At 32.1% G+C, this 121,896-nt stretch overlaps 25 protein-coding genes and 1 long non-coding RNA gene across 29 annotated transcripts; 13 read left to right on the plus strand and 13 right to left on the minus strand.

Annotated features, from left to right (window-relative positions):
- Positions 1–39,188: 39,188 nt before the first annotated feature.
- On the minus strand, positions 39,189–39,638 carry LOC139093972 (calmodulin-like). The gene has a single exon (XM_070644838.1). The coding sequence runs from the start codon at positions 39,636–39,638 to the stop codon at positions 39,189–39,191; it is 450 nt and encodes a 149-aa protein (XP_070500939.1).
- A 7,443-nt stretch (positions 39,639–47,081) lies between these two features.
- Positions 47,082–50,575, plus strand: Ipo9 (Importin 9). Its single transcript, XM_070644816.1, has 5 exons — positions 47,082–47,244; positions 47,305–47,415; positions 47,469–49,652; positions 49,782–50,207; positions 50,265–50,575. The coding sequence occupies exons 1-5, from the start codon at positions 47,139–47,141 to the stop codon at positions 50,450–50,452; spliced, it is 3,015 nt and encodes a 1,004-aa protein (XP_070500917.1). The 5' UTR covers positions 47,082–47,138; the 3' UTR covers positions 50,453–50,575.
- Positions 50,576–50,737: 162 nt separating this feature from the next.
- LOC139093877 (transketolase-like protein 2) lies at positions 50,738–53,833 on the plus strand. Its single transcript, XM_070644725.1, is given in 3 exon segments — positions 50,738–50,942; positions 51,888–52,956; positions 52,958–53,833. Coding segments are annotated over 3 exon segments (1,875 nt in total). The 5' UTR covers positions 50,738–50,841; the 3' UTR covers positions 53,663–53,833.
- Syx18 (syntaxin 18) lies at positions 53,816–55,124 on the minus strand. The gene is made up of 3 exons (XM_070644728.1): positions 54,836–55,124; positions 54,145–54,774; positions 53,816–54,051 (listed from the first exon to the last, which is right to left on the minus strand). Exons 1-3 carry the CDS (start codon positions 55,058–55,060, stop codon positions 53,863–53,865), a joined length of 1,044 nt encoding a protein of 347 aa, XP_070500829.1. The 5' UTR covers positions 55,061–55,124; the 3' UTR covers positions 53,816–53,862.
- A 312-nt stretch (positions 55,125–55,436) lies between these two features.
- Positions 55,437–58,122, plus strand: LOC139093878 (transmembrane protein 26). Its single transcript, XM_070644726.1, has 7 exons — positions 55,437–55,685; positions 56,039–56,361; positions 56,418–56,563; positions 56,689–56,881; positions 56,935–57,028; positions 57,318–57,485; positions 57,694–58,122. The coding sequence occupies exons 1-7, from the start codon at positions 55,492–55,494 to the stop codon at positions 57,827–57,829; spliced, it is 1,254 nt and encodes a 417-aa protein (XP_070500827.1). The 5' UTR covers positions 55,437–55,491; the 3' UTR covers positions 57,830–58,122.
- A 166-nt stretch (positions 58,123–58,288) lies between these two features.
- On the minus strand, positions 58,289–58,819 carry LOC139093865 (uncharacterized). Its single transcript, XR_011544738.1, has 3 exons — positions 58,662–58,819; positions 58,400–58,532; positions 58,289–58,340 (listed from the first exon to the last, which is right to left on the minus strand). It is a non-coding gene; the product is annotated as an uncharacterized lncRNA (long non-coding RNA).
- Positions 58,820–58,916: 97 nt separating this feature from the next.
- On the minus strand, positions 58,917–60,668 carry LOC139093899 (pickpocket protein 28-like). Its single transcript, XM_070644753.1, has 7 exons — positions 60,481–60,668; positions 60,046–60,136; positions 59,954–59,975; positions 59,792–59,894; positions 59,482–59,727; positions 58,988–59,420; positions 58,917–58,943 (listed from the first exon to the last, which is right to left on the minus strand). The coding sequence occupies exons 1-7, from the start codon at positions 60,666–60,668 to the stop codon at positions 58,917–58,919; spliced, it is 1,110 nt and encodes a 369-aa protein (XP_070500854.1).
- Positions 60,669–62,396: 1,728 nt separating this feature from the next.
- Positions 62,397–63,950, plus strand: Alg-2 (Apoptosis-linked gene-2). Its single transcript, XM_070644807.1, has 3 exons — positions 62,397–62,577; positions 62,765–62,833; positions 62,897–63,950. Exons 1-3 carry the CDS (start codon positions 62,522–62,524, stop codon positions 63,303–63,305), a joined length of 534 nt encoding a protein of 177 aa, XP_070500908.1. The 5' UTR covers positions 62,397–62,521; the 3' UTR covers positions 63,306–63,950.
- LOC139093944 (gamma-tubulin complex component 5-like) lies at positions 63,149–67,162 on the minus strand. The gene is made up of 3 exons (XM_070644806.1): positions 67,055–67,162; positions 64,708–66,991; positions 63,149–64,442 (listed from the first exon to the last, which is right to left on the minus strand). The coding sequence occupies exons 1-3, from the start codon at positions 67,121–67,123 to the stop codon at positions 63,913–63,915; spliced, it is 2,883 nt and encodes a 960-aa protein (XP_070500907.1). The 5' UTR covers positions 67,124–67,162; the 3' UTR covers positions 63,149–63,912.
- Positions 67,163–67,512: 350 nt separating this feature from the next.
- On the plus strand, positions 67,513–69,214 carry MKP-4 (MAPK Phosphatase 4). The gene is made up of 3 exons (XM_070644722.1): positions 67,513–67,786; positions 67,849–68,059; positions 68,126–69,214. The coding sequence occupies exons 1-3, from the start codon at positions 67,588–67,590 to the stop codon at positions 68,853–68,855; spliced, it is 1,140 nt and encodes a 379-aa protein (XP_070500823.1). The 5' UTR covers positions 67,513–67,587; the 3' UTR covers positions 68,856–69,214.
- A 307-nt stretch (positions 69,215–69,521) lies between these two features.
- On the minus strand, positions 69,522–71,636 carry LOC139093872 (protein phosphatase methylesterase 1). 2 transcript variants are annotated; one of them, XM_070644721.1, is made up of 5 exons: positions 71,540–71,636; positions 71,123–71,219; positions 71,000–71,064; positions 70,441–70,789; positions 69,522–70,385 (listed from the first exon to the last, which is right to left on the minus strand). In XM_070644721.1, exons 2-5 carry the CDS (start codon positions 71,187–71,189, stop codon positions 69,757–69,759), a joined length of 1,110 nt encoding a protein of 369 aa, XP_070500822.1. In that variant the 5' UTR covers positions 71,190–71,219; positions 71,540–71,636; the 3' UTR covers positions 69,522–69,756. The 2 variants fall into 2 exon arrangements, with proteins under 2 accessions (XP_070500822.1, XP_070500821.1); XM_070644720.1 differs by lacking the exon at positions 71,540–71,636 and having other exon boundaries at positions 71,123–71,308.
- A 59-nt stretch (positions 71,637–71,695) lies between these two features.
- Positions 71,696–73,197, plus strand: UbcE2M (NEDD8-conjugating enzyme UbcE2M). The gene is made up of 5 exons (XM_070644723.1): positions 71,696–71,873; positions 71,979–72,112; positions 72,182–72,260; positions 72,337–72,425; positions 72,492–73,197. The coding sequence occupies exons 1-5, from the start codon at positions 71,774–71,776 to the stop codon at positions 72,636–72,638; spliced, it is 549 nt and encodes a 182-aa protein (XP_070500824.1). The 5' UTR covers positions 71,696–71,773; the 3' UTR covers positions 72,639–73,197.
- On the minus strand, positions 72,852–76,829 carry MED24 (mediator complex subunit 24). Its single transcript, XM_070644719.1, has 7 exons — positions 76,665–76,829; positions 76,308–76,583; positions 75,840–76,248; positions 75,560–75,789; positions 74,066–75,416; positions 73,557–74,006; positions 72,852–73,408 (listed from the first exon to the last, which is right to left on the minus strand). Exons 1-7 carry the CDS (start codon positions 76,711–76,713, stop codon positions 73,309–73,311), a joined length of 2,865 nt encoding a protein of 954 aa, XP_070500820.1. The 5' UTR covers positions 76,714–76,829; the 3' UTR covers positions 72,852–73,308.
- Positions 76,830–77,056: 227 nt separating this feature from the next.
- On the plus strand, positions 77,057–78,011 carry PIG-C (phosphatidylinositol glycan anchor biosynthesis class C). Its single transcript, XM_070644819.1, has one exon. The coding sequence runs from the start codon at positions 77,139–77,141 to the stop codon at positions 77,994–77,996; it is 858 nt and encodes a 285-aa protein (XP_070500920.1). The 5' UTR covers positions 77,057–77,138; the 3' UTR covers positions 77,997–78,011.
- A 183-nt stretch (positions 78,012–78,194) lies between these two features.
- Positions 78,195–80,079, plus strand: LOC139093961 (tRNA (uracil-5-)-methyltransferase homolog A-like). The gene has a single exon (XM_070644824.1). The coding sequence runs from the start codon at positions 78,260–78,262 to the stop codon at positions 80,024–80,026; it is 1,767 nt and encodes a 588-aa protein (XP_070500925.1). The 5' UTR covers positions 78,195–78,259; the 3' UTR covers positions 80,027–80,079.
- Positions 80,080–80,262: 183 nt separating this feature from the next.
- ZnT63C (zinc transporter 63C) lies at positions 80,263–86,412 on the minus strand. Its single transcript, XM_070644822.1, has 6 exons — positions 85,776–86,412; positions 83,136–83,320; positions 82,271–83,069; positions 82,021–82,205; positions 81,611–81,695; positions 80,263–81,541 (listed from the first exon to the last, which is right to left on the minus strand). The coding sequence occupies exons 2-6, from the start codon at positions 83,310–83,312 to the stop codon at positions 81,456–81,458; spliced, it is 1,332 nt and encodes a 443-aa protein (XP_070500923.1). The 5' UTR covers positions 83,313–83,320; positions 85,776–86,412; the 3' UTR covers positions 80,263–81,455.
- A 224-nt stretch (positions 86,413–86,636) lies between these two features.
- Positions 86,637–87,580, minus strand: RpS20 (ribosomal protein S20). Its single transcript, XM_070644800.1, has 3 exons — positions 87,445–87,580; positions 87,062–87,307; positions 86,637–86,832 (listed from the first exon to the last, which is right to left on the minus strand). Exons 1-3 carry the CDS (start codon positions 87,445–87,447, stop codon positions 86,716–86,718), a joined length of 366 nt encoding a protein of 121 aa, XP_070500901.1. The 5' UTR covers positions 87,448–87,580; the 3' UTR covers positions 86,637–86,715.
- A 188-nt stretch (positions 87,581–87,768) lies between these two features.
- On the plus strand, positions 87,769–88,743 carry Mst85C. Its single transcript, XM_070644821.1, has 3 exons — positions 87,769–87,965; positions 88,027–88,221; positions 88,291–88,743. Exons 1-3 carry the CDS (start codon positions 87,934–87,936, stop codon positions 88,706–88,708), a joined length of 645 nt encoding a protein of 214 aa, XP_070500922.1. The 5' UTR covers positions 87,769–87,933; the 3' UTR covers positions 88,709–88,743.
- A 49-nt stretch (positions 88,744–88,792) lies between these two features.
- On the plus strand, positions 88,793–93,495 carry Kdm2 (Lysine demethylase 2). The gene is made up of 6 exons (XM_070644839.1): positions 88,793–89,030; positions 89,538–89,698; positions 89,760–91,180; positions 91,243–91,408; positions 91,467–91,611; positions 91,672–93,495. Exons 1-6 carry the CDS (start codon positions 88,986–88,988, stop codon positions 93,007–93,009), a joined length of 3,276 nt encoding a protein of 1,091 aa, XP_070500940.1. The 5' UTR covers positions 88,793–88,985; the 3' UTR covers positions 93,010–93,495.
- Positions 93,496–93,869: 374 nt separating this feature from the next.
- Positions 93,870–104,768, minus strand: Pdk (pyruvate dehydrogenase kinase). Of its 2 annotated transcripts, none has more exons than XM_070644782.1 (7): positions 104,417–104,768; positions 98,250–98,642; positions 98,030–98,191; positions 97,677–97,967; positions 96,945–97,054; positions 96,771–96,872; positions 93,870–94,353 (listed from the first exon to the last, which is right to left on the minus strand). In XM_070644782.1, the coding sequence occupies exons 1-7, from the start codon at positions 104,517–104,519 to the stop codon at positions 94,303–94,305; spliced, it is 1,212 nt and encodes a 403-aa protein (XP_070500883.1). In that variant the 5' UTR covers positions 104,520–104,768; the 3' UTR covers positions 93,870–94,302. The 2 variants fall into 2 exon arrangements, with proteins under 2 accessions (XP_070500883.1, XP_070500884.1); XM_070644783.1 differs by lacking the exon at positions 93,870–94,353 and adding an exon at positions 94,953–95,307 and having other exon boundaries at positions 104,417–104,766.
- Positions 104,769–105,234: 466 nt separating this feature from the next.
- Positions 105,235–106,272, plus strand: LOC139093933 (S-formylglutathione hydrolase). The gene is made up of 2 exons (XM_070644795.1): positions 105,235–105,738; positions 105,796–106,272. The coding sequence occupies exons 1-2, from the start codon at positions 105,285–105,287 to the stop codon at positions 106,191–106,193; spliced, it is 852 nt and encodes a 283-aa protein (XP_070500896.1). The 5' UTR covers positions 105,235–105,284; the 3' UTR covers positions 106,194–106,272.
- A 54-nt stretch (positions 106,273–106,326) lies between these two features.
- Positions 106,327–107,363, plus strand: eIF6 (eukaryotic translation initiation factor 6). The gene is made up of 3 exons (XM_070644796.1): positions 106,327–106,489; positions 106,582–107,035; positions 107,095–107,363. Exons 1-3 carry the CDS (start codon positions 106,383–106,385, stop codon positions 107,284–107,286), a joined length of 753 nt encoding a protein of 250 aa, XP_070500897.1. The 5' UTR covers positions 106,327–106,382; the 3' UTR covers positions 107,287–107,363.
- Rchy1 (Ring finger and CHY zinc finger domain containing 1) lies at positions 107,349–110,298 on the minus strand. Its single transcript, XM_070644793.1, has 3 exons — positions 110,039–110,298; positions 109,121–109,720; positions 107,349–108,948 (listed from the first exon to the last, which is right to left on the minus strand). The coding sequence occupies exons 1-3, from the start codon at positions 110,150–110,152 to the stop codon at positions 108,739–108,741; spliced, it is 924 nt and encodes a 307-aa protein (XP_070500894.1). The 5' UTR covers positions 110,153–110,298; the 3' UTR covers positions 107,349–108,738.
- An 884-nt stretch (positions 110,299–111,182) lies between these two features.
- Positions 111,183–118,521, plus strand: lili (LMBR1-like protein). 2 transcript variants are annotated; one of them, XM_070644787.1, is made up of 8 exons: positions 111,183–111,539; positions 114,000–114,492; positions 114,555–114,620; positions 115,920–116,090; positions 116,394–116,812; positions 116,980–117,211; positions 117,283–117,439; positions 118,269–118,519. In XM_070644787.1, the coding sequence occupies exons 1-8, from the start codon at positions 111,447–111,449 to the stop codon at positions 118,321–118,323; spliced, it is 1,686 nt and encodes a 561-aa protein (XP_070500888.1). In that variant the 5' UTR covers positions 111,183–111,446; the 3' UTR covers positions 118,324–118,519. The 2 variants fall into 2 exon arrangements, with proteins under 2 accessions (XP_070500888.1, XP_070500889.1); XM_070644788.1 differs by lacking the exon at positions 111,183–111,539 and adding an exon at positions 112,780–112,981 and having other exon boundaries at positions 118,269–118,521.
- LOC139093935 (tetratricopeptide repeat protein 12) lies at positions 114,556–115,861 on the minus strand. The gene is made up of 2 exons (XM_070644797.1): positions 115,228–115,861; positions 114,556–115,015 (listed from the first exon to the last, which is right to left on the minus strand). Exons 1-2 carry the CDS (start codon positions 115,581–115,583, stop codon positions 114,634–114,636), a joined length of 738 nt encoding a protein of 245 aa, XP_070500898.1. The 5' UTR covers positions 115,584–115,861; the 3' UTR covers positions 114,556–114,633.
- A 71-nt stretch (positions 118,522–118,592) lies between the features above and the next one.
- On the minus strand, positions 118,593–120,894 carry dgt5 (dim gamma-tubulin 5). Its single transcript, XM_070644786.1, has 2 exons — positions 120,755–120,894; positions 118,593–120,698 (listed from the first exon to the last, which is right to left on the minus strand). Exons 1-2 carry the CDS (start codon positions 120,853–120,855, stop codon positions 118,964–118,966), a joined length of 1,836 nt encoding a protein of 611 aa, XP_070500887.1. The 5' UTR covers positions 120,856–120,894; the 3' UTR covers positions 118,593–118,963.
- Between the last annotated feature and the right edge of the window lie 1,002 nt (positions 120,895–121,896).

Consider the following 121,896-nt stretch of genomic DNA (forward strand, 5'->3'; position numbering starts at 1 on the left):
TGTAAAAAGTCCTCGTGCTGTTGATCTTGAAGGAACTGATGAGCATTATTGTCCAGCGATCAGAATTTGATTAACGCATTAAAATTCAAATAGACAAACTAAATGAGCTGAAAATTGAATGAAAATAACAGTCGATTTTTTTTTTGAAAATTAACGGTCAAAAAAAATTTAAAATTTCAAGGGGCTAAAAACACGTGATATGTTTTTGTTTGGAAAACTAAATAATCATTGATTGAAGGATTTAGCCATGAGTTTAGTAAACAGGCTCCGATGGGCTGGACATATTATTAGAAGACCTGAAGAAACTCCACTAAATAAGGTCTTTAAATAAGACTTTGCGTACGATAAGAGATCTCGTGGTAGACCGAAGAACTTCTGAATTTGGTGTTGGCAATTGACATGCGGAAGTCGGCGTAAATTGAATTTTGGTTCAATTTTGAACTAAATATGTAAAATTTGAACTAAATTTGTCCAATTTTGAACTGAACTTTTCCAAATTTGAACTTTCCAATAGAACCAGCTTTAGGCGACATCTGAGAGAGGCCATGGATCGCAGTTGATCTGAACACCAAAGTAAGTAAGTAAGCTAAGATTCTAAGCTACCAGACCAAGTGATAAGCCAGTAACTCAGTATTATGAAACAAATGCTTCATGGTCTCTACGATGTCTGGTTGCTGAGATCTCTCACCTCGTCCAGCAAGCAAGCCAGCCGATCAAAGTGAAGTTATAAGCTTCATTTCTTTCAAAAATTCGCTAAAAAATTCAATAGAAAATTTTGTAAGGAATTTACTTGTGAGAGACCTTGTACATTGCCAATTATTGACTTATCAACAATCTTTATGTTCACTGTGCAAACACGAGTTTTACTTTTTTTCTCATTTTGTTCAATATAATGTCATTTTAATATTATGTAATCATGCATGAACGACTTTGGTACATATTGCAATCGATAGATTACTTCTGATGGAAATTTACTTTTTTTTTGCATCGAGTGCATTTCTTTTGAAGAATCAATGTTGGAATAGAATGTAAATTTATCGAGGGAATATCAAGCTTTTGCCTTATCCTAACAGGTAGTTCTGTAGATTTTAGATAGATTTGCTAAAGCTTTGCTCTAAAAATGCTGGTTTAGAGTTTAAGATTCAACTTGAATTGTTTTGTCTCACAGCTTGCAAGTTGTTATAGTCTCACTAGGATTCAATCCCATTAAGCATGACGGAAAATGCTTTTTCTTTTGGGAACTGTATCTTAAGTTGATAAATTGGAAGTCATAGTGGAATTCATACTGAAAGTTAGCGATAGAGCCAGCTTCAGGCGAAATCTATAGAAGGTAATGGATCACAATTGCGCTGTACGGACTGCGAAATAAGAAAGTGATCTTCAGGAAACTTGAAGAGAGATGACCAAACCTGTACAATACAGCAAATTTTATTTTTGGCCGTAAAAATGGACCGATAGCAATTGTCATGATGCCGTTAAAGCACCCTGTTGTCTTTCCGTCAACCCTGTGAGGTAGCAACTAAATTTTTTTGCTCGGGCTAACCAAAAATTGAATATATTAACACTCGAAAATCACTGATTATGGTTTCATATAGTACTATGTGAAGGCATAAAGCTCAAGCGACACAAATGAAGGAAGCTTCGTCACGAAGCTTTTAAGAGTCTTGTCCTCTATTATTAATATCAAATGGAAGCTGCATCCGTTTGGCAGTCGTATGGACGCCTTTTGGTATTTCAGCATTGAGAATTCACTTCCATTTGATATTAGGGGAAAAGGCTGCTTCATGGAATTTTAAAGGTTCAGCTAAAACTCTTTTATCATAAGGTTTCCAAACCAGAATTCGGGAATAAATTTGCAGGTTTCCGGAAAAAGTTTTTAGAAACCACCGTAAACTGAGCCTTCTTCATGTGTGTCGCTCAGACAATTAACGGAATTGTAAACAAAAGTAGACTTAAGTTCGCCTATTTCATCCAAACTCGTTGGATGTACCTAGAAACAATTTGATTATTTTGATCGATTCAGCACTCTTGACATTCTCTTTCTAAGGAATATAAACTCATTGTTATGATGCACATAAGCATTCTCAAAAGGTTAATAAATTAGAAGAAATTCCCAAGATGTCTAGCGGCATTTCCAATATATGTATGCAAATAATGACATTTAAAATTCTGAGTAGCAACTTTAAAGCTTAAAATGAATTTCCAGGTACAATTATCATTATAAAAAAGCTTTTTTTTTTCTCAAAATTTTCATATTTAATGATACAAAAAAATTCTTTGAACTGCCTGCCATTAAAAATTTATGGACACCCTCGTGGATTTGAATGTAAATCGACATTATTACATCTACCAAAAAGGAAATGAAATTCAAAATATATTCAATATATCCTTCAAACTTCACATCACACAAATTATCCCACTCAAAGCTCAATTTTATTCAAGAAAAATTCACTCAAATGTTATCAAATAACCTCAAAACAGGGTGACCAAAAATATTTTCACAAAATATCTAAATTTGACACATTTTGAGGTTATGTCGGGAAACAGCAGCAAGGGAGAAAAGTACTGCAGCGTCCTGTCAATAATACAGCAGATGGCCACCCTACCTCAAATGGAAATTCTCAATAACACATTTTCTCTTGCAACAACTTACAAAACTTCCATGTTTTACCATATAAAGCAATTTCAATTACATTGTATTTCCACAACGAATAAACACGTTTGATCATTTTAATTTGTAATCACAAAATGAATGAGAGACAAGAGAAGGAAGCATAAAAATCAATTAGATGTGTGGGTTCCTTTTTGGGGATGTAAAATCTTTTTCTGAAGGAGTTTTGTAAAAAGGTCAAATAATATATATATATTCTAACTCATTCCCATTATAATCATCTTTAAGTTGTGTAAGACTAAGAATAGTTTTTGGGGGTGATTTTGGATGTTGTGTAACGTTGAGCCCGAACAAACAAGGAGTATACTCGGTATGTTTACAAAATTGAGCATGTCCAATTATTTTGATTGAGTTTACCAATGTACACGCTCATTTAGGTAAGTATACTCATTATAAGGGCTCAAGGGGCTCTAGGTGAATAATGGAATTTTTACTCTCTTTGTCTTTCTCGAAGGAATTGATCTAAATAATGGTTAATCGAAGGTAATCTGTTTCATTTGTTCAGAAACTTGTAGTCCAATACAACGATAAGAGCTGTAAAATGAGCACTGGATAGAGAAAGATCATTTAAGTGTGCTTTGTGCTATGCTCCTTAACAACTCCCGGTAGCTCAGTTGGTAGAAGCATGTGACTGAAATTCCTAGTACGCAGGTTCGAGTCACCATTAGGGCAATCTTTTGGAGAAGTGTTTTTTTTCTGATAAACCTTAGAAGTAGTAAGGTTCTGAACAACTTAAGAAAGTTGGAATCGAACTCTCGTCTTCAAAAGTGAGAATTATTCAAATTTCCAGTCTCCAATCGGCTTCAAAAGCCTTAAAATAGCCCAGACTTATTCACTAATTCCAATTGATCCACTTTAAATCATAAAGTTTTCATTTTAAATTTTTTGGTTCCAGACCTAACCTACCTCTCTCCTGCCAACTTCTTCAAAACCGATCAATTCTTGTCCCCTCTCTCTCTCAATTCCTCCTCAAAATTCGTGCTACTTCTCTATACATAATTCCCTAAAGTCGAGTGTTTCTTAGTATGTATATCTTGAAGTTGATTAAGAGATTGAATAGATTGTTGTGTCATATCCAAACGACGCCCCACATTTTCCTTACTTCTTCATCCAAAAAGTGATTTTTGATCCCCAAACAACAACATTATAGAAAATCTCAACAATATTCTTACATCTATTCAGACATAAGGGAGGAAAATTACAAGAAGTAAAATGGAAATAACAATCATTTGTATTAGCATCGATATTATTTTTTGTGTGTCTAATTAAAGTCTGTTGACCTCATTTCTATGGTAAATCAAAGGAAAGGAGAAACTTTAATTATAAGAAAGTGAGCATCATGCCTTGCAGCTTCAAAAAATCTATTTCATTTCCCTTTTTACATCCAATGATCTGCTCTATTTGGGAGTAAAAAGGACAAGATTCCACTTGAATACCTTTCTATTTTATCTATTTCTTCTATTTGTGCATGGTGACACCCCCTCAAGAGCATTTACAACTTTACTCGACTTAGGTCACAGATGAAACCTAACACATTGCTGATGGTTATACATAATTTAGTGAATCTTGTGCTTCTACAAATTGACGACGTGTACGTTCCATTACTCGACAAACGAAAAATCTCAAATTGCTTACAAATAAAAAAGGTTCTCGCTTAAAAGCTTTCAGCTTCTCTTTTTTCGTTTTTTTAACTGATTTCCTTTCAGTTGTGCAGTCAAAATGAGAATGGTATGAACAAATATGTGTCGTACATATGTATGTACAGACATAAAAGATGGGAAATAGTCGATGAAAAGAATAAAAAAAAGGAAAAAGCATATTTTCACACTTTGACAGAATTAACGTTCGACACAAAAAAATAAAAAGGGGGGGTTGATAGGAAGAGATGCTGCCTTTCTATAAGACACATGTCACATAAAGAGGAAATGATTGAATGAATGGAAATGGCAAAATTAAATTCCATATTATTCAATTTAATGACAGGAGATTACAAAGAGATAAAGCAAATTAGAAATCTTTTAAAATGAGACAGAGAGAGAGAGGGGCAGGAAAGGGAATGAAGGAATGAGGAAAGGAAGTAATCAAGTTAATATGTGTTGATAACAATGACGCAATTTATAGTTATTTCTGGAAGGGGTCATGGGCGGAAGGAAGCATCGAAGGAAGACGATAACATGTAAAACAAGTTATCGAAGGAATTCGGTATTCTGTGGATGAGGCAACTAGTGGAGGTCCCAGGCTGCAGTGGGAACCATTGATGGAAAGCAGCAACCTGTGGAAGAGGCCAACATTAGGATTAAGGGTCATCAGTGAAAGACGATAGCCTTTAGAAGCGGACATCGGTCGAAGTCGCCTGCCCAAGGCACCTACAAAACCAAAGACCAAAGGCGTTCTACGAAAGTTGTTCCTTAGCAAGCTTTTGCCGATAAAATCTCCTTGCACGCCCCAGCACTGGATACCTTTGAGGATTGACAGGGTAATTTTTCAGGATTGAGTGTGGAACTCCCATCCTCCTGAATACGCCTTGGGGTAGAAGTTTTCTCCCTCAAAGAAGCATCCCTGGATAGAAATATTTGCAGTCAAATTCATTTTCACGTGATTTTGCAGGATTTATCATTAAACCTGCTTCTTTCCTGGATATTCTTCTATGCAGAAGTATCGCCCTCCCCTGAATATACGCCTGAGCAGAAGTATTTGCAATTCAAATCTCATGTGCTTCAACCACAAGTACAAAGCCATAACTAGGTAGCAACAACTTAAAATTGAGTAGTTACTCTATCCAATTCCAACACTATCAGCTAGTTCAACTAGACGACCATAAAGGCGAACAAATTCAAAGATTGCATCCAGTGCCAAAACAAATCTCAACAAAGTCACTCAAAAATTAAGTCATAAAAACGTTGTCGTTGGAAACAGAAAAAATTCCCATAGACAAGCAAAAAAAAAATGAAACCAGAAGCTTAGGAAATGATGCTATAAAGGAAACCAAAATGAAGTCATAATATGTATGTTTCCTCTTTCACAAAAAAGGCACGTATAAAATTGAAATTGCTTTAAAAGTCAAGGGATGGAAAAAAAAAATCCCCTGATGGAATTCAAAAGAACATTAATATTCAATTTGCAATGAGTATTCCTAGAATTTTGATCATTTATAAATAGGTATTTAGATACAAAATCAATTTGATATAAATATTTGAGTATTTATCTATGTTCATGGATAATTTTGTGTTTACATTTGGGAGATTATGCATTTTCTAAATATAAATTTGCTAATTCCAATATAATGGAAAATTATTTGCATGCATCCTGATAGGATGAAGGAGAGCTTGGTGTATAATATTTAATTTGTGGGATCAACATGCTTATGATGTTCAAGATTGTAGAATTTGCGTGCTTTGCTGAAGGTGTTTGAGATGTTAAGATGCAACTTACAATAGATCCCCAAAAGCTACTGTCTATATAGATTGCATATTAAATCAGTAGCAATATCTGAAGGACTATATAAAACAAGGGTGTGGAACTGATAATAATGATTAAAATGTGATTTAGCAGTTCCTTATTTGTGAGTCGAAGTGGCTCGATAACGCAGTCGTTCTGGTCTTTTGGACTTAACAATTACTCACCAAGGGTGAGAAGGATCATGGTAGAATCATGGGTTCGAAACTCGATTGAATAAAATTTTCCACTGGTCTTTTTTCAATCGTATGCAACGGAACCGCTCAACAGCTGTTTTTGTAAGCTACAACACAATAATGTTATTAAAGGAGGGATTCTGATTCCACTATTTATTAATTGTAAGTCTAATGAGTGCAGTAAACCCTTATTTGAGGATCTCGCTTATAGGTAGGTCAGAGCCTGGTGCTTCATTTTGTTAAAAGCAAAACGTCAGAGCATCTGAAACTCAATAATACTTATTGACTTCTTTGGCGAAGGCGCCGAGGAAGGAGGGGAGTCCATTGTCCATTTAGAGCCAGCTGCATCAGTCTTTATAGTCTTTGACCATCTCCTTCAATTCGAGAATATCCAGATAGTCATGGTGTTCTATTGACATAAATCGCCCAAACTCAACAATATGAATTGTTCCATGGTTATCAAGAAGAATCAATGTCATGTTTTAGACGACCCTAATTTGTAAAATAAAACTGAATACATGAATTCACATCCCTCGGCAACAGATGCACCCTATCTAAGCAATCAATTAATTGCAAGTCCGATGGAATTCTAATAAAGCAGAAACTACCTTTAGTTAGTTTCAAGCTCAGAATCATTAGATCAATATTAAGAATCTCAAATATGAAGGAAACTGAGCTATTGAGCCAATTAGCTATCTTAGTTGGCCTCACCGCAACAGCTACAACTAGTAGTATCTAAAATAGACATAATTTTTTAATGAGCCCCATTTTATATTAAGCATTTCATGACGAATAAATAGACAAAGCATGAAAATAATTTTTATAGGATAAATTGGAAACAACAACAGCGATTATAATAAAAGATTGAATAGAAAAGATTAAAAGGAATGTTGAAAATGCGAAAAATCTTAAAAATTTTCCAATAGCTCTATTGAATTTTCTTATTTCTCATGTAGGGAAAAAAACTGCTTATACAATATCCTTTTTACATTCCTTTTCTCTTTACAGAAGTACAAAGGGAGAGAAGTGTAATAAGATCTTAAAACGTATTGAAAAGCCATATGTACAAATATACAACATGAAGATATATATTCACAGCAATAGAGGAATGAAAAGGAGAGAAGACAAGGCGAAAACATCTTAAGCAGATGGAATCGTTTTCAGTCACACAGCGAATATTTTAATTGAATTTCTATGCATGAAATTTTTTTCTCCTTCACCATCTAAAGCTTTCTCTCTTTTTTTTTGTTTCGATCTTTTACACCATCGTCATTACACAAGTGCCTTTATATACCCGAGCGACACAAATGAAGAAGGTTCTGCTACGGAGGATTTAAGGTTGTGCTTTAAGCTTTTCTGTTAACTCTAAAATGGTGTTCAAAAGTCAGGGGAGGCAAGGGGATAACCAAAATGAGACGGGCTTTGTTGCACGAGACATTCTCGGTAAGGGGCTCTTTGGAGGCACAGGCCTCTTGACTACTCCAAGATTAGACCCTCCAAGAGGAGTCAAGGAGTCTATGCCCCAAAGGAAGGTCAGCTCTTGAATTAGTCAAGTGGCCTGTGCCCTCAAAAAAGGGTCTAATCTTGGAGTAGTCAAGGGGGCAAAAGAGGGCGAGCTTTAATACACAAGGCATTCTCGGAGGAAGCCCTTTGGGGGCACAGGCCTCTTGGCTATTCCAAATCATACCCTCATGGGGAATACAGGTCCCTTGACTCCTCCAAATTAGAGCCTCTAAGAGTCGGGGACTCTTGACTACTCTTGAGGGTCTAATTTGGAGTAGTCAAGGGGCCTGTACCCCCAAATGAGAGTCTACTCTTGAAGTAGCCAAGGAGCCGGTCTTCCCAACGAAAGGTTTACTCTTAGAGTACTCTAGGAACCTGGATGTTCCGAGAATGCTCCGTTGCACCAAACTTCTCCCCTCCTGGTTATCCCTCTACCTCCCCTGACTATTGAACACCAAATAGAGGCGCCATTGGTTTGTTATTAATAAAAGAGCTTTAGCGAAACCTTAGAAGCTTCATGACGGACCCTTCCTCATTTGTGTCGCTCAACATCCACAGATGCAAGCACTTCTATATCAAAAAAGAAAGCTTGTGTAGAAAAATTTTGAATGAAAATATATTACAACTGAGCTGTTGAACACGTTTTGAATGTTATTAGAAGTAAAAACATAAATACATAACATGTGAAAATGAAATATAATTCTATCATTGAATGTATGAAGTATCATTGAAATACTAAGTAAGTAGTAAGAAGCTTTCTTCATGCCATACTGCTTGGATGAAAAGAAACAGAAGAAATTATTAAACTTTTTTGCTCTTCACTCTCTTCATCTTTACAGTTAAGATATTTTATACATACATATATACATAAATACCTACAATTGTATGGAAAGAAGTGCTGTAGCAGTTCTTAAGGAAGTATTGAAAAACTTTGACATCGTAATAAAAAGCAATTCCTAAGCAATATAAAGTAAATGAAACTTTGACTTTTTATATTTCTTGTGCATTGAAATGGAAGATATTGTGTCAATTCTGTTTCTTTGTCTGTTATGATTGCATTTTGAGAATTTTTAAATATACAATGATTGCTTATGAGATAGAAGATGTTGTGAATTGGTCCAAATACAATTATATGAGCTGTGCAATGAGCACTGTTTAGAGATTGAGAATTTAAATGAGCATTTTGCCACTTTCTATAGCAACCTCCGATAGCTCAGTAGGTTAGAGTACTTGACATGTAATTAAGAGGGCGTAGGTTCGAGTCCTACTCGGACTATCTTGTGGAAAATTGTACTTTTTCTCTAGAACCTTAAGGTTTCAAATACATTTCATGACAAGTTGCAATTGTTAACTAAACAAAACATAGATGAAGAACCAATTTCTTGGATATGCTCTTCTTAGGGATATCCTAAATATTGCCTTGATATAGCAAGGGCAAACACCAGAAACCAACTTCCAGCAGCGGCTAAATCACACCAACTTTTGACTAGTTCTGCTTATTCTCTGATTAGAACATTCAATAAGGTCTTTAAGTCTGACTTTGTGGATGGCAAAAGATCACGTGGACGACCATAGAACTCATGGAAAGAAGATGTCGATCAAGAAGCAATATTGCACTTAAAATCGGGAATTGTCAAGTGAGTAGTCTGGAATAGTTTAAGGCGATATTACAATGGATCCATTTGACCAGCGTAAGTAAGTAAATAAGGACATTAAGAGATTTGAACCGATAAAGAAAGTAAATAAAAAGGTTCAAACCAGAGTTGCAAAACAGGCGGCACCCTGTCACAGGCGAAAACCATACAATTTCAAAAACCATACAGGTGTAATTTAGCCTGTGACAAGTGCCTGTTTTGCAACTCAGGTTCAAACCCTTAAACCCTTGGATATCTTTTACAGAAATGCGCTTCAAAAGCTCGTCATCATGCACACATACTTCTTACATATTATCTTCCCGTTTGGTTGCTACAACAATTTAATAAAATATTTATACCTTCCTATTCTTATTCCATATCCTATTTTTTGTCATTCTTAATACTGATTATGACAACGAGCAATAATCATTCATATTCTAGCTTCACATTGTATTATGTATAAAAATTGTGCTATAAATTGTTGTTAATCAAATCAAGCATGATTATTATGCTGTAAAGAGAATTGATATAGGATAAAAATATTCATTCCACAAAATTATATTGCTATTGATAGCCAAACTGTTATTTTTATTTAATAAAAAAAAGTTTCCCGAATATTTCGGAAGTTGAAAATGTTCATGTATATTGGATCATGTTGATAAAATTCAATAGATATATAATAATAAAAACTGTTCATAGTGGAAAATTGTTTCAAAAAGCGACAGAACAATTCGGATATCCACGTTAAATTTAAAACAATTTCTTCATATTCCATGTGCAACAAAAAATTGTTTGAATATTTTTCATTGTGACATTAAAAATCTAGCTGATGTTTTTGCTTTGTTCTAGGGAACCTGAAGGGGTTGTTTGGTAGTTTTAAAGCATTCTTCAGCAGAGTTGGCATGGTGATACCAACCACAAACGGCGTTCGTTGTCCATGGAAGCTGACGCACAGACGGAGACAGAAGGTGGCAATGTACAGCCAACGCAGTTCATCAGAGGCGTAATCAGAATTTTTTTTGAGCAAGACGGAAGCAAAGAATTCAAAAATTTAGGAATTCTATCTCAAAAAACCCTTGCAAATTAAAGTATTTTGTCCAAAAAAGTGGTGGTTGATCTCAAACCGTGTCAGAATACATAAATTGTGCTTGATCCCAAACTTTGCCAGAGCACATACAGAAAGGTTCATCCCAAACCACGTCAGGGGTCCATACAGTGTGATTGACCACAAATAATGTCAGGAGTGCATACAGAGAGGTTGACCCCAAGTCATGTCAAGGCGCATACAGTGTTAGTTGACTACATATGTTGCCAATAGTGCATACAGCGTGATGGATCCTAAGCCATGTCAAGAAGGCATCCACAGTGGTTGACCCTCAACCACGTCAAAGGTGAATACATCGTTGCTGGCCGCAAACCATGTCAGGAGTGCATACAGAATGATGCATCCTAGACCCCCTTGTATACGCTTCTGAGAGTGGTTTCTAAGTCACCGTACCCTCAAACTGAAAATCGATGTTCTTTCTAGATTCCCCTAGAAGTCCATCCATGGCAACCATAGATGAGGAAAGTGATGACTACACGATGAAATGACTAAATAATGAAATATTCCAGTACAATCACATGACATCCTGAAATTCCCCCGAAAATATGGGTGTAAATTCAGTTATGATCAAATTATATCAGTCTACACTACAAGAGCATCATCATAAGTGCTTAAAATTAGATAAAAATCATATTTTTCATGGGAGAAAAAGCATCAAAGCATAAAAGATATAAAAAAAAAGAGGAGAAAAAGTTCCATGATGAGTTGCAAAAACAGATGTTGCTTGCCACAAATTCTATAATTAACTATATCGAGATAGGAGGACAGGCGACAAAGCATACTGTGACAAAAGAATGAAAATATATCTATTTATTAAGAATTTTTTTTTTTATGAACACACAATCTTTTATGACATTTGTTTGGTTCGGTATCAGTGTATAAATATATACTTAAAATCACCATGATGGAGAGCCATTGATTCAATCAAATCAATAATTTTCTATTAAGTTAGTTTAGTGAGAAAACGTTCACTCGATGAAGATTTATTGATTGTGTGGGACACAACATTTCATATTACTTCTGGTAGATGTTTCAGACCATATTCTATAATTTATCATTTTTTCTTGTGTTGTTGCGATGAAATATTTCGGTTCATAAAGTTCATAACATTTTCACAATTCGAATCTACTTGCAACGACAGATGGCTGAAAAGGTTTCAACATACATACACGAGTAAGTCTCAGATTGAATTTTTTTTTCTTTTTTCCTGTGTGATGAGTTTTTTTTATATTTTTTTCCTTCTCGTCTTTGTTAGATGACTGTGGTCTTATCGACACTTTGGGTGATGAGTTTTGGAATTTAGGTCAGAATGGAATTTAATCTGATGCACTTTTATGAGTGAAATGCACTTGATTTAGTTATAGATTGTGTAATTTAATTTTAAATTGCTGTTTGATTGTTTTATGTTTAGATGGATTTCTGTGTCAAGTCAGATTGTTATAAACAGTGAATTCAATGGTTTAAAGCAAATTCGAACAGCACAAGTCGGTCAATTGAAAATCTACGATTTGACTAACGTGACTTTAGCATATTGTCGAGTTTAAACCAAAGATTACATGAAGTCAGGGTCGAGTTGACAAAAGCTGGATTTTTGAAGGATTAACCGATTTATGATATTCGGGAAACCTCGAAAGAGACTCCAGTTTTCTGTGGAGTTGACTCAACTCGACTTTTCCATACAAAATTTGAGTCAACTTCGAGCTCTGGATTAAAATACCATTTTCTACTTTATGTCACGAGATTAGTTACAAGCAGTGACAAGCAATAGCTAAATTAAGTTATTGGAAGCGGAGATCAATTGTGATCCATGACTTTACTTGGACATCGTCAACTACTTCTTCTCAGATGACATTGATGTAACAAAGAGTCTTCAACGATTCCACGATTGTGATTTGAGGCATCATTTAAAAAAGACTCAAAGTTTCTTAAAAGAAGCATACAAAATATTTCAATGTCACGAAATTATAAAAATCCTTGGGAAATACACGTGACAAGTTGTATTCTGGAATTTAATGGATAGACGTAATGCTGCTACACCCAGCACTACATAGGAATTGCTCTTTAGTAAAAACACATCTCTGAGGGATGTCATAGATTGTAAATAATCTGTATGGCAAGAGAAGGAAGTTAGTAAGTAAAGATGAATCCTGGAATTATAAAGGGGTGTTCAGGGGAAGAAGATGGGTAAATCTGATTTAAACGATGGAAATTTCAAGAATTCCATTGTCCATTCGCGCTAATAATTAAATGAATCCTCCTAACAGGCAAATAGACCTCTTTTATTGTGCCGAAGGATGATTTTTTCCAGTTAGGATTCCTAAACAAATTATTGAACTTGTGGCTTAATTAACAAACAAAAACCCATGCTTCATCCTTCTCAACTTCCAATTCTCAGTACCAAATACAATTTTGTCCTCATTAAAATTATATTTCCATGAAATTTGTAACAGTTTCTAGTATTTACACATCATTATCGAGTTTAAAGTTAGATCGTCATCAAGCAAAGTTTCAAAAGTTGTTCAACCACAAAATAAAATGAAATAAAAAACTCGATTCTGAAACTTTTTCAGTCGCAATCACTTCATAAATGAACGAGATACAAGGTTAAAGCAACTCAGAATCAGTTCAATAGTCTAAAACAAGCTTTACTCATAAGCTTATTTATGAAAGCTTCTTTCCTTCTTGTGAATTGCTCACTTGTTAGCTCACGCTAGTTCATCTACGTTCAATCTCTGTATCTCTGTTATGCTACACTGCATTATTAAAATTAGAAATATTTATTCAATTTATTTTCATGAATTTGTATTTCATTACACAAATGGTGGACTTACTTTCTTCTTTAATTTTCATGAGATTTATGTAGCGATTAATGAACTCGAAGTCAGTATACTTTAGGGCAACAAGAAGATGATAACGCAATTTCTATGGAAATGATTGGATAGGATGAATCGATGCTCATTGAATTTTGATAAAAACTGTTATTACTTATCATAATTCGTAGCTATCAAGATTCTCTATCCGCCCTTACGCATTCAAATGAACATGAAAATCTTCTCTGCCTTACCCTCCATTCAATAAGATTTATTATAGAAATCATACTTAAGGATACCTAATAAGGACATTAAAGCAAAGAAAAAGAAAATTTCCAATCAACAATTTGTCAAATCGTCTCAAGATTTTTTTTTTCTTTTTACAGCTATCAATTTTCTTCATCTTCATCCATAGACAATGAAAAAGGGAAAAAAAGGAAGCGAAAAGAATAAAACATTTTTTGTCCATTTATTCTTTGACATATTTCGGAATTTGCGGTCAAACTGTATTTAATGTTGATATAAATAAATGGAGTATGGAATCTATTCTAGCAAGCTAATAAAAACTTAGCCTACTTTTGCATCTCTTCGTTTTTACTGTTTACAAATCTAATGGCAAAAATGGTATTTTTCTCACATATTATCAACGACGATAATGAAAAAAAGAAGATGGCAAAGAAGAACAAAAAACTCATTTTTATTGTTTGCTGAAACATCTATCAAAGTTGTCTTAAGATTCTGGTCTTATTATTTTCTTTTTATTTCATTTCTCACTCTATATCAAGCTTTTTTTTTCTCACTAGCTCTCGATGACGTTTTGGTTTCTAGCGAATTTGTATTTCATTTTTAGCACATATTTTCAAAAGAGAAGCGTTGATAATGTTTGTGGTTAGTTTGTATGACTGTCTTTTTCGGAACGAAAGAAGGATACAGAATGTGGGAGTCCATATGGAGTACAAAGGGACTACAGACCTTAACGTGACTTTCAATTGGCTGCCGAATAGAGTCGTTTGTCACCCGGATTTACTTATTTACTTCAAACGCCGGACAGATCAACTGTGATCAATGGCTACCCTCGGATGACGTCTAAACACTTCCGCCTACCAATTGACAATACCAATACCAATACTGTTTCTATCGACAGCTTCCTTTCTTTGGTCACCACGAGTCACCCGAATTTGATGTTTTTAATATAGGAATAATTTCGAAAGATACAAATATGAATAATCTGATATGTATCCTATTTTGTCCTAGCTTATGGACGGATTTGCTTTTGAATCTCGCCTTAATCCGGAATCATGCTTCTCCCATATCGACCCCATGCTCCCATTTGAAAATATTTTAATTTTGTCAAGATCATAATGTTAAAATAAATTAAGCATGCAAGTAAGAATTTTTTTACTGCAAACCCCATTTTCTTCATTAATGGTTCTCGTAAACAAGACTTCTCAATTTCGACCACCAGATTTACCAAGACCAGGATTTCGAAAAATTCTCTTGTAGACTTGGTTAATGTCTGATTCGGAAAACCTTACCGAACCATTCTTCTTCCCTCCTCTTTTCCCGTCCCCATCATTTTTTGAAGCTTTCGACACTGAATGTTCCCAAGCAACAGTCCTTAGAGTATTGTTCACAAATTCTTAGACTTCCCTATCGCGAACAAGAACAAGTCTACATCACAATATCATATTCTAAGATATTAATATGCACTTATAATCCACGTCCTTACGGATTTCTTAACCACTTTCTGTACTTCTTTCAATTTCCGTCTTCCTCATAGACCCCGAAAAGAAAAAGAAGCAGAAAAAGAATCCGAGAGGAAAGGAAGAAAAAAATTTATTCATGAAAGCAGCTTTTCTATTTTTTAAGGATTCATCGCCTTTTTACCAAGTATATGTTTGTGCTCGTGTGTTTGAGCATTTTCTAAAATATTTTTAAGTGAAAATTCAAGATTAATATTTTCTTTGCCTTTTTTTTCATCTCATTCTATACAACGTATTAGCTACAAAATATTGAAAATAGGAACCAAAATAAAATACATATTCAATATATCTAAAAAGAGAGAATCCCAAAAGGGAAATGTTATAGCGCATTATTGATTTTAATTCAATTTAAGCTTGTCAATAAATAAGAAAAAAGTTAAAATTTTCAAATAAAAAATGGATATAGAAATTTAATGGCTGAGCTTTTATGGGAAATTAAGTTTTGCATGAGCATCTTATGTGTATTCATAGCTGGCATCTGATGTTTATTGAGTATGGCACGAGCTGTATAGCTTTTGAAGCCAAATTATGCATCCACTGAGGCACAAGATTCAAAAAAGTCTAATTTTTTACAAAAGCTTAACCGATTATTGTAAAACACACGTGTTTTGCACAAAAAACACGTGTCAAAAAGATTCAAAATTCACACTGACATCTTCAAATGTCAAGGTACAGAATATCTAAAGGCATTTAGAGTAGATTGCATGTTGTTAAAGTGCTTTTTTGTATTTCTACGAAATCAAAAGAGCTCTGAACATTACAAGCTATAAATATGATTTTTGTCACAACATTTACCAACTCACGTTTAACTCATAATCACACATTGAACTTCCGAACACACCGGACGAATGTCATGTCTCGAGGGATATTTTGTTTTGTGCCACGTGTGATAAAATTTCTTACTATCTACGTAGAAATGAATAAGAAAAACTTTTTTGAAGCATAAAATTGACCTTTTGGATATACAATGTAATTTAGTATGTCCAAATGTGTTATAGAATTGAAAAAGTGTTGTGATTTTTTCAAAAGAAGTTTATGAACTTCTTTGTGTCCATGTCAATGTAATCAAACATTTTTAGTTAAACTTGAGGGTTTTGGTGATGTTGTGCTGTATAGTCTAGTCATATGAAGATGAATCTGCATGTAAGTCTTTAAATTGGCATTCTGTCAAGCACTTCAAGCAATTCCTGATAGCTAAGAGGTTAGAGCACATGACCCGCAATCCTTGGACGTGGGTTCGATTCTCACTAACAACAAGCTGTTTAGAATGTGTCCAAGACAAACTCAATTGCATCTACAAACGCAATATTCTAGGAAAAAAGTCGTTAAACGACAAACTTTGTTCTCAATTAAATTTTACAGCCTAGCTTTAATACTGCAAATACCCACAAGTCCCATCTCTTCAATACTCATAAAATTCAATTGAAATTGATCGTTTACATAGAACTTTTGCCTGAGTCGTCATGTAAAATACAAAAACTTTATTGTTTTTCTTACTAAAACTGTTATTCAGCCTACATGCAAACCACTCAAAAAAGAGCAAAATACTCAATATTTTCTTTCAATTTATTGTTTACATAAATAAAAAAAGTTTCTTTTTTTGGTAAAAGACAAATAGACAAACCGAAAATACAAACGCCTTCATAAATGGATACAATCACACAAACGCCAAAGAGATTGGTGGGCAACCTGTGTGCCACGGCACCCAGACCTCGAATCGACTTCAGATTTTATATGAAAAGCTTTCTTTCGACTCACATTGTCGGGTTAAGAGAACGTCCTTACAAAATTCGACTTCGACTTCGCAGCTCAAGTTGCGTGCACCTTTATATAGTACTGTCTAACTTCTGTTCGTTGTTTAACGGGTAAACGGTGCACCAGGCTACATTGCCTACAGTTTGAGAACGTCTCACTCCTTTGATGACGAAGCTCTAATTTACTTACTTCGCTGGTCGTACAGATCAAGTATGATCCATGGCTCTCTACGAAAGAAAATTTCTAAAATGTATAAAAATTTGATTTGCAAAATTTTCTACTTTTAAATGAGTTTAGTTAGTACAGAAGCATTGTAAATGCTTTATTATACGCTAATCTAACTGACTAAACCTCAAAAATAATGTATCTATTTACATTTGTTTGAAAATTTTTGAATGAAATTTTACAATATTTTTCGAATGTTATTGTTTACATTAGTATACGAAATTTATGGTCGAGTATGGTCGAGTATACTTTGTATGTACACATCTATATATCTTGGATGACGCTACCATCAGCTTATCGTCTCTCGCCTACAAAAGGAGGCTGTGAGCCGCGTTTCCACTACATATGATTCGAAAAAGGACACGTGAAAATTTCCCATGCCGAGTCTCGAACCAATGATCGCTGGATCGTGGTTGTTACAATAATTATTCACCGAAATACTAAACCATTCCATCACCGAGCCAGTTCATCTCAGAGTCTGCAAATGTTACTCTATATAGTGTGGTCGTCTGTTCACATGTCCAGTCCATCTCCAGCGATACCTAAAAGTGTAATATACCCAAATATATTTGGAAATTCCATGAATCCTAGACTATGTGCGGTTTCGGTCGAAGCTAAACACCAAAGGGTGTCGTGGAAAATAAGATGTTTCCCACAACTGTCTCTAAGAAGATGCTGTACAAACTTTAAGAAGAGCTAAAAAGTTTCTTTCAAAGAACATAATCCTTCAATTCAAAAAAATATATATTTATGCCGACAAATCTTTCAGCTCTTTTACAATGCAAATTTTGTGTCTCTTTCTCTCTCTCTCTCTCTTATCAACATTAAAAAGGAAGTAGAAATAAGAATCACAGAAATTGCTTTCTCTTTCAGTTCTCGAAGTGAGGAGGTACACACAAAAATGAAATAAAAAATAAAAGAATCTCTTGAGTCAAGTTATTGTATGTTTTTCCTGTTGAAAAAGAAAGCAAGCAAGTAAGACTCTTTATTCCTTCTTTTTCTTAACTTTTTTCCGTCGACATTGAATAAATCTTTGACAAAAAAACAAACTTACTGCATCGCATAATAAAGCATAAAATCTCTTCCTACTTTTTTTTGTATGTCGCACAAAAGAAGCAATAAAGGAAATAGACAAAAGAAAAGACCAAAAGACGCTACATTGGCATTTAAGGATATTTACGTTCGGGTTACAAATTTACTACACTTTTTATAACAAATATTTATTGCATGATAAAGGAATGAAAGTGAATTTACTTTAGGGTCATTGACAATTTGTGTCTATTGGATATTGGATGTATTATAGCGTGTTTCTGCCTCTTTAGTGACTCAGATAACAGTAGAATTGGTAAATTACTTCCTTTGAAAAAGAGACTATATATAGGATGATAGCAATTTGTCTAGGCATCACCTAGATCAATGGTGGGTAGCCTGTGTTCTGCGATACACCGATGTGGACTCTAAGACTGAAATGTTCAGTGGCACAAAAAGGTTGTCTATCACTGCTCCAGACTCAGGCATCCTGATTGGAACAGTCTAAACATGATAAACTTGACATTTGATGGTTAATCCTCAAATGTCAAGTTTGTTAGCTAAATATGACGTCGTTTGATGGTTCCTTACAAGCAAGCAAGAGCAGAATAAGTTGAGAGCACACTCACCAGCATGGTCAACCAGTATATTTAAGTAGAGTAAGTTCTTGAAAGTATGCTCATTGCCCCTTAGATCCCAACATTTTCCACTCGATCATGCCTAGACAAATGCAAATTGTAGCAACTCTAACTAGCAGAGCATCAGTAGTGACCATATGAAAAGCAGTTGCATTAGAGTTGGTTTCACAATAAATAATGTCGAGAGGATTAATCTAGACATATGAAGACAAATGTGCTTGATCCAAACTGCATTCCTTTTTAAGCTGCCTAAATTATCCTATTTAATGCTGCTGGACTCAGACCAGCACATGGTAGAATAATAAAGAAAAACAAATTTTGTTGAGCCAAATGCTCAAAATAAGGGAATGTCCTTAAAAGCGTAAGTGGGGACATGCATGCAGCTAGGATGTTTTATGCAAGCTTTATGGAAGAGTTGTGATTGAAATTTGACATAAACAAGCGGTAGTTTTACAAAATTTCATCTTCAGGATCACGAATTGGTTCTGTATATCTGTGACATATGGATGTCATTTCAACAGCATTTACAGACATTGTGTTGTTCGAAACCTAGCTACATGTAAGATTCTAGCGAAAAAAGTACACTTCCTCACAACATATCCTAAGTGAGACTCGAACCCAAACCCTCTCAATGGTGCATGTCCAGTGCTCTCACCTACTGAGCTACCGAGAGTTGCTAGAGAAGTGTAGCACAATGCTCACTTAAAGCTTCTTTCTCCATACACTGCTCATTGCACAGCTCTTCATCCTTTTATTGAATCAAGTCACAAAATTCAACAATTCTGTTGCATATCATTGTCAAAACGCAACAATCATCCACCATTCAACTGAATACCCGCAAAACAATAGACATCATAAGTAAACAACCCCCATCGAAATAAAAGTGAATCAACTAATGTCAGTACGTGTACGCGAGTGAATAAATGGATATGAATGAAGAAAAAGACAATGTACGGTAAAATGTATGTTGCAAGGTAGATATGAAGTATATGTATAATGTTAATAAATAAAGTAAACTGTTTACTTTTGTCATTAGGCAGAAAATATTAAAATTTTTGTGAAGCTTTTTTGCTTCCTTATTTGCTATTTGTACGTAAATATAGAGAATACAGCACAAATACTCGCTCATAAAGTGAGGTAAATCTCTATTTTACTGTTCCTTTCCATTTTTTTTTTGTTTTGTTGTTCCTGTAAGCCTCAATGCCTCTGCTCTTTTTATTTACTATTTGAACAGTCGAAGGCCAACAAAATGTTTAGTTGTTAAAGCACTTGCGATTCATTCATTTGCAAAATATACAAACTTTTTGGCTCAACCGCTGCTGTATTATACTTTCGTTTTTTTTCATGTTCTGTTCATTCTATGATAAATTCAAATAAAGAACGGATGAGGATGTAAACATTCTCATTGTATTCTCGCCGTATGTGTGTGTGTGAAATTCACATAATGTATGTTTAATGTCTATATTTATTTTTACGCTTTAGATGAATCCTTTTGGTATTATCATTTTCATCTTTCCCATTAATGTCATCATTATCTTTACTTTTTAGCACATTTTCCTAAAGGGAAAGATGCTATTGTCCGTCTGTCAGTCTGTCCGTCAGTCTGTCCGTCAGTCTGTCCGTCAGTCTGTCCGTCAGTCTGTCCGTCAGTCTGTCCGTCAGTCTGTCCGTCAGTCTGTCCGTCAGTCTGTCCGTCAGTCTGTCCGTCAGTCTGTCCGTCAGTCTGTCCGTCAGTCTGTCCGTCAGTCTGTCCGTCAGTCTGTCCGTCAGTCTGTCCGTCAGTCTGTCCGTCAGTCTGTCCGTCAGTCTGTCCGTCAGTCTGTCCGCCAGTCTGTCCGTCAGTCTGTCCGTCAGTCTGTCCGTCAGTCTGTCCGTCAGTCTGTCCGTCAGTCTGTCCGTCAGTCTGTCCGTCAGTCTGTCCGTCAGTCTGACCGTCAGTCTGTCCGTCAGTCTGTCCGTCAGTCTGTCTGTCTGTCCGTCTGTCTGTCTGTCAGTCTGTCCGTCAGTCTGTCCGTCAGTCTGTCCGTCAGTCTGTTTATCCGAGGAAAATGCACTTTTGTCGGTAACGAATGGCCAAGTCTATACTAGTTTCGTTTACATCTAAGAGTTCTTTTTATAAACTTCCAACTATGAAATTTTAAATTAATTAAATGGATAGATATAGGAACAATAATAGTTATCTATATAGTGTAAAGTTCATCTTTATGTGATAACAAGAGACTTTTTTATGATGAAAAAAAAGATTTTTGGGGAAAATTTTTTAGGTGAATTTTTGTTGCTTTAAACATGACTAAAATAATAAAATGTGTGAAGGATGTAACTGCTGTAAACCTTTTTTATGTAACATTTAAGAGATCGGGGGCCTCTGGTGGGAATTAAACCCACGTCTTTATAAAATGGTAGATTGATAATTTTAAGTCTACTGAGGCTTTAAATCTGCTCTGTGATTCTTCTACTTATGGCTCAATATCTCATATTCCACTGAGTTCTGACATTATAAACAATATTTTAAAGTATGAGACTAGAGGCAGCTATTATGCAGAAATATTATAAAGGTTAGAGCAACAGTTATAAAAATCAAAATTATTTGTGTCACGGCACACCTTGGTGATAAGACATGACCTAAAATGCACAGGGTGCACGGTTCATGGCATTTCCGAAGAAATTGGCGGCACACTAATCACTAGCGATACACAAGTTGCTCACCACTGGATTAGAGTATCATCCAACCCTAATGGGGTGCTTTTCGCTGTTTCAAGTCACATCAACACTGTTTGAATATTTGCGATACACAAATTATGGCTAGATACATTGCATTGATATTCCTTAGACCATCCAACACCTTGTAGAGAAGAAATCAACCATGACATAATAGTAACTTAGAACTGCACTTTCAGGATGCTGATATCAATACAGTATTCCAAGACATTCGCTTGAGATAGGCTCGTCACGTACACAGACGCCCACAGGATGTCTCAGTATTTAAGGAACAGCAGCAAACTTTGTGAATACTAAGAAGAAAATCGAATAATTCCTTGATTAAATATGTAGAAAAAGATGCAAGATTCATAAGTATCAAGCACAAGTTGAAGATTTCTAAGAATAGTATCAGCTTCAGACGTCCTTTATGCACAGCAATAGGCCCAATTATCTACAACCCATTCACAAAATCGAAATTATACCTGTTGACACAAAAAAATATTCTTGTTGAATCAACATCCAACAGTCATAATTCAGATTATGCATAAAGACACAGTGTGGGCTGAACGATTAAACAGTTTCTTTAAATAATCTGCACAGTTTTACTCCAAATTAAATGTAATTTTATTCAGTATACTCTACAGCATACAATATACAATACAGAGACTGCAACAATTTTGTTTAATTTCTCTTCCACTTAGCCTAATTACTTCCACAGGAATCTGTAAGACTGAAAGAGAAACTTTTAACACTAAATGGCAATTTTCCATGCCTACACAAAAGCATAAAAATCTTTGGCATTTTCAAAAATTGAATCTATTTTGGGATTAATGTATTTTTCAAGCTCATATTCAATTTTTTCTTATTCTCTTAGAGATGAGTCCACTTCAGACGAAAAATGTCATTTTACTTATTGCCTTAATGCCTCAGCTAACCCCATAAAGTCTGTATCCATATGATATTAAATGTACATTATATAAAAATAGATTTTTTTTTTGGTTCGGGGTTTCATGCTCAATATTTATTATGCAAAGTGTACTTGAATTTATTATTTACGTAATTTCTTTACTGGCACGCGCATTTGATATTCAATAATGTCATGAAAAATATTCAATTGAGAGGCAAATAATTGTACATATTGTTAGCAAACATGTTTTATAACTTCGAGAATAAATACAAAAAAAAAAAAGCGAACAGAGTTTTCGATCTTCAATTGTGAATAAAAAACAAAGAAAAACAATAATAGGAAATATAGATTCGGTAACTAGGAATTAGGACGCATTTGTAAGGTAGAAGATGAAATACTAAAATTAAAATTTTTAAATTTTTGGAATCAACTTTTTAAATTTTTAAATTTTTAAAATTTTAAAATAAAACAAATTTCAGAATATTTAAAATCAAATTTTAAAGTTTTTAAAATTCGATTCAAGTTTTTAAATTTTAAAATTATAATTTTGAAATTTTTGAATTTTAAAATGTAATTTTAAAATTTTCAAAATCAAATTTCTAAATCTAAGTCAAATTTTTAAAATAAAATTTAAAAATTTTGAAATTTTTAATTCAAATTTTTAAAACTAAAGTTTTTAAAATTCTAAGTTTTAAATTTTCCAAATTCAAGTTTTCAAACTTTCTGATATTAAGGTTTTTAAATTTTCGAATTTTTAAAATCAAATGTTTGAATCTTTAAATTTCTAAAACCTAAATGTTAAATTTTTAGCAAATCAAATTTAAACATTTTTTAAGTCAAATTATCAAATTTTAAATTTTTAAAATCAAATTTTTTTTTTCAAAATCAAGTTTTTAAATTTTTTAAAAAGAAAGTTTTGAGTTTTTTCAAAAACAGATTTTAAAATTTTTGAAATTAAATTTTAAAATTTCAAAATCAAATATAGCAGAAATTTTCTTTTGTCTTTAGCATGATAAAGATTATGAGCACAGGAATTTCGAAATTTCTCACTAGCTTGAAGATTAGTTGTAAGTTTTACTAAATGACATCATAACTAAAAACAACTTAAACCTCTTATAAACTCAACTAAAACATTAGAAAGACAAGCTCTCAAAAAAAGAGATTTAAAGACTACAAGACACTTAACGGACAGAGTTTAGATTTCCTCAGCAAAAAAAATATGCCAAGAAAAACAAAAAAAAAAAAAGTTTTATGTGAAATGTTACAAAATATACATACAAATTCTTCTTCCTATTCCATCTCTTTCCAAGTAGGATTTTTCATTTTGTTGAATTATGTTGACTTAACAAACATATATTTGATTCGCAAATGTCAATCAATTTGAGATCCATTTGAAAAATATATACAAGAAAAATACACTGACGCAGAGCATATAAAATTGGAATATTTAAATTCGATTCAATGCTGAATAACTTCTAAAGTTGAATTTCTCTTTTTTTTTTGTTTTTAAGAAAAACATCTTTTTAAAGAATCTATTTAAATTGAATTTTTTTTCTCCCTTTCGAGAAATTATTCGATTTTATGTTTTATTCGATACAAATAAATTTAAGATATTTACGAATAAATGAAATTGAAAAATTTTCCAAACACGTGCTTCTCATTTCTCATTCTACTTGTTTTTCGCATCATGAAACTATTTGCTTATGAAGAAAAAGAGAAACTCTATAAAGTTCATAGGTAATACGAGATGAAGCATAATCAGTTTCTTGAGAAGTGGATGAAAGCATATCAGGAGCATGTTCAAGTGAAGGTTTGAAGGGGTCAACCCTCGATCTCTCCTTTTTGGATTAAATTCTTCAATTTTCTAGTGATTTTTTGTGATGAAAATTGCAAACCTTGTCTCCTTCTTAATCTCTGGAATCCATACCCAAACCCATATAACCAAATTTCTTGCTACCCTCCTGAAGCATTTTATAAATTTTTGAATAATTGGTTCGCGGAATTGATATATTTAAATCAAACTTGTTATAGGTACTATTGAAAATGCTGATATTTAAAATGAATATGGATCAAAGGAAATGTAAGCTATAAGTAATATGCTATGAATATCAACGTCAAATGATAGATTGAAATAAATGTGATACAACAGGAAGAAATACTGGATACTTGTCCTGAGGGGTACATAGTTGGAAAAGATGCACTTATTTATGTAGGTCATGCAGAATATTGATGGTTTTTGAATTTTGTAGCATTTAAATTTGTTGATCTGACAGAAAAAGTATAATTCTGAATTACGGATCTGGAGTGGGATTCGAACTTATGCACCACGAGTTCCAGGCACATGCTCCTACCACTGAGCTATCGAAGGTTATTCGACTTTATGGCAAAATACCATATATAATTCAAATATTTTCTGTATCCTTCTTAATACTGCACTTGTATTGTTATGCTGTTTAAGAATCATATTCTGATCCCATTCACATTCTATCATATCATGCTATTCTGGCTAATCAGAGACGTAGCCAGAAGAAAATTAGCATCAATTCTCATTGCGTCACTTGGATTGCTTTCTAAGCTGCAAAATCTTAAAATCGTTCTAATAAAAACTCTTAATGCTTTCGCTCATTCACTAGACATTCATCTCGAAGGATATCAATAGATTATTCTTAAAGTCTAGAAAATCTTTCTCTGAATACTTCAGTATCCTTCTGAGAAACAAAAGAATCACTTTAAACATCTTCAGAGAATTTGTTTTTGCAAATACAATAAGAAAATCCATTACACGAGATCTTGTTTGTTAATAAAGATGTTCTCGTCTTGGATGATTTCTTAATCTGACATTAAGTCTTATTAAACTGAATTATTACTTTGGTATGAAATTATCTCGCCTTTAAGATGAAATAAAATGAAGAATAATAATTTAAAAAGTGTAATTTTTATGCAAATTTATCACTTCATTTAGCGTTTGGGTGACAGGAGCAGGTGATATTTTGGATTTTTGGATACGAATGGAACAGATAACATTCAGAAGACAACCAGAAGGCACATTGCGTAGAAAAGTCAGAAAATAGTATCTCCAAGCTGCTGTGACTCTCCTGGATAGTCGAATTCAGAACAATCTGGTCCAACAATAGAGTCATGTTGATCTGCGGACACTCTTTGTAGCTTTTAAACGCCCTGTGCCTGTCGAGAGATTCAAGATCATAGTCTAGATACATGAGTCGATCAATTGATCCAAATTCCAGTCCTAGATAGGCTTGGATTTGGTAATGAATTTTAGTTTAAATCACATGAGATTTAGAATTAATTAATCGACTTGTGCTCTTCTGGTTTACTCTGAACAGCACTACGCAGTATCCCAAATGACGCACTAATTGTCAAAATTCCTAGAAATCTATATCCAGTCAACAAAATCTCAAACTAACTCTCAAAAGTTTCAATACAACGGCAGCAAAAAAGATCTCAAAAGAAAATCAATTTCCGGCCAAACTTCCAATCTTCATATGCTCGAAATAGTCTTAATCTACAGTTCTGCAACTAATGTGTCTTAAGAATTTTTTCTAAAAATAACAAATAAAAAAAAATTTCCTTTTCATTTCCACTTGAATGCTTGATTATCCACACCTTTCACTATTTTCTGTGTCATTTATTCAACACGTTCCATCCTCAGTTATTTCACAAGAGTTTTTTCCTATTTCATTCTTTTTTCTCAGTTGAACTGAGAACACACAAAGGATAAAAGACAAAAAAAGAAGAAGGAAAAGGGAAAAAGGTAAAAGATATGAATGAAAACTTGAATGTGAGGTTAATCCTTAGCAAGTAGATGTAAGCATATAAAAACAACATTTCGTTACTTTTCAATATTTTTTTTTTTTTGCTTCCTTTTTTGCACCTCACCTTCTATCTGTTTTAAGTATTCAATTCTTTTGTATAAAACAAAAAAAAACCAATACACAGATTCTCTCAAATGCCAATAAATTATTCATATTATAAAAGAACTAGGAAAGTTTCTCTATCTTAAAATGCAGAGCTTGAGAATGAGAGAAAATCCAAAAGAAGATTGAATAAAGAATGAAAAGAAGTCATAGTATGAGGTAAAATTGAGAAATGCAGAGTGAAAAACTTTTTCATTTCTATATTCTTGAATATAAAGAGTGTTTTTAGCAGTGTTGTTAATCTTGAGCCAAGCTACTTATACAACCAATAACTCATAAAGAGAAGTTGTCGATGGAGATAAAATTGAATTTGGTATCGGTAATTGGTAGAGCCAGCTTTAGGACACGACTAAGAAAGGTCAAGGATTGTAATTGATCTGTATGACTAGCGAATTAATCTTAAAATCGACTGAAATTTTATATGAAATAAAGTCTTGGCTGGAATATCTACGAAATCCGTGTCAACTTTGAGCTCTGACTCAAATTATGCTTCTCGATACATTAAAACTGCAAAATGTTTAAAACTCACCACATAGGTCTATACTTCTAACAACATTTGAGTTTTCAACAGCCTTATTCTACATTTTCCTTATTCTTTAGTTCTTCCCTGGATCTCAGCTACTTCTAACAACCAGAAAATATGTGAAACAGAACGATGAAATTCTAAAAATTTAGATTTAATTAATTTTCCTCTTTTATAATAAAATTCCATATCTACCTTACTCTTGGCATCTATGCTTAGACCTTTCTGCTTTAGTATTGCTTCTTTAGATTGTCTTGTGCACTTCATTTAATTAAATATTGCGTAAAATAGGGTAATCGATGTATTTTTGGTGGTATTTTGTTTTTGGAGGTAATATGCCTTCAATTTTTATTTTGTAAATATTTTTGATTTTAGCGCGTTATAGGTTCTCAAAAACATACGAAAATCATCATAAACATGGCAAAATATGTTTTGTTAGACAATATTCCCTATTCGACAGTTATTTAACTAAGTTTTTTAATTTTTTATTACTTAGCCATTTTTTCTAAGAATGAAGAAAATTTTGAGCAATTTTTATCGATTATTTTTGTACTTAAAATTCATTATTCCTTATGAGTAACCAAAAATGACATTTTCCATTATTTCTGTGTTTCTATGAAGGTTTTAACAGTATTGAACTGCTTAATATTCGAGAAAACAATTCCAAAAAATGACGCGTTAAAATTTTTGGAGGTAAAAAAATTTTTGCTTGGAGGTATTTTAACGGAAATTTTTTGAATTTTGTCGAAAAAAATCGTCTTTTGTTTCTAAAATTTTTGAGTAAATAATATTTGTTATTATACATAAATTAATTAATTTAAGTGTAATTATTACTTGAGAGATATTTTTAAAAACGTAAATGATTCGATGAAAAATTAAGCAAAATGGAAATAAAAGTCTTTGAATGAGAATTTGGAAAAAATTATAATTGATTTCATCATATAAATATGCAAAAACATATTCTTAAATGAGAATCAATGTAATAGGCACACACTAGCAAGGTAATATTAAGCAATGTGTAAATCTAGACTACTAAAAAGCATTTTTTTCACTTTTAAAAAAATTATTTTTTTTTGTGTTAGAGGATCGATAACGTAAAATTAAGGTGCCAAATACACTAAGTATAATTAACGTCTGTACCATATATTTTAGCCGTAAAATTGCTCTAATGGAAGCTTTTTTCTGCGAAAATTTTATCAACGGTCATTTTGAATTACCTCCAAAAATACATATTTTTACCGGCAAAAACAAATTTGATACCTCCAAAAACAAAAACGAAAATAATGCATACAAAATCAATAATTGTGCTTAAATGAATGGAAATACCAAAGAGTTGTGCATGGAATATGATTTCTGCAGTACCATTTGACATTTTGGTACATAAAACTCATTTATTCGTCCAGTAATTACGAAAATATTAACACTCAAAGTTTTCAAAGGGGAAAATATTTACCAAAAAACACACCCATATGTTTTTGTTATTTTCAAATGTTCGGATTAAAGAAACCGACCAACTTGAAGTTGACTATAATTTTCGAGAAACTTTTTGAAATAGAATTTGAATTTTTAATTACAGTTATAATATCTTAAACTCTTTATTTTATCAATCTTAGATCTCTAATACACAAAAATACATTGGGACTAGTTAAAGGCAAGTTGATGTCTAGTTCTAACAGTTTATAGTCCATTCAAGGATATTGAACTAATCTAACTTAAACTTAATTCATCAAAAACACAACTCTGTCACTTTTCTTATATTTTAAACAGGTATAAACGCCTTTATGCTTCTTCTTTCTTCTGCTATTTCTTAAGTGTAATACTTACTATAATTTTAAAAATATATATCGTGGGGAAGGGCATAAAAAAGAAAACTCTTAAAAGTTTTCATGAAAAAAAAAAAGAAATTCCCACAATAAATCACGAAAAAAATGAATACAACTTAACAGTTACAGTCTTGCATTGAAGTAAATGTATATAAAGAAAAAAAAATTAAATTTTATACAGTTTAGTCTAAACATTATGCATGCTAATATAACAAATTGAAGTGAATAAAAAGAAAACTTTTCATTTTATATATTTTATTTTTCAATTGCACTTTAGCGTTAAACGTGCACAATTTATGAAGAAGTGATGGAGATAGAGCGAGACTGAAGAGGAATATATAAAAAATTTAAAAATGGAAAGCAATCTACAAAATGCAGCATATGTCATGATTTATTGAAGCAACAAAATTAAAAGACAATTTTTGGGGTATATGTGAATTGTATACATGCATGAAACATACGAATTGAATTCAATTTGCTGTGAAATGGCAACAAAATCTTTGACATAAAATGTTTTTTAATCAATTTCTTAATAAAATAAAAACAAAAATCCTATTTATATACTGTGCTTTACAGTTAAAAATGCAAATGAATTCATAGCCCGAGTAGCACAACATGTTGCGCAGCAATACAACATGTACGCTAAGGCATCACTTCATTGCCGTATTAACGCCACCATCATTCTGATCAAAATACCCTGAAAGCATCATGAGCCTTAGAGCAAAAATGCATATAAATACAAATTCGAATCAGCACAACGTGTTGCGCAACAGTAAAACCACACAATGTGTTCACAACAACACCGCTACGTCGCCGTATCACGTAGACGTGAAGTTGCCCTGACGACACCGTGAAGCCTGATCCAGACTCATTTTTACGGCACTAACAATTTCAACCCATTCCAACAGCACTAATTCCACTTCATCCCATTGTATCACTCGGTATACGTTGATTATGTCATATAAAACATACTAAAAACGAACTTAACTAAAAGAAGTACATCCTTGCTGTGCGAGAAAATCAGCATAGCATCAAAATCAAATGAAATAAAACAGAGCTAAAGAACTGTACTAGCTCTCACTTGACATCATTTCTAAAAGCTTTTATGAATCTCGCACATGTTCAACGGCAATTTTACAACGTCGGAAATATTCTGGCTTCTGTTTTCCTTTCACACTATTCATGAGATGGGAAAAAAAAATATTTTCAGTTTTCGTTGTTTCGAGAAACTTTCAAGTGCCATTCCTCAATTACTATATCCTCTCGTACTACGAATGTAATCAGCTTCGAAATATCTCAATGTTCCTACTCACGTAGTAATTCATGGTGAAAAATTGTGAACGGTAAATTGAAATAGATTTCACAATTTACAAGTGAATGTACAGCAATTGCCTTTGGCTTATAGACTTTAATGAAATGCTTGAGAATACATTAGTTTGAATGATTGTGGATGGATAGGAGAAAGTTTTGTAATTCTTCATGAGTTTTGGCCATTTTAAATCCGAAAATCGGTGAATTTCAGCAGATTTTTGATTTCAAGCTTAAATGTCTTGGGTATTGTCCTTGTCATATGGGTAGGACTTCATATAATAATTGAGAGATCGACCTCTGTTGAGTGATGAGAATCGAACCGATGTATTCACAAAAGAATGATACAGATTTCTGATCTGCTGTCTAACCACTCGACTCCAGAGGTCTAACTCTCACACGGGTAGAAACTCATATAAAACATTGGATGCTTCAGATGCTGCTCTTCTCAGATATAATTAGGACATAGTTCAATCGAATTAGGGATCTTTTAAATAATACGTAATGTAAAATTCATTTTGTGACTTCCTCCGTAACTTACTTACTTCCTTGGCGAAGGCACACGGGGGCCCATTGCCGCATTTAGAATTCGTCGAAAGCTGGATCTGTCTTTAGAACAAAACCTCCGTAACAAAACGTATTTATCCCCCAAAGGTGCCCATTATCGAATTTTGAACCAGTGGATTAGTCAAGGTTCAATGGTTTAAATGCTTCCTTAAATCGAGTTTTGCACAACTTACACTTCTTAACCGAGCAGCAAAAATGAAGAAGTCACCGCGACTAAATTGAAAACTATCAAGAGATTAGAACTGTATCCCCTAAATCCCTCCTAGGTAATCCACTGCTCCATTATTTAAAGATTATTTAAAAGTCAACTTTAAAAGTGTTTTACACATAATCTGTAAAACTTTTTAAATTTTCAAAAATTCCATGTAAAGCTTTTTAAATATTTAAAACTTCAAAGTTTCTAAGAATATGCTCAATTGCTCCCGTACATATGCTATTCTAGAATTCAATGTTTTTTTAAAAATCCGAAACTTTTTCAAAAGTTTCAAAATCTCAAAAATTCCACAATTGCAATAAGAAGTTCACTTAATATCACTTAATTTCTTGCAAAAAAATTATTTCCTCCTGTCGCCTTCATTAGAATGAATTCATAAAAAACTTCCAGAAAATTTCACAAAGAATAAAAGTTAACGAGTAAAAGAAAGTCCAATAAAAAAAAGTTGTTCTAATCATAAAGTTCCTCAAATCTCTTCCAAGTTCATCTCGCCCATTTCTCCTGTATCATTTTACTACTATGTAAAAGGAAGAATGGAGAGTAAATTCTAAAGATTCAAAGCATTTGAAAATGCAATGAAAGAAAATTGAAAGAATCTGTTTGAAATTCCAAGTGAAATAAATTTTGAATGTGAAAAGACATTTTCTTCTTACAAATCACTTTTTATTCCTTTCGATTCTTACCGAAAAAAAAACACGTAGAGGATGTGAATCATTTGGAAATGACGTTCATTAAATTATTGGAGATTTAGAGCTCATTTCAGTTCCTTAATTGAATCATTAATTTTTAACGGTTATTTTAGATTCAAATTTTACAGCTTAGTAACCAATTTCATGAACTTGGTTAAATTCAAATATTTTTGGAACTGAAATTATAAATGGAAACCTTCCCGAATAGCACAAATCGGTTGATCGATCTTCGGTCAGTGTGCGGCAAATCAGGATCCTTTGACTTAGTACCAAACTAGAGTCACTTCAGCTTCGTCCCAGATCTTAGATCAACTTCACCAAACAGCACAAATCGGTCAATTCATCCAAAATTCGACCTCAAACCAGCGTGACTCTCACTTGGTATCATGTTAGCAGCCAATCCATCCAAAATGTGACCCCAGTTCAGCATGACTCTGATTTAGTACCATGTTAGTCACGCTAATCTGATGCATGAGTTTGGATCTATTAACCCGAAGATCTCAAATTGGTTTATCGATCCAAAATCCGATCCCAAGCCGACGTGACTCTCCTTGGTACCATGCTAGTCACGCCAGCCTGATGCCGGTTTTTGGATCGATTGCCCCAAATTATACAAATCGGTTAAAATATCTAAAATTCAGCCCCAAATTGATGTGACTCTGACTTGGTACCATGCTAGAATGACATCAGCTTGGTGCCTGAGTTTGGATCGATTAACTCGAAAATCACAAATCTGTTAAACGATCCAAAATCCGGCCTTAGTCCGGATTGATACTGACTTCGTACCACTTTAGAGTCATGCTGGATTTGGCATCTGTTAACCGATTTGTTCTATTTGTGGAGAAATTTGTGGTCGAGAAATGAGAAAAATCTAAATTTCCATGGAAGAAGCTTAGCTTTAGAGAGGATTTTCCATGGCTTTCGTCTCAAATTTGATCATAATGCTATTCCTCGCTGCTGAGATTGCACCCTACTTGACATCACACAGCTCCATACCCAAACATTGAACATCAAAACCAAATGACCCCCATACAGTAAAAAAAAACCTCCATTATAAGCTGTAAGATTGAATAGATTGAGGAAGCTAAGAGCTGTAATCACATAAAAGTGCAACGTGTAAAACGAAGAGGAGAAAAAAAAGCTTTTTTTATTCTGTATGCATGAATATAAACTAGCAAATCAATGCAATTTCACATGGCATATAAGACGAGTGAACAATCTATATATGTGTATGCATTATGCAAAAAAGCAATAAATATTTCAAATAGTAGAAAAAAAGGAGAAGGAAAAAGCAAGCATGAAGAAGAAAAAAAAAGTGAATTCACGAGTATTCATGAGAATGCAAATTTATGAGCATATTTACGACTTATTCCCTCCTATTCACACAACAAACGGTTAATAATTTATTCCTTGCACGGGAAAAAAAGCAGGCAAGAACAAAAACTAGTATAGATGTGGTCACACGTGACCGACGGAAGTGAATTTTCCACGCAAAGAATCAAAAAATTAAAATCCAGAGTGTGGCCGTCTCAAATTCGAGTTTTTCGACATTAGATTGTCGAAAAATTCGAACAATTCGAACTCAACTTATTTTAAAATAAAAATTTACGTTACGAAGAAAAGGAAAAGTAACGGTCAAAAAAATTTTGAATTTTAACGACAAAATACATTTTTTGAAAAAAATTAACGGTCGTTTTTGAGAAAGCCACACTCTGTTAAAATCCTTGACTAAAGAACACAATTCTGTCATAAAACCTTACAAATTATCAAAAAAGTACGAGAAAAAAAGTTGACAAATTTGAGATTTGAACCCATGACCGGAGAGAATTTTGAAAATTTCTCATCTTTTTAAGGGCTACGTAAATATTACGTACGTAAAACGTAACCAAATTTCATGAAAAAGTGAATTTAATTAACCATCCACTGAACCAATCAATTTGATTTTAGGCAGTCAACTACCTAGACATAAACACACATAATAAGCAAAAAATCGCATCAAAAAAGCTTAAACTGGAGGAGTAGATCAGACAGACAGACAAACAGACGGATAGACAGACAGACAGACGGATGGACAGACAGACAGACGGACAGACAGACAGACAGACAGACGAACCGACAAAGTGTGGACAATAGTGTATTTTCCTTTAAGGAAAACGTTGAGAAATCTATTTAACAAGATTTGAAAACTTAATCCATTTTACTCACACCCGCAAATGCCTCATAAAGTATGTATATATGTACGAAGAAATATATATATAAAATTTGTAGCTTGTACAGTGTAACAACGATAATAGTACAAACTTTTTATTCCTTTTCATCGTTTTTGTATTTTGTACACACATATTCTTAATGTGAGGATGAGAGACTGTTAAAGGAATTACTGAACCCGTCACAGACATGTAAATGACTTTAGCGCATTTAGTATGATGATAATTAGGATAATGCTTGGGTGGATATGCAGTGAGCTTTGTAAAAGTGTTCGTCTAGGAAGAAATTAAAACTGACATGTGTCTATCCTATTTCAGTCTAAGGCTTATCTACAAAATTACTGTAAATTTAATAGGGAAAACTTCTGGATTGCGGAATTTGAAATTATTTTTTGACTTACCTGATGATTATGAGTGGTCTTGACTTTTTATGAGCATTTATAGGCTTTCGTTTGACTAAGTGGTTTGAGTAGTCTATTTAACTCACGCTTATGGCACAATGCAGGGCCCATAGAGAAGTTACGATGGTCAGCTATCGAAGTCAGAACTTCTTCTCGGAATCTTAAGGATTTTGAGACTTTTGCATGCCAGGAATCAAAACTGTATGCAGAGCTTTCAAAACTCGATGGCGGAGACCTCTACATTTTGATAACTTAAGATATTGTCCAATATCACTTCCAATTTTTGAAAAACGTCTTACTCTTCCCGTCGCTTCTAATCCAATGCTTCTATATGTTGTGTATTGTATGAAGATCAGTACATACTTGAATATTTTGGATATGACTTTTCACCATTCTTATAAATGCTCGACAAAACCGTAAAAACTTTGTGTTATTTTATAATTAATAATTTTCAATGGTTGCTAAATTGTTCAAGATTTCTTAAACAAACTCAATAAGAAACAGCAAATCTCTTTCTTTATTTTAATTAAGATATTATCTTGAGAGCTATATTCAAAATCAGAATATTAAGGATTAATTAAACAAACTAGATCAGTGGTGGGCAACCTGTGTGCCGCGAAGAATGTTTGGAAATGCCGTGAACCGTGTGACGTGTGCGGTTTCGGTCTAGACTTACCACTAAATTGTAATTACTTACTTCCTTGACTGGGGACAAGGGGACCCATTGCCTCTTTTAGAGAACGGATGTAGACAGCTCTATCTTTCGAAAACTTCTGCCTGTTCGGGATATTGAGGAATCTAGTGTCCTTATCAACACATCCAATCCAGAAACCTCACTAAAGTATGCCGCGAAAAATCAAAGGTTGCTCACCACTGAACTAGGTGCAAATGACAAGGGACTAAACCTTGTCACGATCAGAATCTCCCAAACCGCAATTTAAACTTGAAATAGAGCACTTATTCCTTAGAAATCATGACGAAAATGAAAACGGTGACAGAAACACAAAACAAAGTGAGAACGTAAGCACCTTTCCATTTGTGAAATTTTGTGTTAAAAAAAAGCAAAGATTTATAGCAATGTCATTCGACCATAGAAGACTTCATGTAGAAGAAGTAGAAGAAATTGAAATAGATGACAGAGATAGTGGAAAGAACAACTATTAAAAAAATATCTTTTAATGCAACTTAAAAGGCTGCCATAAATTATAAAAAAGTTATATCCATATAGATATCATCTTGCTTCCTTTTGTTGCCACGACTCACTTACTCACTCCCACTTCCCAATTGAAGCAAATAAAATGACAAGTTTGCAATTAAGCTGTCAAAATCGATTATATATATTTTTTTGTGTATGTAGTATCAATTTCTCTATTGCAAGCCAATTGCTAATCAACAAAAATCGGGTCCATTCATCTATGAAGAAATGAGTAATGTGCAACTAACAGTAGCAGCCAGCTGTCATAAACATAAATGCTTTGTCGCCATTCTCATGTTAAGTGCCCATCATAAATATGTTTCTGACAATAATAAAAAAAAAAAGTACAAGAAACAAAGTGAGGAAAGTGGAGCAGTGAGGAATAATATTCAAGTCATTGTCAATTCATTTTGTAGACATTATTGCGATTCTCGTCTTTTATTCGCTTTTTCTTGCCGGATATTAGGAAAAAAAATTATAAAAGTCCTCGTGTTATTAATCGAGGGACTTAAGCGCATTTTTGTCCCAGGGACCAGTAATTGATTAATAAGTTAGTTCCCGGCCTACAAAACGAGATCCAGTAATATCCAGGTCACTTAAAGACATAAAAAACCAAGATCCAGTAGGATCCAGGTCACTTCCAGACATAAAAAACAAGATCCAGTAGGATCCAAGTCACTTCCACATCAACAAAACAAGATTAGATCATTAACGGATTTTCATTTTCAAACCGAATAACGGTTTTCTAAAAAATTCAAATTTTCAGTAAACACTGTAAAAACCTCGAAAAACATTGAAGAACACTGTCTGGAAAAAGATCTCGCGTTCCAGTCGAACAGCCAAACGAACAAAGTGCATTATTAAGCTACCTTTTTGAAAACAAGTTTCAAAAATGCGCTAAAAATGTTTTTCTCTCTTTTTTTGTTGTGTTGTGTCCTGAAAGCCTTTCTTTTCAAATCATTGTATTGTGCTTAAAATACTAGAATATTTCTTTTCTATATCTATATTTAAGCTTTCTTTTCCTCCTCTTCCGTTAAGTATATCCATAGATGGGGATATTATTTGTTATTTCTGGCGAGAATGTCTTTATTGTTATTATTGGATGTGTATTATTCGAGTTATTGGAAATAAATACTTTTGATGATGTAAAGGATGTTGCTTAGCTTGCTTTCTGTGTTTGGTTAAGGATGTCAAGTGTCTTGATTACCTTGTCTTATACAGCTCTTTGAACGAATTAAAATCGTGTTCTAGAAATTGATCAATTTGTAGTTTCCAAGTAGTTTTCTTATCCTTGGTAAGGATTTTTAATGTCTCGACTCCTTCTTGAAACTCCTTAATCTTGAATTCTAGCAATGGAACTCTATTTGTGTAGGATTGTGACAAACATTTTGTGTCTAGACAATGTTGGCTTAAAGGAAAAACTCAAATCTGAACTTTTCTGAAATTTTTTTGAAAATCGGAACTTTTTTTTCGAAAATCGGAACTTATTTTTCGACAATCGGAACTTGTTTTTCGAAAATCGGAACTTATTTTTCGAAAATCGGAACTTATTTTTCGAAAATCGGAACTTGTTTTTCGAAAATCGGAACTTATTTTTTCGAAAATCGGAACTTCGTTTTTGAAAATCAAAAATTCGAATTTATTTTTTGAAAATCAGAACTCAAGTTTCAAAAATCGGAAATTACTTTTCGAAAATGATGTTTTTCGAAAATTGAACAAACACTGCTTTTGTACTCTTTGCTTGTAAACTTAAAGATTTCAATGTTTAAATTAAATCAAAAGCCTGATCAAAAGATGAACTATTAAATTCAACTCGATTATAGAATCCTTTCCATTTCACTCGTTAAGCTCACACGTCCTCATATCTTCCAAATACAAAAATCAATTTCGACCATATCACAATGTTTAATGGAACCAAAATGATTTAATACTTCAAAAAAAAAATAAAATAAAAATGAAAAAAAACATCATTGTGAAAAAGGAAAGATGTTCATAAATGATATAGCCAATAAGTAGTTCTTAAGTCCAATGAGCATGTAAAAGAAAGCAGAAAAAAGAGAAGAAAAAAAAAGTTTAAAGCTTCAAAATAAAAAAGTTTTTCAATAAAAGGAGCTTTCATCTAACACGATTGAAAGTACATCATAGTGATGCGAAAATAAAATAATAAAAAAAATTGCTAGAAAGAAGAAAAGTTTTTAATTATTTGTGATGATGAATGATGACAACACTTGCAATTGCGATTTCTTAAGAATTTTTTCTCATAAAAAATGGAAGCAAAAACTTTAGAATTTTTCACGTCTTTTCTTCACCAATTGGATAGATGACAAAGTTATATTGCGAAACAATAAAAAAAAAAATAAGCTTCCATTAAGACATACTTACAATAAAAATGTATAATGCCAAATGTATCTTGCCAAAAAAAAAAAGATAAATTGTTTTCAAACAAAAACTTCTTCAGGTTGTTTATTTTTATACTAGATATTTTATTTTTGCTCCTTTTTGGATGAAATATTAGAACAATGTACATGTAATTGATTCTGAGGTTTGAGCGCATGAAGTAATTCAATGGTCAATCTAAATTATTAACGGATTTTTTTTAATTCAAATTTTTAACGGATTTTTAGAATTTAAAATTTTCAACGGTATTTTGGCATTCAAATTTCATTAGTGTATTTTTTGAAAATAAAACCATTTTTGCATTTCGAATTTATAACGATTTTTTGTAATTCAAATTTTTACAGTTTTTTTTTTTTTAATTTGATCTTTCAACATTTTAAAGGATTTGAGAATTGTAAATTCACGAAATTAACGGGATCGGGTTCACATTTTGAAAATTTATGAAATTTCAATTTTAAATGATTTTTTTAATTTGTAAATTTCGGATTGTCTTGCTGTTTTAAATTCGAATTTTAACGGTTTTTGAAATTTCGAAATTGCGAAAGCTTTCAAATTTTTACAAGTTCTTGAATTATGAAAACTTTTTTATATATCAAAAGCTTTTAATTTAAATTCTTAACAACATTTTTGCAATTTATGGTTTAACAGATTTATGAATTTCAAAATTTGTTTTGAATTTAAAATTTTAATCATTATTTTGAATTCTCATCGTATATTTAACGGGTTTTTGAAATTCAAATTTTACCGGATTTTTTTATTTAATTTTTAAAAAATTTATGAAATCCAAATTTCAACGGATTTTGTATTTAGAAATTCAAATTTTTAACTGTTAATTTTAACAGATTTTTAAAATTTAAATTTTAAAACGGTTTTTCAGTTTTAAATTTAAAAATCTCTCACAATTATCAATGCCTACTCAAACCTGAACTCTCAACAATGTCTCAAAAATTAAGTTTGAAGCCACATCCAGCTAATCAGCACCATCCCCAACCAAAACGAATTCTCAACCTGCCCTTTTAATAAAAATGAGCTAAAAAAATAATGGAGAGATATACACAGCAAAAAGAATAATGTACATCTACATTTTTGTCCATCACATGATAAAACTGTTAAGATATATACTAGACGGGAAAAATGTTAGAAAAATGTAAGAAGAGAGAGTAGGGTGAATAAAATGTCCAATAAAGTTTTTTTTTCTTTCGTTGAGATTAATGATTGTGAATTGTATACAGTTAGCTATAGTAACGGATGGAATAGGAAAATATATAGAGGGAGACAATGATCATTATGTAATTATAGGTATTATGGGTCGATTATTCATTTGTCATATACTGGTATATCATTACTATTTAGTTGAGTGTCTGAAAAGCAATTGACGGAAATTGATGACTTTGCGAATGTAGCAAAAATTATACAGTTTGATGATATTGAATAGAAATATTTCATATCAATAAGTAATGATTGTATTGATACGTAATCATTATCGAAGCACATGGATATAGACATCATGTCTCACAAAGTTTGAGAGACAAATTAATCAAATAATTAACGCAAAATTTATTTCGAAGACATGATTTTAACGAAATCAGTATAGTTAATTACACCATCACCATCACTGTCGGCTACAGAAATCATTTCATTTACTTCCTCATCTGTTAATTTCTCACCGAGATTTGTCATTACGTGACGCAATTCGTACGCTGTAATGTAACCTTTATCTTCCATATCGAATACTCTAAAGGCATCAATCAAGTCAGCTTCTGTATCCATTTCCTTCATCTTTGTTGACATTAACTTACAAAACTCTTGAAAATCAATCGATCCACTTTGATCTGTATCGACTGAATTGATAAATGTTAAGATTTCAGCTTCAGTTGGATTATGTCCAAGTGCTCTCATGACAGAACCTAATTCACGCATTGTTATCTTGCCGTCACCATCTAAATCGTATATTGCAAATGATGCCTTCATCTCATCAAGTTGATCTTGTGTTAATTTTACTTCCATAATTTTTGCGCGCGAAAAAACTTTTTTCAATGCTAACTGTAATTAGAAATGAAATATTGCGAGTAATTTAATTGTGAACATGATGTGTGCGAACATGATATTTGAAATGCAACAAATGTAAATGAAAAGGGGTGAAGAAACATGTTCACACGACTGTTAACTGAGTGTTTAAAACGCATTTATTTGTATAATTTGTGTGCAATTAGAATTAAGTAGCCATTGTGGAATGTTAAAATACTCATGCAAGTTGGTATCAATCTGTGTGAATATGAGAGTTAGGAGGGAGTCTCGGAAGTAGTAGCAGAGCAATCGTTAGTGTGATGAGCTTCTAAGCACATGCAAAATGAAGCAACGAATTTCTATTCGGATTTGGATATTTTTCCATTTTTCTAGTCATGCAACTCAGTTTATGGAGTAGTTGCATTGTTGGAGAGTTTTAAACCAAAATGTATTAACTGGATGTTAGCATATATAGCAAGGAAGCGTAATCGACCGATTTCCTTTTTGGTGAATTATGATCAGACAATTGATTTTGAATTCAGAGGCCTACTTGGGATTCTCTCTTCTTGAACTGGACTTGCTCATAGATATGAGCAAAACGTCTGAATTCTCTGGACGAGCAGAGTGGAATCCTGGGTATCAAACCTTAAATAGGAGATTTGGTCAGTGTAAGAGCAAAGCTTCAACGGCTGCGTGGTTAAGTATCCGAATATCTGTATACATATCTTTTATTATGAGTATGTGGGTTCGATTCCCATCCGAAACCGACCTTACAGTAATTACATAGAGTATTTATCGGTAATGGATGGCAAAAGATCAAGAGGAAGAACGAGAATGTCCTGGATTGGTTGTGTGGATAAGGACGCTTGAGTTCTCAATATCCCTAATTGGCAGAAGTTATCGAAAGAGTTAATAGAGCTGTCTACAGACATTCTTTAAACGCGGCAATGGGCCCCATGCGCCCCAGCCAAGGAAGAAGAAGAAGAAGATTTATCCAATTTGCAACTGTGCTTGTATTGTTATCAACAGTCACACACCAGCCTTGAATTCAACCACAGAGATCCTATAAGTCTCAGAATTAGAAGTCTGTAAATGCACAAATCTACTATATGCATGATAATTATTATTAGAACACTGAATCAAAACAGAACTAAAAGTAGCTTAATGCACTCGAACTCGACTTTCAATTTGCATTCAATAACAATCTACAAAACATCAATTTTACAGATGGATTCCGTACATAAAAGCACTAAGTTTTGTTATTTTATGAGAATCAATTAAAAGACCATCAATTGCGTATACTAATTGTTCGATAACATGCTATCTAGTCTATACCATACGTAAACTCATACATTTTACTGGACAATTCCTGTGCATAAATTTTTCGATCGATTACATACCCAAACTGTATGCAGTTGTTTCTCCCCTCACAGAAATTTTCCCACTTAAATGTGTATGAAAATTTTTATGATGTGCGAAAAACTTATTCATGTTGAAGACGGGAGTTGTTATAGTTTTCAAACTAATTAAAATGTTAAAAATTAGTACATACGTACAGAAAAGCGTGCAAAAGAGATATGCAGCATAATTGTAATTAAAAAATGCTACTCCTCCTCATACACATGCTGTTGAGCATAAAATGCATATTTTAAATAATGTTACAAATTTTTTAGCGTATTTTTGAAGGAAGTGAGGCTTATAACCTCACTTTGATCTGGCTGGCTGGATGGCTGGATGATTAAATGGTCGGAACGCTGGATGGCTGGATGGCTGGATGGCTGGATGGCTGGATGGCTGGATGGCTGGATGACTGGATGGCTGGATGACTGGATGGCTGGATGACTGGATGGCTGGATGACTGGATGGTTGGATGACTGGTTGGGTGGCTGGGTGAATGGCTGAGACACGAGATCTCAGCAACCAGACATCGTTGAGAGCTCTGGTTTGAAGCATTAGCTCCGTACTACTAATTTACAGGTTTAACGATTGGTTTTGTAGCTTAAAACCATGGTTAAATGCTTTAATTATAGATTTTTCAATTTCCCATCCAAAAAACACGTGTTTTTAGCCCTTTAAAATTTTGAATTTTTTTCGACCGTTAATTTTCAAAACAAATTTAACCGTTATTTTTCATATAATTTTCAGTTCATTTTCAAATGCTCGCCTACTTGAATTTTAATGTGCTAATCAAATTCTGATCGCTGGACAAAAATGCGCGTAATTCCCTCGATCAATAATAGAGGACTTTCAACATTTTTTCCTGAATATTCATGCACTAACAGGTAACATTTGAACGTGAAAATAATTTCATTTTAATTTTGCAAATTTGTTACACAACAATAATTTCATCATTATCTCCGTTTTCAGCACAGACAATTCATTTATAATGTAATAAATTACGAGCAAAATTAAATTAATAATGCGATGAAAAGGCACCCATATACAGCATAGGGAGCAAAATGGGTAGAGTGTCTAGAGTATGAAAATATAAAATATGCAATATGTCATGCCTCTCACACCACTTAACAACCAAAAAACCAAAAACTTCTTGCTTCCAATTTTATTTTTTTTTTTCTCTCTGCATAATTTTGTGTAATAAAGTTTAGTATTTAAATAAATTTTCATGTATTTTGGAAAATAAAGGCAAAAATCTTATTGCTTTTTCAGCTTCAAGCTGGGTGAAGAAGAGGGAACAGAAAGTTTTTTGGGGGAAAAAAATACAGTTCTGGTTTTGGCAGAGTTGATTAAAAAGGGTTATTTCATATTAGCGGCCAAACGTGCATACTAATCAGTTATGGATCTACTAACGCCGAGGTGAATCTTAAGACATGCTAAATTAATTATGTATAAGACCAAAGTTGGCAGGACTTTGGCAGTCCGGACACCAAAAGTGCTAAAAGACGCCTCCACATTGGAGTCCAGCCAACTCTGTGTAAGACACCATTCCGCCCACTAATACGTACCTCAGGGTCATAGATTATGACTGCTGCAGATGAATTGGTGTCTTTAAGAGAAAAACGCTTAGAGTCATCTTTGGACCCAAGAGAGAAGCAGATCAGTTTAATCATAGAAACAACTCAGATTTGTAGTCAGCTTCATAAAGAGACTCATATCTTAAGACTAGTCAAAATGAACAGGCTTTATGGGCTGAATATGTTATTAGAAGACCTGTAGAAGCTCCATTAAATGAAGTCTTTAAATCTGATTTTATAGATGGTTAAAGAGCTCGTGGATGGACAAAGAAGTTTTGGAAGGAAGCTGTTGACACTAATGCATTATTGGAAATTGAGAAGCAATAGCTAGCGTTAGTCAGTTTCAGGACGATTTTGAGGGAGGCCGTGGATCACAATTGATATGCACGACCAGCAAAGTAAGTATGCATGTCCTAATTTATAATACCAGCTTCAAGATTGGCACCTTTCTAAAAATCTCATTTTAAACCTAAACAGCTTTCAGGTTACATCCTGAGATAACATAATTGCAAAAGAAACAAAGAGCATGGTCTCAAGAACTTGCTCACATAAATATACTAGATGAACAAACTCGTGAGCATAATTCTTTGCTTGCACAGCTCTTGAGAACACTATGTTAGCCTGCTATGATTTCTTGGCAAGATCAATCTTGACCCAATCATCTCCAAATCATCCAACTCTGTCCATTCTCCCTCAATTCACATGCAAACATTAAACAGTGCGACAAACATACTTGCTAGTTTGTGATCTGCTCTCTTCATCATGTAAAAAAGGGGGAACCAAAAAAAAAAAGACAAATGAAAATCATCTTAAAAAATATTTTTCTTTTGCTCTTCTCTTCCTTCTCTTCACAAATGCCATCTGAATTTCATGTTTGTTTCTGATAATAATGCCATAAATTACGACTGAAATCTTCTTATAACTGCAGCTGTGTTTATTTCATACACAACATCCAATGAAAGAATTATACAATTTCACCGTAGTTTGAAGACTTCCCATCGTGACATTTTTCATTTATGCATATTATGCTAAACATTCACATAACATAATAAAGAGCTCAGGAAGAAAGCAACAAACATAAAACAGAAACAAGGAAGCAATTTTAATTTATATGCGAATGTATATAACAAATTATTTTTTTTTTTTTTCGGAGTGTTGCATATGGTGAAAAGTTCAAGTGATTCATTCATTCATTCATCCTTTCTATTATTTTCTTTCTTTTTTTTTGTTTTTCAGTTTTTTCAGTTCTCTTACACTTTTCAACATACAATTATGAATCATGTCTTATGTCTTCATTAGCAAGCATAGAAACTTTTTTATTTTTCTTTCCTCTTCCTTTTTTTAAAAAAAATACCAAAGTATTTGTGCTTATTGAGTCTCTTCAGCGCATTTTTGGCACAGAGATCAGTAATTGATTAATTAGCAAATGTGCAGGAATTCGAAAATTCAGTAAGATTCAAATCACTTACTCGACCTAAAAAAACAAGATCCAGTAAAGATCCAAGTCACTTTGCCATCTTACAAAGCAAGATTCAGTAAGCCCAAAGTCACTTCCTCAAGCAACAAAAAAAATATCCAGTATGATTCAAGTAATTTACTCGACCTAAATACAAGATCCAGTAGAATTCAAGTCACTTTACAATGAAGTTGTGAATAATAGTTTCATCATTTAACGGTTTTTTCAAATTCAAACATTTTAACGGTTACAACAAATTCAAACTTTTTTCGGCAAACACTGTAAAAACACTGCAAAACATTGTAAAACATTTAAACAAAAAACATTGAGAAAACACTGTAAAAGCACTGTTTTGGTTGACGTGTTTTTGTTGTCCAAAATGAAAAATTGTTAATTATAGTATTTATGCGTTGATTTGAAACTTTTGAATGTCCGGCGGTCAAATAACTCGATAGAACTGAATTATTAAAACAAACCATAGCTCTGTACAATGTCTAGTGACGTCAGTTAGTCTACGATCCAACAAAGTGCATTATTAAGCTACATTTCTTCAAAAATGCGCTAAAACGATGAATGCAGAAAATCCTCATGTAGCTACATGTGTGTTTCTATGGAAAAGTTAAAGGCTTTTTGAAAAAATAAAATATGTAGGAAATGCAACAATTCCATTCGAGAGACACTTTCTCACTAATGATATATTGTCTCGAATTTGTTATAAAAGCGAATAAAAGTTTTAGTTCTTTTATGAGAAAATTTACATTCATACTAGTTATACCTTCATTTTTGTAATAATCTCATCACTAGTTCTCAATGCGATGTATAGAGGCTTAGTAATAAAAGAAGCTAGTTGTTATGTTCGTGATGTGAGGATTATATTTGAATAAAACGCATCTGGATGTGCTCCGTAAAAATGTATTGAGGTGAAATTGAGGAAGTTTCTAACCCAGCAACTGCATCTCTTGAGAAGGATTTTGTCAGTTAAGAGAACTTTTAAAAAAACTTAAAATTCAAATTGTTAACCATCTTTGTGAGAATTTGTTGTTTTTCAAATTTTAGCGTTCCTGAACTTAATTGCTCATCATGTCTTCGATCTTTTGTTGCTTTATAGTTTAAAGTTATGTATTTAACATTTTTTGAGCTTTAAAATGTTTAGAAATTCAACACTTTACATTCAAGATTTATTTAAAAGAAATGTTTATTCTTCGAAGTTCAAAAACAGACTGAATTTTTGCATGAAAGGGGTTTTCAACTATGCATAATAAATATTATTCAAATCTCAAATGAACGTTACAACAGAATCCAATATAATGATCTTAACTGAACATTCCCAAGCTTCACATCCGAAAGGCTTCATTTCATAGTTGATAAAAATCATCTCTAAAATGACAAAATGACACCACACATAAATTTAATGCCTACAAACATGAAGCAATAATTCTTAGCGTAAAAAAAACTTTTTCCATCCTCATAAATGTGTGGTAAAATGAATCTGTTCTATTATTATCTACTTCTCAATTTTCAAGATTATCGTCATCATCATTTCCCAATTACACGTCGTATTCAAACTTGTTCGGCATTCATTCTTCCTTTTTTTATCGCAACTAGTTTATTTCCCTTCTTCATCATCATCTTTTTCATCTTTATATTATTTTTTATCACAGCATATGGGAAAATCGTGCAGTGGTTGTTAAAGTAGAAGTGAGGAAAACGAAAGTATCTTAGGCAATAAAGAAGAAGATGGAAATTAATCAACTGAACTGTACGATACTTATTGTACAATATATTTATTTCACATTTCACCCATCTAAAGAACGGAAGTAAGTTTTATTTCCTTCTTCGTCTTTATGAGTGCGTCAATATTCTATGGAACGAATTGAAGCAGCTTAAAAAATATCGTTTACCATTAAGGATACCACTAAGCAGATTTCATCTCGGTTCTGAACAGTTAGAAGCTTGATTTAATGCCTCGTTGTGAATTACAGCATTAATCTCTACATCGGGTTTTTCCATCTATTCAATGTCATCAATAAGAAGTGTGGAAAAATAGTGTATAATCTTCCATCATTCAATTGTTTGACACACTTAGTTAAAGCTTTTTATTATGTTGTTGGGTGTTGTAGAGTCTTTAAGAGGTTTTGTGTTGATGGTAATGTTATTGATTCTGAGAATTTTGTGATGAAGCGATTATCTGATACAAATTGATAGATAATAAGCATTCAACTGCTGTTGTTCGTTAAAGAGGATAATTTTATCCGTTAAATGAGCTTTCAAAAAAGCTCAAAATTCAAAAGCTCAAATCTTTGTTTACAAAATTAAATTTTATTGTTTTTACAAATTTGAGACTTTCAGGACATACCTGCTTGTCATTGTAATAATCTTGTGTTAGAATACAGCTCAATGATATGTATTTACCATGATATGAGCTTGTAAAACGTCCACAAAATGATGAAAAAGAAACAAAGATATTTGTTATAACAAAAAAAGACAGTCATTCGTGAGATTACTGTCTAGACATTTACACAATGCATCTTTTTTGCCATTAGTCAGAATCGCACGAGCCTCACTTAATCCTTCTTATTCTATAGCTTTTATTTTGACAATAACCACTTTTCATCAAATTTTGTGATAAAAATAAGATCCAGAACATCCAGTAATAAGACAAACAGGATCCACAAAAAGATCTAGAGCATCGAAAACATCCTGAACAATATTTAAAGCATCCAGCATAATATCCAGAACATCCAGATTCAAAAGTCCGTTATTCAATAGAAATTCAAAAAAATCCCAGTTTCAACAGCGTGGCAGATGAAAAATATTTTAAACGCTTATTACGAGACTTTCTTAATAATCGAAAGCTATTGAATCATTCACATCAATAAATCCTTTAAATCTATTAATTAATTGCTTACAAAATTAACATTTGAACCAAACTGATAAAAATACGTTAACAAAAAATTTGAATTTTTGATCTACAAGAAAAAGAGATCTACCAAAAAAAATTAGTTCTACATTTAGTTCCCGGCTTTTTTGCACAATATTTAATTAAATCGTTTTTAAAAGGGAATTATCAAAATGAACGACGCAATAAAGCAAGCAATCTTTGACGAATTAAATATAATCCTTAAGGAACCTGGCCAAAAGAACGAGGAGCGCTTGAATCACCTTAAATTTACTGAAAGTATGTTGACCATGTGAACTTGTGAAAAATTATTTTTCAATTTTCTTTGTTTATTTTAAGACTATGGAATTTATTTGACTGAAATCATACTGGATGAAAATCTTGATCCTGGATTACGACAATTAGCATCAGTGCTATTGAAAAAATATGTCGATGATCATTGGAGTCCAGGTAAAATCATCAAAATTGATTATTTACTTAATCAATTAACACATTTAATTTAGATCCAGACAATGATGATCAGACACAACTTGTGGCAAGTGATAATGTGAAACAAGCAATCAAAGCTATTCTTCCAAAAGGATTATATTGTACTAATTCGAAACTTCGTAATACCGTCGCCTACACAATTAGTGCTATTGCAAGTGTTGATGACTGGATTGAATTATTCGACATAATTGTAGCATGTCTCGCTGGAAACGAAGATTCTGTTCATGGAGCAATGCAAGTTCTTGTGGAATTTACATACGAATTAGAGGAACGAGTCAAGACAGTTGGTCCAATAATCTTATCCGAAATCTATCGAATTTATGACTCGGAAGCACAATTTACACTCAAAACAAGGACATCCGCTGTCGAGATTTTAAATTCCATTCTGAAATGCGCTAACATGCATATCGATCCAAAGGAACAAAACACAATTTTCACTCCAATTCTACCAGCTTTCTTAGAAAAACTTATGGGTGGATTATTAAGTCCAAACAGCAACAGCAGTAACTTCCAACTTAAAACAGAAAGCTTAAAAATATTCACTTACATGATATCCGAAATGCCAAAATACATTCAGCCTTACATGCAGAACTTATTGCCATCAATTTGGTCACTTCTTACACAAATGGCTGACATTTACATCAAGTCAATCGTTAATGAAAGTGAAGCTGATGCTTTTGGCGGCGATGAGGACGAAAAAAATAATTTCATTAAAATGATCCTACAAGTTTTTGAGTTGATTCACTCGATTGTTGAAAATAAGAAGTTTAAAGGAACAATCAAGAATGTTATCAATGATCTTGTCTATGTCCTGATTCTTTACATGCAAATAACTGAGGAACAAATTTTGTTATGGTCAGAAGATGTTGAACAGTTCATTGAAGATGAAGATAATTCAGGTGTTGATTATTCCATCCGATCATCCGGAAAGGATATCCTTATGAGGCTTGGTGAGGAATTTGAGAAAGATTTTGCAGCTGCACTGACTGATGCCATTAGAAAGCACTTGACTGTATCGGATGTAGAACGAAATAGTGGAAGACCTTCCTGGTGGAAGCCTCATGAAGCAGCAATGCTTGCTTTTGGAAATACAGAATTTAAGGAACTGATTCTTGCATGTTTAGAGCAATTTAATTTGATGGAATATTTGAATTACTTGAAAGGATTAATGGGCTGCTATGATTCACCATTTTTACTTGGCCGGTGCTTATTCACAATATCGAAGTTTATAGCCACAGAACCTGGAATAATTCATTTACATGATGCAGTCAACACCACACTTGCTTGCTTTGAAAATGATAAGCCACTGACACTCAAAGTTTATGCTGTTCGTGCAACTTATGAGTTTTGTACTAATTTGAAGGAAACAAGTCCGGAACGAAAGGAATTTATTGTCAGCAAATTAGGCAACTTCCTGGACGGAGTTTTACAGATAATTCCAATATCCCAAAGCACATTGATGGGATTGAGTCTGGAAGCTTTAAGCGAATTGCTGGCATTTGATTCCAATTTTACAGCATCAACAGCTCCACGTGTCATTCCATTGATTCAAGCTTTATTCCTGAAATATCACGATGATCGCTTTATACTTGAACATGTCTTGGATATCCTCAAAATATGGTCACAAAATCCATACTGCTTAATTCCTTTACAGGAAAAAGTTGTGCCAACATTAATTAAAATTTTAGATCTACAAGGAGAGCAAGTAAATGCACCGATGCAGGATATAGCTTTGGACGTACTGGAAACTATTGTTAAATATTCAAAAGCACCTTTAAGTGCTCAATTAATTGAGCAAGCTTTTCCAGCAGCTGTTAATGCCATTTTACGATCAGAAGATCATTCAGTATTGCAATCAGGCGGCGAGTGCCTTAGAGCATTCCTATATGTTGCTGCAGAGCAAGTTTGTACGTTCCAAGGCGGAAAAGGATTATCCTCAATTCTTGATGTACTGACGGTCTTGCTTAATCCAACATCAACTGAATCGTCAGCAACTTTTGTTGGACGACTAGTCATTACGCTCATCACAAAAGCCGGAAACTTTTTAGGAGAGAAAATTGATTTACTTTTGAAGGCAGCATTAAGCAAAATGCAACTTGTTGAAAGTTTGCATGTCATCATGTCCTTAATTATGATTTTTGCACACTTGTTCCTTATTCAAATCGATGCTGTCATGAACTTTTTAAGTTCAATTCCAGGTAAGAAAATCAGTTATCTTTTTAACGGTCATTTTGAATTCAAAAAATTGTGTAAAATTTTTGAATTTTCAAAATCCGTTGAATATTTAAATTTCTAATAACCGTTAAAAATTTAATCCAATTATTTAGGACCTTCCGGAGAACCAGCTATGAACTTTGTATTTTCAAACTGGCTAACTCGTCAACACTTATTCTATGGAACTTATGAGAGAAAAGTCAGTGTCATGGCATTATGCAAAATATTCGAGTACGGAATTAATACACAAGATCAACGTCTAGTTAATGTAATGATAAAAGATGTTGTGGAAGTTCCATCAGTTACTAACAAAATCCGTACGAGATCACAAGCAGTAAATACTCAACAAATCATCACAGTTCCTATTATGGTCAAAATCTTTAAATTATTAATTAATGAACTTACAAATTTGCGAGAAGTTAAGCATGCATTAAATAACACGACACAAAGTGACGATGACGACGATAGCGATACTGAAAATAATTATTTGGAAGATGGAACTGGCAAGAACTTGAATGCATTTATGTTGTTTGATGATGGTGAGCTTTAAATTTTATTATTTAATTAATTTAAATTAACATCAATTTGACTTCCAGAAGAGACAACAGAAGATGATCAGTTGCTGCAAGATTTGATGCTCGATCCAATATTTCAAGAAGACACCGAAGTCTCACTTTCAAACTTCCTTACGAACTTTAGTCGAAATGATATTTTCACTGCTTTTGTTGAGCAACTGACCGGACCCGAGCAAAAGCTTCTCCAGAACTTGAACCTGTGTAACTAAATTAATTTATCGATGTTACTTCCTTAGCCGAAAAGGAATTAAAAGTGTCGGATAAAAAATATTATCTTTGTTATTTTGAAAAAGTTATTAAATAAATCAATATCTGTTTTATATTACTGTGAATTTTGTTCCTTACTGCCTATAATTACTTTACAGACTATATCTCCGCGGATGCTAATCGTCCGCGACCGCAATAAATCTATAGAAACGAAATATCATATCAACGATTTCTAAAAATTCAAATCGTCGACCGATAAATTGCGTCGAGTAAATCGGTCTTGTTCCGAAAACTCGATTAAATGTTTATTCGTGTACGAGACGTCAAAGTGTGAGGTTCTTCATTTCTGTTTGCATATTTTAGTGTGTTTTTTGACAAACAAATTTTCATCATGTACCGTAAGCCAGAAGCTGCAAAAATACAGGAATTGAGAGATATTGCTCATCGCTTACGTATCCACTCAATAACATCAACTCAAGCATCGAAATCAGGGTATGTACTGTCTTATCATTATTGGAACCGGTTTTTTGATTTAATTCTGACAACTATCTTGTAAGTGATGAATACTGATTATGTTGCGTATGTCAATGACTTTTTAATGCATAAAAAGCATAAGACATAAATAAACTTACTGGATCTTTCACTGAAAAATTGATGATCAAGTTGAAATCAGATAGGAAGACAATATTTTTTGCAATAATTTATAAAACAATGAAATTGATAAGAAGTAGACATGGTTTAGTTACGTATATATAATGGAATTAAATATTAATGAACAATTTACATTTTAAACTAACCTTAAATAATGCAAATTCGATGGCACTCATTTTCGTCACCGCATTGTATTGCATTAAGTATTTGTTTACCTCAATTATTTATTTGCCATACCTATACTTATGTCCATATTATCTCTAAGTGGATATTTTCTTATGATTCTCATGTTTCTGAAGCATAAAAATCGCAATTTTATGCTGATCATACATAACGGTGCATTTTACCGTCAATTCTCTGTAATTAACATCCAGTTACTATCTTAAACAAATAGTTAATGACGACTAGATCATTCGAGTGCTTTTTTTTGGGGAAAAGTTTCTCATCTTACGATAATGACTTCACATGTTATTATTAATAAAAGTTATTAACCACTTATCGCCGACAATGTTGCGGCTTGTAGATTATGAATGCAACAAACTAAGCATAGACTTGACCTTTCGTGACCTTCATACTGAACCTTTCGAATTGACGTTTTACATGACCTTGAGTGGATTTATAGTGTGTGCTACATACAAACATTTAAGAACGGAATCTTATTAGATTTAAGCACATTATCTCCATTCTTTGTCCTTGTAGCTTTTAGCTTTCGTCATTTACAAGTTACTTTTTAAATTTATTTGTTGAGTAAGGAGAATTGATCATTAATATATTATTATTTTACAGACATCCCACGTCATGTGCTTCAATTGCAGAAGTACTTTCCGTATTGTTTTTCAATACGATGCGTTACAAGTTGTCAGCTCCACGTGATGCATCAGCTGATAGATTTGTATTGTCAAAGGGACACGCAGCACCAATTTTATATGCAGCATGGGCTGAAGCCGGTCTCTTCCCAGTTAGCGATTTGCAAAACTTACGTAAAATCGATTCCGATTTGGAGGGACATCCAACACCAAGATTGAACTTTATTGATGTTGGAACTGGCTCTTTGGGACAGGGATTATCAATTGGTGCCGGTATGGCTTATGTCGGAAAGAACTACGACAAGGCAAGCTATAGAACTTATGTTGTTGTTGGCGATGGAGAATCTGCCGAAGGTTCCATTTGGGAATCTTTACACTTTGCTGGACATTACAAATTGGACAATTTGTGTGTCATCTTTGATGTCAATCGTTTGGGACAATCAGAACCAACAAGTTTACAGCACTCAATGGAAGTCTATCGCAAGCGTTTAGATGCTTTCGGCTTTAATGCAATTGTTGTTGATGGACATGATATTGAGGAATTATGTCGTGCATTCTTTGAAGCTGAACAGACAAAAGGACGTCCAACAGCCATTATTGCTAAGACATTCAAAGGCAAATTCTTCCCAAATATTGAAGATCTCGAAAATTGGCATGGAAAGCCTCTTGGTGACAATGGAACTGAAGTCATTGAATATTTGAGCAGTTTGATTAAGAATAAAGGATCATTGAATCTTTCAGCATCATCTCCATTAGATTCAGCACCAGAAGTTTCACTCTCAAATATCACATTATCATCTGCACCAGGATATAAATTAGGTGAACAAGTTGCTACACGTTTGGCTTATGGAACCGCTTTGGCAAAAATTGCAGCTACAAATGATCGTGTTATTGCCCTTGACGGTGATACAAAGAACTCAACATTCTCTGAAAAATTAAAGAAAGTCTATCCAGAACGATACATTGAATGCTTTATTGCTGAACAGAATCTCGTTGGTGTTGCTATTGGAGCTGCTTGCCGTGATCGTACAGTCGCTTTTGTGTCAACCTTTCGCAACATTCTTTACACGTGCTTTCGATCAAATCAGAATGGGCGCCATCAGTCAAACAAATGTTAACTTCTGTGGATCACATTGTGGTGTAAGCATTGGTGAAGACGGTCCAAGTCAAATGGGTCTTGAAGATATTGCCTTATTCAGATCAATTCCTGGATCAACAGTTTTCTATCCAAGTGATGCCGTCAGTACCGAACGTGCTGTTGAAATTGCCGCAAATACTAAGGGAGTTTGTTACATCCGTACTTCAAGACCAAACACAGAAGTTATTTACGCTAATGACGAGAAATTCGTTATTGGAAAGGCAAAGGTCGTTAAGCACTCAGCAAATGATCAACTTTTGATTATTGGTTCATGTGTTACTTTATATGAAGGATTAAAGGCAGCAAAGGAATTGGAAGGACTTGGAATCCATGCTCGTGTCTTAGATCCATTCACTGTTAAGCCTTTAGATCGTGATGGAATCATTGCCAATGCTAAGGAATGCGGCGGCAGAATTGTTGTTGCTGAAGATCATTATCGTGAAGGTGGTTTAGGAGAGGCTGTTATGTCAGCTGTTGCTGATCAAAGAAATATTGTTGTCAAGCACTTGTTTGTTCCAGAAGTTCCACGTTCAGGTCCACCAACTGTTTTGATTGACATGTTTGGAATCAGTTCACGTCATATCGTTGCTGCTGCACAAGATATCATGAAATTATAAATTCATTTCCATTTTTTTTACGATTTTACAAAAAAAAGGCATTTTTTTAATTGGACATTCCCAAAATAATTGTTTCATTCCCTGAAATTTTTAAGCTATACATTATTAATCTGGCAATCAAAAAAAATGATAAGAAAATAAAAGTCACAAAGCTTTCACTGTAATAGAAAATGCACATCTTTTAATTCAATTAAATAGTTTCAGTCATTATACCAATCTAAAAATAACAAGGAAAAGGACATCACTAAAAGAAAGAATAGTACGTAAACCCTCAAGCCGGCATTTCTTTGAATAGCTTCTCTAATTTGCTCGTTTGCCTCACGAACATTCTCTGTAGCACCAACAACTGTATTTGAAATTCTATCTATATCCGTAGCTTGACTTACAACCTGCAATAAATGTATGCATTAATAATCATGTCAAGTAAGATTTAAATCCTTTGGATTAAAAATAAATCCAGGATTAATCTTTCATTAATTTACCTTTTCAGTAAAGAGTTCCTGCAATTTCGCAATATCATGTACGTGTCGCTCAATTTGTTGCACTTCCTCGGTAAGACCTTTAAACTCACTTATGAGTTGCTTATTCTCTATCTCCAACATTTGAAGATCTTCAGCACTGAGACCAAATGTTTCGTCATTTTGTTGCTGATTACTAGTATTTGCATCATCCTCAATTGACTGGATACTTGTTGTCATTTCAGATTCGATTGCCTTTCTTGGAGATGATTCAGGTTTTCTCTTGACTGCTTTGACTTCCTCTTCGTCATCTTTTGGTATAAGTGGCTCGTCTTCTTTATCACTTAACATGTCTTCTTTATATTCCACTTTACTCATATCCAGCTCATCACGTCGTCTCTCAGAATCTAGCTTTAGAAATTTATAAGTTTCAAGATCCCGTCGTATCCTATAATTCTTCTGATCATTAAATATGCAGTACACAGCTTTTAAGTAATTTGCTAGCAGCTCAAAGACAGCTTCAACATGCTGTTTCTGCTGTTTAGTCATCTGTTTTGCACCATAATCCAGCTTAAGCTCACAGATAAATTGCGTACATATTGTAATTATTTTTTCAGCTTCTCGGTCAATCAAATCTCGTTCTTCATTTGTCATCTAAAATACATTACTGGATTATATAGGAATACTTTTATGATATTAAGTCAAGATTACCAACCTGAGCAGATCGCTTCAAGTGACACGCAAATTGTATATAAGCAGCTCGATTCTCCACTAAGAAATTCTTTAATTGTGTTATTTGAAATTTAATTTCTTTTGTCTTTTTACTAAGATCATCTTTTTGAGTAGTTTTCAATATCCTATTTTTATCTGGAACTGGCAGTGACTTGTTTTGAAGCTTCACCGTCTTGATACAAGCCTTAAAAAGCGGTGTTATATCCATTAATTAAAGTATTTTTTAAAATTTATGAAAGCACAAAAAAATGACAACAAGACGAATTTTTTCAAATTTTTGACGACCGTTACACATTTTGAAATTTTTATAAAAATACGTTGGCGCAAGAGCATGAATTTTTTATGTTGCTATTCTTCCTTGATATCAAAACAGCACTTAGCGAAACGTTTTATTGTATTGGAGTGTGACTTTTGCACAATCACGATTGTTATGCTTAAGGACTTCCGGTTTTGCACACCATTTCAGGTATCATTTTACATTATAAAAATGATAGTAAGGATGATTATGCATAATGTCATCAAAAAACACCCAAATATTTATTGTGTGAACATATCCTTGTTAACAGTCGATTGACAACCTTCAAACTATGTAGATTAAAATTTTACTTTGATGCCATTTAGTGGAAAATTGTGAAAATTATGGCAAAGTTTATAGCCACAATAAAAGCTATTTTTACAAGGATAATCTTTGGTGCACATGGTGCAATTGCAATATGGCAAGTGACACAGTACAAGAAAAATCCAATTTATTGGACTCTTAGTACACCAATTGGATTGTTGGCACTGGAAGGAATTTTCACTTTGGCAATTAAAAAGAATCAGGAATGGAGATGGTAAGTTGTGGCTATGGACAGTGAGAATTTGGGGATTTAAGCATTTGATGTTTGTGGGTGCTGTGTGTCATTCATAAATGACGTCTAACAGCTAAAAAAATAGATCCAGGAGCACTTTAAGCAGCATAAAAATACCAAATTTTTCCAATCATATCGATTAGTTCTGGATGAACTTGAAGGCTCATTTAAAGTCAAGAATATTCTAAAGCTTTAAATAAACATTTTCAGTCGAACGGAAGTAGCAAGTAAAACATAAAATCATCGAATCCTCAAAAATTGTGCATCATCATTCACACATTTCATTTGATATCAACAGACATGCTTTAACATATTTTATATCCAATTCCATACAGGTTCTGTCCTTCAGTTTTCTTATACTTGAGCTCTGTAGTTCCAGCAATATGGCTACTAGAATTGGATAAAGTTGAGAAAAGGCACAAGATTCAGGAAGATACAGCAGCGGCATTTAGTCTTGCAGCAGCGGCTGCCGACCTCAAGGAACTTGATAAATTATTGGGAGTCAATATAAAGCTTCCCGAACTTAATGTGGATGCAGAGACATGGGTCATGTTAATTGAGCAATTTTTGATGCTTATTTTGATAATTGGCAGATGGTTACTTCCGAAAGGAGATTTAACACGTGATCAATTGAGTCAGCTGTTGCTTGTGTATATCGGTAAGCTATAAAGTATCAATTAAAGGATGTAATTTTCATTTGGATTGAAATTTCAGGTACAGCAGCAGATATCATTGAATTTTTCGACTCATTTAAGGATAATAAAATTGCTGACGAGCAAATTTTGGTATTTTTGACACTTTCAATTTGGTCATGGTCTTTACTTCAATTTACTATAGTCCTCACAGCGACAAGAGCACGTGTAAGTATGCTTTCTCCAAAGATTTTACTCCAACTGACAAATTAAATTTGAATTTTATGCAACAAAATGGTTACTAAATTCAAATTGTCAAAAAAACGTTAACCATCAAACACATATTTTTATAGAAACCACGAGGTGCATCAAGTCATGATGCTGTGGATGAAGAGTCGAATACCTGTTGCTCTGATTGTTGCTGTTCAATTGATATTTGGGGAATAGCATTGAATATAATTTTGCAAGATGCGCCTTTCCTTACTTTTCGACTTTTGATCATCATCCATTACAAGATAATCAGCTATATGAATGTCTTCTTTACGTGTATGTATCGACTTTTCTATGCTATACAATCCTAATAATGTTGATCATTCTAGGCAAAAATACATTGGTGATTCTACTGCAACTGTATCGCCTGTATGTAGTCTTTAGTGAGACAAAGAAGAGTGTGGCAATGAAAAAGAAAATAAAGTATCAAAATGAAAGATACACAAAGTCATCAAAAGGAAGTAAGAGCAAGAGACGTAATTCTGATGAGATTTATACAATTGCAAATGAAAAATCCAGTAAATCAAAGAAAAGGTTTGTTTGACATCCAGAAAAGCTTTATTGGAACTAATTTCAATTAATTTTATAGGAAGTATGATGATAGCGACGACAGTGACGATAAACGGAAAGACAAGAAGAAGTAAATTGGTTTTTTAATAGTCCTACCCAACAAGCTAATCTAAAACCTTTATCTCATTTTGTTCATTCACAGAAGTAAACGAAAGGATACAGGATATGGAACAGCTGGATCTTCATATGAAGACAAAAAGAGGAAAGGCGACAAAAAAGACAAGAGAAAATCTCGAAAGGATGACGAAGACAGTGAGAAACCCAAGAAACGAAGAAGTCGAGAAAGTTCAAAGGAAGAAGAGGAAACAAGGTACGGTTTAATATGTTTAGGGCTAACAAAGATGGGAATTGATCGGTAAAGGTCCATTAGTAACCAAAAGTGATCTTAAAGTTGGTTTTCAGCAAGTAAATCGGAAGTTTTTTGTTACTGGATCTTTTGGTTATTTTGATTTTTCCCCATGAAATAACCAGCAAAAAGTTAGGTCTGTGCAGTAATCAATATTATCACCTCTTTACAGATCAAAACGTCATTCAAAGAAGGACAAAATTGTGGAAGAAACTGAGTCAGAAAGTGACTCAGCAAGTGAACGTTCCCAAAAGAAGAAGTCAAAGAAAAAGCGATCCTCATCATCAAGTTCCAGTTCTTCAGACTAACATGGACATTTTTAAATGGCAACAAGTATTTGTATCTGTTTGCCTCAAACGTGACTTTATTGTGCTCTTAAAATTTTCTTTGAATTATGCAGCATCACATCCATGGTACTTGACATCTTTTCAACTGTGAGTAAATTGTGATGTGTGCGTAAAATTGGACATAAAAACAATATTTTGATTGCATGGACATTCCAGTGACTTAAATGCCTGCAAAAATTTGTGTGTAAAACTTTTTGGAACTAATTAAGCCATGATTATGGCTATTTTGGGGTATCAACCCTTTTTGAATCAATAAATCAATAACTTTTAACATAATTCAGCATTTTAGTAACGATCAGCTTCTGGTCGATTATCAATTTCCCTAACTTGTATACGATTTTCCTTCCTATTTTCATCCTTTTCGACATCATCATCTTCGTCATCACCAGGTGCCCTTCTCATGATGCATGCAAGTCTCAATATAAAGTAATAGAATATTTCCACAATTGACAGCACAGAAACTCCAACAAACCTAAAGTAATGAACATGATTAATGCTTTATGAATGCCATTAAGCACAGCTCATCCTTACAATCCCAAAAGTCCACCACAGTTAGCCAAAAAGTCCACAGTTCCATACAACTGGAATCGTTTCAATGGTACAAACTCACTGTCCTTAAAGAATACCTTTAGTGATGCAATTGTCATGTAGTCGACGAGATGAACTGAAAAATATGAAGTTATGGATGAACAGTAAGTCAAGAATTAAGGAAAGCTTTCAAAAAAGCTTTGGCTAGAGCTTTCATTCTTATAAGATTAAGAATGGAAGTAGCTCCACATCCAGCATTACTTACTCTTATAATTCGTCTTGACCAGTTCCAGTTCGTATTTCAACGATTCACATTGAGACAGGCATTGACACTTCATTAAAGCTTGATATCGGTTCTTGTTGCTCTTTCCATCCAAAGTAATTTCGCCATTAAACAGCTCATTCTCAGCATTTTCAAAGCATTCATTTTGTTCAGCTGTGCATATTGGGGTCTGCTTGTCGCGAATCACTGAGAACTTGACGCATCCGCAAACTTTAGCTGTGTAGTTCTGAAAGAGAATTATGGCTTGTAAGTTTGATACTTGATCTAAATTGGAAATTTGAGTTGATGAAAGCAACAATGGAACTCACCGATAGACATTCCTGTTCACAGTTGTACTTTGTGTATTGCTTAAAATATCTCAAAGTTTTTTCACCGTCAAAAAAGCAATTCCTTCTTTCCAACGTGTAGTCCCTTAAATCCTCTTCAGTGATTGTCATCTTTGGCTTGATCAACAGCTCAGTAAGCTCACCAAATTGTAGCTGAAAGCGATTAGTCGATGATAGCAGTTCATTAGTTCCATGAATGAAGTAGCGAAATCCTTCATATCTTGAGCACCACCAATCCTTGCTTCGATTGTCTGATCGCATAGCTACACTAAGTCCACTGTCTTGATCAGATAATTTTGCACTCCAAGGGAATTCCTTGTCAAATTCAAGAGTACTTTTTGGTGGTAAATGGAATGCATTGACTTCCTTCTTGTAGAGTTTGATGTCTCGGGTGTAGAAGAAGTCTGATGATACTCTGTAAAGGAATTGGATTTTATTGGAATCAATCTGAACTTTTACAAGCATTTAAATCTTACTGATCAGTATTAAGCAGGTCTGTGTCGTTGATAACATTGAATGTAAAGCAATATCCATAAGGAGTAAGTCTAAGTGCAAATGGAGCTGCATACAGCTTCATCCAAACAGCTGATTGACTTAAAAACCAATCTTCGTTGACCAAAGTTCTCATTACTTCCACTAAATTGTTAGTTTGAGTGCTGAACTTAGTTTTCTTCAAAAAGTCAGGCTTACAGACGAATGCAATAGCTTGAAGTCGTGCCTTACTGGATGTTTTTCAAATAAAATTAAATTAGGAACTGATTTTAAGGATATAAATTAGTAAGTTACTCAAGTTCATTAAGCTTGCTAAAATCAAAATCCCTTCCAGCATCATAAATTGGTCGAAAACTAAAATCAGTATCTTTAAATGCTGTTTGCGTTTCAGAGCAGACTAAAAATGACATAAAAGTTAAAGATAATTATTGCATGATCAAATTGCATGCTACTTACTTGTTACAGCTGGAAATGGAATCTAATAAAAATTAAATTAATTTATCAATTTTAGAAAATCTTCAAAGCTCGCTAAGTTCATTAATAATTACCTCCGAAATTGCACTTGGCCTTTCAGCAAGAGATACGGTAATTGGATTAGTCTGGAGCTTTTCGAACATTTCAGATATCAGCAAAGCACATCTATAATGGAAATTGAGATTTTAAGGTCATATTCATATGGATTTATATTAGTGATTTTGAGGTTATTGACAGTAAGTCTATGGCTATCTTATGAGGGATTGAGCCCCAGTATCAAAGATCCAGTTAATGACACCATTTGTGGACGATGACAAGGACTAATGACTAGCTAAGGCAATGTTGTCCAAACTGTGTTGCGCCACGACACAACATAGTGTTGAACTACAACGAAACCACACACGACATGTGGTTCATGACATTAACAAAAAACCAATGTGGCGCGACACAGAGTTTAGACAACATGGTCTATTGATTAAGGAATTTGCAAGTGTTTGCAAGCATATTACCCAATTGTAGATATGATGAATGCAATCATCCAGAAGATTCTCTCGATCCACGGACGATCAGTAGATCCAATATACTTAAATCCATGAATAGTAGTGTCCTGACAATAATCCAGAAGGTATTGATAGACTGCCGGCCAATTTATCTTCTGCTTTTTTGGAGCCACTTTTTCTACTTCCTTCTCATTCATTGTTGAATCCTTGATAACTTGCTTGTTCCTGGTTGTTGATTTTTCAGGTTTTTAGTTGGCCCGTTACGTCTCCAAATTAGAACTGAGCAATTTTCACACAAATCAGGTATTATATTAGATCATATTCGCGTTCCTATTATCAGTGATCGACATTATTGACATGACAACTTTAAGCAGCATGGCAAAAATTTAGCAAGTTTAAATTCATGAATATTTAATTTTTGTGTCTAATGTTATTTGCATTGATGTTTTTGGATATTAATTTTAAGGTTAAGCTATCTGATTTATAGATGTAATCCCTAAAAGATCATTCAGCATGACTTTTCATGTCCAACAAATCCACAGTCCATTAACCACCCAAAAATGGCACAGTCAGCAAGTGAAACTTTCAAGTATCTAATTTTAGACATTGCTGAAATTGAAACATTTATTCAGCTGTGTGAAAAAGGAAGACTTCCGATAGAATTGCTGCTTGACAAGATCGATGAAAAAATTGAGAAATTAATCGAAATAAAATTCAAAATGGCTAGAGGAAGTGACATAAAGGAAGATGAGGAGAAGGAAGTTCAACATTTATTCAAAAGACTAGTTCAGATTAAGGATGCTAATCCAGAAAGTAAGCTATAGATTGAATTTTTATAGCAATTACTGATTTGATCATTTTATAGAAGTTTATATCCCGTTCTTACACTAACTAAATGTCCTGACTTAGTCGTTACAGCACAACAGTCACTTGCGCATCTTGAACTGAAGATTTGCAGAGATTTGACTGAATTGGATGAGATTCTTGGGAAGCAAAGTAGCACAATGATAATGAATAAACTTTCTGAAAGTAAATAAATTAATTTTGTCAAAAAATCGTTAAATTTGAAAACCACGTGGCTTTAAATTATTTTTTGAATTTAATGCTGTATTTACTAAATAAAAGGCTTGATATTTAGCATAATCTGCTTATAAAAAGTCTAATTTATACCTATTAGCTTCTTAATATCCATTAAATTCTGAATTTACTGCAATAAATTTTCCTGACTTACTGAACGGATGCCATTTAGTAATTCATAGTTCGTTCAGTTCAGTTCAAAACCTAAAAAAACTTAACATTTAAAATTAAGTAAAATTATCATTAATTCTAGTTTATAATGAGTCAAAAAGCCAGTAATACATATAAATATCTTTTCCTGGATATTACTGAGATAAAATCATTCATTAAGCTTACCGAATCTGGCAGAATTCCTGTAGAATTGGTTAAGGAAAGAATTGATGAAAAGATCCAGAAAGTTATTGACATCCAATTTAAGATGGCTAGAGGACATGACACAAAACGAACTGAGGAAAAGGAAATACAAAGACTATTTAGAAAGCTCGTTCAAATCAAAGATAAATCTAATGTTCTTCCACAATGTGAGCATCAATAAATGTAAAAGATTATTTAAATTTTAATTAATTTCGTATTTCCAGCTTTTATGCTTGACTATGTTAAAGATATTCATCCTTATTTCACTAGAAATCAGAAATTATAAAACCAAAAATGTAAAATTTTCAATTCTTTTTTAACGTATTTTTAATTTTCAAATTTTATATTTATTTTGTCATTTTTCAAGTTTGTCTATTTGTTCATAAAAATATTCATTCAATTCATGTAGAGTAAAAACTAATAAATAATTCAATATTGCGAAAATCGAACATATTCATACTGCTTTAAATATATTTAAACACATACATTTTCGAATCAGACAGCATTAAATTCGAAACAGTCGTAGGAGAAAATCAGGAACAACTTATTCTATAAAGTGAAAAAATAAAATTAAAATCAAGTTTTCATTGGTTAAATTAATTAATTAAATACAACAATCATGTCATTCACATCGCCGATGCCATCTCAGGAATTTTTATGGGACATCTTCCAAAAGTAAGTTAATTTTAGCCTATTTTTTTTGAAATACAGTGATGAGTCATAGAAATTCATAGAATATCTTAAAAACACCACAAATATTGTAAACATCAAGTGATTCCTATCGATCCAATGACGTCGATTGTATGACTAGTCCCGATTCTTAGTATCAATACCTGTTAATAATTTCATAATATGTTTACAGAGTTGACAGAGATCGTTCAGGATTTATCTCAGCTGATGAGCTACAAATGGCATTATCAAACGGAACATGGTATGATATGATTAATTTATTGACAATACATGACTAATTATTGATAATTATATTGATTTACAGGCAGCCATTCAACAAAGAAACAATTCGACTAATGATTGGAATGTTTGACAAACAGAATTCAGGAACAGTGTCATTTCAAGATTTTGGAGCTTTATGGAAATATGTAACGGACTGGCAGAATTGTTTCCGTAGCTTTGATACAGACAACTCAGGAACAATCGATAAAAATGAATTAAAAACTGCCCTTACATCATTTGGATACCGTTTGAGTGACTGGCTCGTAGATATGCTTATAAGAAAATATGATAGATATGGACGTGGAACTGTATTATTTGATGACTTTATTCAATGCTGCATCACATTATATACATTAACAAATGCTTTCCGTGCATACGATACAAATCAATCTGGTGTCATTACCATTCACTATGAACAATTCTTGAGCATGGTTTTCTCTTTAAAATCATAAACAAATACACTACAATGCTATTTTTACACATTATCCGTACAGGCTAGAAGTGCCACAAAAAAAAAAAATAAATATTTTATACTGTTATCTTCTTTAGAATTTCACCATACCTAATAATTTATTTTTAAATACAATGAAAAAATAAGATACAAAGATTATTGGGGGGATTTTTAGCCATCATCAAATTAATGAGATAAGGCATGACCTGGCGAGTTTTCTAATCCTTAAAAAAATATATTAAAATTGCGAAAAAAATTGAGCCTTTATTGAAGACATTGAAGTTTATTTTTGTTAACAATGTGCAAATTGCTGAATATATATTTGAGGTTGGATATATAAATGATGTCAATGATTTTTGGGAGGAACTCATTTAATGCCTGTTTATGTCCATAAAATTAAATAACCGTTAAATTTTAAAAACATCACTAACACAATTAAAAAAGTGTAACAGTGTTAGTAATTTTTGAAAATTTAACGGTTATTTTCACACATACAACGAACCCATGAGACCCCCATGAATTCACAGACGTCAAAAACGAAACGACCTCAATTGAAGAAAAAACTTCACTAATGTAATTATTTTTAATATTAACTATGAAGCATGTTACTAGTAATATAATAAATCTTTTAACTGTTTCTCACATATTTTGAATGCATTTTCAATTTCGATTGTATTAACATTGAGTTTCGTAAGACATATTGAGTCATCGATTGTCTGGCCTGTTGAATCAAGTTCATAGAAAGTGACAATGTTATGCCATTCATTTGTGACGACTTTGGCTAGTTTCAGCATTTCCGTCACAATTCCACGTATTCTCTTTGATCCATTACCCAAAAGTGCTTTCGAGTGGAAGCTCTGAACAAATTTATCATGTAATATTATCAAGTCTGTTATTTTTTTAGTTTTGGCAACATTCTCCTCAAATTGGATGCTTAGACTTTGTAGAGAGACCATTATGTTATTGTGTATCATTGTTATAGCTTGCTGCATACTAAATCTGGTTAATGATAATCGCTTAATCACTAAATCGAGCATTGTAAATTTGGCATAAGGTAGTCGGTGCTTATAAAAGTCAGGAAATCGAAGACAGTTTAGTATTCGTAGTGCCCATTTGATTTTTAGTAGGAACCGAAATACTGAAAATTGATAGAAATAATACATTAGTAAATATTTAGATAAGAATCACAAGCACATGTTGTACAGCTTGAACTTTGGTCTTATTGTGGACTGGCTTGATTATTATTTCTATGACGAAATATCAAAATCAATGCTTGGACTTAAAATAAATCCTAGGATTAAAATTAAATCTCAGGATTAAAAAAAATTCCTGAATAGTATCATAAGCCTTACAAAATCGCAGTGCTAGTTCTGATAACAGAGTATTTATGACCAAAAATATACCTTCATTATACTTGTTGATGTACGATGACGTAAATATATTATCAAAATGATTGTTGTTGACATTCAGATAAATTGTGAGTTCATCAATTGCCTCAAGTGTCGTCTGATGACCCAAAATCTTATTGACATGAACAGTAAATAATGTTGTATATCTTGAGATTGTTTCATTGAATAGTACAGTAAGAAGATACGAATTTGCCCATTTTTCACCTCTTTCCATTTGTGGAAATAAAGTCATGTTGAATAGATTGATCAATTCATTTGATTCGAGGAAGTAGACCTTTCTGACTTCCTGCAAATAATGCTCAACTTGAAATTCATTGAAATAAATATCCATGACAAATCGTTCGGCAATTCCGATTTTCTTTGCCAACAATTTCCTTATAATTCGTTCTAAGCTTCCTTCAAGTGGCATAAATAAAGAGTCTGTAGCATTATTCAGCATTCTATACATTTCTATTGGCGATGCTTCAACTTTATCATCCTTTATTGCGAGACTTTCGAAAGTGGAATTGAAGATTAGGTACATAATGTCATCATTTTCAGCTAACATTTCACTGCCAATATCCGATATAAGCTTCTCATTATTTGACATTTCCGTCACATTTATCACTGGATCTGGTTCCTTAATATCTTCCTTATTTGATGCCAATTTTTGTATCTCTTCGATAATTAATTCCATAAATTCATCATAAAGTGACTTAAAAGTGACACCAATTTGCTTAATTTCATGGATTCTGTCAAGCTTGCTGATCACTTCTAATGTGAAGCTTGCTTCGACAGCATAACAGCTTAATGTGGACACAATCAGATCTTCTGTTATCTTACTTGATACTTTATCGTTAATATAAAATGCTTTTTCCTTACATTTGGCAATTAATCGTGGCTGAATGAGCTCATAATCATCAACATATGCCTTTTCGACTAGGAACTCAAGTTTAGAGTCATGCAGCCTTGCTTCTGTCCACCAAATATCGAATATTTGTAAATATGTCTTCAAGCATATCAGTAAAAATGTTAAGGATAGATTTTTCTGCTCTTTACTGGAACTACGATGGACATGCTGATGAAGATTCGCAATTAAATATAAGGCATGAATATGTGATGGATATTTGTCATCATTCAGGATGCATGATTCATGAATATTCCATAGCATATTCAACATCTTTGAATGTGGCTGCATTTTGTCATGTAATGTGATTATTGTGTAGATTTCCTCATCTTCCTTTAATACTTCTTCTTCCTTAACAAAAAATTCAGTTATTTCATCCAAAAACTTCTCAATTAATCCATAATAATTCTCTAATGTATGATTCAGTGCTGGATTTTTTAATGCATTTCTAATGCTCATTTTTAGACGGTTCATAATATTCATTGACTTAACTAGTTCTTCTAAAAATATGTGTAGAGATTCAATGGTTGTACTAGGCAAGCATACATTCTGCCTGAGACTTATTTCTTCTTTCTCAATTTTGAAGAATTTACAGTTCACTGGATTTAAGAACATCCATAAAGTCTCTCTTAGTAGACAGTATTCTGACAGTAATGATACAGGAGGTGGCTTAATGAATCCTAATGATTTTCTGGTCAAGTGACGCTGCCAGTCTGTATAAAAATTGGCTGCTTTATGACTACTTGACACTCCGGTATCTGTCATTTCCTCAATATTCCACCATGAATTTTGGACATTATCTTTGAGCCATTTTAGAGTATTGTTGAGTTTCACTTTCTCGTATACTGATGGTTTTTGTGGCGGTTGTAATCTTGTAGACTTGATATGAGATTTCTTAGTTTCAATTTCAGATTCATCTGCCGATTTCTGTCGGTCTTCATCTTCTGATTCTGTCCATTCACTCAAATCTGAATCTGTATCATTTTTGGACAACAGGAAGTTGTCTTGAAGTAAGGAATCGATGAAATGTTTTCTGGCTGTTAAAATATTCTCTTCATGCTCATTCATTTGTGGTTTTATGAATATCGGTAGTCCTTTTCGTTTCTTATCCTTTAACTTATTTATTGGATCGTATGCTAAGGTAATCAGGAAGTTCATGATTGAATACATAACTTCCCGTTGATAATGATTAATTGATATTTCATGTGACAATGACTGCTCAAACAGCTTTCGTATGATTTTTTCCTCATCATGGAAATGATTAAGCTTAAACTTTTGGCATATTCCTTCGATGTCACGCTTGACTTCATGTGAATTGAGTGACAGATATCTGTGATGCTTGAATTGCGACCAAGAATAGTCGACACAAATTTTGTAATTTTCATTATTCGGCTAAAAGAAGAAATATTTTGTAAAATTAATTAGCTAGAGTCGTAGATTATTTACTTAACTTACCTTGAAACCTGTCAAATTATTTATCAGCTTGGGAATAAGCTTCTGAATAATTAAATTACTTTGATCCATTTTTCAAAAGTGAATTTCAATGTTTACATCTTGTTTAGCGTATTTTTGCGTAACATTAATCCCCCCAAAATATATTCAAACCGTGATTATTACAGAGATATTTCAAAGCTTACTATAATTAAACGGTCGTAAATTGATATAATATTAGTTAAATTAATTAAATTAGTCCTGAATAACAGTTAGAAATTAAGGAAATCAAAAAGTAAATAAATAATTGACGATGTATTTAACGAAGAACAGTTCAGTAGTTCAACTCAGTTCATTTCAGTTCAGTTCAAAACATTCAGTTTAAGTTTTTTCAAAACCGTTAAAAAATCAATCAACAGAAGAGCGGTTTGAATCTTGGGGTTGCGGATATAAAAACAATTTGTCACTTCTCTCTTCTATTTTCTGTAGGATTTTTTCCATTCTCTCAAAGTTAGTAGATAATTCAAATTTTTATTAGTGAAAAAGTAGTTTAGAAAATGTTGCAAGCAGAAATTAATATGAAAAAATCAGAGGATATAGAGAATCCTTTATCGGTGGAGGAAATAGAGCCGAGATTATATTTAGGAAACGTCACAGCAGCAACAAATGTTGTGTTTCTGAAAAATCAAAACATCACTCATATTCTCACTATTGATTCTTTCCCACTGCCTGCATTTGTTGCCTCGAGCATTAACAGTAAGATGTCACATATTTTAAATGATTAATGACCTAGAAAAATAATGATTTATTATTTACAGTAGTGACAAAATATATACAGATAGCTGACATGAACAGAGAAGACATCCTTCAGTATTTCCCATCCTGTATAGAGTTCATTGAGAACGCATTAAAGGATCCAAAAAATAAAGTCCTAGTACATTGCTTCTACGGCGTTTCAAGAAGTGCCACAATCGTGATTGCTTATCTTATGAAAAAATATTCATTAAGTTATCAGAGAGCCTTCGAAAGGTAAGTCAAGAAATCAATAAAATGATCTATTTTTATTTACTTCTCATAAATCATGTATGTTTGTAGAGCGAAATCAAAAAGATGTCTCGTTCAACCAAATCATGGCTTTGCTCAACAATGTAAGCTGTTCCATAAAATGAATTATTCAATTGATCCATGCTGTAAGAATTATAAGATATTTAGATTAAAACTGGCAGCAGAACAAGTTAAATTTGCAAAGATACTTCCGATGAATTTTATGGATCTTCTTAAGCCGGATCCAGCGATTATAAGAGAAAATCCAGAACCATTTGTTTATAGATGTAGAAAATGTAGACGTATTGTAGCAGCTAAATCAAATCTTATCCTACATAAAGTACCAAAAAGAAACGAAAATTTCGATTCGCCGATATCAAGACGAAGAGAATCAGAACAAAAGTATTTAAATCATTTAGCAGGTGAGACATCGGATCAAGATGCCATTATTGACATAACGGATAAAATTCTGTCAACATCATTGAGTGATAAATCCCTATCAGAAGGCAAAGAGGAACAGCCAAAGACCCAAAAGGAAGAAGATGTCGAGATCTGTAATAAATTTTATTTTATAGAGCCATTATTATGGATGAAGGATGTTATTAACAATGTTGAGGGTAAATTATATTGTCCGACATGCAAAACAAAAATAGGCAATTTCAATTGGATAATGGCCAGTAAATGTCTTTGTGGTACTCAAGTATTTCCAAGCTTCTATTTAGTACCATCAAAAATTGATTTCTCGAATGTCGTACAGAACATTCTACAAGTAACGATTTGAAAGGATTTGTGAGGCTCATGAGTATTGGACATAAATCACATGATTATCTTATATACATACACAGACACATACCATAACTCAACATACATCTCTTAAATTCATAGTATTTGCACCATTTTGCGCAAATTATCGTTACAGGAATGAATGAATTGGATATTTACATGAACTAAAAAAATGCTGCACAGTCATGACTCTCTTACTTGATTAAACATTATCTGTGTTTATCCACAGATCCTTTACGACGTGACGACAATTCTCACAATCGTTTATAGTTTTAAGGCAAGAAAACATTTTTATTGTTGCTCATAACGCTTGATGTGATGACTAAATAATAAAAAAAAAGGATGCTAATAATCGTTCTTCCATGTTTCTTCTTACATACATTCATAGTGTCTCGTTCTATAAGAATTTTTCTGCATTTTGCAATTCGCTTAATCTCAATCTTATACCTTATACTTAACATAATTCAATAAAAAATAAATATAAAATCTAGTTCACAATTTCCAAAAATTTTAATAAAATATTTGTCAAAGGCATAAATAAATTTCCAGTTATTTTATACCAAAAAACCGAATTATGCTGTCTTTGAATTCTTATTAATTATTAGGATTAAAATCCATCGGATTAAAAATTAAATCCTCAGATTAAAAATAAATTCAGCTCAAATTTGAATTTCTTAAAACCGTTAAAATTTTTAAATATTATTTATTTCCTTAAAATATCTTCTGGTCAGTAATTCGCCTTTTGAAAAGACTTCCAGACTTTATTCACAACTCATCATCAAAATATGCTGATCTACGTGACTTTCAAATTTAATTTTATTGCAAGAATTTTAGGATATTTTGAGTAGATGTAAGACTTGAAAAGTACGTGCTAAATATCATGAATTATTAAAGTGTGTTTAACATTGAGGCATAACTGGATGAAACGCAGTTTTAGCCTCTGCAAATTTATTTCTTGTGAGGTATGAGCCAAGTGTTTCAGCAACATGATGAGGCTGATCTTCATGAACTGCATGTCCAGTTCTAGCTAAAACTTGAAGCTGAAATCGTCCCTGCATCTGTCCTATTTGTAAGGTTTTATCAAGATTATCGATACCAGCGAGAATGAGCAATTTAGGAATTGATGTATTTAAAAATTTATTGCTGAGATCTTCAAACCATCCTTTCCAATATTTTTCTGTTCGTGACAAATCAATTCGCCATGAATATTTTTTAGGATTGATTGAAGGAAGTGGTGCTTGAAATTTAATTCCTTTTTCTTCTTCTTCTTCCTCGTTTTCAGGAATCGACAATGGATTCAGATTTGTTGGTGTCAAATCTGCAGCTTCTGTAAGTGGCAATTCTGATGCAGCTAATTTATTTGTCTCATTGTTAACAATTTGACCAGGCATTGACACCTTCGCTGACTCTATATTTCTTATCTGTCCACTTCTTACACACCATTCGATTGCATTCTGAATACTTTTGAAATTTGTTGGTCGTGAACGTAAGAAGCTCTGCATACTTTGGAGACTTTCAAGTGCAGTTCCTAAAAATAATGATAAGTTAGTTCCATATATGAAGCATATATTTAATGACTATACCTTCAACGACATCTATGACGATGATTCCAACGAGATAAGGTAAAAGATTCAAATCTGCAATATGAACAGCAATTGCTCCACCCATACTATGTCCCATAATCAATACATTTCTTGGTGCCTTATCTTCATACAATTTATTAATAACTGAAGCAATATCATTAGCCATTGTCGGTGCTGACAAATCATCATCATCGTCAGTTTTTGTATCACCATGTCCACGAAAATCTATTGCCAGACATTGGATGTGAATTAAAGATGTGATTTCTGTCGTGAAAACAGCCCATGAAAGTGCACTGAAGCCACCGCCATGAAGAAGCACTAGAATTGGTGAATCCTCAGTTTCTGCGGGCTAAAATTAAAAATAACTTTTTTAGGTCGAATAAAAATTAACATAAAATTAAATATTTGGAGCATTTTCCGCAAGTCAATTGACTTGTTGAGAACTCTAAAGACATACAGAATGACCTAAAGTTTTTCTATGCCTGAAAATTCTCACGCAACACAAGAAAATACGCTAATAAGGAAGTTGCGAATTAGACTTATTTGATTAATCAATTACCTTACTCCTATACACTCTGAAACTGCCGCAATCAACAGCAACATCAACATAATCATGAAAATAATCTAAGACATAAAATATTTTTTAGAAAGTCATTGCAAAATTTATTATTTTTTCACATACCACTCCAAATTGACGGACTATAATCCTTTTGACGTCCTGGATGATTCTTTGCCGGCCTTGGAATCATCGGTGGCAGTTTAGATTTTAATAAATTCTTCTGTAAGTTACTCATTTTAATTAATGAAAATTCACTCGAATGGTCTTATGTTTTTGTTTTCTTCGTCTTTTCAATGGATGATAACTTTTATGAAATATTGAAAATTGTTGATCAATTATTAATCTTATTAATTAAAGTTCTTGTATAGAGGATCTTGTTAAACAGGTTGAATGATAAATTAACTTTTATAAGAGCTTAATTACTCATCACAGTAAACATTGCAAAATCATTTGTTCAATTTTCCAAAAAGTTATCATCCCTTTGGTGTTTTTCTTAAATTTTAAATTTTTCCAAAAACGGTCAAAAAAGGAAATTGTTACCTTGATCCTTGTTGATTTATGTGTGATGTAAGTCAAAATCCAATATATTTTTAAGTTTCATTTGGATTCATTTTCAAAAATCAATGGTTGCTTAGTAAAATTAAAGTTTTTGCAATGTTGAAAAATAACGGTTTTACAAAATTTGAACGATTTTTGTGTGTTTAGTAGAAGTGGAAAAAAATATTAGAAGAGAAAATTTAAAATAATTTTAAAAATAATTATATTTAGCTCAAAATGATTAAGCTTTTCTCTTTAAAGCAACAGAAGAAGGATGGAGAGAGTGGTGGTCAGCAGAAATCCACTAGATCAGCAGCTCAGCTTAGGATTACAAAAGGTAAATTTTAAAAAATTCCTTTTTTAATGCACTTTCTTTTTGTTAGTTTTTCTTTAGTGTTTGTACAGTAAAAAAATTTTAATCAATTTCTTTTTACCAACTTAGATATTAATGAACTCAACCTTCCGCGTACATGCACAACAAATTTTCCAGATCCAAATGATTTGCTTAATTTTAAAATGATCATTTGTCCAGATGAAGGATATTATCGAAGTGGACGATTTATTTTTAATTTTAAGGTAAATATCAATACTGGATGTGTTTATACTACTGTATATTGACTAACTGAATCATTCATTGTTGTCTAGGTTGGTCCAAATTATCCACACGAACCACCAAAAGTAAAATGTGAAACAAAAGTTTATCATCCGAATATCGATTTGGAAGGTACGATATTCTATCTCTTATTCTTTTTCTCATAAATTTACATACACTTATAACAATTGAATTTTCATCTTATTAGGAAATGTATGTTTAAATATTTTGCGTGAAGATTGGAAACCTGTTTTGACAATTAATTCAATTGTTTATGGTTTGCAGTATCTTTTCTTGGTGAGTATGACTAATGCACAAATTTTTTATGATTCACAAGTGATAACAAAGAGAATTAATTTATAGGAACCAAATGCTGAAGATCCATTAAATAAGGAAGCAGCTGATGTCCTTCAGAATAATCGACGTCTTTTTGAGCATAATGTCGCAAAAGCTATGCGCGGAGCTTATATTGGAAATGTTTATTTTGATCGTTGCCTCAACACAAACTGATATATTCAAACTGCTGCCAACATTAACATCAACTCCAAAACTTTCTTCATCATTAATTGTTTCATCATTCTTTTGATTGGCGGTTCTTATATTAAATATATCTAAAATGGAAGAGTCACAAATTTTAATGCAAAGTTCACACAAGATCTAATAAATTAAACACAAAGAATTATGTTTTCTGCATCAAATATAGGAAGTGAAACAATATTAAAATTTTTTTTAAAACTATTTCAAGTTCTCGCCTTTATTTTTTTTCACCATTTTTAAACAAAATACCTAATTAATGCAAAGGAAATTAGCATGCATTACTTTTAATAATAAATGACGTTTGTTTTAAATTCTTTTTTGAAACAATTAAACAAAAATGAAAAGAAAATTCAATGTACGTAGTTCTTCACATTTAAACAAAAGTCAAGAGATACACCTAGTAATGATTTTTTCCTCTCCTGTTCCTTCCTTGCTATAATCTTGTATTGTGAAAACAAAAAAAAAAAAAAAACACGAAACAATTCCGACAATTTTTTCTCAATTTCAATAAAATATATTTTTAAAAAATCAATCTTAAATTAAATGAATGAAGTCGTGTTATATATTAAAGTAATAATAAAGTGATTGAAGTAAATAATAATAAATTAAAAGTATTTAAAAGTAAAAATCAGGTGTTCAGCATTTAGAGTTTACTGCTATCCTTGCGTAGTTGGATGTTCTTCAATAGACACAAATCTCCGATCGCTGAAGATCTTCCTGTGGACACGGACAGGTCGTATAATCTGAAAACATTATTATTTTTAAAAAACCGTTAAAATTTCAATTTGCATAAATAACGTTTTTCAAAAATTCAAATGAACTGAACAGAAATGAAGTCTGTTTTACTGAACGAACATTTCATTTGAATTTCAAAAATCCGTTAAATCTTACCTTAATATCAATCCATATGACAGATCCTCGTAAGGAATTAATTTAATTAGACTCATCAGCAAATTATTAGGAATCAATTTAAGGATTGCCTTAATTTTCACACTTTTCTCAAATTGAACAAGTAAAGAGAAAAATTGAAAGATGAAAATAGGTTTTGGAGATAATTCATCGCAAACAACTTGTTGATGGAAGATTTTAAAAAGCTCCTGAAGTGAAGTTTTAAGTGATTCCTTTATTGGATGAGATGTTGAGTCCTTCTCTGGTTGATTTCCCTCAACAGATGAGTCTAATCCAGTCTTTCTCATCTTTGCCATTGGACTTAATTCGTCGTCATCAGATCGTGGACGTTTCTTCGATGGATTTAATTCAGCAGATTCCATTGAGGCGAGAATTGAGTAAACACATAGCTTGGCTAATATTTTTAGTTGAGGTTCCGTCATTTTTGACATTCTAAAATGGAAATTCATTGATTAATTAAGATCCAGTAGAACAAAGTTAGGGATACTTACTGATTCTTGTTAAAAAGTAATGAGATAAGGATGTCTTTAAGTAATGTTTCGGTACATCCATCAATATTCAAGTGCATTATAGCAAAAGTAATATCCATGATGTATTCCATGTCTTTAATAAATTTAGCATGCATAATTTGATCGACAAGATTCTTCATCAGCCAAAATGGTCCGCAAACTTTGAGAATTTCTTCTAAATTAACAGCAACGTTATAAGGAAGCCACTTCCTGATAGCAATTTCCTTCCATTGTTCATTAAACAGATTAGATATTGGCTTTTTAGAGTCCATTAATGATCGAGTCTCAAAGATTTTCATGATTATTTCCTGTGTCAATGAGAATCGCTCACTGAATGTTTCCTGCTTCATTATTGTATCATCTAAAGGCTTCATTAATGACTGTACCATCACTTTTGGCTTTGCTAGTTCATCATCTCTTAAAATTTTTATATATTCAGACAGCCAACAGGCAGCAACGATTGAAAAGCAGCACATTTTTGACCTCATATTATCAAGAATATTTTTAACAGTCTGTGGCTTAATTGTGTCATTTTCCCATGCGATTAAGACATTGTATAGCATAGATGGAATATTCCAACAAATTTCACTTAATTTTAATGATATCGGAGGTTGCTGTTGCTGGAAATTTGGATCACCAAAGTACGAAATCAGCTCATCAACTTTCAATGGATCGCACATTTTGACAACACTTAGTGGTGATTTTGGCTTTGATGGATCAATCATGCCATCACGTATCCACTTTGCAAAGAAATAATCACCAGAAATTTCTGGAAATTTGTCGATTCCACATTTTTGCATAATAGAAAACAGCATGATGAAGGATGTATCAAAAATATTTGATCGGAACACGATGAGTTGCTTAGACTTTGCAGCCTCACCAGAAATTTCCTTAAACAGATCATTGGACTTCATTAATCCACTAATCATTTTATGAGATATTCCTTTAACAGCAGCAACTGAATACAGCAAAAATGCTCGATTGTCAATGACTAATGTACACAAAAGATTGTGAAATTCAGGCTTAATTGGTTCCCTTAAACTTTGAATAAGTCCTGTGAGTGGTGGATCAATCGTAAAGACATACTTGTCAATTGCTGGCAGTGAGGATGCAATATTAAATTTTTCCAATTTTGATATAGCATGTTGTCGTCTATCTACTAATTTTTTAACTACTTCATCATTCACAAGCTTCTCTTTCTTCAGTTCTATTAATAGACATTCGATTGAATTACATCCAAATGTTGTGTCCAAAAGATCTAAAATTGGTGTGCATTCCATGAGCATTTCAAAAGCTTTTACGACATCCTCTGAATATTCGCTCTCTTCAGCAGCTGTAAAATTAACAAATTAAGGAAATTAAAAATGGATTTCAAAAATAACGGCCTTGAAATTTTTGAAAATAATACCCTATAAAACCCAGAATTAATTTGAAAAATACATGACCGTTATAATATTAAATCATTTTAACACTCACGTTTGGTCTGCATATGAAGTTGTTTCAAGATTTGTGGTATTTTGTATAGAGTAAACGCTCCCCATACTCTATAATTCACATCCTTCACATGACATAAAGTAATGAAGCAAGATCTAATAATTTCAGCATATAATCGAGCCGTTGTGTACTTTTTAATCCTCTGAATCATAAGTAGCTTTGTTACATGGACATTAATCTCAGCACCAGCATTGATCAAAACCTCGATAGACCTAAAATAATTTGACATTAGGAAAATCCAACTTACAAAAGTCGAACTTACATGAATGGCTGCAAGAAATAGCATATCGGTTCAGTTCCTCGTGGTTCTAGTTCCTTCATTGGTATATGACCAAGTTTATTGAAAATCATCTGATAAAAATCTTTAACGACTTCCTCTTTACTCAGTCCATGAATTTTTGTATAGCTTAGAACACATTTATCATACAATTCACGATCCTCCAATTTTGCCAAGTAAATGACACCCATTAGATATTGATTCTGAACAATTCGATGACATAAGACTGTAACTTTCTCTAAGCATGTCTTTTGTTCTGCTGAGAGGATGTTGTTCTGTTCTAATGTTTTCACAAAAAGCTTCTCACATAGCTCAATCAACCAATGGACAAGCGATAAGACCGCATTCATTAATGACGATTCTTCAGGCTTCGTTCGACAGCATATTCCATATTCTATGCAATATAATACAATTAAATATACATTATTCAACATCTGGATAATTGATACTCACCAATTGAATTGAGAAAGTCAACAAGAGCAATTAGACAGTAATATCTATCAAAATTGTTATATTTTGTGATTCGTTTGATGACTGCTGGATAGCTAACAAGATGAGAATGCAAAGAATGTTTGAGGTAGGAAAGTAAAAGTCGATTAGCGGCAAATCCAATGAAGCAATGGTCCAATAACACGTCTGTCAAATTATAAGCATCAGCAGGAAGTCGTAATGGCAGTGCCTGCTTGATTTTTATACCAAATTGATACTCTGGCCATCGTTCACGCCAAGCTACAATTATTATTTGTGTTGTTGTTAAAAATTTGCAAATTCAGTACAATTTGAATTTTAACTAGTAAAAGTGAAATTTACCTCTTAAAAGTATTTTCTGTATGTTGTGCTGTCTAGTCTTGATTTCCATCTAGAGACTCCTTACTTATTGGATAATTAATACTATTTTTAGCACTCTCAGTAAGCTTTATTCTTAATTTTACACGATTTTAAGTAATTTTTGAATGTTTATTTATCTTTGCCTATATCACCCGCATAACAGATTGCCCACATTTGGGGATTAATACTCGTTCAAGGAGATTTATCTGTTATTAGCCTATGTCAACTTAAAATCCGCTCCCCATAGGCTTTTAAAAGATAAACTAAGTAACCAATTTTTTAATTAATTGTTTTCTTGAATGAATTCTCAACTAATTAAGTACTGTTTGTGCCAATAGTATTCAGCATCAACCCCTGCATATAGACAACATCACCCACAGTCATACAGTTTGAGAATCTGTGGTTTAAATGCAAAAAGTAAACAAAAAATTAGAATTTACCAAAAATTAATTAAAAATGGAACAAAGTGAACGGAAACCGTGGAAAAAGAACCTGTACGAGAATCAAGGATATGAAGACAACTATACAGACCCAAGTTTCCTGAAGGATCTCAAGAAAAACTACAATTTAGAGCAATTTACATTAAAGCAATGTTTACTTGGTGTAACTAAGATTTCTCAAGAAATATCCGTCGTGACTATATTCCTAATAATATTCTATCATCTCTACACAAATGAAACTCAGCCACAGAAGCTACTGTTCAACTCATTTGCATTAACTGGAATAGGATATTTAATTTATGTAATTTATAATGGAACTAATAGCGAAATTGCCAAAAATGTCATTGAAGATTCCAAAACAGTCTTTACGGTGCTGATATTTGGATACTTGTTTAGTCCAATTCTTCATAATCTGACGGATAGCATCTCAACGGATACAATTTTCTCAACAACATTCATTATTCTGTTCTTTCATCTGCTCCTTCATGATTACGGAATTGATGGATTTTTAGTGTCCAGAACGATATCACTAAACAATGGAATATTTGCATCAATCTGCCTTGCTTCTCGACTGTCAACACCATTTCATGCTTTTGTCTTTCTCGTGATATCAGTGGAAATTTTCGTACTTAAACCATTACTATTCGAGAAGATTTGGAAGCCGGCTATGATAATTCCGATAATTGGAATCACCGTATATTATTTGATGAATATATCCAAAGTATTGCTAATCATTTATTTATTAATACTATTCTTTATTAATATTGTATGTCCAATAATATTCCAAAGACTTCATAATCATAAATGTACTATAAAAGGTCCATGGGACGAAGCTATCATTTTCTCAGATGATGAGAGTGACTCTAATAAATGATACTCATTTAATTGATATGAACTAGTTTTGTTGTTTATTATTAATCGGCTGATTAAGTGCAATGAACCTCATATCCATTTATTTTGATTGCTGTTGACTTTTCAAAATTTAACGAATTAAAATATTTTAAAAATTAACGGCTAAAAAATATTCAAATTTGTTAAACCGTTTCAAAATTATGAGAACCGGTTAAAAAGTGAATTTTATTAAAATTACTGAAAACTGCTCAAAACAAGCATAATTACTTTCTGTTAAGTATTGAAATGGAGGCAGTTCAACCAGACGAATCACAAGCAATAACCGAGCATCCACAAGGAATCGCCGATAAGCTGGAAAATGATGAATTTGCCTACTTAAAGCATGATGGATTTTCAAGTGAGGCATTTAAAATTGAAATTAAGAATTTACCAAAACACTATGGATATGCTGAATTGAAGAAGCTAATTATTAAAACGCTAACATTAAATGCTTGTAAGATCAAGATTCCAAAACAGAATTCCAGTTTTGTTTTTGTTTGCTTGAGAAGTGATGAAGATAGAACTAAAGCTTTGGATGCCCTCAATGGCTATAAATGGAGAGGAAATGTCCTCAAAGCAGTTCCAGCAAATCCAATTAAAGATCCTCTTATAAGAAAGCGTAAAAATGAGGATATCGAAGACGACGCAAGTAGAACAAAGCAAATAAAAACAGCAGTAGAAAGCAGCGAGCCACTTGGGAATGTTCCATATGAAGAACAGCTAGTCATGAAACAACAAATTATTGATGACGTTTTAAAACATTTTAAGGTGGAGTTAAGGAGAGCTATTCGCTTCCAGGGTAAATTTAAAATGAGTGAATATTTAAACCCAACTTTTGAGATGCTTCCAATTGTTCCAAGTCCACAAACATCTGGATATAGAAATAAATGTGAATTCTCAATTGGTCGTGATGCAAGCGGTGAAATCCAGGTTGGAAGTCGTGTTGGCAGTTATCAATCTGGTTCCATTTATGTCGAATCCACTGATGGCTTTAAAATGTCACCTCAAAAGATGAAAGATGCTGCAAATATTTTCAAAAAGTTTGTCGCTAAATCGGAACTAGATGTTTTTAGTCCGGTGACATGTGAGGGATATTTTAGGCAGCTTACAATTCGTCTTCATAATGATGATAAGGAAATGATGCTGATTGTTGGAATTCATCCACAGAAGATGACAGAAATTGAGAAGGAAAAGCTTCAAAATGATTTGGTCAAATTTTTCACAGAAGAGGATGGAAAGTGCTTAAATGTGACGTCATTGTATTATGAAGAAATCGAGAAGCGTCAATCTGGTCAGCAAGGAAACGTCATCAAACATCTCTATGGGTCAACTCATGTCCATGACTTTATTCATGGCTTAAAATTCCGAATTTCTCCAACTTCATTCTTTCAAGGCAACACAAAAGCTGCTGAGAAGCTTTATCAAGAAATTATCAATTTTGCTGGAATCACACCATCGACAACAGTTTTAGATGTTTGTTGTGGCACTGGAACTATAGGCCTTTGTTGTTCCAAATTAAGCAAGAAGGTCTACGGCATGGAAATAATTCCACAAGCAATTGAAGATGCAAAACACAATGCACAAGTCAATGACATTAAAAATTCATATTTTGCTGTTGGAAATGCCGACGATCTTATCACAACAATGATTAAACAAGCAAATGTTAATGATGATGAGAATATTGTCGCAATTGTTGATCCTCCAAGGGCAGGTCTGAGTACAAAATCCATTCAACAGCTGAGAAACTCGAAGAAAATACAAAGACTTGTCTATGTCAGCTGCTCACCCAAGCAAGCCATCAAGAATTTTATAGATTTATGTAAAAATTCAACCAAGACAATGAAGGGTGTGCCTTTTGAGCCGAAAATTGTCAGAGCAGTTGATATGTTTCCTAACACAAATCATTGCGAACTGGTTGTGATGTTTGAGAGGAAGAAAGTCGAGGAACCAAAAGAAGATGTTGAAGAAAACAATGAAGTGACAACTGAAGAAAATGCTGACGGACAGGAATGAAGTTAGTCGAACATAGAATTTATAATGTTCGTAGTTGAAGGATTAAGAATAAAGAGAACCAAATAAAATTTAACGTTTGCTTGAAATTTGAATTATTCAACGGTTTTCTAAAATTTGAATTTTTGTTGATTTTTGAAAATTTAAAATTTTAACGGTTTTTTGAATTGCTCTGAAATTAAATGACACCTGGAAATAAGGATAGTAAAACGTGACAAAAGACTAAATAAAGACATGAATTTTCCAGTTGATTCTGCCTTTTTTATTGCAACTAACAACATATTCTCAATTTTTTATTTCACAGAATCATTGACAAATGACTTGTTTCTAATTTTTATTTCCTTTATCTTTTACTTCTATTTTCGATAAATAGAATAAAGTTTCACGTGCAGCTCCTAATCTTTCATGATTACAGTCCCATTACAAACTATTAGCTATTTATGGGATTCTTTATTAAATTTTGATGATGGACTAATGCATCACATCAGTTTCCAAACAAACTACAATCATGTCATTCCGATACATTTAATTAAATTTGCATGTAGGGCATTTATTTATTTATCTGGGGTAGGTACTTTATAAAAACTTATTAAATTCTATAAACATTGAACTTGAAGAGCGTGTTTTTATCAATTTTTATTATTATTTGTTCTCTAAAAGTATCATATTGTGGAAGGAAATAGAGCAATAACTACTCTACATACGACTTCACGGGTTTTTTGTGGCAGCTGGTTCTTTAAAAATTTTATAAATTATTTTTTTTTTATCTTCAAGTTTTAGTTCCAACAAATGCATGTTGGATGTTGGGATATTAATATAGAAATAAAAAATCATGAAAAGAAATTCCTTCTTTGGCTAATTTCTTTTTTAAAAAAGTTTTGTTTAAAAAAAATGTTTTCTGTAGTCAAATAAGAATTGTTCTTGAGATTTTAAATCAAGTCTTGCTTTCTATATATTTTATCAAAGTAAAAAGATTTTTACTAGGTATAATACATTGTATTTTTTTGTTCATTAAATCTAGCTTAGCTTAAAATTGTTTTTCTTTTTTTTCATTTTTTTGTCTAGGATTCAAATTATAAATTTATTTTTAATAAATTTTTTACTTAATATTACTAAAAAAAATGAGACACCGCTCATAAGTCGACAAATTCTCATTATCTACTACGATTGGGGGTCGGATATAGTTTTTTTTTTTCAAACTTTTCAAAATTGTGAATTAAATTAAATTATTTTAAAGAGATAAAGTCGATATAGTCATACGTTGAAATTGACCGTTCTCAATTCCGATTTTAGTCATATCACAGCCCATATTCTTCGTATGACCGATTGATATTGATGATAAATTATACGATTCTGATGCTGATGATGCGATGAACTTTTTGCATAAATTCGTTTTGATTTTCTTGCTTTTTGTTGCTACTTTCGGAATTGGTCAAACGAGAATTTTATTGCTATCAACTGATGTCTGATTTCCAGTGACTAACAAGTTGTTGTGTTGTGCGTTGTCAAGGAGCGATCCTGTAATTTTTAATAAATCCACCAGATTAATTTAATCCTCAGGATTTAATTTAAATCCATCTGACTTACCCTTTTCTCCGTTCTCGTTTTCCGAATTTCCACGCGGCGGACGTTGTCGGCAAAGATAAGGAGACGATGCTGGACTTGATTGAGCCTGAAAATACACATCAAGTTTCGTTATCAATCAATTGGCATTGAGGGATTATTTTGAAGTACGGATATTTGACTTTAATGGGTCTATTCACGTTAAATAATTTGATCAATGAGAGAAATACAACACAAGATAGCGAAAATATAATTTTTGTAAAGTCAGCAATCATTTTGAGTAGCTTGATTGTCTAAGTTTGAGTTCTTGTGATTTTTGAATTGCCTTTTTTCTTAAATATATTTTATAGTTCTATCAATAGCATAATAAGGCAGTTAAATAACAATAAAAATTAATTAAATTAACTAATCAGCATAAAAAAACACCAATTTACCTTATTGTTATTATTTTGGCAGCAGGTAGCTTTGACGCAATTCTCATCGATATTTGGACAATCAAGAACACATCCTTCCTCTTTTCCACTAATATTTAAGCTTGTCGAAATGCCGTCGGACGCCGAGCAGCTATTTAAATTCTCAATTTCAATAAACTCTGGCTGAATTGTAGTACTATGAATACCTGTGTATAGACATTAATAGAGTATAATTGACTTAAATGAAATTTTAATGATTTTATTGACCTACCCTCATTATGGAAAAATTCTTTTACTTTTTCAGCTAGTTTCATATATTCACTTAAATTACGGCAACGTATATGAGCTGATGCAATAATACGATCACCGGCTAATTGCCATACATGAAATTCGTGTACGGCTAGAACCCCATCGACTCGTTCTAAAAGTCTTCTTTGAATTGCATCAACTTCAATATGTGTTGGAACTGTTTGAAGTAGAATTAAAGCTGATTCTCTCAATAATGGCCAAACAGAATGAAGAATTAATGCGACAAGAAGCATGGATAGAGCTGGATCACAGTAGTACTTATATTCCCAATCAGTATACTTAATTATAACTGCACTAATCATTACAATAACTGAGCCAAGTGCATCACTCATAACGTGAAGAAATGCTGCTCTCATATTCATCTGACCAGCACTATGAGAATGTCCATGATGACCGCCACTTGGCTTTTTAGCTGGAGAAATTGGCTTTTTTGGTGGTTCACCAAACATATAATCTTCATTTTCATTGTCATCAATTGGTGATAAATGTGGAAGTTTTGTATGTCCATGTGAATGACCATGATGTCCACCACCAGCATCATAAAGGAGACATAATCCAACAACATTGACTAAAAGTCCTATGAATCCAACAATAAGTACATTTTCTGGATGATGAATTTCTTCTAAATCTATAAAACGCTTTATGGACTCAACAGTAATGCTAAAGCAAAGAGCTACGAGAAAAACAGCATTTACTAATGCTCCAAGAACTTCCGCTCTAGCCCATCCAAATGTGTTTTTACTCCATTTCTTTGGTGACATCTGTAAATATATTTTATTTAAATTTTTATCTAAGAAACATAAATTTGTCATGTTTTTGTTTATTACCTTAACTGATAGGAAGGAGATGATTAATGCCGCAATATCGCCCAGCATGTGAAAGGAATCTGCTACTAAGGACATAGAATTTGTCACATAACCCGTTATGATTTCGACGAAAAAAAAGCTGATTGTAAGTAGCATGACCGATAACAGTCGGCATTTTTTGCCGCTAAATTTGCCCATTATTTAATCTGTAATTAAATCATAGAATGCAATTTATTAATAAACAGATGTCGTCTAATAATTTTTCATTAAAATAATTTAAAAATAAATCTCGAAATATCGAAAGATGCTGATAATTTCAAGCTAAGTTGCTTGAGATTAATAAATTAATTTCTTATCAATCCTGTCACCTTAACTAATATACTTGAACAAACACTTTTCCACGATTACAGCTAGTCAAGTACTGTCTATAGTCGAAAAATTGTAACTTTATCTAAACGATTTAAGAAATAAATTGTTGCAAAGGAATATGCACAATCAGATTCTCTTGTCGGCTATTCACCGAATACAACTGACTGACTTGATTAAAAGCTCTTTAATTCACGATAATTTGCTCATTTTTTGAAGCTACTCTTGTGGATTATTTACTGACCTTTTGAGAAATAATCTTTTCACACAATTATTTAGGTAATTCTGACTCAAATAATTTTAACTGTAACTCGGCAACGCGTTGGTTACTGCGATTTATGTTTAAACATTCTCTCTATGCTTACTATTCAATTACAACTTTTCACATTTTGTTTGCGTTTTTGTTTATTTCCGTGGAAATGATTTAATTTTGCTAGTAATTTAGAATGCATACTAGTTTGTTGACTATTTAACTTGATTTATTACATTACTTATTAGCTAATAAGTTGGTAATTTAATTAAAATTATTAAAATTCGTCAAATTTTTTCAAAAATCAAAAAACAATTTTCAAATCATAAATTTTGAATTTTAAAAACTCGTTGACATTTTGAATTCCAAAAAACCGGTTAAAATTGGCCACGTGATCGCAAAATTCCAGCAATCAAAGTCAATTGCATGCACAAAATTGTGTTTTATTGGTTTTTCTAGAATGTAGCAATCGCACAAAAAAAGTTGAGATTATTAAATATTCAACATGAGTATTTTCAATGATATTAAATGTGCCGTGACATCTAATTGCTACGTAATTTATCATCGTGTAAAATAATTCATTGAAAGCTGAGTTTAATGCACAATAAATAATATAATTCCTAATTTATAATTGACAAATAAACACAATATTCTCTATAGTAAATGCAAATATATTCCCAATAGAGCAGTTAATCTTTGATTGTGACGACACATGTATGTGGCATGTATGACATATATTTTTTTGTTGTTTCCATGCTTTCTAAAAATGTGTAATGATAAGAGTCAGTTACAAGATTAACTTATCGTTTTTAGTCTGAAAAAGTCCTTCACTTTACAGCTTGAATCATCGACTTTTATCATCAATAGTGTTATAATGTGACGAAAGCATAACCTGACATCGGAATCTTATGAAATACTCAATTTAGGCCAATTTAATCGGTTCAGATTTTCAATCAAAAATTTAATTTAATTTATATCAAGTATGTGTCACACACATACTTTCTGTGCCATAATTCCCGCATCAAACATAAAAAAATTCACGGTCAACAAAATAATTTGTTTCCATAAAAACAATGCCCGCTGTATACGATTCTTGATTGATAGTTATTGTATTGTCTAAATTTAGATTTCGTACTTGTTTTTACCATAAATTATGCAATTTTTGTCAAGTTTAAAATCAATCAATAAGTCCATGCACTATGCACATTGAAGGCGATGACTATAATTTTGGTTTTATGCATTTCCAATGTCGTTGATTTGTATGTTCTGTCTGTCTGTTCGTCACTTTATAATCTTTGTATGAGTATCAAAATATAGGAAGTGATCTAGGGTAACAAATTTGTTTAAAATCATTGAAATAGGTCACTATTGTCAACAGCCAATGAGCATCTGACTAGATTCAAAAAAGATTTTAATCTCATCTGTAATTCTTCTTTTAATAAGTGAATATTAAGGTCACAAAAGAAAATAGCCGTTATTTTTTGAAAATCACTAACACAATGATAGAAAGTAATTTGAAATATTTTTGACAGTTATAAATTTTCTTGTATTATTTTTAACCGATTACTGAAATTCAAATTTTATGTCAGTTTGTTTACATCAGTTTACATCATCTTCAAACAATAATCTGAACAAATTGCAACGACCCCTAAGTAGCTAAGTGGTTGACCTCTAAGCTACAAAAAAAGCGCTCTAAGTAGCACACTCACATTCTTCAGTACTAATTAAAGCATGTGTTGATTTTAATATCTAATTGCTACGTCCACGTGATCAAGCACCAATTAGCGAATTTTCTATTTTTCCTTCCTTCCTTCACTTTCGTTTTGTGTATTAACGGAAAGAGAAACTCTTATTATTGTACAGCTAATAAGCTAGCTTTATTATTTAAGAACATTACTGCTTTTTGTATGTCAAGAACTTTATTATCATAAGCAATTCTGAATTATGCATTGACTCAAGCAGTTCTCAAGAATGTGAGTCACATTTCTGCATCACAGAATTTATTGTTTTTTTTCTCCTCATCTTCTCTTTATCTCCTTTCTTACCTGTATTTAAACTTTGCACCTTCTTTATGGAATTTTTTTGTGTATTATCTCTCCACTTTAGAGTTAATTGTTATACAATTTTATTGATTGTCTTCAACAATATTGATTAACTACAGCGATAAATCTATTTTTGTCAAATTAGAGCTTCCTTCAAGATTTATATATTTTTATTTTTGACTTATCAGATTAAATTAATTAACAAATATATTCACAAATTTCGCACAATCTCAACCACACAAAAAAGGTTTTTTGTTTTATTAAATTTAATTTAACTTAATTAATTCTTTTTCTTTCTTCTCTCGAGTGTAGTGTCGTGTGAATAGCTTATTATTTTCTGATAGTTTCTCTATCGCAATTATTTTATCACACAAAAGATTTGAATATATATGTAAAAAAAAATTTTGATTTCACCAAAATCATTCAAATATAAAAAAATTTCACTACACTCCTTTTTTCACGGGATATCCACAAATTCTTTGTTCACGTTTTCTTGCCAGTCATTGTTGCAATTTTTTTCACGTTCTTAATTTACGCAAAATGACATGCAAGCTTAATATTACGGGTCAAATATTGAATATAAACTGGAAAATAAAATATACTCAGTGAACAAAAAAAATCTCTGATTCCTCTATGACTGATGCATGTATATAATGTGTATAATCAGTGGTTTTCTTGTGGATATTTCAAATAATACCTGACTGTTAAAGTTGTTACATTGATTTTCAGATCTTGGAATTAAATTTCAAATTTTAATCCTCGGATTTATTATTAACTCTTAATCTCTGAAATAAATCCTTGGATTTAAAATTCAATTTAATCTATTTATAAATAAACTGTAAGATATTAAGGAACAAGACATGCTTTTAGATGTTAAAATTTTTTTTATTGAAAATCAGGAATGGTGCTCCTGAAATTCCATGTTGTAAATGGAAATTCACATTTAGTTATCGGCAATTGTGACTTCGACTTGTACACCTGGTTCAATGTTGATTGATGTAATTTGACGAACGATTTCCGATGGGGAGTGTAAATCAATGATACGCTTGTGGATTCTCATCTATAAAACATAGAAATAACAAATGTTAGTCACAGAAAATTAATTAAATATAAATTGAAGAATGTAGAACCATAAGGAGACCTCAACAAAGGATAATTCAATGATAAGGCACTATGACACAAGTTCCAAGTTGATGTCAGGCAAATTAGTCTACTATATTAAGATCAATGCTTAACTATAGCTTTTTTAGGTTTTGTTTGCCCCAAAATAATCACTTTAAATTACTTACTTGGAATCTGTCCCATGTCTTGGAACCTTCACCACAAGGTGTTTTACGTGTTGTGATTCTCAAAGTGTTTGTTGGCATACGGATTGGTCCTTTAACGCGCAACTTTTGTTTCTTTGCGCCACTGATCAAGTCGGTACAGACTTTTTCCAATGAACGAACATTGCATGCTGTCAAAACGATGCGAATACGGTGAACTGATGATGTTTCAGCTTGAGTCTGTTTCTCAATATCTTTTCCAACTGCCGCCTGAAATATTTACACTATTAATAAAAAATTTTAACCTCAAAAGTTGTGAACAAAATTAAAATTCAAGTTTTTCATGAAAATTCACTATTTTAATGGAAAACTTGAATATATTATGATTAATTAAGGTCTTAACTTACCATTATTAGTCGAGTTAATCCTCTGGATCAGCGCTGAACTACTTGTAATTAAATAGTTTAGGAGCACGAATCTTTCTTCGTGAAGAATAAATTCAAAAAGAACGATTCATGGAATTGATCCGTACGAGGTAAACATCTTGTGCAATGTCCATGGGAAAATTAAATTGTTTTCATTTTTATGACAGCATTGTGCTTAAATGCTGTTACTTTTAGCAAATTCGTTGCAGTAATCTATAATTAATGTTCATATAATGTATGAACTTTATTTTAGTATCCAAAAAGCACATTGCGAAGCCCTGGATGTGTGCATGTATTAGTGAATATTTACGTCTGCAAAACTTCAAAAGTACGAACATCCCGTCTATAAAAGCTCAAGTCTAACTAAGATTCGAATTTGTTTTTATGGAATTGTCTAGAGATTTCGAGTAAAGTAAAGCATTTAGTCGGTATTTAATGAATTAGACAGTTGCAGAAATATATCTTAAAAATATGTATGAACAAGATAACTTGGAAAACAAGAAGTAAGTGATATTTTTTTCAATATTTACAAAAAAATACAATAACAAAGTCTTTCTTTTACAGACCAATTGCGTTTCCTCTCTATAAATCTCAAACGAATACTCCTTACAACTGGAATATAGATAATATGCCATGGAAAACGCCTAGTGCCAATAACATAATGATGTTTAATGGAATTCCCATCAGTCAATGCGATGATTTTCCGACATCCAGTAGCCGAACAATTAGGAAACGAAAAACAGACATACCTGAAATTTGGTAAGTCAAAAATTTAAAAAATGTTTACACATATTTACTTATATCCCTAATTGTCTAATTATGCTACAGTCCGGCTAAACAGCATATTAGTGAAAGTAAAATGGCAGCATTTCTAAATGGTCTTCATATATCCAGTGACTACCAATCACATAGCATTAATCTCACAGAGAATTCATTCAACGATGATGAAATGGAGACTGCCTTTGTTAATCTGTCACCTCAGGAATTAGAGGAAAGGCTAAAGAATGCTCAAAAAATAGTGCTCTGTGATGATGTGAAGAAAAGTCTTGAAGAGAATAGTAGGAATGAAATTTATCAGGTATTAGCAGATAGGATTGAGAAACCATGTAAGGCACTAATTCTCTGGCAACCTCCAAAGCCACTCGAAACATTAATAACAGATTTTAGTTATTCTAAGCCTACTAATAATAATGATAGTAAAGACAATGAAGAAGAGAAGGAAGAAGAGAAAATGATATTGGAATAAATGTAAACTTTTTAACGATCTTTTAAAATTCAAAATTTTGTTTCATTGTGTTAGTGCGAATCGCACACATTTACAGCAGTTTAGAAAAGAATCAAAAGATTTATAATTCACTAAAATTTATCAAAAATCAGCTTTTCTTCACTTAAAAACTCGTAAAAGTATTAAGTTATTGTTTATAAGCACCGAACAAACGCCAGAATAGTGAAGGATCTCAAAAATTACTTCGATAATTGAGGAAAAATCGTGAAATATTAAGATCGTATGAAAAATTCAATTTATGGACCGAAAAGTAATTAAAATTTCGCCAAAGAAAAGGCAATTGGTAAGTATTTAAGTTGTTTAGTGTTGTTAAACCAGTTCCGGTAGATTTTTTCAAGAATATGTGCGATATTTCATAATTTAATTTTGCATATTTACACACCCGATTTATGATAAATAATCCTTTTACTGTATATCCATCAACCAACGCTGGAGGCTTAATATTTGTTTATTGCATCCCTTCTTCTTATTTATTAAAACTGTTAAAAATTTATTAGCAATTAAAAAAGTTGAAAGTAATTAGCGACGGATTATGTTTTGAATTCGCAGCAACATAACATACAATGTTGAAGGAGAGAGAGAGAGTGAAGTGAAAAAAATCAATAGAATCCAGAAAAGAGAAAAATAAAAAGAAAACAATGTACCTGTTTCTTCTTCTTATTTCCTTTTTTTCATACATCATCATCAACATTGCCTCCCGATTTTTTCACTTTTTCTTTTCCTCTTGTTCTCATAACAAATTTTTATCTTTCTGTACTTACGTGCAAATGTTCTGATTCATTTTTTTTAGCGTGAAAGGAAACAGAAGAAATTGTATGCAGATGAATGGGCTCTCGGAGATGATGAATTTGAGAGTGGCAGGGCATTTAGTGTCGCAGAAAAACTCGAATCACCTGCATTTGCTCAACAAGGAATGGTTCGTGAGATTAAAGGAACTGACTTGACTGTTGCGTAAGTGATATTAAAATTCCTTGAGTGAATTTGCATTAATAAAGTGATTTTATTGTTGTAGGTTTCTTCAGCAGTATGGATTCAATATTCCATTGCTTGTGAAAGAGAAAACAGGCTTAGGTCTTCAAGTACCGTCGCCAAATTTTACAATAAATGATGTAAGAATGTGCGTAGGATCGAGAAGAATGCTTGACGTGATGGATGTAAACACTCAAAAGAACATGGAAATGTCAATGAAGGAGTGGCAAAAATATTATGAGGATCCGAATAAGAAAAAGCTATTGAATGTTATATCCTTAGAATTTTCACATACAAAATTAGAAAATTACGTGAAAGCTCCAGCAATTGTTCGTCAAACAGACTGGATTGATGTGGTGTGGCCAAAACAGTTAAAGGATGCTCAAATTGAAGGCACAAATTCTCTTAATCAAATGATGTATCCAAAAGTACAAAAATATTGTCTAATGTCGGTGAGAAATTGTTATACAGATTTTCACATCGATTTTGGAGGAACTAGTGTATGGTATCACATTCTAAAAGGAAGTAAAGTCTTTTGGCTTATACCACCGACAGAAAAGAATCTTCAGCTGTATGAAAAATGGGTTTTATCTGGCAAACAATCTGCAATTTTCTTTGGAGATAATGTCGAGAAATGTGCGAGAATCTACTTGACTGCTGGAAATACATTTTTCATTCCATCAGGTTGGATTCATGCTGTTTACACGCCAACAGATACTCTTGTTTTTGGTGGCAATTTTCTTCATTCATATGCCATAGTAAAACAATTAAAATCCGTTCAAGCTGAAGATGCAACCAAAGTTCCAATGAAATTTCGTTATCCATTCTTTACGGAAATGTTGTGGTATGTTTTGGCAAAATATGTCTTTATTTTATTGGGCACATCACATTTAGAAGGCGAACCAGACAGAGTTGAGGAAGCTGAGAAACAAGAACACATTCATTTAACACATTATGAACTTTTTGGATTAAAAGAAATAGTATTGTATCTGTACGATTTACCACAGCACAAGAAAAATGTTCCTGAATTAATTAAAGATCCAGTTGCACTTATTAAAGATGTAAGAACACTCGTTGAACGACATTGTAAAGATGATAATCAGCTTGCTATTACTGGTAATCCAGTTTTACGGATGGAATTTAATGTAAATTATGACAAGAAATATGATAATGTAAACAGTCAGCAGATCGATATCCACGAAGATCAACAAAATGTAAACTACATTGAAAGTGTATCAAATATTGCAAGTCATGATACATCACGAGACGATTCTATCTTTCTGCATCCAGCACCAGCAAAAAATGGTTCAAAAACTACAATTAAGAAACAATTAGGAGACGCAAAGTCACATAATGGAGCACCAAGACGTAGACGAACAAGGTGTAAAATCTGTGAAGCTTGTCAAAGATCTGATTGCGGAGAATGTACATTCTGCCTGGATATGATTAAATTCGGTGGTCCTGGTAAGATATACTGACGACTCAAAAGTACTGAAAATTAACGGTAATTTTATTTAATTTTTAAGGACGAGCCAAGCAAACATGTCAAATGAGACAGTGTCTTCAGCCAATGTTACCTGTGACAGCTTTATGCTCAAGATGTAATTTAGATGGATGGAGACAACAACCGGTTCCAGCCCCACAAGCAAAATTACAAGCAGCGAATGAAGGATCCCCGTCGTCATTAATGGAGTAAGCTTAATATTAATTGGCATTGAATTTATTGCTCAATAAATTAATTTCTTTTTAGATGCTCAGTATGCTACGAAATAACTCATCCTGACTGTGCACATAAAATGCTAGAAATGAACATCAAAGGAATAATTAATGAAGATTTGCCAAACTCATGGGAATGTCCTACATGCTGTCAGAGTGGAAAGAATGCAGATTATAGGGTAATTGAATGCTTCAATGTTTAATCCGACGATTTTAAATAAATTTAATATTCCTTTTAGCCGAGACATTTTCGAGCACGACAAAAGTCATCAGAAGTAGGAAAGCACAATCAATTATCGAATGATGATCATCATCAACTACAACAGCATTTAAATCTTTCAAATACAGACTTTCATCCGTCATCAAGCAATCATTCCCAAGGAACTAAGCCACACATAAAATGTCCACCAACAAGTTTGGATATGGATAGTGATAGTGATGAAGAGCCTTCAAAGAAACCCAAACCATCGTCAAGTTCGTTTAACATTCATATTAAAGAAGAAGTTGATGACAATAATGAGCATACGACCGGAAATATGAGTATTGTTAAGAGAAGAAAGAGTGATGATGATCATAATAGCATTTCTATGGATTCAATGGATGTAAAGAGTGAAATGAGTAAGAATGATAGTCTACCAAGAAAAAAGAATCAAATTCGATCTCAACTTGCACAACAAATAGTTCAATCATCAACTAAGCAATTAAAGAAACCAATGTATCCAGTACGACCGGGTCCGAATTCATCATCACATGGCATTAATGGAAATTTAGCACTTGATCCAAAAGTTATGTTGCTTGTATTCAAATATCTTCCACAAGATGTTCTCGTTACATGTAGTTTAGTATGTAAATCGTGGGCAAAGATGTCTGTTGAGCCTGTATTATGGAAAAAGATGAATTGCTCTGAACATAAATTATCCGCAAGCTTATTAATGGCTATTGTAAGACGCCAACCTGTACATTTAATTCTTGACTGGACTATACTCGCAAAACGCCAATTAGCATGGGTAATCGCACGAATACCAAGTATGAAAAATTTGAGCTTAGAAGGTGTACCGATACAGTCAATATTCGGTCTACACACATGCTTATGTCCACAACTTCAGTCCTTAAGTTTAAGCTTCGTACGTGGTTTAAATGATCATGCAATAAGAGAAATTTTATCACCGCCAAAAGATTCTCGTCCAAGTACGGACTCGAAGAGTCGCTTACGAAATCTAAAATGTTTAAAATTAAGTGGCACAGATGTAACTGATGTAGCTTTAAGATATATAACACAAGGTTTGCCAAATCTGGTGCAATTAGACTTATCATCCTGTCAAAGGATCACAGATGCTGGCGTTTGTCAAATTGGCATATCGCTGAGTGCAATTAAAACGCTCTATGAGCTTGATTTAAGTAGTTGCAAACTCATAACTGAATTATCTTTAGATCATTTAGCAAAATGTGAGGCATTAACACGTCTCGATCTACGATATGTGCCGCAAGTTTCAACTCAGGCAGTTATTAAATTTGCGGCAAAATCGCCTAACGATTTAAAGGTGCAAGATATAAAATTAATTGACAAAAGAAATTAATTTCATTTTATTTAATATTAAGAATTATTGCTCTAAGTTGTAGCTGATACAAGTACATTATACACACTTTTATTTTAACTTCTTGACTTCCTTGAATGATTACAAAAATAGCAAAAAAACAACACCTAATGTATATCGTTTATTTTATATTTTAAGTAAGAGAAACCTTTTTTATGTGTCATTTAACTATAGATTAAATTTATAGCATGTAAGATCATTCTGAAAGAAAAACAAAAGACAGTGCTGCATAAAACCAGCACTAAATAAAAAATGAGTTTTTAGAACATCATATTTGTAGTATTATAACCAAAGACGCTTTTTGGGATTGAATTAATTAATTCTATTGTACGATATACAAATAATATTAAATCAAGTAAGTGAAATATTGTAAATTTCAGTCTTTCGTGTGAATGATAAAAGGTAGATTCTTTTCTCACAACAAAACAATATGTCGAATAAAGTAAAATTTATTTTTTTTGAAAAATATTTTTGATTTTCCTACTTTTCAGTCCTTTTTGCATTTCAGTCGATTTCAGTGCTATAAAAGATTTTTTGAAATAAAACCTACAAATGTTTTGAAAATTTGGAATTGTAGGGTTTTGAATTTTTGGAAAACCGTTAAAAATTTTGTTTTGAATTTTCAAAAAACCGTTAAAATTTTAAAGTTTTGAAATTGAGTTTCAAATTCAGAAGATCGTTTAAATTCCATGATTTTTAAAATTAACTGTTCAAATGTCAGAAAACCGTTAAAATTGTAAAATTTTGAAAATGAGCTTTCAAATTTCAGAAAACCGTTAAAAATCACAAATTCATCTGAAAGTCAATAAATAACCAATTCATCAACTAAAATAAAACAAAACTTATTACAGCTAAATATATTGGTATTTATTTATTTGCTGCCCTTGCTTAGCCATGCATTTGGATACAAAAGGATACATAAAAATGAATATATTATGAGGATTCTTCAATTTTAATATTTTTGTTTTACTTCCATTTCTCTGCGGATTTTTGTAGGTAGTACATTTTCATTATTTAATAATACACAGTTGCACATTATCATCAATTGAATTGTGACATTTCTTACTTAAAAATAGCTTTTTATGTGTTGATCTCAATAAATTTCATGACCAGTACTTTTGTTCTGCGAATTCCATGAACGATCGCTGTATTTAAATTTTGCCAGCATTTAAATGTGTCTAAAATATTTTTAATCAATACGAAATAATTTCCAATTCGAGATTTCTTGGGACTTCCAATTTTAATATTTTTTTAATAATTTTTAGGTACTTTTTTTTAATTTCCTTCCCTTATCAATTTCCACTGATTTAACATGTCCAATGAGCTCTAAAATGGATCAAAAATTTGGTATTTCTTGTTACTGTAATTCATAAAAATTCAACAAAATTAACAGCATAAAATAGAACTTGACTCTCTTTTACATAAATTCAGCCTCAAAAAAAATAAAATAGTGACTTAATAATAAAATTAAATAAATTTTAGGGGCTGTTCACTTCCCGAGTAACACAAATGAAGAAGACTCTGCCAGGGAGCATTTAAAGCATCGCCAAAGCTCTTTTGTTATTTCAAATTGGAAGCAGCCTTAATAAGGAGGCTACATGACGTCCATACAGCTGCCAAATGGCGTCCATATAACTGCCAGATAGCGATCATATAGCTGCTAATAACGTCTATATAGCTACCAAATGGCGCCTATAAAGCTACCAAATGGCGTCCATTCAGTTGCCAATTGATGTCCATACAGTTGCCAAATGACGTCCATTCAGTTGCCAAATGACGGCCATATAGCTACCAAATGGCGTTCATACAGCGTCCATATAGCTGCCAAATGTAACTTCATCATTTGAGTCGTTCGAGCTTATGACATGTAAACATCATTAATGAACAACCCCACAGATAGATAGACATTTCAAAACAAGATCAGAAACAAAGTATATTGTGTAATTTATTTAAAAAATAAAAATCTCTTACTAATCTATTAACATTATCAATAAATCTTTTTATAATAATGCAACGTAATTGTATATATAAGTGTGAGAATTTAAATCATAATAAATTGTAAGATTAAAAGCAACTTTATCATATTTTTCATCAATAATTTCCATTTTGCTAACTTTTTCTATTCATTAAAATAAAAAGTAAGTTTTTCTTTATAAAAGCACGTAAATTTCAGTCCAATTAAAAATAATATATAATTGATTTACACAAGCTTTATTTTTCAATAAGCTCCTCCGCCTTTTGAGCCAGATTTGCTTAAAAACCATATCCGAATAAATATTTCTGAAATTAAATATAACAAACTCAATATTTAAAAGGAAAAATGTGAAATAAAATTTGGAAACAAAGCAAAAACAAAAGTTCACTTAAACAGCAACCAGGTTACGGATCAATATTTAAGTCTCAAACTGCTATAATTAATTTTGAGATAATTCACGTGGCTCTACATGCGTTTTTTTATTGTACAACAACATATAATCTATAACTAAATAGTAATATATCTTAAGATTCTATATTCTGTTACTCAAATTACTAAAGTGGATATCTATCTAATTTGCCATCTAATTTAAAGATCTAACATCTAAGACCAGCGACCTGTCAAGCTTTGTCTTGATCGCTGGTCGAAGATCTTCAGAATAAAAAATAGATGAGCTTTAATTAAGCTCAAGTCGAATCAGGTTTTACATGGAAAGTCGACTAAAATCGACTAGAATCCATTCAAAATACGAGTTCTGAGCTTAATTTAAAGGACCAAATTTTTGAATTTTTAGTACTGGATGTTTTAGAACTCGATTGAAATTGAAGTTGAAAATCAAGATTTGAAGCTTTTTGAAAGCTTCAAATCAGTAAATTTCCTAAACTTCAGATCATAAACTATACAAAGATCAGTAATAAGACATAGAACTTTAAGTCAAATGTATGATTTTTACAAAAAACCAATTTTGAAAGTCAAGTTCTAAAGTTTGCTAACAAAAAATTTGAAATTTTGAAATTTGAGCTTGTCGAAAGCTTCATTTAGATGACAAACTTTCGTCCACAAATGTTAAGTAAAGGTTGGTCCCTAAAATAACATTTTCCAACTGAACAGCATTAAAAGATGGCAAATTTAATAAATTCTTCCAGAATCTTATTCCATGCAAATGTTGCCAGACATAGACTGACCTTATCCTTTTTATATAACATCATTAAAGCATCTTGTTAGACTCAAAAGCATTTGAAACAAGACATATTATTAGACATGGACGTCTGAGAGGTTTGAGTATCCCAAATGCATCCACGTCATGTTATTATCACATTTTAGTTAGAACAGAGCTTGAAGTCGACTCAAATTTTAATATGGAATCAAATCGACTGTTCCATACAAAATCAGAGTCGACTTCAAGCTCTGGATTAGAATAGCCATTTAAAAATTCGTTAATTAAGGAATAAAAATTTTCCATTAATGTTGTCAAGGTCTCTATTGACACATTTTGCATGACGTAGAAGTCTGTCGTAAATTTCGTGACAGTCCACTTTAGTAAAGTCAGTATAATAAAATAATATATAAGCTTATTTTTAGATATTCAACAAATATGCGCTAACAGTTATAAATGATACGAAAATAATTTTCATTTTTCATAGCTATGGATATATCCCATCATCTTTATAAATTAGCAAAATGAACACAATTATGGAGAGCTTTAAAGTCTCTTTAGTTTAGTTCTATTCTATATTACAATTGGCTCTTTCTTTTTCTTAGGTTTTACCTGATTGCTCCAGTCACCAGCCGAAACAGTCGATTTATTATAAAACCTTGAACTTGTCTTGTTGAATATCGGCAAAAGTTCGTTTGCTTCGTCTGATAAGCGCTGTCAATTTGTGATTTGTTATCAAACAATTATTATTATTATTTTGTTATTTAATTGATTTGGACTTTTTACCTTCATATAAATGACAGCATCTGTGCCATAGCCATCGCACGACATCAATGATATGTCACCATGGAAATAGCGGGCATACAATCTTGATATCGGCAATCCATATCCAAAACCTGTGAGGAAAATACACAAAAATAGTTAATTAGTTCCTTGCGTATGAAGCAATGCTATACAGTTTTAAAATAATCGGGAAATTCACAAAGTGTATATAAATAAACATTCAATGTCATGAACATGCATCCACACAATGCACTTTATTCCTATGAGCTTTGCTTTTATTTTTCACACAGGAAATTAAATGAATTCTTTTAGTTAGAAAACAAATGATGGGAAAAACAGTGTCAGTCGTGTCTACAGACGGTAGCTTACCGGAAAGTGGTTCTATTTTATATTTTAATTAAAAGAAAATTTTTTTGGAAAAAGATAAGAAATAAAACTTAACTTAATTAAATATGGCTATGAAATTGATCTATTCCACAGAAGTATTCAACTAATAGTCAGCTATGACTACTGAATTTAGCATAAAATTTGATATTCTACTCTAAAATTGAAGGAATTTTAAAAATTTGAATTTAAATCGTCGGATTAAAATTTAAATCCTGAGATTTATTTAATCCTTGGACTTTTTGCCAATTTAATTAATAATTCTGCCAATTCTTAATAAGCCTAATTAATCAATTCAATGTAGAAAAATCGTTCCGTGGATATAAACTAAATATATAATTCAATACTCACCGGCCAAAGGAACTGTGTGCATATTTGACTTTGAAGGATGTGGAGCAGTACTATACATATACTTAAACAGCTGATCAGCTGAACTTCGTGGAATTCCGCCACCTTGATCTGAAATCTTTACACAAATGTCTTCCTTTCCCTTCACAATTATCACTTGAATTGGTGGAATATCACCACGTTCCTGATGTGTTTCCATAACAGCTCTCATTGCATTCTTAAATAACTCAAATAAGATGTGATATAAATGTGATGGGACGTAGACTATATTAATTGGTTCACCCCTTTCCAATTCTAATATTAATAGAATCTCAATTAATAATGAAATGTAAAGGCATAGAACTATAATTTCATACCATTGTGCTCTTTAACAACAATTTCGGGTGCACCGAAATAATATTGATCGCATAGCCATCGAGCATTCTCATAAGCATCCTTCACGACAATTTTTGGATCGCAATCGATTTCAATGCAACCAATATGCTTTGAATGTTGATTACCCTCGCCAAATAAAAGTGCTATAAGAATAATATGTTTTGTGTCTCAAACGATTTATGCCCAATTTTTAAAGCTTACTGTGCTGATTGATGAGCATTCTAATCGATATTCTTGACATATAAAAGCGATCCAAGAAATATTGTATTGATGTCTCCATGCCTGGCTCAATATCTTGTGAATCTTTAAGCTCAATGATACCTTGAGCCATTGTTTGTACTACGTCAGCATGACGATCACGAATGTGCGACAATATCATGCAAAATCTCTTTAAATTATCAGCTGTTGGATCTGTCTTTTCAAACTCAATGACTTCCTCGAAGCTTCTTGCATACCAATTACTTAACAGTCCAACGGATGGTGTTCTCAATAAATTGTCAGGCAGAAGAGCAATTTCCTTCATAATATTTGCTAAACGTACTGGCAGTTCCTTTTTTAAGAACACATATGACTTGCTCTCACATTTATTCATGCCTGAAAATAAATGAAAATTCTTGTTTAGTTATCACATACTTTCACAACATGTTTACTTGATAAGATTCAATGATTAATGTACATAAACATTTTAAGCTTAGGTTCTTTTCGACGATTATTTTCAACACAGAAATTTCTGTCACTATAAATTTTCCATAACCTTGACAATTCGGAAATAATCGTGCAGCATAAAGCGCGTGTTTATCGCGAAAATTTTCTAATATCATAGTATGAAATGTGATGATCATCTTGAAGATCGTACGAAAAATTATTCAAATTAACGTTCTACAAAAATTTAAATTTTAACGAATTTTTCAGATTTAAATTATTTGATCTACAACAAGTAGAACTAAAAATATTTGTAGAACTATTTGAGCTCAAAATTGGAATTTACCAGGATTTGCAAGGTCTGGATATCACAGTGCTGAACATCATTCAAGAATGACAAATTTATGACGACTTTCTTCAGCCTGAATTGTTTATATCAATATATCTGATCCAATTTCTTCTTAAAGTTTACAATAAATTGACGCAGGTTTCGTCTCTCATAATTTGGTATGTAAATGTTTATGAATGAAGACTATAATCAAATCAACAAACCTGATTCTTATATGGTAAACAAAACTTGTTATACGTGCAATATTTGGGTACAGAAAAGGGGCCAATACACAAACGCCCTCAAATTTATTTAATTTAATCATTTACACCAGATATCACTAAACTCTTGTAGCCTTCAATTTTTGATGTTATTTTTTTAAGTGATGGATGTTTATGGTTTAAGTGAATCAAGTTGGGTTTGATAAGAATCAAAATAAAAAGTTGTTAATTGAAAGATCAGTTTCGGCTCTTACTCATACATAGAATTAGAATTTTAGGAACCGGCATCTAATTGAACTAGTGCTGAATATACTTCTGACTCGAAGAGCATAGTGTGTTAGTCAGGCAACTGATAGGTCGCCATATAAATAGTAATAAGCGAATTTACATCGACGACACCGTGATGGCTGGTTTCGGCTCATTTAAGGCAACAAATGCTGATCATGGCATTGTGCTGCTCGGGAGAACTGATGCTGATAGCCCTTTGTACAATCAACTCTACTCTCCCCCACTTAACCGTATCTCCTATCCAATATATTACTCTCTAGTCATATCTAGAGCAATGTAAACTCTTAAATTATCCACTCTAGTTTAATCTATTAGATAAGAGCAAGCAGCTACAAATAACAACTACAGCCTTCAAAATAATACTTCGGGTCATTGCTCGTTATCAATCAAAACATGAAAAATTGTGATTCATTAATTAAATTCTATAAAATATAATCAAGTGCACCCCGAAGCATTTTAGAGCCAATAATCCCAAATATTTTATAGCTACAAAAAAAATAAAGAAAGATCAAGGACATTAAGAAACGTAATCCGAGAGTATTTAAATGCACATATGTGAGAAAATAAAATCAAAAACTTAATTTAGAGAGAAAAAAATCGCTAATCTAAGAATAGATCAGTGTAGAAATGCATGTCAGCAATTGCATCTGTTGCGGAAGTATTGCACGACATGTTTTCTAGGTCATGATTGTGAAAAAAAGCATTCTAACAATTGTTCTAGTAGCTTATGACCTTACTCCTTCTTTATTGCTGTTTCTAAAGAATATATTCTAGACTGAAAATCTGACAACGTGGCATTTGCTTCAAATTTGGCAGTGTCTTTGACCAGACATACAAACATTTCATTCAATTTAAAAACATTTTTCATATATACAGAGAATATGATAAACACTGACTATATATTGAGTACGCGGATATACGATAACATACATGAGCATCAGACTAAATTTGATTACTGTCGATTAGTTTCATGTCGATAATCTCTTTATTGCTATCATTAGTTTTAATATCATTGATATTTATTCTAGATATGACAGGTCAGGCTCTGTATCAATATTCATGGATTGCTTGTCATACAAAATAAACAATAATCCACTGACAATTCTATCGATAATGATAAGCGCTAGGGGTTGTAGCTTGTTGCGTAATTTTTGGACAATAAACTTGCTTGTTCTCAGCAACTATATATCTTAGAGAGCTTGGATTTGAAGCAATAGCTTTGTATCATCGAGTTACTGGCTTATCGATTAGTTTGGTAACTTAAAACTATTGCCTAATGCTTTAATTCATGACTTTTCTACTTTGTTTACAAGTCTTGCAGAAATTTGATCCTCTCGGTAAAAATTTGAAATTTTGACCGATAATTTTCGTTAAAAATTTAAATTTAAAAAATCCGTTAAAATGGTAAAAACGCTTAAAAATTGTATATTTAAAACTGACTTGGATTCTACTGACGTATCAATATCCTACCTTGGGTATACCGCTCGAATGTATTACATATTAAGTTTCTCAGTCATTTCTAATAATCGTTACATTCATCATTAATAATCTAAGACATTAACTACATACATAATTTGATTCGAAGTGACTAGCTCTAGATTTATTGGATATTAATAATAAATATTAATTGCATTTGACACGTTGAGAGCGTTAGACATTCAACAGACTTCATATAGATAACAATAATGCCGTATCTACAAAGAGAACATGTTTGGCCAAAACCAATAATTGACACGAGCCGATTTTGTTAGCAATCTCAATTCTACGTCATTGGTTGTTGACTTTTAAGCCTCTAGTTCCATTTATTAACTTGTTTATCATTATTATTTTTTTCAATGAACATGTTTACCTCCTTTATATTTTTCGTCATGCTTGATAAATATGTTGTTTCTAGACTCAAATCAGAAGATGCGTTTTTTTCGTGATGTGATTAACACATCTTAAAAATAGAATAGAATGAGAAGTTCGAAAACATGTGGACACAGAGAATGTAAATTTCCATTCGGAGGTGTGTCTCGATATCAAGCTATTGACATGCTCGTGTGAAAAAAATAATATTTTTTACTTATAATGATAACGATAATGAGTGAAAAATGGAACTATCAATTGAGTGATACTCAAATTAATAAAAAACATTACGTAAATTGTTTACGACTGCTTCCTCCACAGAAATTAAATTTGTAGAAATTGAACGATATTGTGAGATTCGCGTAAAAATCATATGTTTGAGATACGTAGCCATAGTCGATTTTTTTTCTCTTAAAAATAGCAAAGAGGCAAGGCAAGGCATGAAAAATAAGAAAAAAAGATTTAATCACGAGTGGAAAAATATTTATTTTTTCACATAATATGTCACGAAAAGTTGGGAAAACAATTATATGTACCTTTTTTCTCTCGCTTGAATGTACGATAATTTCGTAATTTAAGAGTGACATGATGTATAAATTTTAATATTCGTGACTGTTTGCGACGCCTGTACTCAACAACCTTTTATCAACCTTTAAGAGAGTATTGTTCTGTAGATAATACTTGAAAATGTACTTTGATAATGATACTAGCTAGGATTGTAAATAGTGCCTGAAAAGACCAGCATTGTATTGAATTGGAAATAGGCTTAAGCTGAATTTGACTTTTAATCGATCTGAATCCGGCTTGGTTTTGTTCACTTGTGTCTCCTTAGTAGTTTTGATAGATTAAATGCTCAAGAAATTCAAATGCATCAAATTTAAGTCTCAAACAGCATCACACAATTGTGTGTCGCACAATGAAACCAAGTACCGTGCAACACAACTGTGTGTCGCGTGACGAAATTATGTATCACGTAACTCACTTGAGTGTCGCGCCACACGATTTTGTCTCACCCACCTCAATTGTGTATCGCGCAGCACAACCAAATCCCGTGCAACACATCTATGTGTCGCATCACGCAATTTTGTCTGACGCAACTCAATTGTGTGTCGCTATAAGCACAGCAGCACATCAAATTTGCATTAGACTTGTTGTTTCCCTATGTGATACTTGAAAATTGTGAGAAACAGTACATCAAGGACTTCAGAAAACAACTCTATGACCCCCTACCGTATTTAATCACAAATAAACACAATAATCAGTTAGAAAGTAATCAAAACTTTCCAATCAGACATCGATCACACTCGAGAAATGACTCAATCATTCTAGAAATGACTTAATCATTCAAGAAATGCTGATTAAAGGGAAAATACAATGATAAAAAAATGCCCACAAAGTGACAAGTTTTGCAAAAAATAATAAATCACACGTGAGGGTAAATTAGTTAAGATAAAGAAACGTTTTATGGACTTTAAGCTTTTCACTGAAAACAATTTCAAGGTCTTATTTTTTTCAAATTAGTAACAAATTCGTCAATACTCGATAAATTCATTGTTGTTGTTTTGCGTCAATTGAATGATTCGATCTGGAAGCGACTTGAATATTAGGGTATGCGGTAGAAAGGGTGCATCTAGGGATCGAATTTCATATGAAGCCGGGTTGACTTCCAGCTCTGACTTAGTGCCGGATTCAACTTGAGTCCGGCACCATGACAGGGTTACGCCGGCCGGTTACCGGATTTTAGATCGATTATTCAACTTGTGCTATTTGAGTTTACCTACTTCCAGCTCAGATTTAAATAAATCACTATACAGGATCCCTGTAGTGCAAACCCTACAATCAAAGATAGCATCTACGTGAATCCGGCCACGTAAGAATTCTCAAAAATTCAAAGCAATTTTATTTAGATTTTTTGAAAATGTATTAAGCATGCCTGCCTATTAAATGAAAAGAAAATCAGCCGAAAACAACAACACAGGTTCCATAGAGTTCATAGTCCATGTTTTTATTGCATTTCTTTCTATTGCTAGCTATTATCAAACACTAAGCCATCAAAAAATCTTTTAGAATGACTTCTTGTTATTGATTTTTTTAAAGAGAATCTCATGCATGCACGAGAATATTTTATGTCAATAAGTCATCAGAAGCGATAGAATTTGAACAGAAAAGATAAATAAAGACAATTGCGGATGATTGCATAAAGATTTTTTGTATCTATAATAGAACTACATAAATGAATGTACAGCAAGCAACATGCTATTTATTATTATTATTTCCCGACTAGCATTTTAAATGAATATGACCTCTGAGTGACTAATGTCAGAACAACAAATATTCATTTCTCTTTTTTCCTTTCTATATTTAGTTCCTTTTTCAATAAAAATTTAAGTCAGAAAACACCGAAAAAAAATTATTTTTCACGAGTTCTTTCACATTTTCACTTTCATTTTATTTTTCCTCTTTTAATGCGTAGTGCTTATATGGATCGATTTGCTTGCCGGTGAACCACAATAGAGAATCTTAAACAGTTTACATTTCTATAAGCTATGAGATTGCTTTATCACTTTCTGATTACACTTGGGTATATTTTCTCTCCTTAATCTCGCAATATTGACTTATACTCAAGGTTAAATATGTGCTAAATCTGGTTGATTCTAGTAAGATTTTCAAAACTTCCAGTTGGATTAAATGCAATGTGAAGATGCAGGCTGACTAGATTATATAATTGAGATTCTGCTGGAAAGGTCTTGAATCGTATCAAGTGGATAGTAAAAAAGAACGAGAAGAGTACAGCTGTTTCAAAATATTCCGCATTAATGCTGCTATACGCAATGAATATTGAATTTTTCGATAACACAGAACAAGTAGATTTAAATTGATTGATGAATTAAACTACGTAATTGCATATATTTAATTATATAAGAATCTCTACTAATAAGTTTGTTCCATAATACAGTCGAGTGAATTGAAAATTCTAATTATATTGCGTCACATCATTAAAAGTGGCAATTGAAGGTGTTATGGAAATTTAGCTGACTTACCAAAGTCCAAGAACTGCTTAATGGACAGCGGCGATGGATTAAATTGAGAGTAAAAATCCAGCATTTTGCCGATTTTATTAAAAAATGAATTATTTAGCCTCATTTTGATGACTTTTTTATGTTTTTCCTATTTTCACAAATTTTTTTGTTTTCTTTTTTCGTCGTCAAATTTTTTTCAATTTTAATCAATTTGATTTTAATTAGATTGATGGATATTTCAATAAAATTAGTATATTTTTCACTTTATATCCTTAAAAACTACAACACAATCACTTAATAATTAAACTAAAAATGAGGAAAACTTTTATAATCAGAATGAGTTTTGTTTGTTTTGAAGAGACTGCATTTTTTATATGTGTTTACTCCTGAAATGCTGTATATATACTATGAAGACTCGTCACTTTTGATAGAGCTATTTATTCATTTGAAATGTAAACAAAATAACGGTCACTGGATTTTTGAAAAAATTCGTTCAGTTACTCACGGAAAATTTTCTTTTTCACTTTTATTGTCTTAGATGCGGTGATGCTGTGCATTTCCATAATGAAGCTCTTGCTCTTGATGTGTTAATTAATTCAGCGAAATCTTTCCTGTCTAGATAGTGTATTAAAGGAGATAAATTCAATTTATTTACTTGCACAAAACCGATAAATTTCCAAGAAAAAATGTAAATTTTAAATTTCAATTAATTAATTATCCAATGGTTACTTTGATAAAACAAAACATAAATTACCTATCATTAATCTAGTTTGCACTTAAAACCATCACCCAGCGACAAGCTCAATCAATTTTCAAAAATCAATATTAATAGACAGGAATTAGCCGGTAATCAAAACAAAGGTCACTCAAAAACTTAATTATTTTAAAAATGGCAGAATTAAAGGAGATTAGTTCAAACAAAATGTTTGGTGGATATCAGAAAGTGTTTTCGCATCAATCAAAGGAACTGTCATGTTCCATGAACTTCGCAATCTTTCTCCCAGCTGATTCTGCTGATAGCAAGCTACCGGTCTTATATTATCTCTCTGGATTGACGTGTAATGAATTGAACTGTGTCCAAAAATCAGGATTTCAACAATTCGCAGCCAAGCATAAAATCATTGTTGTCTGTCCAGATACATCTCCAAGAAATATTGAGAATTTGGACACATCTGAGTTTAACTGGGATTTTGGGTACGGTGCTGGCTTTTATGTAGACTCAACTAATGAGAAATATAAGCAGTTCAGAATGTATAGCTACGTAACATCTGAATTAGTGGATGTTGTGAATAAGAACTTCCCAGCATTGCCTGACAAACAATCCATTTTTGGACATTCTATGGGTAACAAGCATTTATCATTAATTAAATTAGGTTTTTAATATCTTTAAAAATTACTAGGTGGACATGGTGCATTGATCTGTGCTTTGAAGAATCCAGGACTTTACAAGAGTGTCTCGGCATTTTCACCAATTTGCAATCCAGTCAACTGTCCATGGGGACTTAAAAATTTCACTGGATATCTTGGAGATAATAAGGAAGATTGGAAGGCATATGACGCAACTGAACTTGTTGGAAAATACAACGGACCACCTCTAGAGCTCTTTGTCGATCAAGGAAGTGAAGATCAATTTTTGAAGGAAAATCAATTACTTCCCAATAACTTGGTAGATGCTGCAAAGGTTGCACAGGTTCCAATAGTCTATAAACTTCGTGAAGGATATGATCACAGTTACTTCTTTATTGCAACATTCATGGGCGAACACATTGAATATCATGCTAAATTTTTAAATAATTGAAAATTTATATTTTTTTAATACTCAAAGCTGCACACGTGCAGTAAATAAAATAACGGCTTTGGTATAAAATGATTCAAAATGTTAACGAATTTTTAAATTTCAAATTTCTCAACTGAGCAATTGGTGAAATTGAGCATCTTATTGAAAAAGTTGTTTATTCTCTTGCGGATTGTGAATTAATTAAAAATCATGGCTTTACGCACAGAATTTGAGAATTCAAGCGATATTGGAGTATTTGCAAAGTTAACTAACACTTATTGTTTAACAGCAATTGGTGGATCAGAGGCATTTTACAGGTAAAACACTATATTTAAGTTATAAAAATTTTCAAGTGCTGTTTTAGGTTAAATTTATGAATCAGAATAATTAATTAAATCTCATTTTACAGTGTATTTGAAGCAGAATTTGCAGGTCAAGGTGATTCTCCAGTGATTCCAGTAATTCACACAAGCATAGCAGGCTGTCGAATAATTGGAAGATTAACTGTTGGAAATAGACATGGATTGCTTGTTCCTCACAACACAACAGACCTTGAATTACAACACATTAGAAATGCTCTTCCTGATCAAATACAAATCCAACGAGTAGAAGAGAGACTTTCAGCATTAGGAAATGTTATATCCTGTAATGATTACGTAGCATTAGTACATCCAGATATTGATAAGGAGACAGAAAACATAATTAAAGATGTATTGAAAGTTGAAGTATATCGACAGACAATTGCTGGAAATAGTTTAGTTGGTGCTTATTCAGTCTTTAACAATCAAGGAGGAGTTGTCCATCCAAAAACCTCAGCCCAAGAACTTGACGAACTCTCATCACTTTTACAGATTCCTCTAGTTGTAAGTTAATTAAATATAAAACTCAATTAACATAATTGTAATTAAAATATCATTAATAGGCAGGAACTATAAATCGAGGAAGTGAATTATTAGCAGCTGGAATGGCAGTAAATGACTGGACGGCCTTCTGTGGACTCACAACAACATCTACAGAATTGTCTGTAATAGAAAGCATTTACAAGTTGAACGCTAATCAACCAGCAAGAATTACATCTGACTTGCGAGCATCACTCATAGAATCAATGTCATAAAAAGTTTTCATACATTTTTTTTTGTAATTATTTTATGAAGATTTTATTAAATTCAAAATTTTCTCTTTATCAAAAAACATGATTTGTTTATGCAATATACAAAAAAGAACCTGACAGGTCCATCGTCGTATGTCTTAATAAAATCATATAAAAAAATCTAGACCAGATTTTGGAAATCATCATTGTAACAGAATTAATCAATTATTATAGGAATTAAGAAAAAGAAATCTTGAACACTATAGTACGAAAAGTCCAATATTGCGAAATATCAAAGAGTATAAAAGCTAGTAAAAATGTATGTGATCAATTATGATCCAAAACGCATTTTTCCCTCTGCATAATTTAATTTCAAAATTAACGGTCAACTAGAATTTGAAAAATGACCGACAAAAATTTAGATTACGTAAGGAATACGTAAGCATAGATTTTAATGTTGCGTACTTTTACGTACGATTTTGACGTAACGTAAGGCTTACGTAAGCTAAATTTTTATGATTTTGAGAATTATCTATGACACTTGGTCTATATCATCTGATGTAAATAGGGATAATGCGGCAAAAAATCATACATAAGTACATGCTGAGACTTTCCATATAATTTGTATTTTTTCTGAGATAGCTGCTACGTCAATACAAAAAGAAATAAGAAGAATACTGCGAGTCTACTCTAATATAAAAAATAGTATTTACAAAGTAAAAAATAGTAATAATAATGTTTGTATATAGGTATTTTATACTTTTTTTTCATTGCTTAGTTCCATTACGTTGTCTTTTTATCATCATCATTTCATATTATTATTAATCGGTAATAATGAAAACAATACATTTCGTCTACATATGTAAGCACTGAGATTCAATTAATTGAATTAAATTCTATCTCAATTGCTTCCTTTTTTTCATCGTATAAAATACAGCAAATGACAAAAAAAGTCATCATCTAGGTTTTTATCATATACTTTTTAGATTCTGATTATGGCAAGATCTATGAATTTCTAACAAATTTTTTTAATATTCTCGAGATTATATCTTTTTTTATGCTTTGTATATGCTTGGTGGTAGTTATAAAATTTATGTTTCTACTAAGCTCCTCACATCAATAAAACAATATATTTTTTTAATTAATTGATATAGTTGTGTGACTAAGCGAGACATGGAAATGATCGAGCTGCATAAATTTTCCAACTAGCTCAACATAAATCGTAAAAGTTAATTCATTATGTTTTGGGGGTCTTCGGTTTGAATAATTTAGTTTTTAACGGAAATTTTGAATTCAAAATTCAAATAATCGGTATTTATCCGTTAGAAAATCATTATTCAAACTATAAACCACCGTTAAATCAGTATGTTATCTTTGTAAAAATCAGTAAGGTAAAAAAATGAGCAAAAAATTAATCATCATAGTTTAATGATTTCGTTTGTTAGTTCGGAATGTAAATATGGAAAAGAGCGAAGATCAAGCTTCATTCCTGCTATTATTTGATGAGCATGCACCATCGTTATTATCATCTTTTGCGTCGTTGTTACTTGATGTTGATGATGATGAGGTTGATGCTGCCGGTGTTTCCTTTTTCGTCGCACGTTTCTGAGTTCGGGTTGTATTATATCCGCCACATTCATGATTTTGACACTTTAAGCCAACGACATGGAATTTTACCGTGGATTCCTTAAAACATTTTAATAATAGGTACAATAAAGTTATTGTAAATAGACTTGCTATTAAATAAATGATACGTAGATAAGCAGATAAATAAATAATGATGATAAAATGATAAAATGTCTGTCTATATTATGTTAATATACTCAATTTTTATATGAATTTCCTTATTTTTACATACCTGATGACAATCCTTGCACAGTATGTCCACAAAAAAGTCATCATACTCTTTCGGCATTGGCGTTATGATAACTTCATTATCAAGATATTGCCAAAGTTGCTTCATATCCAGCATCGATTGTTGACATGTTGGACATGCATAATATCCAGAACATAAAAGTTGCTCAAAGCATGTGCGATGTAATAAATGTCCGCATGACGGAATATGGCATGGAATTCGACTCGTATGAATATCTTCAAGACACACAGCACAATTCGATCGACTAACATTCTCAACACATCGATGTCCATCGACTTTAAGTTGAATTGGAAGACACATATTACATGTTGTGCAATGAAAAAAGCGCTCCTTTCCACCAACTCGACATATACCGCAGGAATCGCAATGATACTGATTTTTATCATCATCATCAAAGAGATTACATATCAGACACGTGTATCGTCCAAATCTGATGCCGCATTTCTCGCAATTTGTTTGCACTTTTTGCCTAGTATCACATTCAGTACAAATGAGCTGCGTTACATTCTTTCGATTAAATGTATGATCCTCGAGATCATCATGACAATATCTACAGACATAGATTTTCCCACAGCATGGACTCTATTATGACAAAATGACACAATATTAACAAATTGGAACTGAATAGCTTATTGATAATGGAATGTGCGGGTGATTTGACTTTAAAAATGTCATTTACAGGAACTGGATTAATATGTATAAATAGAAACTTTTTTTTTGTACGGCACAAACAACAACAATATGCATGCACATTAGAATGAGAAGAGAAAAAAAAGTTGAAAAGAAGGTAAAAGTGAAATTTTTCAATGATTTTCCTGTTTTAATATGTCTCAGGAAGTTTTCTTTGTATTTATCTCACTGAACTTTGATCAAATGATACATAAAGCAATGTTTACTTACCACAAATTTTGCTTTTCTTTTGTAGTGAATGCATCCTGATTCATTCGTACTCGGTTTATTGCCTTGACTTATTTCATTTAATTTCAGCTTTTGCATTTCATTTTGTTTATCCATGATTATTTGATTATTTTATCACTATCATACATTACTTATATCCTTAATTCTTGTTAAATTCGTTGTATTTACACAATTAATGATATTTTGTTACTTAAAATCATAAAAAACAATTTTATGCGGAATTGCAAAATTTCTAAATTAAAAATTTCTTTTTTATTTTATTCAAGAAACAAGTCAAAGAATGATGCTGATCGATGCTCGTTTAGAGCGCTTCTATTTTACTCACTTTTGTAATTCTAAGGTTGTTATTTTGTGAAATTTTATTTTGTTTTAAATGCTCAACGGACTTTAAATTTTTGAATTTTATGCTTTTGATTTCTACCGTTACAAATCACTTGTTTTTATGCTGAAATTTGGAAATTTTAAAATTGTTGAATATTTTCATATAAATCTATGATATTATGATCTGAAATATGTTTTTGCTTTTGTAAATTGATTAAAAATTAATTAATTCTTGGACAAAATGAAAGTAGTCTGCTTGGAAGACATGCTAACGTGATTGATTACTTGTTTTGTCGCTTTGTCCATTCAAATTAAAGTAATCCGTTAATTAATTTCTCAGAAATATTTATTTATTTATCATAACTGGTTTGTCAGCATTCATAGGGTAAATGTCAGTCATTGCCAAAATTTAGGTGATCTTTATATGCTTAACAGCAATGAATTATTAACTGTAATAAGCATAATCCATCAATCTGTTCTGTTTTGACAAATTTGTAGCTTTAAAAATCACAAAACTTTTGTGCAACATTCAATGCTGTTTGCCACATGAAAGCAACAGTTGTGTGACAACATTTGAAATTGTTGTTCTCCATTTAAGCCTTAATTTTAAGGACATCAAGTTTTTAATTAAGCTTGGCTCTAACTTGAATCAGAACTTTGTTTACTATTGAATTATTCGAATTAAATTTCATCTATGCATCATCATTTTTAAAGCAAAATGATGTCTTTGTGATTGAAAATTTCCTAACGGTCATTTAAAATTCAAATCTATTCAGCCAACGTTGAAGTTTGCAAACCCCACAAAAACAAAAGTCAGAAAACAGTCGCATAAAAAAATCTCGATCAGAAAAATTAAAATAATTATTTTATTCGGTTCTGCTGCATCAATAAAATCAGTAACTTATCAAAATTGACTGTCAATCGTGTGCTCTACATTTTAAAATTAAAGATACTGAAAAATCACAAGTGAAATGAAGAGTTTTCAATAAAAAAGAAGATGTGAATTCACAAATAAAGGAAAAAAAAAACGGAATTAATAACGGGAATAAAGGAGAAATTTCTTACACAAATGGATCTCACAACATTAGATAATTTAGATGAAGATGATGATATTGTGAATGAGGAAACATTATCATTCCATAGTAATGTTAGAGAAAATATTGTGAGTATATCCAAAAATGTTGTTAATTAATCAAGGGAAAGTGATGAAAAAAATCTATAAAAACATAAATATATGGGTCAATAGGAATTATATGCGTTTTTTTTTCTATGTGCATAGTAAATTCATATACACCTTTAACACCTTAGTGCTGTAGAAAGTTTCAAAATATTTAATTTTCTAGAAGAAACACGTCAGTGTAATTTAGTTAAGTGCTATTGATTGCTGATAAGAATATTTAAAGATTATTCGCTCATTACCTTTTTGTCCAATTTTTATGTGTTATTGTCTCAACTAGTCTTTTAATAGATAATATTGAAAAAATAGCAATTCAGGCGAGAAAAAATGTAGCATTCAGTCGAGAGATGCTTCTTGTGTCTTTTTTGTGTAAAATCTCTTGATTTTTTATTTACTTTATTTTTTTGTTGCCGTAAATCTCTGTCTAATTGCAGCTGCATTGAAATTACATTACCGTTCAATATCCGAGAACATGATTCTAATACTATAAAACATATAATCTGAAAATGGAATGGAATGCTGCCTGTTTTTTAAGTCTCTTTCTTATTCAATCGTATCGGCATCTCAATGCAGCTATAGCTTTTCATTGTCCTCAATATTATCTGACTTTGACTTTTTGATACGAAATAAAAAGTGAATGAAAATCGATATTTGAGTCATCCTGCCTTGTTATCTTATGTTTATGGATAGACGATAGTGATTACACATACAGGCTCAAAGTGCATAGAATTATCTATTGTCAGTCTACCAAACATTGTAAGAATAAGAAGACTTTGCACATGTTTTTTGGAGATAACAGCAGTCATCCAGCCACGTTCCGCGTTCATTGATATTAAAGAAAGTTTTCACAAAGGTCAATGTCGATTCGACAGACCGGCGCTTAATTAGATAACAGAGAGACAAATTAAATGTTTGGCACGGTATCTAAATTGATTTAATTACACACTATGTGGTAATTTTAAATTTTAACAGACTAGACTCATTGAGTCATTAATTTAGGGGTCTCATTAGAACTTCCTGTTATTTATTCTAGTTAATTATTTATGGATAAATTGCATAAAATGTTCATTAAGCTTTAAGTTTACAAGAATTGCTATTTATAGAATGAAAACAAAGAGTCGTGATTGATTCGAGCTTATGTATGTCGCATTATGAACTTTCAACGGATGCGTAATAATTGCGTATTAGTTATTTAAATAATTTTATGAGAAATCTTATTTAAACATTTAATTTTTGTGAATGCTGAATTTCACGTCAATACATTAAAGTCAACCTCCGCATCAATAGAGTTGTACAATGTGTAGCAGAGCGCAGCAAAAAAGGCTGCAAATGTTCTGCTAAATCGATTACGATAGATTTTTTTTTGTGATAAACTTCATATAAACATCCAGACAAAAAATCAAAAAGATCCACATGAGTGAGTTAAGGTGCGGACGTCAATGATCTTTGGATTCTAATTTTAAAGTCAATTTCATTGCCAAAGTTTAATTTTAAAATAAGATTATTCTTTTCTTTTTCTTCGTTTTATTCTTTACGCATTTATAAATAGACATTGCCATTAAATTAAAGGTGTATAAATATGAAAGAGAAACCGTACAAAAATTGTTGCATGCTATTCGTGCTATCATTCCATGAGGAAGCACTGACAATATTAAAAATTATATCGTGAAATATTCACACGATTTGTTGTTGTCGCGTAGTTATTAAACGCTTTTTTTAGCTGTTCATTCAAGGTCTTCTAATAGACTTTAAGAAATGTGAACTTAAAGTAAATTTTAGGAATTTGAATGTCATTTAACGGTTTTCAAAAATTCAAATTTGAATCGGTTTTCAAAATTTTGGATTTTTGACAATTTTCAAAGATTTGAATTTCAAACGGGTTTTAAAATTTTGAATTTTTTGAAGATCTTCAGGGATTTAAATTTCTAACGTTTTTCAAAATTTTGAGTTTTTAGACGATTTTTAAGAATTTAAATTTCTAACGTTTTTCAAAAATTCAAATGAGTTTAAATGAAATGAACATTTCGTTCAGTAGTTCATTCATGCACAATTGCATCCAATATGAGTAAAAGACGAGCCTCTTCCTATAAAACAAAGCTAAATAAAATTGAAAAAAAGTTAATGAATTTTTGATCGACATAACCGTATCTCGCGATTGCATTGTCTCAGCAATTATGCGATAATTGAAGATCCATGTTAAATAATTCGTTGGTAATTTAAATCACAACCAAAAAATAAACAACGGCTGAAAAAAACCGTAGAAAGTGATATACTTTTCTTTTTTGTTCATTGTTGTATCACTCAGTGCCAGTCAGCTGTACATTTGTAAGCTCGTAGTTGACAAAAAAAATAATATTTATCTTCACGACCATGAATTATTAAAAATAACAGACACTGTGAAATATGAAGATTGTGACGCACTTTTCTTGTTTTTTTCTCAAACAGATATTTGTTTTACTATTTCTGCTGTTGATGGCTGGAAGTTATATTTTAATAGAGAGATTCAGAAGACGTGATCGAGAGGACTTATACTCAACAGAGGATGATGAGCTGAAAGTCTATAGAATTAGTCTACTTTTTTGTATATTTTCATTTGCGACAGCAATAGGATCAGCGTTTCTACTTCCTGTATCAATAATAAGCAATGAAGTGTTATTGCTTTATCCAAATAGCTATTATGTTCAATGGTTGAACAGCTCATTAATACAAGGATTATGGAATTTTGTATTCCTATTTTCAAATTTGGCTATATTTATATTGCTGCCATTTGCCTATCTATTTAGTGAATCAACGGGATTTTTAGGACATAAGAAAGGCATTATACCAAGATTATATGAAACATTTATTGTGTTCAGTCTGTTAACGGTCATCGTTATTGGACTCGTCTATGTGCTACTTGCTGTCTTTTCGGAAAAAAGCAGCTTCTTCTCAATGTTAAGTAAGTAAATTATTTTAATGCATATTTTTATAACTTTATTAATTTTATTTAATCATTCACAGATATTGCAACATATTTGCCATTTCTTTACTCTTGTGTCTCATTCATTGGTGTATTACTTTTACTTGGTAAGTGGATCATCTATGACTTATTATCATCAATATTAACGCAAACTTCATTATCGCCTCCACTGTGCTCTATTTCGGCGATAATTTTATCAATATAATTCAACTCTTTTGGATGATGTTTCTTAGCTTCCTGTATACTCTTTTCGTATAATCTCTTCTCATTTAGTAGAAAATATGCCTTTGCGCGATAAAGCCATGCTCTTAAATTCTTCTCATCTAACTTATTGATTACAAAATCACAATCAATAATTGCACGTTTAAAGAGTGACAGTCGAATGTAGCTTAATGCTCGATTATTGTATAGAATTGGACTGTCACGAACTTGATCAAGCGCTTTTGTGTACATGCTCACTGCCTTTTCATACTCTCCGTTTCGGAATGCCTGATTTCCCATTCTGTTGGTGATGAAATTAAAATAATTAAAATTTTTGGTGGCAAAGGAAATTTGGAATTGAAATTTTAGTAAATAACGGTCAAAATTTATTTGAATTGAAAATTTTCAAATTCTGCAAAACCGATAAAATTTCAAATTTTACAAAACCGTTAAATTCTTCAAATTTTACAAAACCGTTGGAATTTCAAATTTTTAAAATCCCATTTTACTTACTTTCTCAATTCCTGTGCCACAGACTCTCTCTGCTTTCTATCGGCTGCCCTTTTATTTGCATCCTTTTCAATAGCCATCATGAAACTTTTTGCATCTTGTGTACTCTGATCAGTCGGTGGTGATTCCTTTTTGTTTATTATCGTCTTGTCATAGTTTGTCTTTACCAAAAAATTATCAATGTCAACATTCTCAATACTTGAATCTTTTTCACTGACACCAAGGAACTGATTTGCACGCTCAATACCCTCTTCAGATTTTGCCTTGTTGTCTGATGACATCAAATTGAGAATCTTCATCACCTCGTCCACTTTATTCTCAAAAGCGCAAAACTCTTCCTCTTGTTGCGCGGACATCATTTTGATTCTTTTTTGTGTATTTAAGTTAGGTGTTAAATTAAACAAGAAATTAAAGAACTTGTTAAGTCTCGTCTTAACCGCATAAAGCTTTATGACTAAATGAGTAAATGCAGCGAACAGAAAAAACTCTCAAATAGTAACTTTATCGATTACACAAAGCAATTTAGCTTTCTGATAAACATTTTTTAAAAGTCAAAGGTTGCTAAGAACATTGTATGATGCCGACAAGAGCATATAAATTTCATTAATGTCGATAGTTTGCCGTTTAACTTTGCATTCTTATTATTTACCAAGGTTTTTTAATTATCTTTCAATTCTTTTATTGTTAATCTCTAGTATGCACACCATTGGGTTTTATAAGACTTTTTGGCGTCGTATCAAAAGTTTTGGTAAAGCCTAATCTACTTCGAGACATAAACGATGAATTTCAAGTTTATAATATGGAAGAGGCAGCTGTGCTTAGGAAAATTCAAAGCAATAAATATGAAAAAGGACATTGCTTTTTTCGTGAGTATAACTTTTTTGGTAATTTGTCAATGACGTCCACAAAAATGGAATTTAGAACTGAGCAATCAACGGTTTTATAAAATTTGAAATTTAACGGTTTTTTGTATTTTGAATTCTTCATAACCGATAAAAATCGAGTCTTCAAACCGATTAAATTTGAATTCTACAAAACCGTTAAATTTTGAATTCTAAAAATCCGTTAAATTGTATACAGAAACTTTCATTTTTGTGGACCAAAAGTCAATGACATTTCTTTATATATTCCATGTTTACATTATTCTCTTTGTTATTCTCCAAATATAGAGCTTAGTAATATGAATATAAGCAATGACAAATATTCAACTTTGGTGCCTTCAAAATTATGTGGGAATTTAGAGGACCTTAACTTCTCAAAACTAACAAATGGCATATCAATGAATGATAAAAGCTTATTAGAAATTCAAATGAATATAGCGATTGGAAATCAGCGAGTTTTTGATCAGATAATTTATGATACAAAAGATATGTCATCAAACGCACAATTGTATGCACGTTTACGTGAATTAGAATGTGAAAGGAATGAATTGCAAAAGCAGCGAGACTCATCATGCTTAACGAGGAATTTTGTGTATCCTTTAGCGATGTTATTTTTACTTTTATTAACATCAATAACAGTTTTGCTGGTCATGCAGAATACAATAGAGCTGCTTATTGGCATTAAGGCTCTTCCGCTGAGCAGTAGGGTGAGTTAACTAGTGTTTAATTACATCTATCGTTTTAACGGCTTTCTGATATTCAAATATTTTGACTAAAATATTTGGATTTTTGAAAACCGTTAAATTTTAAATTTTAATAAACCGTTAAATTTTAAAATTTAATAAATCGCTAATTAACAATTATTTCTATACAGCAATTTACATTAGGCATTTCATCATTATCAAAATTAGGAATCTTCGGGGCAGGAGTGGAAATTTTTGTGATTGTTTATCTATTTTTAACATCAGCTGTGGGATTTTATACAGTTCCAATATTTTCTAAAATACGACCGAAACGAAGGAAGACGTCTTTGTGTCATTTAATCGCCAATAGTTTATTAATTTTAATCTTAACGTCAGCTCTTCCTTTACTCTCACGAATACTCGGTAAGCTACAACCTAATTCCACTTTACCATTCATGTCCATAATTATTGAATTAATTTTATTTTTTGTGTAGGAATAACAAATTTCGATCTACTTGGAGATTACGGTGAAATTCAGTGGCTAGGAAACTTCATTATTGTACTTCTTTACAATTTTGTGTTTATTGTGTCAACTGGACTATGCATTATTAATAAGTTCACGGCAACAGTTCGTCATGAATTAGTCGCTCGGTTAGTGGAGAATTATTTCATGTTTACAAATTACATTTCATTTATAAATTAAGAATATGAAGGAATATGATGATGATTGGAATGAGTGAAATCGACAATAATATCACAAATTTATCTCTCTCATTTAGTTATTAATTAGTAAAACTTTATTATTTATCTGACTAACAATTTTATTAGGACAATTAAGTATAGTATCAATAATATTTGTGGCAGAACTAGTCTTTAAAATATCATAATTTTTATTTTTGTGTGTGTGCGTGAATCGACCTTTGAATGCGTTGCTTTTATGTTTTTTTAGCAACAGACTATTTTTTATCATTTTTATGTACCAGTCTAATTTATAAATGAGGATAAAGTAGTAAATGTTTCCGCACGCGGATTAAAAAAAGCACATTTTTGTGATTTATGATTTGAAATTGCAGCTTTAAAAGTTAACGGCATTTTTACTTTTGAAAATTGCCGAAATTTAAATTTTTGAAAACCGCTAAAATTTAAATTTTTGAAAACCGTTAAAATTTGAAATTTTGAAAACCGTTAAATTTTGAAAAATACCAAAAATGTGCTTCAAACTGTATCAGGATAAATCTTTAAATAGAGGAATCAGACTTTAAATGACCGTATATTTCAAACATCATTCAATATTTATTATGATTTCTATGGTTCTGGGAAACTCTTTTTGTATTGCTTGTTACAACTTTTATTATTGAAATTTTTATAATTTTTAACTGATTTGAGCTGCACGCTGTAGACATTAAAAATAGCAAAAACAAAGTAACAAAGAAAAAAACTCATCAAAATCAATTATTTTTCTTTTCTTTTCCTGCTATAGACTCGGCCTATCAAGATTTTTATTATTCAATGCTCAAAACTTCAAAACTGAATAATTTTATCTTAATTTTCGTATTTTTATTTGTTCAATTCTGTTTGGGGGATTATGAGAAGATTATATATGTATGTATGTATGTACAAAGAGACAAAAAAATAATTCAATGCAATTAAACTTATCAACAACCAAAGACTTTTGAATGATATTTGAAAGATACAAGTTAAAATTAACATTTTTTTTTGTTGTTTTAATTATAGTAAAACAAGAAAATAAAGAATTTAATTTAAGAAATTTAAAAATACACAATTTTTATATTTATACGTGCGAAATTTCAGGTATGTATGAATTGTGCAGTAACAATAGAAATGTTTGCATCTGTTGTACCTTTTCTTCCTGCCCATCTTAACTGACTTTATTGTAAATTAACTGAAACTTTTAGATTTGCTCCGTTTTCAAAAGGTTTAGTTCCACTTTTATTGATCAAACTTTAATTTTGTGTTTCTATGACAGCACTAGCAACAAGTCTAGCGCATTTTTGGGGAATTAACTAGGTTACAGTTCTGATTGAATGCTTTTTAAGCTGAATTGTTAGAGAAAAGGATTTTAAAAAATTAAATCTTAAGATTAAAAATAAATCCGAGGATTAAAAATATATTTTCATCGAAAAATGCGCTAGACACAAATAACAGACCTAAATATCACTTCTTTATCATTTTATAGTACAGCATGTATTCCTTCTCGTACGATTCATACGACTTTCCATCAAATTTCTTGCTTTTTGGAACAAACTTCTTTAAAGGATTTTCCAGTGCAAATTTATACAGCAGGTTAATGTTCCTTAAATTAGATTTGATTGAGACATTAAGCCTTGAGATTTCATCAAACATGGAAGAGATTTCATCGCAATTTTCATCACGCTGTTTCTGTAATTCATCGTAATTGACATCTTTAATGTCTTTTTGATCATATTGTGACTGAATTTCAGTATAAAGGCAGTTAATCTCATTTCCAAACTTGATCCGCTTGTCTAGAAGATTCAGAAAATGATGAGGATTTGAGAATCTGCCAGATATTTTAATCATATTGGATACGACATTTTCATTGCTCATAATCCAATATTTATCAGTTCCCATTGCATTATCGAAGGAAGCGATTGGAATGTCTAAGAATTGCTGAATTTCATACTCGTGTTTTGGCAAGCTCACTTCCGTCTCCTTATTAACTGCTATCACTGTATTATTTAATGTCTGATTCAATAAACTTCTATTGTGCTGTTGTGCCTTTTCCAATTTCATTGTCTGAATCATTCTGTTTACAGCAATTTTACTGAAATTGATTTTTTCGTTGATTTGATGAACTTGAGCGACATGCTCTTGTACGGCTGTTATTTTTTCATCAATAAAACCATAAATGCTTCTTGTGTCATTCACTAGTTGCTCATATTCGTAAATAGAAGTGTTAGCTTGAACTTGTTGCTTCATTGAGCTTATATTGGTTGTGTAGAATTGAATTTTACCTTCGAGATTCACTTTTGCGATAAGTGCTGACACAAATTCACTGACTATATCGTCTTCTTCTAATTGGAATGAGAAATCTATGCTCGAATTCATCAAACTTTCGACTTCTGTCTCAAATGCTTGAATGTGTTCAGCACAAAGCTGTTTACTGGACTCGAGTCTCTTCTTTTGTGCCAAATATTCAATGCCTTGAATGATCTTTTGTTCATATAGATATGGAAGGAGTTTCTCGGATATTTTTATCTGCTGATTTGTAGCAGGACTGGATGTTGTTGATGCTGTAAGTATGGAATCTTCAATTTTTGAGTTAATTTGCTTCATAATTATTTCGAAGATGATACTGTTAGGCACTCTTTTAAGGAACGATTCAATCTTCTTCCAAAACTTGTCTTTTGCTGAATTATTGTCGATATTATTTGATTCCGATGCAAATTCTTTGAGGGTTTCTATGGTTTTAACGATGTTCTTGTAGAATTCATCAATGCTGTCCGAGCTAGAGAACTTTGCTGGCGTGACATCCTTAATCCTCTTTTGCAATTCTTGCTCCTCGTCAATCTTATTGTTAATGTTTATGGACTTTGCCTGCAGTAAGTCTGTCTTAATCTTATTCAGACGAACATTTTCCTTTAATTCAATTATTTTAACATCATTTGACTTTATTGTTTCCATTTTGGTATTTTCTTCATGCTTCAGAAATTTCTGTCGTTCCTTTAAACCTTTAATCTTTTCCTGCAAGTTCATGTACTTGACATATTTATTGAATTCGGCTAAATGATTTTGCCGGATGACATTTTTTTCACTAACTGAATTTGTCATGTGAGAGACAAGGATGTTCTTCCGGATCTTTTCAATAGCATATTTTGTGTCCACTTTCTGAATGAACAGCTCAAAAAATGATAAATTTTGCCTAAAAATCCTGAAAAAAATTCAAAAATTTTAGAATTTTAAAAAATGTCAATTTAAATTCCTTACTTGCGTAAATATTGAGGATCTGGATAACAATCAGGTGTCAAATCTAGTTTAGCACATTTGTTGTTGAAAAGAAGCAAGTTTTCATCTATTTTACTAGTCATTTTTAATTATTTTTAATTTTACACAATTCTTTATTTACAGTTTGACAAAGTAGCCGTTGAGATTTGAAAATTTGAAATTTTGTTCATTGGTTTAAATTTCAAACGACCGTTATTTTTATGTTGAGTTTTAGGGCACTGTTTTTTGTTGATTTTTAATAATTTTGGATTGGAGATTAATAGGATGTGACTGAAGATCCAGATCCATCCAATGATGGATGGAACATCGGGAGCCTTGAAATTGTAAGAAAAATGTGAGCTTAATGGATAATTTTGGAAATTTAAAATTTGACCGTTAAATTTGAACACGTGGTCAGAAGTCCTGAAACAAAATATCTGAAATTAACGGAATTAAAAGACGTCTCAATTTTCTTTCTTTTTTCGATTTTTTTATTGATTTTTTTTCTTTCTTTCTTTAATATTTCTTACTCATATAAAATTATTATTGCTTTCAGTTTTCATTACAACTTTTGTTTTTTGACAATAAGAAACAAAATTCAAAAAAAAAAAAAAAATTAAAAATTATTAAAAATTTTTTATCTACTTTTTAAATTTCAAATTTAAAAATTTGATTGCTCGAAAATAGATGCATTATTTAGCTTACATTTATGACAATAATTATTATGTATATGCATGTATGAAATAATGGAGAGAAAAAAATATTTACAAATAAACGTAAAGTAAATGTAATGTCACATGATGAATTTTGGTTGAATATTTTTTTTTTAACTTTTTTAAAAAAAAATTGCGATCTCAAAATCTCTTCATCTCCTCTCTCTCTCTCCATTTATTCGAAGAGATTCACAACTTTTTTTTTTCTTGTTAATTATTTTTAATTGTACATTTTCACACAGATTTTTTTTAATAACTGTATAATCAATTGATATGCATCAACGCTAAGAAATATTTCATCACAAATATTTGCTTGATGGCTTACTTTTCACATTTCTCGATTCGTTTTTCAACACTTTTTTTTTCAACATATTGCTCTTGATTCATCTTTTCATTCTTTGTTTAATGTAAATTATTTGCAAAAAAAAAGTT

This window comes from Chironomus tepperi, unplaced genomic scaffold (assembly GCF_022539635.2).
Source record: "Chironomus tepperi strain 1889 unplaced genomic scaffold, CSIRO-AGI_Ctep_v1 contig_346, whole genome shotgun sequence".
NCBI classification, from domain to species: Eukaryota; Metazoa; Arthropoda; class Insecta; order Diptera; family Chironomidae; genus Chironomus; species Chironomus tepperi.

Coding starts and splice junctions, on each gene's coding strand:
- LOC139093972 (XM_070644838.1), bottom strand. CDS start 39,638: ATGGAAGTAAAATTAACACAAGATCAACTTGATGAGATGAAGGCATCA.
- Ipo9 (XM_070644816.1), top strand. CDS start 47,139: ATGAACGACGCAATAAAGCAAGCAATCTTTGACGAATTAAATATAATC. Junction 49,653..49,781: donor CTTTTTAAGTTCAATTCCAG/GTAAGAAAATCA, acceptor CCAATTATTTAG/GACCTTCCGGAGAACCAGCT. Junction 50,208..50,264: donor ATTTATGTTGTTTGATGATG/GTGAGCTTTAAA, acceptor TTTGACTTCCAG/AAGAGACAACAGAAGATGAT.
- Syx18 (XM_070644728.1), bottom strand. CDS start 55,060: ATGGATATAACACCGCTTTTTAAGGCTTGTATCAAGACGGTGAAGCTT. Junction 54,775..54,835: donor ACTTGAAGCGATCTGCTCAG/GTTGGTAATCTT, acceptor AATGTATTTTAG/ATGACAAATGAAGAACGAGA. Junction 54,052..54,144: donor AGGAACTCTTTACTGAAAAG/GTAAATTAATGA, acceptor CATTTATTGCAG/GTTGTAAGTCAAGCTACGGA.
- LOC139093878 (XM_070644726.1), top strand. CDS start 55,492: ATGGCAAAGTTTATAGCCACAATAAAAGCTATTTTTACAAGGATAATC. Junction 56,362..56,417: donor GCTGTTGCTTGTGTATATCG/GTAAGCTATAAA, acceptor TTGAAATTTCAG/GTACAGCAGCAGATATCATT. Junction 57,486..57,693: donor AAGGAAGAAGAGGAAACAAG/GTACGGTTTAAT, acceptor ACCTCTTTACAG/ATCAAAACGTCATTCAAAGA.
- LOC139093899 (XM_070644753.1), bottom strand. CDS start 60,668: ATGAATGAGAAGGAAGTAGAAAAAGTGGCTCCAAAAAAGCAGAAGATA. Junction 59,728..59,791: donor AGCAAGCTTAATGAACTTGA/GTAACTTACTAA, acceptor AAAAACATCCAG/TAAGGCACGACTTCAAGCTA. Junction 59,421..59,481: donor GACCTGCTTAATACTGATCA/GTAAGATTTAAA, acceptor ATTCCTTTACAG/AGTATCATCAGACTTCTTCT.
- Alg-2 (XM_070644807.1), top strand. CDS start 62,522: ATGTCATTCACATCGCCGATGCCATCTCAGGAATTTTTATGGGACATC. Junction 62,578..62,764: donor TTATGGGACATCTTCCAAAA/GTAAGTTAATTT, acceptor ATATGTTTACAG/AGTTGACAGAGATCGTTCAG. Junction 62,834..62,896: donor GCATTATCAAACGGAACATG/GTATGATATGAT, acceptor ATTGATTTACAG/GCAGCCATTCAACAAAGAAA.
- LOC139093944 (XM_070644806.1), bottom strand. CDS start 67,123: ATGGATCAAAGTAATTTAATTATTCAGAAGCTTATTCCCAAGCTGATA. Junction 66,992..67,054: donor ATAATTTGACAGGTTTCAAG/GTAAGTTAAGTA, acceptor TTCTTCTTTTAG/CCGAATAATGAAAATTACAA. Junction 64,443..64,707: donor CATCAACAAGTATAATGAAG/GTATATTTTTGG, acceptor ATCAATTTTCAG/TATTTCGGTTCCTACTAAAA.
- MKP-4 (XM_070644722.1), top strand. CDS start 67,588: ATGTTGCAAGCAGAAATTAATATGAAAAAATCAGAGGATATAGAGAAT. Junction 67,787..67,848: donor TGTTGCCTCGAGCATTAACA/GTAAGATGTCAC, acceptor TATTATTTACAG/TAGTGACAAAATATATACAG. Junction 68,060..68,125: donor TATCAGAGAGCCTTCGAAAG/GTAAGTCAAGAA, acceptor GTATGTTTGTAG/AGCGAAATCAAAAAGATGTC.
- LOC139093872 (XM_070644720.1), bottom strand. CDS start 71,234: ATGAGTAACTTACAGAAGAATTTATTAAAATCTAAACTGCCACCGATG. Junction 71,065..71,122: donor TAGTCCGTCAATTTGGAGTG/GTATGTGAAAAA, acceptor TTTATGTCTTAG/ATTATTTTCATGATTATGTT. Junction 70,790..70,999: donor TCAGAGTGTATAGGAGTAAG/GTAATTGATTAA, acceptor TTTTAATTTTAG/CCCGCAGAAACTGAGGATTC.
- UbcE2M (XM_070644723.1), top strand. CDS start 71,774: ATGATTAAGCTTTTCTCTTTAAAGCAACAGAAGAAGGATGGAGAGAGT. Junction 72,113..72,181: donor GATTTATTTTTAATTTTAAG/GTAAATATCAAT, acceptor ATTGTTGTCTAG/GTTGGTCCAAATTATCCACA. Junction 72,261..72,336: donor TCCGAATATCGATTTGGAAG/GTACGATATTCT, acceptor TCATCTTATTAG/GAAATGTATGTTTAAATATT.
- MED24 (XM_070644719.1), bottom strand. CDS start 76,713: ATGGAAATCAAGACTAGACAGCACAACATACAGAAAATACTTTTAAGA. Junction 76,249..76,307: donor TGACTTTCTCAATTCAATTG/GTGAGTATCAAT, acceptor TATATTGCATAG/AATATGGAATATGCTGTCGA. Junction 75,790..75,839: donor TATTTCTTGCAGCCATTCAT/GTAAGTTCGACT, acceptor AAATTATTTTAG/GTCTATCGAGGTTTTGATCA.
- PIG-C (XM_070644819.1), top strand. CDS start 77,139: ATGGAACAAAGTGAACGGAAACCGTGGAAAAAGAACCTGTACGAGAAT.
- LOC139093961 (XM_070644824.1), top strand. CDS start 78,260: ATGGAGGCAGTTCAACCAGACGAATCACAAGCAATAACCGAGCATCCA.
- ZnT63C (XM_070644822.1), bottom strand. CDS start 83,312: ATGGGCAAATTTAGCGGCAAAAAATGCCGACTGTTATCGGTCATGCTA. Junction 83,070..83,135: donor TCTCCTTCCTATCAGTTAAG/GTAATAAACAAA, acceptor ATATATTTACAG/ATGTCACCAAAGAAATGGAG. Junction 81,696..82,020: donor GCCAAAATAATAACAATAAG/GTAAATTGGTGT, acceptor GTGTATTTTCAG/GCTCAATCAAGTCCAGCATC.
- RpS20 (XM_070644800.1), bottom strand. Junction 86,833..87,061: donor AGACATGGGACAGATTCCAA/GTAAGTAATTTA, acceptor TATGTTTTATAG/ATGAGAATCCACAAGCGTAT.
- Mst85C (XM_070644821.1), top strand. CDS start 87,934: ATGTATGAACAAGATAACTTGGAAAACAAGAA. Junction 87,966..88,026: donor GATAACTTGGAAAACAAGAA/GTAAGTGATATT, acceptor TTTCTTTTACAG/ACCAATTGCGTTTCCTCTCT. Junction 88,222..88,290: donor ACAGACATACCTGAAATTTG/GTAAGTCAAAAA, acceptor ATTATGCTACAG/TCCGGCTAAACAGCATATTA.
- Kdm2 (XM_070644839.1), top strand. CDS start 88,986: ATGGACCGAAAAGTAATTAAAATTTCGCCAAAGAAAAGGCAATTG. Junction 89,031..89,537: donor CGCCAAAGAAAAGGCAATTG/GTAAGTATTTAA, acceptor CATTTTTTTTAG/CGTGAAAGGAAACAGAAGAA. Junction 91,612..91,671: donor GAAAGAATGCAGATTATAGG/GTAATTGAATGC, acceptor TATTCCTTTTAG/CCGAGACATTTTCGAGCACG.
- Pdk (XM_070644782.1), bottom strand. CDS start 104,519: ATGAGGCTAAATAATTCATTTTTTAATAAAATCGGCAAAATGCTGGAT. Junction 98,643..104,416: donor TAAGCAGTTCTTGGACTTTG/GTAAGTCAGCTA, acceptor ATTTATTTTCAG/GCATGAATAAATGTGAGAGC. Junction 97,055..97,676: donor GCACACAGTTCCTTTGGCCG/GTGAGTATTGAA, acceptor TTTTCCTCACAG/GTTTTGGATATGGATTGCCG.
- LOC139093933 (XM_070644795.1), top strand. CDS start 105,285: ATGGCAGAATTAAAGGAGATTAGTTCAAACAAAATGTTTGGTGGATAT. Junction 105,739..105,795: donor CATTTTTGGACATTCTATGG/GTAACAAGCATT, acceptor AAAAATTACTAG/GTGGACATGGTGCATTGATC.
- eIF6 (XM_070644796.1), top strand. CDS start 106,383: ATGGCTTTACGCACAGAATTTGAGAATTCAAGCGATATTGGAGTATTT. Junction 106,490..106,581: donor GGATCAGAGGCATTTTACAG/GTAAAACACTAT, acceptor CTCATTTTACAG/TGTATTTGAAGCAGAATTTG. Junction 107,036..107,094: donor TTTTACAGATTCCTCTAGTT/GTAAGTTAATTA, acceptor TATCATTAATAG/GCAGGAACTATAAATCGAGG.
- Rchy1 (XM_070644793.1), bottom strand. CDS start 110,152: ATGGATAAACAAAATGAAATGCAAAAGCTGAAATTAAATGAAATAAGT. Junction 109,721..110,038: donor AAAGAAAAGCAAAATTTGTG/GTAAGTAAACAT, acceptor TTGTCATAATAG/AGTCCATGCTGTGGGAAAAT. Junction 108,949..109,120: donor TGTGCAAGGATTGTCATCAG/GTATGTAAAAAT, acceptor AAATGTTTTAAG/GAATCCACGGTAAAATTCCA.
- lili (XM_070644787.1), top strand. CDS start 111,447: ATGGATCTCACAACATTAGATAATTTAGATGAAGATGATGATATTGTG. Junction 111,540..113,999: donor GTAATGTTAGAGAAAATATT/GTGAGTATATCC, acceptor TTTCTCAAACAG/ATATTTGTTTTACTATTTCT. Junction 114,621..115,919: donor TGGTGTATTACTTTTACTTG/GTAAGTGGATCA, acceptor GTTAATCTCTAG/TATGCACACCATTGGGTTTT.
- LOC139093935 (XM_070644797.1), bottom strand. CDS start 115,583: ATGATGTCCGCGCAACAAGAGGAAGAGTTTTGCGCTTTTGAGAATAAA. Junction 115,016..115,227: donor GTGGCACAGGAATTGAGAAA/GTAAGTAAAATG, acceptor CATCACCAACAG/AATGGGAAATCAGGCATTCC.
- dgt5 (XM_070644786.1), bottom strand. CDS start 120,855: ATGACTAGTAAAATAGATGAAAACTTGCTTCTTTTCAACAACAAATGT. Junction 120,699..120,754: donor GATCCTCAATATTTACGCAA/GTAAGGAATTTA, acceptor AATTTTTTTCAG/GATTTTTAGGCAAAATTTAT.